The sequence below is a fragment of the Marmota marmota genome, unplaced genomic scaffold (genome assembly GCF_001458135.2).
Source record: "Marmota marmota marmota unplaced genomic scaffold, marMar, whole genome shotgun sequence".
NCBI lineage: Eukaryota > Metazoa > Chordata > Mammalia > Rodentia > Sciuridae > Marmota > Marmota marmota.
The window spans coordinates 284,851-413,825 of record NW_025999929.1 but is presented as its reverse complement, the minus strand read 5'-3'; the positions used below and the strand labels follow the sequence as shown (position 1 = coordinate 413,825).

Below are 128,975 nucleotides of genomic sequence, written 5' to 3'. Positions count from 1 at the left end.
GGGGGGGATCGGTTAGAGTAGTCTCTAATTTAGACTTTATTTCCCTGAGAAATGATAGAGCACTTAAGTGCTTTTCTCACAAGAATTGGTAGTTCGATGCTGAAATACAAGTTTTCTCAGTCTTCAAGTAAGAAGTAACCCAGCATTGAAATAAATGTAAACACATTACTTGGTAATTTTCACAGTTATTGCCAATGATGACAGTCAATAGAAACACAGGAAAAATCTGCTTGATCTGGTAGATGCATAAGTGCATCTGTCAATCAGATACTGCTGGGTTGCTGTACATATTCTTGATGAGCTCAAAAGAAGAAGAGGGTGGTCAATTAGCTGTCCTTGTCAAAGCTTGGTACTTATCATGAAACAAACTTAGTTGTTTTGACAGTTTTTTCACTCCTGGATGGAGGAATGTCGGATAGATCTGTGGTAATCCTCTGGACTGCTAATGTGTTCTGGTAAATCGTAGCCCCTTAGGAAATGTCCACTGTTTTGTTGAGCAAAATAATATAGTTGTCTGGCTAGCAGAGGTTCCACCTAATAAGATATTTTAAAAAATATTACTGAGATATTCGTTTTAACATCATGCAATTGGCTTATCATGAAATAACACTCAAATCCTAATGGTTAAATTCTAAATAAGTCTAAAGTTATATGCTATAACACATCAAAGCATTTCATATTTGGAGCTATCTGAATTTTTGTTAGTTCTTATATAGAGCAACATGTAAACAGAATCTACTTAGTTCTGGGTTTCAATTGAGACTAAAGTTAAAGATGGTACTTTCGAATCAACTACACTTGCAATTTACAGATTTACATTTAAGAATGTACATTATCTGACAAAATAATCAAATTAATAAGTCAGGTAAATTTCAGGATAATGTAAGCTAGTGAATTTGTTTTTCCACCATTGCTCTTTGACAGTGTGAAGGGATTATTCTGAATGACTTAAGATTTCATTTTGAATAATTCTAAACCAAAGGTAAAGGAAAACAACAACAACAACAAAAAAAACAACAGCCGCAGACTGCCTTTATGGGAAAAGAGAGGCTAATTTGCCCCAGATTGACATAGTTTGGTTATTAGTGTGAATCATATTCACCAGAACCAAAGTCAATAGTCAGCTTTTCCTGACTTTATAGAATTTAAGACAAGATGAAAGCTCTCATCAATTTTGCTATTTTCTATTAAGTTGAACCATTTTGATATTTGCTATACAGTCACTTGCATAACTCCTTTGTAAGTAACTGAAATGAATTAAGTCCATAATCAAAAAGTAGATTCATGTATATCTTCCCTTTATGGGTCATACAGTACCATTTTGAGGGGTGTCTTGCCTGAGCAACCACCTACTCTAGGCCATTCCCTTCATACATCCTGCAAATCAGATCCATGTAGTATTTTAACATCTACTCTTTAAATGTTGCTTATCAAGACCAGGTTTACTTATTTATTTATTAACACTCTCTATTGAAAACAAGAGATATTAGTGATTCTATCATTAGCATATCAATCACTGGAGATAATTCAGGAGAAAATTCTAAAGTCTATGGGCTTATATTTTGGTTAGTTGGTTGGGTTTTACAATCAAGAAGGGAGATTCATATGTTCAGGATTAGAGGTGTTTTACTTCAATTTCTTTTTCAGTACTGAGGATCAAACCCAATGCCTTGTACATGCTAGGCAAGCTCTCTACCAGTGAGCTACACCCAGAGCCCTCAATTTTCAATACAAAATATCATCTCAGAGCTAAAAATTTCATCTGAATTGGTATTGTGGAATGTAACATTTTTCCTGGTAATATCTGGGTGTGTAGTAATGTAAGTTTTCATATTCAAGCATCTTAGTATTCAAGATGGTTTTCTATGATGAATGAATGTTAAATGCTATCTATATAAACCTGTGTTCTTTTTTTATGAAACAATGTTTACTTGCCACAGTGACACTCCTCTTGCTGTGATCCCATAAAGAGGGATCAATCTACTTGGACTTCTTGAAAGATATACCCTCTTTCAAATAGCACATATTCATAATCAAATAATTCCCCCAAAATCTAGAAGTAAAGGGGCTTGGGCAACATTTGGAGGGGACCTACAAAATACACAAATGAAGTCCGTCATGGTGGCCCACACCTGTAATCCCAGTAGCTTGTAAGGCTGAGGCAGGATTGTGAGTTCAAAGCCAGCCTCAGTAACTTAATGAAGCCCTAAACAACTTATAGTGAGACCTATCTCAAAATAAAACATATTTTTTAAAAAAGGGCTGGGCATGTGTCTCAGTGGTTAAGTGCCCCTGGGTTCAATCTCTGGGACCTAAATGAGTAAAATTTAAAAGATACACAAATGAAAGAAAGCTTCCTAAATGGAGAAAAATTTCTCTCTCCAGGGAAGATCCACTAACCTGGCAGTATTTTTAAAGTCCTATTAGGCATGGAGAATTTTGAAGGGCAACTTTGAGTATCAATACTTTAAAATCCCTATAAAATGAGAGTATGACAATTTGAAAAAGAAAGAGAAAAAAAAAAAAAGATGGGACAAGTGGAGCCCTTGGTCTGAGCTTTGTGCCCTGGTTCTGTGATGAGTGGGTCTCAAGGGTGGAAACAGCACGTGGTTCCTTGGGCTTTGCTGTGCACTGGACCATGCTTCCTCCTCTATTTTAAGGGTTCCACTTATTTTCCCAGGTGGTTTGACATTTACTTTTCAGATTTCTCTAAGTAGCACTTTGCCCTCAAGAACAGGAAAACTCGATTCAATGATGATGTAACTGCAGACTCACGTGAGCCGTGATGAGCTTCCTTTGCCTCTGAGGGTCTGGAAACTCCTCCCCGAAGCACAGGGTCACTTGGAATCTTGGCAGGGGACGGCCATGGTGCGCGAATGCTTGCAGCTCTGAGGAAACCCACAAAAGCAAACCAGGTTAAACAGGAAGTAAGGGCTTTCTGTGATTCTTCACTATGAGAAGAACAGTCACTCTTTATTTCCCTAAATAGGGTCCCTTATCATGCAGACTCCAGAAACAAAATCACATGTACAAGTTCACATATGTGTGTGTTTCGTCATTTTTCCTCCATTCTTTTCAGGGGAATATGGCCTAAGCTGAAGATCATTGCTGTGCAGCACCAAACCCATCAGGATGCAAGTGATTGAAGAGAGGAGAGAAAGAGGGTGAAGAAGAAAATGAAATGTCATGAAAATGAAATGTCATGTTGAAGCAAAAGAATAATGTCTTATACAAAGATGACAGTTTCATTTTTTTAAAAAAATCAGAATGTTTCAACATCCCAGAATTATTTTAAAAACTCATGCCTTGACTATGAAAGAGACATTAATCCAGTGTCTGTGCTACTGGTGACATCTCCGTGGCTCAGACACTTGCTAACAGCAGCTTGTCCCACTTGGCACTAGGTGTGAACCCCAAACTGTGGAACTCTGAGCAGACTTGAGGACACCTTGAGAACAGAATGATGACTTGAAAAGGGCATGATGATGTTCCACTGGCCGCCCTTCTTGTGGATATACATATCCTGAAGCCACTGCTCTTATCTGAACAATATAAAACAGATAGGAACACTGTTGGAAAGACATGTGTCCAGGGTTGGGGTGTAGCTCAGTGGTAGAGCACTTGCCTAGCATGTACAAGGGCCTGAGTTTGATCCCCAACTCAGCCAAAAAAAAAAAAAAATTAAGTGAAGAATTTTTAAAAAAGAAAAGAAAGACATGCGTCAAATCATCCAGTCCCTGGCATTAACTCTTTTCCCCTTACCCAGACTCAAAGAAAAACTCTAGAGTTTAATGTCATGTCTGGAAAAAAAAAGAAGTAAATTTACACAGGAGCTCAAAGCAATGCATCCTTATCAGATACACACCCTTAGGCCATGCCTTTCGGGACTGTCCCTAAGCAGGGTACAAATCCTGAATGGGTAGATATCAAAGATTTCCACTACTCTCTGCAACTAAGGTTTCTAGCTAACTCACACAACTATTTTAACTTCCTGCTCTGTTTTTTCCCCCTTTCTTCTTCCAGAATTCTAATCAAACTCAACTGACTTAGTCAGAATGTGTAAAACACATTCACACTGTTGTGGCCTGGGAGCACACCTACACAAGTTAATCAGAGTAGCAAGTTGGCACAATTCTCTGAAAAAGTCATGCCTCAAATGATTGCTAATACAAGAATGTTCACTGGGAATCCTTAATTATGCAGAAGCTGGTCTGCACAGCTGCAGTTTTAAAGTTCACAGCATCCTTCCTGAACCTCAGTGAACCTCAGAGGTTGCAGTGGACAAAAAGCACAGGCTTCTGTTACAAAGGAAGACAAAAAAATTTAAAAAAAAAAGAACGATTCTTGCTCACAGATAAATATGAAATATGAAATTCTAGGCAAGAAAATTCACATCCTCACACCCACTCGACTCTTGCTTCAGCTTCTTATCTGTGGCCACCTCTCACCTGTCAGCTCTGACTCAAAGTGTACCTTACAGCTCACAGTGAAGACATTCCACCTCCCTAAAACAGGCATGGCAAGAGGAACTGAGAGAAGCAAGTGCCATTTTTTTCCAGGATGCCTTAATTAGAAAGCCCTCACCCTGGAGTAACCTCTGAATCTAAAGATGCCAAGATTGGCAATCTCTTAGGAAAACCCAACCTAGGGAGCACCAGCCTTCCAGGGTACATGACCCTTCAGACTACAAGATGGACATAAGAGATATAGACAGGTGCCTGTCAGAGGCTCATTGTATTTCCCCTGCCTGTCACCATGAATACCATGCCAGACCCAAGACAGTGAGGATGGTCCAGCCTGGAGACATTTCTGCTCTTAGATCAAGGGGTATCCCAACCTCATGTGTCTTCTTCATCATCCTACAGCTACCTCAGACAACCAGAGATGGTGCTTCCTCTTCCTTGTGTCCCACCTCTGTGGGAAGGGTGATTACCTAGGGATATATTTGTTTTGGGTACCAAAAAATAATTTGGATGGGTTTATACAAATTTGGGCCTCTTTAACAGAAAGGTCATGTAAATGGCACATAGATGACATATATATGTAAATTTTAATATATTTATATTTTAATATATTTATATTTTAATATATTTATATTTTAATATATTTATATTTTAATATATTTATATGTCTTTACATATATATTTTTATATAAATTACATATACATTATATATACATATGTATATTTTTTTTTCAAGAGGCAGGTTCAGCATTTGGCAATCCACTACTTCTGAATAATATCCAAAGGAATGAAATTAGTATGTTGAAGAGACATCTATGCTCCTATATTCACTGCAGATTATTCATAATAGTCAAGATAGGGAATGACCTGTCCAACAGCAGATGGATAGAGAAAATGTGGCATACTTATACAAAAGAATACTGTTCAAGCATAAAAAAAAGAATAAAATCCTGTCATTTGTGACAACATGGATATGCCTGGAGGATATATTAAGTGAAATAAGCTGGGAACAGATAAGACCAAGAACCACATGACCTCACCTATATGTAGAACCCAAAATAGCTGAACTTACAGGAGTAAAGAGTAGAATTGTGGTTCAGAAGCTGGGGGAGGGGAGAGAGATGGAGGTAAAAAGACACAAAATTTCAGTTAGGAGCCCTAAATTCAAGAGGTTCATCGTATAGCACCATGACAACAGTTAATTATGGTAGCTGAACTCTACACTTTTCTGAGTTCAACTATTTTCAAGTATATAATATACCTGAAGTTTTAAGAAGAGTTCGCACCACCAAAAAATGACAGATATGTGAGGTACTGTCTATGTAAATTGGCTCAATTTAGCCATTTTACAATGTGAACATATTTCAAAACAGTGGGCCAGGCAGAGGAATATGCTTGGTGAAAAGGAAGAGGCACTTTAAAAAACAAAGACAGGAGGTATTTTGAAAGGGGGGCCTAGTGGAAGAATAAGTTTAAGATAAGGTAAGAACCAGCAAGGAGTTGGCAAGCAGAGCAGCCCTCCTGTCCCCAAAGCATCCTCCATCTAGACAACAAATAGAACACTGTATGAGGCCCCCACAATGACATGTTCAATGATTTCCCAAAAATCCACCCAGGGCTATTTTAACTGACATGAAATCAAAACTAGGAAAAGAAAACACACTGGTTCTGGAAAATATGATTAGAAACACTCATGGGACAGAGAAAATACAAAACCTTCCCATCATTTCCCCCTTGACAAATCAATTCAGTACACTCCTATCCTTGGTCCCACCTGCAGGGTGGCATGTGCTTAAGGATGAGACATCTCATAACCAAGAACAGTATGCTTCTAACCTTCACAGTTTTTTCTAGGAACCCGGAAACATCACCAATTAAGCTTGTTAAGATCACCCAGCCCCCCAAAACGGAACCTTGTTAAGAGGTGACTACTTTTGAAAACCAAAACCCTGAGATATCAGCCTGAGCCACGGTCCACCTGGGCCTTCTCATCCAGACATTCTTTGACAATGAGGGGAACAGATGATAGAGGCAGAGATGACCTGTGAACCAGTCAAGTAACCTATTCTGGAACAAAGCCCACTGGGCTCTGGGGCTAACAGGAAGAACTCGGCTTGGGGTAGGAGGCACCTGTCATTTCTGACTCCTGCGGTCACATGCCACCACTACCTCCATTCTAGAAGACATAAAGTGCATTACCTGACAGAAACTGCTGCGTGTCAAAGAGCTTGCAGGTCTGATCTCTCTCCAGTTTGTTGGGCCGGTCGCTACACAGTGCCAGGGGCCCGTCCCAGTAGATCCTGCTCTGGCATAGTCTTTTGGCATAAAGTCCATCTGGAGCCATCCAGAGGACCACACCCCTCTCCAGGTGGCTCAGCAGCTTCTCAATGTTCTTCCTCTGCCCATTGTCCTCTGGGTAGGGGAACAGGACCTGGTCCAGGTTGCTGGCATCGTAGGTGTGTCCATGGGAGATCCTGCAGCCTTCAGGGCTAGATGTGGTCAGCTCCTTTACCAGGATTTCCCGGTAGTACAGGCAGATATGCAGTCGACAGTCTGCAAACACAGAGCTCAGGAGTCAGTGCTATCAGACCCACCACTCGACTTGCCCCAAACAAAGCATATTGGGTAGAATATGAGTGTCCCCAGATGTACCATGAACAAGTATATTTCAGGGTCAAGAATATCTAGGAAATGCTGCGTGTCTTTCTCTCATTGCTGAAGATTCCCCCGTGAGCATGTTTTACTTAGAGAAGCCCTCAGGAGACACCTATTTAATTTGTCTAACCCAGCAGCTTCCAAATATATGTGGCCATGGATTCTTTTTTATTTCAAGAGCTGGAGGAGCATATCCTTCATTAATTTTCTGCAAAATATGTTTAAGTGATAGCTGAAAGCCTCTCTGTTATGAAGTTACAAATTCTAGGCTGGTGATGCAGCTCAGGTTGCTTAGCATTTGAGAGAGACCCTAGGGTCAATTGCCAGAACCACAAAAATTAAAATATCTTAAAAGAAAGACTTACAAAGTCATGTTTTTTAGATGAAGTTGATTATGATACTGATGACCATGTTTACATCTAAAATACTGAGTCATGTGTCACTGAAAGAGAATTCATCTTTAAGTAAATCAATTTTGACTTTGGAGGAGTTGAACAATATGTTTAATTTCTACTAGCAAAAAACAAACAAATGTTTGTTTGTGAGTGTGTGTTTGTGTGTGTGTGTGTGTGTGTGTGTGTGTGTGTGAATTAAAAAAAAAGCAATTACATCCAACATCTGAAACTTCCTAAATTATTAATATAACATTTTTTAGGTAAATATATATACATAGACACTTTGAAGCATCAGCAGGAAGGCCCTAAGTGTAGTGATTCCTAAGTGATAGAACGTGATTTTCATTTTCTTTTTTTGTTTTTCTAATCTTGAAATTAGTTTTCTACAGTGGGTATGTACTTCTTTTATCATAAAATTAATTCTTATGGAAAAAAAAAAAGAATCTAGGCTGGGGAGGTAGCTCAGTGGTATAGCACTTGCCCAAGGCCCTGGATTCAATCCCCTGCACAGCAATTTTTTTTAAAGGAATCAATGAAAAAAAAATTCTCTAAGAGCCAACAGTTAATGTAAAATCTGCTTAAATTCCCCTAATCTTTGCATTTTTAAAAAAAGAACTCTAAATCTGTGCTTTTTGAAACTAAAAAATTAATTCATTTACAAAAGTTTTACTGCTTTCAGAACCCTCTTTAGAACACCACTCAAAAGGTTAAAGGACCCAGTTAGTTTTGCAAAGAGTTCCTTAAATAAAACATAAGAGGGCAACCCAGGCAGGGGACAGCTATCCAGAGGTGACTGCCTGGGATTTAACAATGACTGGGAATCATAGTTCTCTGATAAATGTATTCAAGGTTGATCATTAATCTGTATTATGCATACCAAGAAAAAAAAAAAAGGAACCCACAAAACCCTCTTATTCCTCAAAGGTAGATTTTGATTCTTAACCCACGTCACTGTCTCTTCAATTTCTGCCACTGTAAACAGACTGAGTAAGGTGGTGCACGGATGAGAGTGGGTGTTGGCCATTGGAGGTGACTGGCAGGGCAGGTTTCATTTCATTTAATGTCATCTGAAATCACGAGGTTGCAGAGATATAAATAGCTGTTTATTTCCTACTCCTCAGGCACCCACACAAGTCTGAGGTGCTCAGAAAAAATTTTTTGAAAGACTCTAAAAACAAATACAACTCTTGCTGCTTAGAACTGGCTCCTCCTAAAGGGGATCCTCAGTTATTCATGAGCATCTCAGAAGAAAGGCACACACCTCCCTGAGAACTTCAGAACTGCAAGGAACTAGACAGTAACACTGCAGCTTTTCTGTGAACAAGGAAAGCGCCTCAACTCTGGTCTCCTGAATCTTTAGAAGTTAGTTTGTATTTTCTGTCACTGACTTTTAAAGATGTCAGAGGGCAAGGTGAGAACTCTGAAGCTTAAGCTATTTATTTTTAATGTAAGTACAAATTCCATTTAAAAACAATTAAAATATTATCTAAAGAATGAATGAACATAGACAAAGAGTCATGAAGCATCTTCCTTAAATAGCTACACTCTCTGTGGTGCAGGAATTCTTTAGAAATGGAAATTTACAAATCAGATTGAATTCGTATTTGTTTGGAAGTCCTATCAAAGTTCAGAGGAAGACCAAAATATGCATTCCTTCTGGACATACGAAACATCATGAGACCAGGGGCTAGAACCAATGTCCCCAGGAAGCAAGTTAGGGACAACAAGTTTGCAGCTAAAAATAAAAGAAATTAACAGCTTTTTGAAATGAGAAGCTTTTATATTTCCTAAGAAAATATTCTACATTGTGAGAATGTCAGCTGATAGGGGACTCTCAGTAAAGAAAAACAAGCATTTGCATATTCCTGGAAATTTGGAGAGGTGCCATTGGAGAAATTAAAATGCTTCCATTCAACCTGTGTTTGGATCTGTATCAAAACGACAAGCTAGCTGGCTTTCTAATAATGTACCTTATTCACTTCAGTGTCCTCAATGTCTGGTGATAACATGTGTCCACACCTACTCCTGACTCAAGAGGGCCCAAACAAATGTCTAAATCCCCACCAAATCTACCCAAAGGTGAGTGGAGCCAGCAGCAGAGACTGGCCTCCTGCAGGTGCCTCCAAAACCCAACATTGCACTCACCTGAGAGCGCCAAGGCTTCAGCAGACCTTATGCTTGGCTCTATGGGGATTCCAGGAGCCTGGGACTCAGGTGGGGCACAAGCATAAAAGGTTCCTGTCACCTGGCAACCTGCATTTGCAAATAAAAATCAGATGTCTAAACACAGAGTCCAATAATTAGGAGGCCACCTGAGTGTGCAATGGAGTATGGAATGGAGTCACCTTCTAACCCAAACCCAACAGGCTCAAAGCAAGCACCCTCTGATGCAGGGCACATACTCATGAGGCAAAGACAAGCCAAAGTCCAATAGAAAAAAAGCAAGTCAAAGGAGGTATGAGCCATTGTACAGCCTTGGAAGAAAACTCAGAGCTCTCCCTCTTATTCATAAACAGGGAAAGTGAGGCTCAGAAGGAGATTAAAGGATTTGACCCTGTTCACAAAGCAAGTTCACGGCTGACTGAGAGATTAGGTCTGCCTAAGTTTTGATTACCAAAGACCCAGTTAAAAACTAACAAATGTTTAGTTCATATTTATTTTACTAGCTACTTCTGGGTTCATGAGAAAACTGAACCCATCTCCTGCCAGCCCAGTAGCGATGTGTCACATTAAAAACATATAGAGAAAGAATATGCTGGGATAGGGATGTAGCTCATTAGTACAGTGCTCTGTCACTGAGTAGATCCCAACACCACAGATACAAAGGGAAAAAAAAGAGAGAGAGAAAGAGAAAGAGTATGTCACAGAACCTAATTATGCTAGCAGTTCAATTATTGTTACCCATGCTTAGAAATATGTCTAGACATTCCAATTTTTTTTTTTTTTTTTGCCCAGTTCAAAACATTGCCTCGTGTTGCTATGCTTATTAGTTCAACAGAGTCTGATGCATTGGATACAAGTCTGAATTTCAGAAACCAGTTTAATGTTAGCGGATTCTTCACTTACAGTTTGAAAAATCAACCTTTGCTGAATATCACTCTTAAAAAGCCAATATAATTGAATCCCAAGTTTTTCTTTAAAGAACATGCTACTCAACAGACTTTATTCAGTACCAAAAGCCAAGAATGACTTGAACACGCTTGAAAAAGCAGGGAGGGAAAGACCAAATTGTAAAAGAGTAAATATTCCCAGAAAACACAAAAGGATCGGTGTGTGGACCCATCTCATGACTTCTACTTAAATAACTAACTCAAAATTCCTAAAAGCTAGTATTTTGCTGCATTGAACATACTTTGTGAAATTTTCTCTGCACATAGCTAATGAGTGCTTCTGCTGAAAAATTTCACTTTTGATACCCAAGGAACCCCTGTAGTCACAGGAACACATCTAATCCAAATTACACAAATCTTTTGGGACCCAATACTAGGCAGGCTCCTGTAAAGACCCTTTAGGGTTTTTTTTTGTTTGTTTGTTTTTTTGTAGTGTTTATCCATTCCCTTCTTATTATCATCTTTAATACCAAGAACAGCTCCAACGAACATAATTACTCTTCAAGGGACATAGAGTAATCTCCCAGTGTCCCTGCAGAGGAGAGGATCTGGGCATGACTGTAGTATGCCCATTTTACAGATGGGTAAACAGAAACAGACTAGTGAGATTATGTGACCTCAGTCAGCTAAGAGAAAATTCAGGAGGTAAGATGGCCAGAATCTATCCCCCCCCCCCTTTTTTTTTTTGCCTAAGTTTACAAATAAAACTTAAGGTTACTCAGGATGAAAAAATGTTAACCCATTAACCAGATAATTTAAAAATATATAGATGACCATTTTGATATATGACCTCCCCTGTCTTATGTACAAGGTTGGATTTGGGCTTAGGATATCTGACATTGAACACCAGCCCTTTACTCTTACTGAGTGACTTGGGCACATTATTTACATTCTACGAGTTTCCATGATCTTCTCTGTTAAAAAAGTGTGTGGGGGGGGCAGTTTTTGCTGCCTGGAATAATCTCTGGGGTATTTAAGGCCCCACATAGGGTTATGCCACATGGGTCCTGAAAAATCTGGTTCTGAGGAGCTTAGCATCCTATAGGACAGAGAAATCCCCCCCCTCTCCTATCTGATACACGTGAAATCTTTCTAGCAATCTCTGAGAAGGGGAAAGCCCTATGGTGTTGCTCAGGACAACCACCCGGAATTCCCCACGGACACATGTCTAGGTCTGCTCTTCTGTCAAATGCCCTGGCACATGCCTTACCATTTTCACAAGCTGGGCCTTGCCAGTGATGGCTACGGGGACCAAACGTCATTGGACACTGATACGGGATTTCTGGGTGAGGCTGATCCGGGACATAATCCCTCCAGCTTCTATCATGGGGTGGCATCATGTAGTTATGAACCTGCTAAAGGAACACAAGAGGAGTTAAGATGAAAAACATTGGCATGGGAAAAGGGGGTGTTTTTATATCCTCCCAAACTCTCAGGGAACCCCTTCTTCGGCCAGCAGCCAATTCATTTTAACATTCGAAAAGACTGGAGTGAGCTGTTCATTACACTAGGTGGAAAACAGTCACAGAAGTTCAAAAAGCACAATGAAGACAGTGTTGTAAAGCGATGATTTATCTAAGGCTTCATCATATGGTTAAGACTGGCACCAAAAATACTGCAAGGAAACTTGCCTTCTTTTACCCACCAAAGTGAAGAAAACAGAGCTGTAATTCAAATCAGGAAAGCCTACAGAGATCAGCTGCCCTGTGGTTTCACATGATAAAGCACAACTTCCAAAATCTTCAACTACTACAAAAGGTCTGGTTCCCAGAAGATTTGAGAATCAATAGAAGAAGCACATTCCAACAGACAAGATGCACCCAAGCTCTCCTATTTAAACTAACTGGTAATCTAGGCTGTGTGGTGAGACATTCACTCAGCCACCAAGGAAATTTGTTTAGCTGTTGGACTTGTCAAGGAAAACATGAAGTCCTGCTGTTTTGTGTTTCTTCCCCTTTGTGTGGGGCCAACACACAGACCCAGGCTGGACTTCCAAAGGCTTAGTGCCCTCCCCTGTACCTGGGCTGGGAGTGGGGTATAAGATGCCGGCATGGGGTAGGGGTGGCTCATGGTCATCTGTGGGTCCTCCAGGGTGAGCTGCTTTGCTCCTGTGTGTTTGAGGAAAAGAGAAATGGTACAGAGTGAAAAAAGGAACTGATTCAACTAAACGTCAAATCTTGGAAAAATACCTGAGGCTTTAGTTCTTAGAATGCATAGCACACAGTGTTGACAAATAAGGCATTTTTAGCAATTCCCTTGGGCAGTTCATATTATTTGAACAGATGTCAACAAGATCTGACATATTATGACAGGTAGAGAAATAAATGAGATCCATGTGCTAACATGCCTTGTGACCAGCTAAGGGGCTCTTCTGGTGAGATATATCCCAGGTGGGGTCATGATTTGTATAAACTGCAGATTTCTGGGCTCTGCTCCGGACACACTGGTCAGAATCTTGAAAAGAATTGTCCAGGAATCTGACTCAGTAAGTACCCCAGCTGACTATATTATCCTCTAAAAGTGGACCTTTTTATTACTGTAAGCAGTAACAATTTAAGATGTTCCATATGCTTTCCTTTCTGGAAAATGCCACTTACCAAAGTCTATTAGATAAGTAAAGTTTTAATGGGTCTTCAAGTTTGGAAATTTGGTTCATACTATAATTGAATGGACTAATTGGTAAACACACAGTTGAAGTGTGCACACACACATTATGTTACAGGGTTAGAGCCTGAGAAATTATCCCTTAGTAACATCACAAGGTTTTCAACTTATAACCCAGAGAACTTGGGGAAGGAGCCTGCTGGGCTTGACCATGGGACAGGAGGCAGCAGGCTATATAAAAGCAGAAATAGAAAGTGACCTTCAGAATGGAATTAAGGCATTATAAGTATCAGGCTGCCTCTATTCTGTGACCCAAATTCAGGAAAGCCCCTACCTTTTTTGGCTCCCTCAGGAACAATCCTGTACACTTTGTATGGGTCAGAGATATCCAGCTGGCTCCTCTCAACCAATTCCTCAAAGTCATTGCTCTTGTTCAAAGCGCATCGCAAACGTGTCTTCCAGGTAGGAGGGTCTGGTTTATCAATGCCTTCTCGGAACTTTCCTTTAAATAGAGCCCAAGCCTGGTGGGAAAGAATGAAGAGAATGAAAAGTCAATTTCTTTCTTTCTTTTTTTTTTTTTTAAAAGAATCTTTCTAAAAGAAAAAAAAAGGTGCTTAGTGCTTCAGGTTTATACTGTTGCTCAAAATGTGAACGGTAATGACACCAGGTGTCCTCCAGGTAAAATATTCTCACCTAGAACCCTACCATTGTCAAATTGAAGGTGAGTGGTTTCAACATTTCTGGGTGTTTATAAAAGGTGAGATGAGGCTTGGAGGCCCCTGAAGCAAGTGTGGCTGAGATTAGGGACAGAGCTGTGGAGGATTAAGTCCCCACAGGGTACATCTGGACAGTCACAAGGTCTGAAGTACTCTGTGAACAAATTCCCAGAGGAAGTCCCCTTCCCCTCCCTGCCCACAGGTGGGGGCTGGGTCTCACAGTTCACCGAGTAAAGTGCTCTAGGGGAAAGCAGTCATGAACAGGGGCACTCACACAGAAAGAAGGAGAGAGAGAGAGAGAGAGAGAGAGAGAGAAATTTCCAGAGTCTCAGAATAAAAGAGCCAGACAGAGATACCCCGAGACAGAAAGTGAGAAACAGAGATGGATGCATCCAAAGACAGCTAGAACCAGAGAGCAGAGACCAAAGGGGTGGGGGAGTGGGAACCAGAGAAACTCAGAGAGAAAAAAGTGAAACAGAGACAGAAAAACAGGGAGACAGATAAGAGCACCCACAGATGCACAGAGTCAGAGGCTTACACTGACCAAAGGAGACAGGGATTTGGAGATAGGGCCTGAGATTTGGATGAAAACAGAGGAAGGCACAGAGAAGCAACCCAGAGCCCTCTAAAGGCTGCCTCCTTCAAAGACATCCCTACTTCTGGAGCCCTCTGACCGACTCCCTGGGAATTGCTCATGCCACTTGCTCAGGATTGGGGCCAAGTTCCCCATTTAAGCAATCACCTGAGAACTTCAAAGCTCCAGCCACTTATCCCGCAGGGCTCATCCCATTCTGTCGCCCCTGCCAGTCCCTTTCTTTGAAAACCGCTGCACTGGGGCCACTGACTGGACTCTCGATGGAGTCTGGGCCAAAGACTAACTGGCCTCTTTGCCACCCTCCCCAAGCCTGCCCACAAGATTCCCGCGTTCAGGTGACCTTGAAGAGGGCGGCGTCCTCCTCGCGGTTATAGTCCTGCTTGCCCGCGTGCTTCCACGGGATACGGAAGATGCTCTTCTCTTCGTTCTCCCACACAAGCCCCGGGTACTTGCCGCTGTCGATTTGGTCAATCAGCCACTGGCGGAGTTTCCCGTTGCCGCAGCTCACCGCACTCATGCCGAACTCTCCACCTCGGCCGCCGCCCTCTAGGTTCATACCCAGTTTGCCGACCACCGCCCTGGAGCTCACCCAGAATTCGCCTCCCGTACTGGCTCCACGCTGCAGGGGAGAAGAAAGCTGCCCTTCAGTCACCGCTGCACAGCGCTCGGACACCCAGTCCTGAACCCTTTTGGCAGTGACCACGCTGTGAAGCGCGTGCATGTAATGTCAGTGTCACCCAAGTACCCTGAGAGAAGGTACCTTTGCGACAGGCCCCGGAGCATCCCCTTGGCGCGCACAGTTCTGCGGCTTCCTGAGCGCGCCCTCCGTGAAGCCCGTCTGCTCACCCCACCTTCCAGCACTCTATTAATTTAACTCATTTCACATCCCCAAAGCTCCCCAGGTACACAACTTTTCGCACGCTCCCAAATCCAGTTGCCACCAGTCTTGACACTGCGTTTGCCCGCTCACCTGTCGTTTCCGCTGCTCTCTGCTCGCTCCAAAGCCATTACCATCTCATTTTCCCCTTTACTATTAGTTTCCACTCTTTTTCACTCCATTCACACTCCCTTGGTGGTTCCCATGCGCGGAGGACCTCGCACGTGGCTGTCCCGTGTTTGGGGTTTCCAGGTGCATAGTACCTACTTCTCCCGCCGCTCCACACCCCCACCCCGTTCTCTTCTCCCGCAACCTTTAACTCTGTCCTTTAAATAACCCTAGCTCTCTTCAGCCAACCAGGATTAAGTGGGCCCTCTGAGCAACAAATGTGTACTATTGGAGGAGCGCAGCCCAGCAGCTGGAGATTCCCGCGCGTTGAGAGTCAGAATGATACCCAAACCAGTGAGGGAGAGTTGGGACAAGAAGGGACCCAGGGAAGGCGAGGCCAGCTCCTGTGCCTGGGAAGCGAAGGAGTGCACTGAGCAGGGGTTGAGGTGGTAACGCTCAGGCCTCCCAGCTGCCCAAATTTGGAGCTCCTCCTTCCTCATCAGCCCGGTAGTTACACGCTGACGGTAGTTGAGTTTGGGACCCTTAAGAATGAGATTCAGGGGAAGGAGCCAATAGGGTCAGGGGTTGTCCTCCCGCGGAGGAGCCTGCTGCTCCGTGTGGTTTCCTTTGACCGCCCGGCCTCAGCCATTCCTGGATCCCAGACAGTCCCGTTAGCTCATCTGGTACCGCGCGTGGCACCTCCAGGGCGCAGGTCGGGCTGACCAGCTAAGTGGCAGTGGGGTCCAGGATCTGAGAGAGCCCGCAGCAGGACAGGCAGTACAAACTCCCTGGGTCCGGTGCAGATGGGGTGGGAATCTGAGCTCCCTAACTTGGCCCCGCTCCCTTCCCCCTCCAAAGCTGGGGTCCCCTGCGTAGCCTTGAGATGGAACCCGGGACTTCCAGTTTGTGCTCCCTGCCCTCTCAAGCCAGCCTCACACTTCTCTTGACCCACTCCAGTCCTTACCTCTCCCGGTACTAGGAGCTGAGGGCAGCGGTGTGTCCCAAGTTCAAGTGGTGAAACTAAGAGAGTGAGGTGAGAAAGAGGAACTTTATAGAGCTTGAAAGCCGCGCTGGGGGCGGGGCGGAGGCGGGACGGGGGAGGCTCCGCCTGCGGCGCGGAGGGGGGCGCCTGGCTAACGGAGACGCAGCCCAGGAGGACGAGCCCCAGCTTCTGGATGGAGGCGAGGGGCAGCTGGTGACCCGGTTGGGAACTCTGGTGGCTCTCCGCGACCCTCTGTTCATCTAGTCGGAGAGCGCACTTGGAGCCTGGAGCGTCCCATCTCTGGGACTGTCACTGCGGACCGTTTCCCGCGAAGGGCGAGGCGCGAAATGGGGACCTCACCTCCCCGCCAGGATCTGCCCCGAGTCCCGTCAATAACTAGTGACAACCAAAGGCAGCAATGTGGCTTGGGCGGGAAGTGGGGGGGAGTGTAGTGGTAGGAATTTGGTGAAAAGAGAACTTTTGTTTTCAGAGCACGTAACCGGGTTGTCCACTTACTGAAGACTGGAGTGAGGGGTGGAGGAGCATCTTTGTCAAGGGAGAACCCTGCCTCTCCGCGGTGTTAGAGAACATCGCACTCTTTTAAAAGAAAATAGGAAATGGCCAGGATCCTTGGAACCATAAACCGCGGTTCAAATACTGTGTACATCTTTGAAATGCCTGCATACTTTTTCGTCTATTAAACTGGTGAATTGAGGTGATTCAGACCATGCAGGGCCCGCAAAGTTTCAATTACTGTAAGATGAAAGAGATGGCAGCATGCAGGGGGGGGGGTTCCCCGAAGTATCCAAGTACCCACATAAAAATGATAAAGTTTAAACCTCAGCCTGGTGGAAAGCAGTTTAATAGTCGGGTATAAATACCCCAAATGAGAGTAATATTTAAGTGGATCTAGGCTTTTACTTAATTTTCCAAGCTGTCTTTGATTTCCAAAACTCACTCCCTGAGCTTTCACCCACTGAACTTTCACCAGATTGTCTTGGATTCGCTGAGCATGTTTATTTACTTAGCATTTTCAGGTAAACCGTCAGATCACCACTTTCTATATGATTTTAGATCACCACCACTCCAGGTCAGCTTGCAACTTTTGAAAAGCTTTTAATTTCACTTATTTCTCAGTTTTCTTTTAATCTTATATATTGGGTCAATGTCTCCTAACTGAAGCAAAAACTAAGTTTAGGCCAGAGCAAGACTGGGAGGGAGGTACAGATAGATATGCTTATTTCTAAAACCAAAAGACTTTCTCAGAAATTTACAGGATGGCATGTTTTTATTTCACTCAAGTAAGTTTTCCATTATCAGAGTCTAGGTAATAAACAACAGGGTTTCATTCAAAGAAAAAATTCTGGTCATAACCTGTTTTGCTTCCTTTCTTCTTTCAGAATTATTCACCCACCAAATATTTTTTTGAGTACCTACTATTTGTTAGGAATTATTATTAGGCACTTGGAACACCTCTGTGAACAAAGCAAAGATTGCTGCCTTCAGGTTGCATTACATTTTCATCAGTGAATTACCTTTTTCCAAAATATGCACTAACATACCAGACAGAAGGAGATCACTAAGGACAAAAATGGCAAAGCAGAGCTTTTTGCACTTTCCCACACGTGTGCTGTGCATTGGGCTTAGTCAGTTTCAATATTTTCCTCACTTATCCACATCCTCTGTTTTTAGAAGTTCACAACAGTCATTTGATGAAACTTTCTGAGACTCTACACAGCCACATTCTTTAAAATGTGATTGCTAACCTTCAACGCCATCTTCTGGTTTACTTGTTTATCATATTGATCCCCTAGACTGGATTTTTTTTTTTTTTTGATGATGATGATGAGGAGGTGAATACAAAGTGTAAGCTATTTGAATCACTAAAACTCTTGATGTCCTCATTATCCCTGGAGGAGAGGATTGAATGACCAGGTAGGTACTGCTAATTGATCACCAAGGACTTACATATCCTAGTCATAGTTGAAACAAAAATATGACAGTTTTTTTTTTTAGTTAGAGCTTCCTCTTACACTAACCTCCAAACTGAGACTTGAGAAAATCAACATGTTCCATAGTAAAAGACTAGACCTTTGTCTTCAAATGCAACAACTTGCTGAAAACGAAAACAAATGGGAAAATCAGTTAATTAAATGTCTACCCCCAAACAAAGGCTGATTCTTATATTCCATAAGAAAGTTATTTCATTGAGTTATCCAGATGAAGTGCTGTTGAAAATAGAGCCTGATCAGAAAGGAATATTTCAATTTTCAATTCACATATATCTTAGACTGTAAGAGAAATGAATGTACCCAAATTCAACATTTAAAAAATCAACCTTTTAAAACTATACTCTCATGTGTAAGAAGAATACTTTAGAAAAAAAACATTAGACACATAAAAAATAAGTGATTGAGCTGATGGTGTGGCTCAGTGGTAGAGCACTTGTGTAGCATGTGCAAGACCCTGAGGTTCCATCCCCAGCACACACACACACACACACACAACTGGAACCTTGTTTTGGATAATATTATTTTCTCATTAATTTATTCTTTAAAAGGGAAGGGAATTAATAGTTAAAAACAATGCAACTCTATTATTAAAAGAAATTTAAAGGACATTTTAATTTATTGTAAAAAATTATGAAAATACTAAAAATGTTCTGCTGTTTTAATAAATTCATACAGGGTAGTGTCTCCTCTAATGCTCTTTGGTTATCTGTGTATGCAATGCTAATTGTTACCATTGACGGGACATCATGTATGGCAGGAAGGTAGTGCTACTACTGGTGATTAAATATTGGAGCTTGAGTGTCATCAGGAGCTGGTTCAGACCAGTGAGGCCTTGGATGGGTTACTTGTTCAGTGAGGGGGATATTGTTCCTGCTTCCGAGCAGTTTTATGGTATTAAAGTAATGCTTGCATAGTGCCTTATGAGTGTTCAACAAATCGGGACTTATCACTTACATCATACTTATTATCACTTACATCATACTTCATCACTTGGGGAAGTGTCACAGAATTTATCTAATTTGATTCCCCCAATGGTATCTGCTTTGTGGGCAGGATGGCCAGAATTCAGCCCCGTTGAACAGATAAGGAAAGAGATCCTGAGAGCACTGAGGTCCAAGAGGCTTGCCCAATAACACAGCCCTGAGGAACTGTTCTTTCTGGGAGTACACAGCCATTTGGCTGCCCCTGGAGTTAATATTTCCCAACCAGCCTCTGAGTGCATGGGATGTGATATGTTTGTCCGGGCCTGACACTCAGTGGTTCAGTTAGCATGGATAAGATTCCCTGTCTGTGAAGCAGAGGTTGCCAAGAGGTGACCACGGAACCCTCTTTCCACCCTAAATAATTTTCTTTCTGTTCTAACTTGCAACCATTAATGGTTTCCTGGTGGCTTTATTGTTTATGATAAATTTGGAATAAGAAAAGCTGAATTTTTTTTTTTAAAAAGCCACCGACCTAACCACTGGTCTTCACTTCATTCTTCTTCACGAAGCTATGTTCATTTTGAGGAAATTGGAGGAAACGGGTGCAGTTTCTCAACCACTCCCCTTAACTATTTAATCCTCTGATGGGGGAACAAAATCTAACCTTATAAGTTACTTATATAAGAGAGATGTTGAAATGGAACATTCTAAGATGAAATTACCTGTTAAATGCTCTCACTACACACTTAGTTAAAAAAAAATTGAGTTGAACATTCTTTGTAAAGTGATGTACTCTTTGGTAATACTAATAAGATGTGTAAACCTGGATTTTTTTCATAAAAAACCCTGTATGTACTTTCCTAATATAATTTGCAAATGCTTTGAGTTTTTTTGATGAAGGGATTTGCAGAGCTCTAGCATTAAGCATTCCCAGAGCACAGGTTATTGAGAAGAGCTTGTGGACTCCTTTAGTGCACAGAGTTAAGGTGCATGTTTTTTTCCTAAGCAGGGTATAACCCAGTCAGGGATTTTAATCAATTTTGAAATAAGAAGTCGCAAAGTCAAAAACACTAGGGCAATGGTGCCTCCTTTCTCCTGTTTACAAACAACTCCCCATTCCCTTTTTGCCTCCTCCTGTTGTTAGCATTCTAAGAAGTCTCCTTGTAACACTCCTTTCTCTCTGAATCATTATGCTCCCTACATAAGCAGTGACGTGGCTTTAAAGGAGGAACCACTTGATACTGCCAACTCCCTCCACCAAGCCAACAAAAATGCAAATGGTTTGCAATCACTTTGGGCAGTTTTCTGAAAACTGAAGCAATAGGTGAAAGGCAAATGGCTTTGTCTAATTTCACGAATTTGTAGCCGTGCATAACGTCAATTTTTTTCTAAACTTCATCAACTGTTCTTTCAGCTAAGCATTGTGTATTATCACTGTCACACACACAGTGTTACTCCTGAGACTCTGAGGTACTTTGAGTACCCCAGAAAAGGGTACTTAGGAAAAGTAACATTGTCCTGTGGTACCAAGACACCCCTGAGAATTGGGTGTGTATGTGTTAACTTCTGGCTCACTTGAGCTTTTCATGGAGGCTCATTATCGCTCTGAGAATTCAGGATGACAAAGGAGCATCCACGTGGAACATCCCTGATTATTTGGCAAGAGAAAGGATTCAGGGAGAACCATGTGATGGTTCTTCAAGCTTGTGCTTGGAAGTGAGTTAGGTCACCATAACTCATATTCCCCTGTAATAAGGTAAGGAATATAGCATGGGTGTGGTGGGAGTGAGAGTAATGGCCTAGAGTCCTGGGAGGACTGGGAGAAGAGATGATTAAACCCTCAGGGGCAGAAGATGGGTCACAGAGGAGGTGATAGAAGAGGACACCAGAGTATGGGTGGATATGGTGTAGTGAGGTTGGAGTCAGAGACTCCAGGCTCAGAGATTGGGGGAAGTGTATCACCAAGACTCTGCATAAAGAAATTAGGAAGAGGAGCAGGTTCGTGTGGGACTAGACAGGTGAAGTTTGAGAGGATCTTGCAACATCCTCATTGAATTGATTACTTATCCAGCAGGAATTTGAAAACAGAACTCTCTTGATCACCTTTGAATCATGGTTCCTAATAATAAGTTCTAAACACAAATGTGTTTAGATTCTCAGGTCATGCTTTTGGTGACAAGAATACAATGGGATCCTAGTCCCCTCTCAGCATCTCAGGGAGGCAGTAGCAGACTCTGAGATGGAGACTAGCTTGTACTTGTCAAATGTCTCTATCTGAGATGTTTGGGACCAGAAGTGTTTCAGATTTAACATTTTTTTTCATATTTAGGAATATTTGCATACACATAATGAGTTATCTTGGGGTTGGGAACTAAATCTAAACTGGAAATGCTTTGGTTTCATATATACCTTATACACAACACCTGAAGGTAATTTTATACATTTTAAAGTAATTGTTTCTTATAAAACAAAGTTTCATGGGGTGAAATTTTCTACTTGTAGCATCACTTTAGTGCTTCAAAAGGTTTAGATTTTGGATTTTAAGATTAGGGATGCTCAACCTGTATTATTAGGAAGTGCAAATACCTATGAATTAAGGGGAAGGAAGCAGGATTGGGCTTAGATAAGCCAAGAAGCAATGCTGAACCAAGAAGACTCAGTCACCACCACAGAGTTCTGGAGGTAGAATGACCCTACTGTACTTTCACCTTAGACTGACCAGTCACACATACAGGCTGTTCCTGGAGGAGGTGTGAATTGAGAATGGTGGTTTTCTTCAGCTGGAGAAATATCCACAGAAGGCTGCCTGCTGAGAACCATCTCCCCAAATAATCTCAGTCTCTGGGGGAATTAGTCTTTCAGTCCCAAATTGGGATCTGAGTAGTGTTGGACACCCACATGTAAGACTCTCTCTCCAGAATAGGGTTGCCAATTTTAGCAAACAAAATTGTGGATCTCCCAATTAGATTTGAATTTCAGATAAACATTATATATACTGTTTTGGAAATTAAGAAAATTGTACCTCATTAAACTTTGTTTTATAAGAAAAATCACTTTAAAATGTATGAAATTACCTTCAGGTGTTATGTACAAGGTGTATATGAAACCAAAGCATTTTCTGTTTATATTTAGTTCTCAACACCAAGATAACTCATTATGTGTATGCAAACATTATATATAATGTGTATGTGTGTATATATGTGTATACACATTCATATAAATATGTTCCATTCAGTATTTGGAACGCACCTATACTAAAGAAACAATTCATTGGTTTTCTGAGACTCAAACCTTGGATGTTTTTAGATTCCACATAGAGTAAAATATGAATGTGTCCCCTAAAAGTCCATGAGTTGGAAACTTAATTTCCAAATTAAGGTATTAATGGTATTTGAAGGTGGTGCCATTGGAAAGCAATTAGGATTAGATAAAGACCATGCATGATGGATTTAGAGGAATTATAAGAACAAGAAGACAGACCTGAGCTGGCAGCTTGCTCTATTTCACCATTCGATGCCTTCTGCATGTTATAATGCACCAAGAAAGCCCTCACCAGATGCCAGCACCATGCTTTTGGGCTCCTCAGCCTTTAAGACCATGAATTAAATAAACCTTTATTCTTTTAAAGTTACCCAGTCTGTTGTATTCATTTATACAAACAGAAGACAAATGAAGACATCTGGCGACCTGTCCTGGAGAAAACAGAAGAGGAAGGTCAGTGGAACAGAATACAGCCCTGGCCCCTGTAGCTGGTCTTGGGGCCCCAACTGAAACTCATTAAGGACCTCTTCTTCTCTACTTTCTAGAGTCTTCCACCTTTAACCAGTGCCATGGTTTGATAGGGGTGAATGTGTTCCCCCAGTGTTCTTGTGCTGGAAGTCTGGACTTCAGTGTGGTGAGGTTGGAAGTGGTATGACATTTAAGAGGTGGGGCCTGATGTAAGAGAATTAGGTCAGGAAGGTGCTACACTTGGAAGGAATTGATGCAGTTCTTGTGGGCCTCTGAGTTGTTGTTACGACAGGGTTTTGATCAAAGACCAGCTCCTGCCTGGTTTGTGGCTTCCTGTGTGATCTTTCCCTCTTATATGTATCCCTGCCACTGTGATGCCATCTACCGCAAGTTGCTTACCAGAACAGAGCTGGTGCTGGCACCAGCCCTTGAACCTCCAAAAACATAAACTAAATAAACTTTCTTTATAAAGTATCCAGCTACAGGTGTTTTGTGGTCTCAGTGAAAACTGAACTAGTATAGCCAGCATTTGTCTCTGCGGGACCAGGCAGCAAGACCCAAGCCTTCAACCTTTCGGGAGTTGAACTCCTGGTCACCAATCCCTTCCTGGTTTAAAGGTTCTGCACCCCCGCTTACTATTTTCTATCAATACTGCACAAGGGAAAACTAAGGGGTGCCCAGTGGATCACCAGGCCTTGCCACATGGTAAAACAACCCCATATCCCCTGATGATCAAGGTCCTGAGGGTGCCTTCTCCCAGCCAGCTCCCACCTAAGGAGCCTCTCAGATGCCTGCCTTAGCTTCTAGTCCAGTGGCACCCACTTTGTGTCTCTTAGAACCAGGACACAAATTCCCCACTGGCTACTGGCAAGGATGTTAAATGGGACAACTCATTCCTCCATGGCTCTCTGAACTGTAGATCCTACTGAGGATGATTACATTGTGAAGGTTTTTGATTCAGTGTAAGCTGCATCCTCCCATCCCTTCTCCCACCACCTGGGCTGGCTGTTGCACCTATGCCCTGATGTTTGTGGGCCTCTGTTTTCTCATACTTCTGAGAGATATAGAGCTGTGTGTTGCCAGCATCTCCAATGGTCTTGCTGGATGAATATATAATGCTGTTTCCCAAGAGTGTGGTCACACAGTGATCCTCTGTTATCTCAATCTAGAACCCAGTCCCATGAGGGCTCTCCAGGATTCTACGGACACATCTAGGCAGCAACAGATGCTCCTGTACTTCTGATGGCGTTACATCTGGATAATAAACACATCAAAAGTTAAAAATATCAAAAGTCAAAATGCATTGATACACCTAACCTGCCACATATCCTAGCTTACCAAAAAACACACTGTAGAGTGTTGGCTGTTTCCCTTCGTGATCAAGGGCCTGACTGGGGGCTGCCCAGCATTAGGAAGAGGATTATATTAGTTATGGCTAGATCAGGAAAAGATCCAAGTTCAATATTCAAAATACAGTTTTCTAAAGTCGGAAAATAAGAAGTCAAGCCATTCTTAGTTAGGGACCCCTTTTCTTCCTGGGCATTCATAACATGACCCCAGATGCACCATCTTGTAACTTGACCCTGGCTGTTGGCCTAGAGGCCAGCTAGGAGGATTGAGGGGGCAGATCCAGTTGACTTAAAGGTGAAACCTCTACATCTTCTCCAAACACAGCCTTTAAAAGGAGGGTGAGAAAGTTCAGAGACTTCCTGGGATTCCCTCACCCTCTTCAGCCAAGGCAATGAGCCCTTCTTTCCCCAGAGCTACCTGGGCAATGTCTCCCAGTGTCCTCTTAGGACCTTGTGCAGGGTTTGTCTCTCCTGTGCTAGGTGCCTTATCTGTGCAATTCATCTGCTTGTTTCTTTTCTTTTTCTTTCTTTCTTTCTTTTTTTTTTTTTTTTTGCTAGCATTGAGACATAGTTTATTAATGTACAGCTTCCCCCACATCAGGACACAGAAAGAAAAACTGCTAAAACAGTCACTTTAAAAATTATGACTCCCACATTTCATTCTTTATTAATCTTTATGAAAAGAAACTGTCCACTTACGGTGACATTGAGCCCTCCTAGGCAGAAAGTCAAAGTATAATTTTTTTTTTTCACTCCAAAGTATTATTAGCCCACACAAGGTTGGAGCAGACTGAAAGTTACTTTCCATAATCAGGGGCTTTTATGTTTTAAAAATTAAATTTAGGGCTGGTGTTGTAGCTCAGTGGTAGAGCGCTTACCTGGCATGTGTGAGGCCCTGGGTTCGATCCTCAGCACCACATATAAACGAATAAATAAATAGACGATCCATTGACGACTAAAAAATTAAAAAAAAATAAAAATTAAATTTATTCTTATCTGATACATAAAAAGATAAAAATTATACATGTTAATGGAGTACCATGTGATATTTTGATAAATGCACATATGGTATAATTGCTTCTTTTAGGCCAGTGCTGCCGAGACCTATGGCATATGAAGGGCCAGCCTCATTTGAGTTCATTGCACCTCTCAGTGAGATAAGAGCAGAAAAAGACCCCATCATTGTTTGGTAGAACCATGCATGAGACTGCTGAGAGTTTACAAAGAAAACGTATCATGCATGAGAAGTGACATTTCAGCAGGGATTCTCCAGGCAGATCAGGGTGGAAAAAAATCCCAGGAAGTGACCTCAGGCAACAAATGACATACAGGTCAGCAAACCAGGGACTGGTTCTCGAGAGTACTCTGGATTCTGGGTTCTGGAGTTACCCCTTTGGCTGCTTGAAGAGGATTCGTGGGGAACATTTTAGAGTGAGAACTGTTAAGTCATGCTTGCTCCATGTTTGTGCTACTGTGGAACATAAATGTTTAAGAACTTTATGTGTATGAACTGATTTTAGCAAGAGAGTTGTGACATTTATTTCAATTTCAATATTAGCTGTTTCATAAAACAATCCTCTTTCAACTTCCCTCCATACATATTTTTAAAACCATGGACATGTTTTAAAAATCTGAACATATAGATTCTTTTTGGTGTTCTAAGAATCTCTTTTATGAATCAAGCTGATTTTTTTCCTCTTTCAGAAGCATGAGGGGGTTGCTCAGGACAAGTCGGACAGCAATTATATTTGGGTAGGAGCTTAAATTTATGATTTCCATCTATCTGTAAAAATACCAACATCCATGGAAATGAACTTCCTTAAAAGTTTGATATGGAATTCCTGCTTTGGATCTTTGACCTCCTGTGGAGGGATCGCTCTTATAGAGCTTTCCAGGGTTTTTTTTCCCCCTTGGGGTTGAGGGGTGGGGTTGGCCCCACAGTCAGTTGGGCATGGCAGTGCCCACAGACTCATATAGTCATACAAGCCTGGACATTTCTTGGGAGAAAACACAGCATGAATTCTGTCCCTCTCATTTGGATATGGGACCTGCTCTGTAGATGTGGTCTGACTGTGGGTGGGAATCTCTGCCCTTCCTTATCTCACAGGACAGGCATGGTACACATTCTCCTATTCTACACCTGACCTCTAGCTGTAACCTGGAGGCAATGCCAGCCCTCAGTTCTGATGCTTCAATGAGACATTATAATGCATTCAACCATCGTTTCCTCCATAATTTTTTCCCTATTATTACCATGTGGGAAAGTGAAGCAGATTTTATGATTTCATTTTAGAGATGCTTATTAAGATTAATGAGGTTACTTAGAGTCAAGGTCAACAGAACCTGCGGGGGAATGAGGATAGTCATGGTCACTTGCCTTGAGGGTTGTCCTGCACCCCTCAGACCCTCTGAGGTACCCAGCCAGAGGGGTTCCTTTCCACTTTTCTCCTCTTCCCTCACTCAGGTTGATCCTGAAGAAGCACATCCGAGTGGACATGACCTGGCTTGTATTTGAGCACTCCAGCCTTGGCCTGCCAGCTTGGATCCTATTCTCTTGGTTTTCCTCCCTTACTCTTTGCAATCCACAGTAGCCTGTGCCTTTGCCCTAACTGCTTCTCTGCTCCACCTCCGTTGCCTATGGAGAAGACTGACACAATGACATGTGACCATCTGGCTTCTCCCCTCTCCCTCTTCCAGTCTCAGAGAAGACTTCTGCCTCTACCTTCAGTTAATCCTAAAGGCCAAAGGAATGAGCAAAGAAAAAATGGAGGGCATCGTACAATGCTTATTCCGTCTATCTCTCTGACCCATTGCAGAGTCAGACCCAGGTGCTCAGCAAGACTTGAGTTTTGGTGTCACCTAGCCATTTCTCAGTTTCAGAGTTCTGAAAGGATATGAACAGAGTACGAAGACCTGGGGCGTGGACACATATGCTAATGAGGGCATTCAGTTCTCTGGGAGAGTTTAGACATTGCACTAATTTTTTTTTTTTTGGCATTCTCAAAAGGAATATGTTATTATAAGCTGTTTTTCATAAATTATACCAAGAAGCACCAAATAATGGCTTTAAGAGGTCAATTCTGTTGAAATGTCTTGAGCTGTCCAGTGAAAGCCGAACTTGGGAGCACCTTGGCTGTCCTCTCACTCCATCACTTCTTGATTCCGTTGTGTGGTGGGGCAACTTCTCATTACCTGGGATCATCTGCAGGGAAGCTCTTTGTAGAGCTCCAGCTCACTGGAGATCCTCAGCAATTACTGAAGGAAACTAGGTCCTTCAACTTGTTCCTACTGAAATTTCCCTTATGGAGCTCTGAAGCTACCTTCTGAAATTCCCTTTCTATGAGAGTCTCCAGACCAACTAAGGAATTTGTACTTGATTGGCATGACATTGGCTCTTCAACACCACAGTGATTGAATTTCCTTGAGGTCCCCAGCCTGAGATTGGGATTCTGTCTGTGGAGTCTGTAATCTGCATTTCCATCAAACAGCCAGGAGATTTCAATTCAGGGGAGTCTGAGGACCACACCCTAAGAACAACACAGTTGGAAGAGAAGGGGTACCTTAAAACTTTCCCAGTTGGAAGTGACACACCCAAACCTGAGTCTTGGAAATATAACTTTGCAGAGGTGCTTGGCTGGACTGGAGAGAGAGCTAGAAAGACAGGGTGCGCTGAGGGTGGGGGGAAAGCCTTGGAACTTATAGAAGGCACTGTCAAGGGGAAGCAAGACCTCAGACATGCTAGGGACTGCTGTGCCATCACCAGATGTAGGAAATGCTGACGGAGGGTGAGCTTAAGATACATAGATGGCCTGACTCGGGAACTTGGGTTTGCTGTGCCGATGAACATTTAGGTGGATAGTTCTGTTTCAAAAAACAAAAACAGAGAAGTTCACTTCCCTGGGGAAGTTAGGTGGGTGGCCCAGGCCTAGGTGATGGGATCTGGTGTCTGAGCACATGGAGGGAACACAGGAATGGTGAATTGTCTTGAACATAGTGGATATTGTGGTGAGCAGCAGGCTTCTCTTTTTCCCTGCCCCTGTCTTGTCAGGTTGAGGCCAGGAGGAGGTCAGGAGGAACTAGGTTTCCTCTGACCATGGACTCTGATCACTTCCCTCCCAGCAGGTTTATTCAACACAGTCTGGAGTCACCCTGGGTGGGAACAGCCAAGGTGACTTCCTTTTGAAGCCTGCAGCAAGCTGCTGCACACAGGAAGGAAATGCTTCATGTACCATGCCCCTCACAACAGAGGTGAGAGGGGAGAAGACCTCAGAGAGGGAAAAAGATCAGGGACTAGTTTTGCACAGGTGGAGCACACACAGGATACTGGAGCACACACAGGATACTGGGAAACTTGCTAGGAGTGCAAGCACTCTTAGGTCCATTCTTCTCCCCAGCTGTTTTTTGTTGTTTTTTTTTTTTTTTTTTTTTTTTTTTTTTTTTTTTACATATTAAACCACATACCCTGGAAGGAAGGAGCCTGAAGGCTTGTATTCAGCCTGGAACCTGTTTCCATCACTGAGGAATGCCCTGGGGGAGGCCAGAGGACTCTCCATAAGAGCCAAATCCCCTCTGGATTAGTTTTTAGTGGTAAAACTGCAAACCTGATGTCAGGTCTGCAGCTACGTGGGACTCTCTTCATGGATCTTCAATAGTGTCTCAAATAATCTGGCAAGGAAGTGAAGTAGGCAGTATAAGTCCATTTTGGAGATGAACATGTTGAGGTCTAGGAGATTGCTAGAATTACCCAATGTCAATAGAACCATCTGGGGAGTGAGGACAGTCAGTCCCATGCATCATCAAGAAATGAACCCAATATGATCAATATGGAAAAACAGGTTCACTTCCTTAATAATCACCCCACTTGGAAGCTTGTTTGCTCCCTGACTTCCTTCAGGTCTTCATTTGAAGGCCACTTCACATGGGGGCCTTATAGTGCCCTTTACACTCACACATTGCATGGACCTTAATTTTTCAGAGTAGCATCAATCACTCACTGATCACATTTTACTCCTGTCATTCGGGGGTGTGTGTTTTGTCTCCTCTCTGCTCCCTCTTGCTTTGATTCTCTTGCTCTCTGGCATCACCAGCTCTAGGACGGCATCTGAACATATTAGATGCTCAACAAATGTTTTTTAAATTAAAAAAAATAAGTGAGTGAGTGCCTATTCATTAAAATGAAGCAAATTCACACCCATTTAAATGAGAACACACACACAAAAAAAACAATTGTGTGGATGAGATAAATACATTCCTTCAAGAGAGCAAGTGGACACCCTGGTTCAAAGATATTCATCTCCACATTGGTTACTGTAACTCTTAGAAATAATTTAAATATTGAATCATGGGGGAACCACTAAATACACATTGGTATATTCGCACAGTTGGAAAATCATATGTATGAAAATTTTTGTTAATTTGGGGAGAAAGGCTTATGATATGAGGTTCTGGCAAGACAGCAGATGTAAAATTGCATGCATGATATGATCTTAACTCTGAGAAAAACGTATAAGAGTTAGGGAAATCCCCAATAGGTTACCAGCATGTGTGGTGGGGCTACACAGTATTTATATAAATAATTCTTATCTCTATTTTTCCTGAATTTAATGCTCCTTTGGGGGTCTAAACATACATTATTATGAAAACCACAGACATTTTCTTAAGAACAGAAAATTAACACACAGCAGGATTAACTAATCATATTGATTGATCTGACGACCATGCCTCTTTTCTTTTCTTTTGACCTTGGACAGAACCTGCCAGGGTCACTCTGCCACTACATCCCCAGCTACTCAGTTTGGTGGCAAACTGCAGAGGAACCAACCTGATGTCTGTTTTGTTTTTTTTTTTTTTTAATTTTGAGATAGGGTCTTACTAAATTGCTGAGGCTGGCCTGGAATTTGTGATCCTCCTGCCTCAGCCTGCCGATTCCATGGAATTTCAGGTGTGTGCCTTAAGCCTGGCTCAGGCAATGCCTCTTGGCCTTCACTTTTATTCAATTACTCCCTCTCTGCTAGTCCCTCATCCTCTTCCTGTTTATTGTGGGATTGATGTCTTAATGCCAATGACTTCTATTTTCACATTAATGTCTCTTTCTGGGTTGCTTGAAATCTGACTTTGGATGATTGAAGCTCTTAGCAGGGAAACATAGACCCCCATTGTCAAAATTTGAAGCCGACATACTAGGCTAGATGCTGGGGGAAATACAAGCATATCAGAGCATGGTTCCTCCCCTCAATAAGTTTTCATCTGAGTGGCTCCAGTGCTCTGGTCTTTACCTTTACCAAAACCACCAGAGACATTCTCCTGGCAAAAATCCAAGGGCCTCATCCCTTTTTTGAGCCCCTGGGCCTCTCAGTACCTCTGTTTCTCTCCAGACATGTCTCCTAGAGTAGTTTTTTGGATGTCCTACACCCAAAGAGCATTCACAATTTGTTGGGCATCGGACTGAACTCCTTTCCTTCTATTTGGAATTTTCTAGGCCTTGCTGTGCTGTTGTGTCACTCTCAAGGATGGAAAGATTTTCTTTTCATGATACCAGTTGTCCTCATGATCTTGAGTTCAGTGGCCTGTGTTTTTCCTCCTCAACTCTCTCCCCACAACCTCATTGCTGTATTGACCTCTACCTATCTCCACTCCTAAAGAGTTTTCTATAGCAGTAACAGGACTCTTTCCAGCCCAGTCCTATTTAGCCACAACTTCCTCTTTTGGACTGGTCCTCTCTGACCCACTCAACCTCTAATGGGTTGCCCCAAGTTTAGAACTCAGAGTGTATATAATACTGTGGGCATTTAAAAAAGATATTTTCCATCCAAGCTGAAATATATTTTTTTTTCTGTAATGTAACTAATATCTAAAAATAGCATAGTAGGATTACCCAGCTATTTCCTCAGATAAAGTTTCCTTTTAAAAATGTTTATTTTTAAATTGGTAAAAGTTGTATATATTTATGATGTTAGTCAGCTTTCCATCATTGTGACCAAGTGTCTGAGGTAATCAACCTAAAAGGAGAAAAAGTACATTTTGGCTCATGGTATCAGTTGATGACCAGTTGGCTTCACTGGCTTTTGGGCCTGCAGTGGCTTTGTGTATCATGGCAGGAGCACATGGCAGTGGAGGCTTGTTGACCTCATGGTACCTGGGAGGTAGAGAGGGACAAAGATGAGAAACTGGGGGTCCAACTGTCCCCTTTAAGGGCATATCCTCAATGACCTACCATTTTCCCATGAGGTTCCACCTTCTAAAGGTTCTAGCACCTATACAGTGCCACAGGCTGCCAACCAAGTCTTTGACATATGGGCCTTTGGGGACACTTCCAAACCATAGTTTTTAATGTTTTGATATATTGACACATAGTGGAATGGCTAAGTTAATCACAATACATATGACCTCACATATTCACTGTTTGTGGTAAAAACATTTAAAATCTACTCTGATCAATGTTCAAGGATGATTAATTGTTATTAATTATAGTTACCACATTGTACAAGAGATCTGTTGTCTAACTGAAATCTAACTGAGATCTGTAGTCTACTGAAATTTTTTTGTATCCTTTGACCAACAGCCTTCAACCTGGGATGTTTTTAGACTCCCTGGAGGAATACTTGTCTTTCTGTGCCTGGCTTATTTCACTTAGCACAATGTCCTGCAGGTTCATCCAGGTTGTTGAAATTACTGGACTTCATTTTTCTATGGTTGTGCTTTCTAATCTTTGGTTTGTGTATTGTTTACTGTATTTACTGTACTGTGCAATAGAACACCAGAACTTATTTCTGCTAACTGAAATTTTGTATCCTTTGATCTACCTATCCCCACTTCTCTGCCCCCAACCTCAGAGAGCCACCATTCTATTCTCTACTTCTATGAGTTCAACTATTTAAGATTCCACATACCAGTAAGATCATGTGGTATTGATCTTTCTGTGCTAGGTTTATGTCGTCTGACATATTGTCCTTAAGGTTTGTCCATGTTGTCACAAATGGCAAGTTTTTTATTTCTTTTTTAAAGGCTGCATATTTTCTTCATTTACTCATCCATTAATGGACATTTAGTTTGATTCTATATCGTGGACATTGCAATTAATACTTAAATAAACATTGGCGTGCAGATAGTTCTTCACATAGTGATTTCATTGGCTATATCAATAATCCATCAGGGATTCCTTTTTTTCTTTTTTTTTTTTTGGGCGGGGGGCGGAATACTGGGATTGAACCCAGGGGTGCTTTACCACTGAGCTTCATCCCCAGCCCTTATTCTTTTTTATTTTGAGACAGGTTGTCTCACTAAATTGCTGAGGGCTTTTCTAAGTTGCTGAGGCTGGCTTTGAACTTGTAATCCTGCCTCAGTCTCTTTAGTTTCTGGGATTCCGGGCATGCAACATTGTCTTGTTCATCGACAGTGGCTGAATTCAGATATTTCTTCCTCGTCCACTCACTATCATTCCAGTGAACTTAGAGGTAGGTTTTATGTGGTTCTCAAGCTTTCCACATGATATTCCACTCCTGCTAGGGCTTAAGAGTATCCCATTATTCCAACACCTATCCTTCTGGTTTTTTTTTTTTTTTTAAGAGAGCAGATCACTAGACTTTTTTTTTTTTTCATGGTCTCTCTGATTGTTTCTCAATCTCTTCTTGTCTTTTGTGCCCTTGAGTCTTGATAGTCCTAGCCAGTTACTTTGCAGAATGTCTCTGAGTTTGGGTTTGTCTGATATTTTCAGAAATCCACTGAAGTGATATTGTGTCCTCCTGTGTGCATCACATCCAGGGCATGTGATGCTAACAGGCCCTATTTGTGGATCTCTCTCTCTCTCTCTCTCTCTCACCAGGGATTGAACTCAGGGGCACTCAACTACTGAGCCACATCCACAACCCTATTTTTCCTATTTTGTTTAGAGACAGGTTCTCACTTAGTTGCTTAGCACCTTGCTTTTGCTGAGGCTGGCTTTGAACTCTTGATCCTCCTGCCTTAGCCTCCCCAGCCGCTGGGATTACAGGCATGTGCCACTGCACCCTGCATGTTGTGCTGTTTCTCATGATCACTTAGACAAGGTGATGTCTGCAGCGTTTCTACACTGATCACTTACAATTTTTCTTTCAAATCCATCCATCTCTTGGGAGAGAGAAATTGAGACTATGCAAATATCTTGTTCCCTTTCCACTCTGACTGGTAATTTTAGTAACTGGGAGTGGATCTTGCTTGCAAAAAATTACTACTGGAAAAGTTGCCTATTGGCGATTTTGTGTTTTCCTTATTCCTTCCACATTTGTTATGCTGAATTCTTCTACAAGACAACATTGTCTCTTTTCTCCATTTATTTATTCACTCAACTAGTTATTTACATCAATGTGGACTTGTGGATATTTATTTTATTCTGTGAATGAGAATCCAATATTCTCATTATTTATTGCTCAAATTATTCCAGTTTGGCCCCAAGTGAGTTCCAGGTTCGCCTGAAGGAGCTTCTCTTGTGGCTTCTTGACACAACCCTTTTTTTTTTTTTTTGTTCAAGCATTTGCTTATTTTCTGGCCCCATACATTCTCAAGTTCATCTGGTATTTTCCTTGCTCAAATTCTAGAATCAACCCCTTCTCCATGAAATCCATCCTTATGTTTTTGAATCTTGTTCATAATCACCATGGTCTTTCAGTCACCACATGTGGTGGAGGTGCTGGCCCCAGAGAGCAAGGAGCTTCCTTGTATGGACAGAGCAATAGCCACTCAGGCCAGAACGGCATCTGACCCAGATTTGGAGCTCATGGACATTCTCAGCAAAATGGGCTTACTTCTGTCTCGTTTGGTTTTCCTTTATCGTTTAGCAAGAAGAGTTTTGGAGAGTGTCCAGGGAAGAAACTGATGACTTTGAAGCAATTCCAGCTTCTGCCAGCCTGGGGAGCCTGAAACCAGGAATCAAAACTCTGTCCTTATTTTTCTAAAATTAGCTCTTCAGGAAACAGGATTCAGGAGAGCCTGGCCACAGAAATGAATGCTTCCACAAGCAGCCAGGAATCGGGGACAGTACATGGGGGCAATTCAGAAAGGTTTTCAGCATTAAGCTTGACACTCAATGTGCAATACTGACAGGAATTCTGAAGGCTTCATGGGCATGCATTTATTAAACTTATAAAGAAACATTTGAGGGCCAGGCAGTGAACTGCTCAGCAGGGTCATCAAATGCATTTCTTTAAGCATTTGGAGTCGGTTTAACTCTGAACAGCAATGTGAGAAGCATCAGGGCTGTTGTTGAATAGTGCTACCCTAAAATAAAGTACTTGAAAAATGTATTCAGTTATTTTATCATTGGCAAAACCTTCTAACTAACCAAGGTTTTAAGAAATACAGCCTGAGTGACATGAGATGTGCTATAATGATCTCTCCATTTGCCATTACTGCGTTGTTAAAACCAGGAGTTTCACCATTTAGATTCATAAAGATTCAGGAAATGTGACATAATAAAGTTTTGTAAATACTGGTCCTTTGTGCTTCCTAAGGAAAGTCAAAGGTTTCCGTGTTTTATAAAATTGTCAACTGCCAATCCTGGCTCTGAGTCATTTTGGGACATGAGAACTTACAAATCCAGTTGAGATTTTGGCTCACCTTTGGAAGTTCATGAGAAAAAGCAGAGTTTAAAATCAGGCACCGCTGAGCTCCAGTGTCAGCTCTGCCCACTGCAAACTGTGCTTCCTCAGGCAACCATTTAATCTTTCAGCCTTCATCCCTCATCTGTTTAATGTGATAGTAATCTTCACTAACCTCTTCTTTATTAAGCACCTTCTATGTGCCATGGTCTGTGTTAGGTCCTAGAGAGATGTAACAGATGAATTCCTTTCTCTCACTGACTTTACACTTTTTTTTATGCTGAGAATGGAACTCCAGGCCTTGCCTATGCCAAACAAGTGCACAGTCACTGAGCAATACTCCCAATGTGGACATATGGATGCTTGTATTATTCTAAAAATAAGAATCCAATACTACTTTATTTATACCTTTATTTATTTCTTTGCAGAATTTCCCTCAGCTCTCACCATGGGGAGCTCCTTCAGGCTGACTCTGTCCTTCTGAGAGGTTTGCATCTTTTATTGAATGTGCTCTTCTCTTCTGACTCCCCAGATGGGGAGATAAGGATTAAAGAAGCTCCACCTAAGGAGACTGACTTAACCGGGGCCCATGGTGATGAGGGAGAGAGGCTTATGGGGTTGGGGTGGAAAGTGCAAAGGGGAGATGGCATGGCGCCTTTGAGGAACTGAAAGAAGGATGCAGGCTGAGAGCTGGTGGGGCATGTGGCTGGAGGAGGGCTGAGAAGGGCAGATGCTACTGTGAGGGGTTTGAGTCAAGTGAGCTCAGATGCATTTTAGGGGAACTGAAGCCATTCAGGGTTTTCAACAGGGATGGTTTTAGGATTAAAGAGGTAACACCTAGTACCGGGTTTGCCACATAGGAGGTATTAAATAAAGGGTAGCTGCTGCTGTTTCTGGCACTACTGCTATTGCTCTTTTCCAACTGTCTACTGCTACTACTACTACTGCCACTACTGCTGCTCCTTTGCTATTTTTCAGTTACTCTGATCACTACTTTACTACTCTTGCTACTGCTTTTACTGCTACCAGCATTATAACTGCTGCTACTGCCACCCGAACTACTATTACTTACTACTTCTTTTGTATCTTTGTAAGTAGCCCCTTCTTGAAAAGCTGGCATCAAAGTTCTTTTGAAGTGAGCTCTTTGCATATCTGAAGACCACAAACTGAATCCCAGCCATTCCATAACCTCTCTGCTAATTTATAGGGAAGTTGTTCAGACTCAAATGCAGGGTATAGAGGAGTTTGGGGAGTTTGCTGGAGGGCATCCCATCCTGTAGGAAGCTATGGTTTGGCAAGACAGGCTTAGACCTGTAGCCAACCATATGCCATGACTTCGCATAAGCATTAGTTACCTGTTATCATGCCAGTCTTTGGTTCATGAAAATGTGTTTCAACCCAAGTACCTTAGATTGGTAAACAAACACCTACTGAAGCCCTACCTCATGTTAGGCATTGTTTTAGGGTTCAGTAGAATAAGGTGGCTGGCCACCTCAGAGCTTGTATCTGTGTGAGCAGAGTATGCGAAGGGTCTCCAAAAGGATATATCAGCCATTTATCTTTATTTGTTTAAATTTAAAATGTTGAAGAGTAAGCTGAAGCAATCCTTAGCCTGGAGACGAACAGGGCCCCCACATGGGTGTCTGTGAGGTACCATGTGCTCCACGGGAGGTTCCTGAAGGGAGGGGGGCTCCTGAAGCCAAGACCCGGATATAGAATCTTCCTTTCAGCACTCATAAAAAGTATCTCCTAAGGATAATATAATGAAGGTTAAAACGTTCTTGTCAAAATGCTTTGTGCAGCAGCTAACTCAAGCTAATTAACATATGCATTACCTTACCTACTTACTATTTTTTTTTGTTATAAGATCCCTAAATATCTACTCAGCATTTTTAAAGTACATTGTTATTAACTGTGGTAACTATGATGTACAATAAATCTCTTAAACATGTTCCAGGGTGTGTACTTATTTCAAAACATCATGATGGATACTATAAATAAATACAATTTTTATTTGTCAGTTCAAAACAAAAAATAATAATGTGCTGTGCTCTTTGATAGGAAAGATAGTATGTAACAGGTAGCAGGTCCTCTCATGCGGGAAACTGACAAAGGCTACATGCCTAATGGGATTTTGCCATTTAGGACTGACATCTCTTTTTCTGGTTGTACTTGAGGTAATTGTATTCCTCCAAAGTTGGGACAAACATTTCCTTGGTGCCAGAGTCCCATTAAAAAGTAACAGTAAACTTCAGATATTATTACCCTAATACAAACATGATTACATGACTGGTGTGATTCTACATCATGCTCAACCAGAAGAATGAGAAGTTATACTCCATTTAGATATGATGTGTCAAAATGCATTCTAATGTCATGTATAATTAATTAGGACAAATAAAAAATTAAAAAGTAACAGTAATTAAAACCATTTTATTTAAATAATAAAATGTCTCCAAAGAAGATCCAAAAATGAGAAGAGAATCATAGATGGAATCCTGGATACGTGAAGAGCATCATAGGGCTGTGAGACTAGTCCCACCAGGGAATGTAGATGAGGTCAGGGGATGGGGATATTGCTTTGGGGTACAATCTAAAGGTAACAGCTTCCTACTGAATATTCCTACTAAATGACAAGATCTCCATCAAAAGCAAACTTTTGGGGGGGGAGCAGGGAGCCTCTTTCATGGAGAAACAGACCCATTCTTGAGAGGAACATAACAAAAATGAAGACCAAGTCCTCCTCCCAGGGATTCTGGGAATTTCATCCATTAACCAATTCTGAGGCCAAAGACAACACTGAGATATTTCTCAGAACACTTTCCTCTCACTGCAACCTTTCTCAACTAAAAATCAAAATGCTTATTCCTAGGATAGTTTAGAAGAAAGAAGGGAAAAAGAGCATTCGATCTCTTTCTTTTAATGAGAGAGCGAGTGAGAGAGAAAGGGAAGGAGGGAAGGAGAGAGAGAAATATTAAGTGGAAAGGTACAATTCTCTGTTCTCTGTTGTGTGAACAGCAGTCTATCTAATCCGTATTTTCTGGAGTGCATTTAAATGTGCAAAACTTTTGTCCCATAGTGGTACTTCTGAAAAATTATCTAAAGAAGAAAATCACTTAGATTTGCAAAGAAGACTGCTTGTAGTGTCCATGGGAGCACAATACCTAACACTAAGTCTCCAGCTCCCTAACCTCATTCTTGTTTTCTCTTTTCCCACTAGCAGGTGAGTGTCCCTAGGAGAGGGTTTTGCTGATACATTTGTGAGATATAGAAGACACAGAGCAGGCATTCAGTTAACATTTGTTGAAACAATGAATGATACTGAAAAACAATGGCTCCAACTTCAAAGTCTAATCCAGAGAATACTGATAAAATATATCATGGTTATGAATCAATGTGCCATTATAATGATGATCTAGAATTAGATGCACTGTCAACGCACACTGTTGAGTGCAAACAAACTTCTGTGTTACAGTATCTAAGTAGTGATATCATTTATATAAAATTGTGTCTATCTGTGTAATCTGCTCAGACCCACAGCAAGAGGAATATTGACAAGATTTTAAGATCAGATATCTCTAGGTTTAATACTTGTATTTTATATACATATATCCTATTTCAGCAATGAGCATATGTTTTTTTTTTTCTTTCAGGAAAAAAAATGTTCTGATTCTATATTAAGAAAGACAGGAAGAGAGAAGTGGGAATGATTCAATATTTCAGGGTCCCATGCTTCAAATTCAGGTAAGGCACACGATTGCCCTCGAAAGACTGGGTTGAAATATCTATGTGTGGAGTCCCATCTTTGTAAAGCCAAGGTAGACTTTTTGTACTACTTCTGTCTTTGGTGTTTGGATTCAGAGAAAGCTTGGTTTCAGTCCAGACTCTAGTACTTAATCAGCAGTCAGGGTCTAAGCAAATGATTAAGCTTCTCTGAGTGGAGGATTTTCTAACTGTAACACAGACTAAACATCCATCTGGCAGAAATGGGTAATAATTCTGAGCCGTGTGTGTGTGTGTGTGTGTGTGTGTGTGCGGGTGTCTGTATGCACACATGATGTGTGTTTCGTGCATGTGCGTGGCGTGTGCGTATTGTCCTCGGTAACCTCCACCATGCATTTATGATGTGGCTTGCTGTTAGTGCAGACAGAAGGGATGATAAAAGGAAATTAAATGCAACAGAGCTACCAGGAACCATCTTCTCTCCCAGCAGCACATTCTCCTCCAGGAAACCGGTTCTTCCTCTTCTGTCATTGCTTGAGCCTCATGAGGCTGAGGCAGAGCTGCCTACTGGAGCAAAAGAGGGGTCAAAGTGAGGAGAAGCTGCCTGGGGCAGCTGAAATACTACTGTTTATTTGTCAAATTCCCAAAGGTCCCCTCTGCCAAGTACAGTTTACCAACTCACATCATATCAGTCTCCTCTTACGTTATTAAGCTCCAAACAGAGCACTTTGTTGCTAATTCATTATGGCACAAAGCTCCAAAGAACTGAGATAGAATTCCACATCTTGGCACTGCAGCCACCCCTAGAGGAAAAAATCTGAGTGTCTGGCAAGTCCCTGATCTCAGAGAAAACAAAATATTTTAATTATGGTTGATTTCTTCTTACTCTCAGAGGGGTCTTATATTGTGCCAAATGCTGGGTGATAAGAACTTCTTTAGTTTTTTTTTTTTTTTTGATCTGTTTTCTTTCAAACTCTATCCTTGTGTAAACTTTATTCCTTCACATTAAGATTAGTTTAGTGGATTCAGAATTCTGAAATTGATCTGGCAGAACAAAAATGGAGTGCAGACATTGTTTCACATACACTATAAAGATCATGTGGCAATTTGTTGCCTAACAGATGGAATGTACTTTATTGAATGCCTTTATAATCCTTTAGATGCTTCCAACTGTTGTTGAACCTTCCTGGATCTCAGCCAGTGCCAGACAATAGCACTTTTTCTTTCTCTATTACTAAATTTCAAAACTGGGTTGTTTTAAAGTCTCAACTGGGAAAGAAGAGTTTTACTTCCTTTTCTCTATCTTTTTGATGGACAGTGTATACTATCAAAAATATTTTAGGAGATTCCAGAATTTATCCAAATGGTAAAAAAGTCATCAATTTCACGAGTTTGTATTTGAAATTTACATAAAAATCAGACAAAAACCCCAATACTATGACATGCAGCACACTCAAAGGGAAAGTTCATACCTTGTGCCACTTGATTTTAAACAGGTACCCACAATGTGAGTGGTAATTCAGTAAAGTCTAACCCCATTTTCTCGACCTTAGCACTACTGACATTTGTGCCAGTTATTTCTCTCGTGTGGGGACAGTCCTGTGTACTTTAGAATGTTCAACAGCACCCTGTCCGCTATATAAAAGATGCCAGTAGCAGCCCCCATCCCAGGTGTGACACCAAAAATGTCTCCAGACATTGCCACATGTCCCCTGGGGGCACAATCAGCCCCAGGGGAGAACCTCTGGTCCAACCCATTAGTGTTCAGTCCTCAATTCCAGTAAAAAACAAGCTAGACTATTCAATATAAAAGAAAGAAATGCTGATACATGCTATGGCATGGCAAATCTTTCAAAAACTTTATGCTGGATGAAGGAAGCCAGACAGGAAATTCTACATGCTATATGATTCCATTTACATACAATATCCTGAAAGACAAATCTACAGAGACAGAAAGGAAATTAATGGTTGTCTCTGCTGGAAGTGGGAATGGAAATTAACTGCAAGGGGTAGGGACAATCTTACTGAGGCAATAAAAAATATTTTGAAACCAGATTTTTGGGGATGTCTGTACTCATGATAGATTTACTAGAGATCATTTAATTTACTCACCACTGATGGGTAAATTTTATGGTCTTTAAATTTTACCTCAATAAAGCTGTTCTTGAAAAAAAAAACATGAAACAGTTAGGAAGTTGAGAACGTATTGCAGGAGAACCAAAGTAGGAGATTAAACCAATTCCAGTGTTTTCCTTAATGAGAAATCATCTGAAAACAGTCAGATCATATTCCCCACATTTTATATACTCAAATGACCGTTGAAACAAACCATGTTTTTGCTGGTCAGACAGCTGCAATGTCTGTTAGCACCTGATGCAACCCAACGGGCTGTTTAATTAGTTCTGGTATGTATCTTTCTATGGAAAATAATGTGTATGCATGGCCACCCATGTTCAACATGGTCAGGAAAGTGTCAGGCAGTCAGCCTGGGCATGTCTTACAGTCGATATTCTCTGTTAGGATATATAAATTAGTTCACATCAATGCTGCGACATGCCAAGTCGCATGAGATATAAATAAGAAAATGGTTTGAAACCACTCAGAATTCCCCATTGCCCAATCAAACCTCAATAATAGCAAGAAAAATTTTTCTTCTCTTTCTCTCTCTTTGGTTTGCATTAAATGACAGCTGCTGCTATTATTCAGAGAAATTCTAGGGACTGACTGTCTTAGTGTAAATGGGACAGCACATGTCTTCTGGGAGAATGCTCAGCTGATGTTAATGTACTGTGAAAGCATGCACTGTTTAGATAGAGACCTTGTAATCCTCAGAGTACTTGAGACCTGTCCAAGGGTCAGGGATGCTAGTGGATTGTGTGAGTGAGTGTGTATGTGTGTGTGTGTGTGTGTGTGTGTGTGTCTATTCCTGGTGTGGGGGTGAAGGCTTCTCCCAGCCATGTTGTAAACACTAAACCGACTGACTGCACAACCCTAAGTGAGGGAACAATTGACATTTCTAGAATTTTCAGTCTGAAGGAGTTCAGCAAAGTGAGAAGTGCATTAGAAATTGGGGCTTTGGAAGACAAGTTATCCCAAGATGTCAATCTAGTAAAGTTCTGAGCAAAGAAAGATAATGATAGCAAATTCATTCCCTCCCTTTAGTTGAAAACTACAAGGACTATGAAGAGAGGAGGTTATTCAAAAAACTCCAATTTCCCACAGAAGCCACACAAAGACACTTTCTTCATTTAATGGTTATGACTTGGTGAATGGAGGCCTGGAGGGGTTATCCTAGATCTATCTGAGCAGGTAGGCAGCCAGGGAGGAAACCAACCTTACCCAGTTCCTGGTAAAACTCAGGGAAAGCAAATGAAGTTTCATGTAACTCAGATCAGGCCCAACTTGAAAACTGGAGGTTGAGGGCAGGAAGGTGCTGATCTGCTTGATTAAATCCCACCAGTTTCCTAGAAAACGTTGTGTAGAACATTGTCTTTGGTTTTCGCTCATATATGTTGAAAGACTGCCAATACAACAAAGTTTCTCCCACACATATTCTGTAAAGTGTACACACTGCATTTCATATGATTTGGGTGACAGACATACTTTAGAAAAGTGGATCTCATAAAATATGGATGTGAGAAGAATGTGACATCACTAGAGAAGATTCAGTGTTGTCCCCCTTTACCTTGAAGGTTGCAAATTAATAAATATAAACTTCAGAAGTCATTTTGAAAAGTTTTCACATATGGCCAGTTGTCAAGTGCCGTTATCAGATTATTTATGTTTGCAACAAAGAAAAATTCTGGGCCAAGGAATGAGAGGCTGGCTAATTTCCAAAGTATCAAGTTTCCTTTTACTCTATAGTTTCCTGCTTTCTAACCTTCAATATGGACCTATAGAAACCAGAGGTGGGGGTGGGGGTGGTTGTCCACTGACTCAACATAAACCTAGTTTATTCCAGCTAAGAAAGCCAGAGGCATGTTTGCCCGTTTTCTTAGTCATTTTCTCTTTAAAATGGTTGTTGTCATAACTAGATTTCAGATGGGCCATTGCTTTTTTTCTACGCAAACTTTTGAAAAATCAATTCTTTTCATAGATTTCAGAGTTTTTTTTTTTTTAAAGTTTTGTAACAAAGCATTCTTATTTCTGGGGTAATGGGATATTGACCATGATCTTACAAGTATCAGTGATTCTGCAGTAGACTGAATTGGTCAGAATTGTATTTTGTTTTTTTACTGGTGCATTATAATTATACATTAAAGCTGGATTCATTATGCCATATTCATACATGCACTTATCATAACTACATTTCTCAGAACACATGATTCAATGCTGACCTGTCTAACCATGGTTGTGGCAGTGGATTGACCCAGTCTTCCTGGGTGGTGGTCCCTGGGAGCAGTCTAGTCACCCTCTGTATGAGAAATGTGCTCTCAGCCAAAGTCCTGACCCAGATCAAATCCTCCCTTCCTTCTTTCCACTCTCCCATGTAGTTTCTACCAAGAGCATTGTTTTTTTTTTTTTTGGCATATTTGCATCTTGGTCTTATTCTTGTCTCTTCCAGCAATGTTCTTTCCAGATAGACCCATGTGTATCTTGTGGCCTCTATTTTAATTGAGATGTCAACTGTTGGCTTAACCAGATTACTTCTATTTCAGATGCACAATTCAAGTCTACAAACCTCAAAGATGATTTCAGTTGCAAAGTCCGGCAGCCTTAAGGCATTTCCTTGAGGAAAAAAATTTCTGTCATAAATGTATTATGTGGTGGATTAGTTAAATGTATAAACCCATGGTAAATGCATAAATGCATAATCCCTTGCATAAATGTATTACCCCTCATGGATTAGTTAACTGGGTTCTTCCACTATTCATTTCTGTTTACTAACTTATAAATTAATTCATTTGGAACTAGCTATGTCATATGATAATGTTGCATCAAACTTTGTAGTACTTCCAAATTATTTTGGCAGGTTGTCTTTGTTTTTCTCACACGAAGAGCTTGTTGTTCATCAGTTCCAATGTGGTGCAAAGCAAATAACTCTGGACTAGGGGTCAAACCCAAATGCTTGATCTGGTTCTGCTAACAATGGGTACTAGATAACTTGAAGGCTTGTTGGGGAAAAGAATTGATACCTGTGAAAGTGCCTTATAAATGAAAAATACTTTTAAAAGTAATACATAATTGACCAAATAAAAGTAATTTTCTGGATTCTAAAGTGAACTTATTTTCTTTTGGAGGAAAAACAAATTCTTGTAATCCCCCAAAGAAGCTTTTAGACTAAAAATCTAGAGGGTCTGGCTTATTTTTTAAAGAAAACTACAGAAAAAAATATTGCAAATCTAAGCAGATTTATGTACCTAACTGCTATGTGTGGCACTTCAGTGTGATCAAAGGCACTGTGAGATCTGAGACAGAAGGTGTTGTGGGTGTCCTGTGTTGGCTTGGGGACAATGGTGCAAGGTGCTCAGTGTTAGCTCAGATCTTTTGTAGAGCAGTGTGGAAGCCCAGAATCATAAGTCATATATCTCTAAAAGAAATGTTGCTTCACACTACTGTGTCAACTGGTACGGTGAACTTTGTTCAGAGCTGGTTTCACAGCAAACCATCAACATCAAGTTCTTCTGAGAAATGAGAGTGAAGTGTGAGAAAGGCAGTGAATGAAACAATCAAGAAAACAGACAAGGCCATCAGATAGAAAGTGTATGGATCTGAGTGAAGAGTGACAAGAATAAGGTCAACGTGATGGTAACAAAATAGATAGTAGAACTGGGGTGCAGTGGTACATACCTGTCATCCCAGAGGCTCGGGAGGCTGAAGCAGCATTGCAAGTTCAAAGCCAGCCTCAGCAACTTAGTGAACCCCTAAGAAACTTAGCAAAACACTGTCTCTAAATAAAATATTAAAAAAAGGACTGGGGATGTGGCTCAGTGGTGGGCTCAATCCCCTGTACCAAAACAAAAAATAAAATAAAGAAATAGAAAATAGATAATAATTTAAAAATCCAAGCCAGAGGAAGGTAGGGGAAGCCAGAACTGGCTCTGGTTGGGGATGCAGAAGTAACTGACAGACATAGAGCAGCTAGCCTTTCATCTGACCCTCTTGGTATGGGCATGGGATCAGCTAGGTGGAAGTCTGGTATACTGCTGGATTCATAGTGAGGGCTGTTGATAATTTTGATTTACTGATTTAAATATAGAAAAAGGAAATGAATATTTTTTATAAAACTAGAATTCTGGTGAAAAGGTTTGATAAATAGAAAGTTTAAGAAGCTGGGGCTGGGGCTGTAGTTCAGTGGTAGAGCACCCACCTTTCATGTGTGAGGCACTGGGTTCAATCCTCAGCACCACATAAAAATAAATATATTATATTACATTGTGTCCAACTGCAACTAAAAAGATGTTTTAAAAAAAGCTGAGATTCATTTCCAAAAGAATTTTAAATAATTGTACATATTTAGGCAGTACAACATGATATTTTGATGCAAGTATACAACTAGCAATGATCAAATTGGAGTAATTAGGATTTTCATCTCTTCAAACAGTTATCATTATGTCTTTGTTTTGGGAAGCTTAGAATTCCTCTCCTCTAGTTCTTTATATCACAAATTGCTGTAAACTGTAGTCACCCCACTGTGCTGGAGAACATGAAAATTTATTCTCCTAACTATTAAAGAATGATTGACCAACCTCCCTTATCTCCCCTCTGCTCTCCTCCCTAGCCTCTGGTGATCACTATTATACTTTTCTATGAGATCAGCAAAGTTTCCTTAACTCAGGAAAAACAAAGCAGCATTACCATCCAGGGTTCTCAAAATAACCAAGGAATCTTCAAATGAAAGGAACATGTGAAAAGTCAGAGCATCTTTTGATTTTTTTCACTTCTGTCTCTGTAGAAACAACAAAGTGGAACCATTTGGCTGAGTCTCAGGAGTTTGGGAACTCTGATAAAATCGAATTAGAATAGGGAGATGGTGCACTCGAAAAATCATCAATCAGCTCAGCTGGACTTCCAGTGTGTCCAATAATTCCTGAGAAAGATGGGGTTGATAGAGAAAGAAGAAAGCAAAGTATGCAAAAGTTTGTTTTGTTTTCCATGAAGGAGCCTAGAAACAAAGAGGCATGGCTAGTATGCTTGACATCCAGCTATGGGACAATCAATAATGATCATGAAATGAAATAAATGATAAGAGACAGAAAGGAAATGCAGGCAGCAAAAATGTTTTTTTTAAACTTTATAAATAAAGAAAAATAATATTATGAAGCTAAGTATGTATTTCAGTAGCAGAGTGCTTGCCTAGCATACTAATACTTGTATTACAATAATATATATTTTGAAAAAATGGAGGAAATATTTGTTGGTTACATTAATGAATAATTACAATTTCTGTTTCTGAGTCTAATATTTTGAAATTTATCAATTATTTTGTCAAACTGAATTTCTTATGCCAGGTTTTTCAATCTCTTTTTATTCATTGATCAAACTAAACTTTTGTTTCATTGCAAAGAGTTTCTTTCACTTTAAGCTACAGATACACAGTAGTTAGGATAGGATGAGATCTGGAGACTTTTCAGTCTCATTTCACAACCAATTCTATAATAGCATGTGTATGTTTTGGGGTGATTAGTTCTAGTGGCTTTCAAATACTTTTACAGTCAAAAAAAACTTTGAAAATGGGTAAACACTCTAAGTGTTCACCGAGCAAGCTGGAATTGAAGTCTCTTACTTGTTGACTATTTTCAATCTAGTCTCAGAACTGTTTACCCTGGAATTGGGTAAAGCATTTTAGGCATCTCTGCCTGTGGGATGCACTGTGGAGACATCTCTCTGCAAGGTCTCTGTGTGGCAGCAGATGCCCTTAGAGAGCTGCCATGTTGCTGGGCACTGAAAGCATTGTGGGTCCCCTGAGCTCTGGTTTCTTCAGGGCCTGCTTTGCTTGCCAGCCCAGGCCACTCCCCTGGGACTCCTGACCACCCCCAAACAAGGTGGGGGCTCAAGCCAGTGTGTCTGCCCCTAGGTTCTTTGAAAGGTCAGTTCTTGCTGGGAGCACCCATGGAGCTGGTGAGAGGAGGAGGGATGGAGCTGTGGTCTTCTTCCCACTCCTGTCACAGATGTGGCCCCCCATAGGTCCACAAGAACACTGAATTCATTCTGGGTGTGTGTTTTTACTTGCATGTAGTCTACACCAGAATGCTCTTGGCCCTTCTTCCAGTTTTACCATCTCCTGCCCAGAGCACCTACTGCTGAGCATCTGTGGTCCCCTCTGCCTATACTTTGTTTTCTGCTCATACTTTTTCTAGGAGCATTTGCTCCTAGAAAATTTGGGAGTGGCTGCTTTCTCTCTCCACCTTGATTACAAAGCCTTTGAGGATAGAGCTGTCATGTTTAGTTATTCTTTTCCCTGGACGCAATCTACAGGGTGCCAATGGGTCATGGGCCTGGTGGAATGGTAGGCTACTCCTTCCTTGATTCATGGTGGGGTAGGAGTCTCATGAGGGCCCAGTTCGTAGCAGATGCTTGGGCTTTACCCAGCCTACACAACCTTACCTTGGAGGGTAGTCTCTCCACACAGGCCACTAGGGAAAGCACAGATCACTGGGGCCACATGGGAGTGAAGATCTCTAGAATGCTTTCTGAAGATGAAAGCAGTGAGTCACAGGCCAAGTACCAAATAGCCAGTTTCTGAGACAAATGTGTAGGACAGCTCAGATTCCCCACTCAGACCTGTTTTTAATATCAACCTCTGAAGCTCTGATGCTTCTTGGAAGCTGGTGGCACTTCCTCTGTCCTGTCACTAAGTCCCTGGCCCCACCCATGGCTGAGGGCCAGAATTTCCTGCGTGTCAGGCAACTGCCAGCTCTTTGTTCTTTGTCCCTGGGGGCCAAGACTCCCCCAGGGTAGACAGGAGGACACCGGACTTGATTACAAAGCCTTTGAGGACAGACCTGTCCTGCTTAATTATTCTTTTCCCTGGGAGCAATCTACATGGTGCCAATGACTGGCCCTTCTTTGTAGCCTTCTCTGGCAGCATCATCATACTTCTTAAGGACCCCCTGGCCAGGTCCTGCTGGCACCCTCCCACAGGTCAGTTCTTACTGCGCTCTGGTGACATAATCTTGCAGCCCCATCCCTTGGCCAAAGGGGTCCGAGGGAGTCCTGCCAGACTCTGGTTGCTTCAGCATCCACTGTTGATTTCCTTGCCTCCGGTCCTTGACATGTCATTTGAGTTCTTTGAGCTAAACGGTTTCCTGCCAGGACCCTGGTACCAGATTGTGGAAAACAGTACTACCTTAGTTTTGTCTTCTTGGACTAGCACAGCAAGCCTCCAAAGTTTAGACAAATACCCTGCTGAATGGTTTGGGACTCTTAACCTTGCATAACAATGGAGTGTGGGGACAGAAAGCCAACTGCTGATGTGGGTAGAGGCAATTCTGTTTTCCTTCCAGGGCATCCTTTGCAGCCTGGAATGACTAGCATTTCATTAGTACCCCCCCCCACCCCCGCAGTACTGGCATTTCCAGAGGATTGGGGGAATTTTAGGTGCAACTAGTCTGGGAAGTCACACTGCTTATATTCTAATCCTAACTTGGCCACTTTCTGTCTGTGAGACTAGAATTCAATTTCTTCATCTGTTATATGAGAATAATAGTAAAACTTGTCTTTCAAGATTGCTGTGAGGATGTGATTTCAAAAGAACACGTTTGTTTTTTAGTGTCCACTCTTGTGATGCATTAAGTGCTCAATGACTTGGTGACTGTCCTGCCATCTAGACAAGAGGTTTTTGGAATCAGACACTTAAAATGCCATTTAGGAAGTCTGGCCCAGGCCACATCATTGTGCCACCAGATACAGTGCCCTCTGCCCCTTCCATACCTTCTAGGGAGTTTCATTTATGGCAGACTGGAGTAGAAGTTCCCCACATGAGTAGGTTGCCTCCTCTGGGACTTTCCCAAGGTATTCCAGAGAACTGGAACCAAACCAGACCTCAGCCATGCATGTCTGGCATGTGACTCCCAGGCTCACCTAGTCACGATTTAGGGCCTTGGGTCTCTCATCTGCTAAGAAACCATCCCCAAACTGCACCCTCAGGACCTGCACCTCCCACTCCTGGGTAGGAAGGAGACGATGGGAAGGGGCCCTGAAAAGCAGAGAACAGGCCCCTAAGCTATGGGACAGTGACTGCCACAGTGTGAAATGGTCGCAGTCCACTTTGCAGGACCCCTTTCAGATACACCTGAATCAGCCAACAGCTGCAGCAAATAGCTGAGCCATGTTCCTCTCTTCTCGTACCTTTCTGCCGTTTCCTCTGCAACCACATCAGGGCAGCTTATCCACAAACCAAGAAGAATCCCAACAGCTGACCCCTGACATATGACAGGCCTCCCTGTAGACTCCTGTTCTGAGAAAGCTGGGTGCCACTTGGGCCTGGTGCTGTGAAATACACACCCTTTGCAAAGCAGAAGGTGACATTTTTCTAATGCACATGTAGAGGCCTTCTGATTCTTATTTTCTAAAAAGGCTCCCCATTGGTGTTTTGGGGAAACCCAGAGCTGGTCAACAAATAGTAAACCTGCTCACCAGCAAGCACCGTTCCTGTTTGTGCCAGCTTCACCACTCCTGGGGGTGGGTGCGAAGGCTGAGGGCAGGGTCATTGGATAGTAATTGGAGAGAGGGCCTACAATCTTATTTCTGGCATGTTCCATGCACCTGGCTGCCTGTTACTAAAGTGCAGTCTGGAGGGCTGAGCAACAAATGGCAGGGCCCCTGTAAGCTTCTGTGGCTCCATGGGCTAAGCGAGGAAGTTGGCAAAATGGTATGATCACCACTGTTGCCAAACACTGTTCCAAAAAACATTATTCCTTGAATATCCCCAAAGAATAAACCTCTCACCCTGAAAACCCTTGCCATCTGGTTTTCTTAATCAGTCCTTTGTACACAGGACATGTCCAAGTATGATCCCAACCAAAACTTCTCTTCTACTAACCCAAGCTCTAAGTCATTAGCCATTACAATTAGAATATTGAACTGCCCTGTACTTTCAGGCATCTGCTAAAATAGCTCTTTTGACGTCCCAACTCTAATAACCGAACTTGAAGATTCAGGAAAGTTAACTGCGAACTACTAACTCTTATGATCAACAGTTTGCATAGAGATCTGAAGCCAACATAAACCCTAACTTGCAGATGTTCAAACATGCGCTGGCAATTCTTTCCCCATATGGAAAGTGACATGGGCTCAGCACTTGCAACCTGTCAGATGTTATACAGCTGGTTGAGCCTGAGCTGCAAAATAGGACACTAATTGTGATACTGGTAGAAATGACACTGAAATAATTATGTCCCACTATTTGCTGTCACAAAACTCAAAAGCCTCAAGCAGGGGTAGGGAAACAAGAAAGTGAGGCCTCTAGCCCTTTCTGCAAGATGAGACACTGCCAGTGTGTGACCCTCTTCAACACTGGATTGTGTCTTGGTGCATCTGAGGACAAGGAGACTGCACTGAGTCAAAGAAGGGCATAAAGCTTCCAAGTGACTAGTGACAGACTTTTTAAATTTCTTTCTTTTCTTTTGTTTCATCCTTTCTCTGGGCAATAAAAAGGAAAGGGAAGAGGAACCACCCTCTGCAGTCTTGGTGATTTTTTGTTAAGTACATATATAAATACAAGTGTGTTGAAAGCATGTTCTCAATAAAATTATTAATAACTCTGGGAGGAGCCATATGATGTAGGATGGCAGGGGTGTGGCTCTTAGTGTGTTCCTTATTTCTGTGATTGGAGGCTGGCATGCAGAAGAGTACTTGATGACCACCTCTGGCTGTGGAATCTGGGCTCAGATATCTCCTTGTGTGCTGCCAGGTACCTGCTGTCTAAGCCACCCAAGTGTCTAGGTACTTGACTGAGCTCAGCATGCTCTGAGGCACGGCACATGTGACTCCCCTGGAAGCTAAGGAGTTCTTTGAGATAATAATAATAATAATAATAAACAAAAAATAAAACACATGTGCACACACACCTCAATCACCAAAGTCTATAGCCCTTTCTGTGAATGAGTGATATGAAGTATCCCAGAAGTGAAAGTTGGGTTCCCTGGCACATAGAAACTAGACAGCACTCAATAAAATTTAAAGGGCCTCTAGCAGGATCCCCTAGTAAGGGAAAAGTGTAAATTCAAGTTTAAGGGGGGTGCTCCAAAAAATGTGACTTAAGTGACCCAATTCCCTTGGGTAGAGTCCACGAACAGGGGTGGTCTGCCTAGGACACAGGAAAGGCAGCTTCAGGGAGCAAGCAAGGGAGGGATGGGGTGGTGGAGACACCACGGGTTGCACATGTTTCCTTGGCTGTGGCAATAGCACTCTTGCCTGGGGACATGGCCGGATCAGGACAAAGCCCTCAAACTCATGTCTGTATACCTCTGGTATGGTATGGTGTGCTTTTGCCATGACAAAATTAGATTTGAAAAAAAAAATGTTCCCTACACAATACCCAAGGGATACACTGATTTCCCAAAAGTTCTGATGAGAGGAAGAGATACAGCCTTTCCAGGGGATTAAATTAGTCTTTGCAAAACCAGCATTTTCTCCTCCCCAATAAATTAAGAACTTTGAAATTTGAATTCTACATTAATTTTCATGAGCCTGGCCTTTGGGACTGTGTTCCAGGTGCCTGAACAGTCTTAACTCAGTGGCCCTGAAAGGGACTCAGTCAGGTCATTCTTTAACATTTTCCTCACACCTAACTTAATCATGGCAGAGGCACATATACCATCATGCAGCACTAGAAGATGCTGATACAAAAGAACAACTGCATTGGCACTCTGATCCCAGAGAGTAAACAGGCCACTAAGCCTTCATGGCTCTACAGTCACCATGAGTACTTGACTGTCCCCCCTCCACCTCCCTCCTCTCAAGTCCATTTGTCTGCTTGGCCACTATTATCTCCATTTACCGTGACTGGTTCAAGTCAGTTTGTATTCTTTCAAGTTAAAAGCTGAGCATCAAATTAGAATAGTGAGTAATGTGTGGCAATGTTCATGAAATAGTTGGGCTTGTGTATTCCTATGTTACATGCAGTAATTCCAGGGTTTTCACTCTGCTCAGGCAAAGCATAACTTCAACTTCTTTAACCCTGCATTGAGGATCAAATTTTCGTTGTGTCTGTTGTGTGTGTGTGCACGCATTTTCAGTGCTGGGGACTGAATCCAGGGCCTTGAGCACTGGTTAGGTAAGTGGTTTCCAACTGAGCTACTCCCCCTGTCCAAGGATCAATTTTTCTGTTATGGAGACATTGATTTGCCTTTCCTAGTCTCTATTGTACTATCTACTGGAGGAAAACAGCCTCTGAACTGAGCCTGTAGCAGGTTCAATCTTGCTTTGTTAGCCTTCATAGAAACCCATGTGATCTTCAAGCTCCAACAAAGGAAGAATGCCTTGCACATGATGTTGAACTTGGTTAAGTTGCCCTTTATTAACAAAAATGTGTAGGTTTTGGTAAATTCCACTGTGGAGAACACAAACCATGGGATAAAACATACATCAAGAGACATTTCCCAAGCTGGGGAATTTAAGAACATGAGGAAAGAGTTTACACTGCACAATCCCCCGGTACTGGCTTCCTCCTTGAGTAGTTGTTCATGAGAAACAATTTACAATTCCTAAACAGTAACCAAAACAGTGCAAGAGGGCTCTTGAGATAGCTGTATGGGCATCAAAAGTCAGGTTAAAAAAACAGACACAGCAGTGGAGTTTTGGTAAAAATATTTTCTTTTGCTAAATAATCTCACAGTTCTCAACATATTACAACATTACACATGTATGCAGTTTAAGATGAAAACAAACAAGTTTACAAAACCACTGTTGGACACTTAAAAATAAACTCTGTGTTGCTTTTCTTTTTGGCAGCACCAGCCTAAACTTTGCAATATTTCAGAAACTTCAGGTACATTACAATCTTCTGAGAAAGGCCCAATACTTCAGAATTCCTGGAGTGGCTGTGGAGAAAGAACATTACTGGCAACAAATATAAAAACAATTCAAAACCTACAGGAATTTATGTAATCATTCATAAATGTTTACACATATTTAACCATTCACTCTAATATCCTTAATATTTTTCTGTCCTTTCATTGAGGTGCTGGGGATCAAACCCAGTGTTTCATACATGCTAGGCAACTGCTATACCACTGAGTTACATCCTTAGCCCTCTTAAATGCTTTTTCTGTTAGCATATTTACATTTCTTTTGGTTTACAAAAATATACTTTACAGGCAAATTGTTTTAGTTGAAGAAATGATTCTAGGGCCACATTTCCCATTTTTTGTTGCACATCTGGGGCCTGTACATGTGTATGGTCAGAGATTTTGTTTTCCTTGGTCCCCAAAGAGCTCACCTTTGACATACCCTCTACATGAACAGGAAAATTGCTCTTCTTATTCAGGAGCTCTTTTTGTGGTGGAATTCGGAGAACCCAGGTTGCAACATCTTTTTAGGGAGAGGTTGAATATATTTTTTCCTGTGGCTCTGCGTGCTTAAGAAATTTAAGTTGGCATAAAGGATTGACCACTGAGTTGGGCACAGCATTCCAGGACGCCTGTTGCCTGGCTGCAAACTGTGGGTGCTCTCACAGCCTGAATGTGGAACTTTGCCCATCAGAAAGCATTATGGGAACCCAAGTAAAAAATTTAAGCAGCTCAATGATATTGATGTCTTCCCCTTTGGCTTCGAAAGCAATCATAACTGAACATTTTGAATTATGAGGCAGAATTGACTGGATTAACACAAACACACACAAAAACTTTTCAAACATTATTTAATGAGGTAGCTGAGATCAAAGATCAAATCCACAGCATACACCAAGGAACTTAATAAATGATCAGGCATTTTGAAATGCAAACATCTACAGTGTCTAACAAATATTCTTCCTTTCCATTTCCTGTAGGTACATGCAAACCTCGAGAAAGGCCCTGCAAAGTGAGAACAGCAAGGCTGGGAGTGCATGAAGCTGGACAGGAGGAGACAGGAAGGGCCCAACAGTGTATGCCAAGTTTGGCTGATGTACTCCTGCTCATCATGGAATTCAATCAAGGTCAGTCTTACATGGAACAAACATCACTTAGAACCCAGACACATGATGGGTGGCCTTGACTTGAGGCAGCAAGGAGTACAGGGCCTGGTGCACTTATACTAAGCTTGAGGCAATACTGAGTGTGCCCTCCACCCCCCAACACCTTCCAGGGTCCCTGGAGCCACCTTCCCTCAGGAGGGGTCTGGGCCCCATCTTTCCCCACTATACCATCCCAGGTTCTGGGAGAGGCTATTGCTTTCAGCTGCTCATGCCCTGAGTTCCCAACCTCTGCTCCCAGGCATAGAATACCTTCCATGCTGCTTGCTGAGAAGCTTTTCAGAAGTCAAATTCAAATGCCTTCCATCTGGAGCCAAAGGGAAAGGTGGCCATGCCAATCCTGGCAGCATGAATTTTATGACTCCCAGCAATACAAACATTCATAGCCCACCCACGCAGACACAGTCACATGCACACACCCTCACACAATGCATACCCTTCTACACGCTCACAGGCATACACTCTCACATGTTTTTAAGTGCTGTACATATGCACTCGCTCACATGTGCACACGTTGTGTGTGTGTGTGTGTGAGCCCAGTAGCATCCCAGGTACAGCAAGCTCAGGTGAGGCCATGATCCAAGGTCAGGGGGGAAGGTGGGTGAAGTAAAAGGGTCTGGGACTGGGTGGGGTCACTGGGGAAAGAGCCCTGAGCTGTCCACTTTGCAGTGGTCATTCACTTTGCAGTCCTTGGAGGAAGTAGCCAGCACACCAGCACACCACAGGGAGCCTGCAGGCAACCCAGAAGACAAGCAGCAGGAAGGAAGGCACCAGATCCCTCTGTGTTAGGTTTCTGTGGTATAGTTATTGTAGGCCAGGGGAGGCAGGGCTGAAAAGCTGCTCCACCGCCTGGTGCCAGGCTGGGACTCCACACGCCCTTGCTCTTTATATTTACCCAGAATGTTTTTGGCTTCTTCTGCATCCCGCAAAGGATTCTCCCCATATTCTTCCTTCAGCCACTGCCGATACTGTAGAAATTGGAAATAAATTTGAAATGTCACACACCTGCATTCACCGTGACTTTCACCTGTTACTTAATGGTCAAGATGATAGCACACGTAAACAGGGAAATCAAAGGGCACTGGGTAATCACAGCTAACAGAAATAATTGTTCCTTCAAGGTTTTGGCCTGAGGACATAAAAATAAGTCAAACCAATGCATCTACTTGACAGACTTGGATGGAACAGTTAACTGTCTGTTGCTGAGGGTTCCTTACAAGAAACAAGTGTCCTCATGCTATCTGTTTAATACTGGCAGCCAAGATTAAATTGCTGAATCCAGAAGAAAAACATGGAGAATTTTTACAATTCAGTAATTTTATAAAGAACCTAAAATCTGAGTTTACATGATTAGTGGTGAACAATATTCCCTATTACCCTCTCCTGGATAAATACATCTTTAAAAACTTAAAGGCTAAATGAATTAAAAGCAAAAAAGAAAAGCAAGCAAGCAAGGCAAATGAAGAAAATGATACTTCACTGAAAGGAAGAGGAACATGCTAATATTAGGAGTACCAGGTGTAAGGAAAATGACAAGGGATACAAGACCCCTATGGCTGTAGCTGGGGCACAATGGATTGGTGACAACTTCTGTGGGGATAAAGGTGAGCACCCTTGAACCCAATATCCTCTGTGGGCCTCTCCAGTTCCAACCTTCTTGATTCTGGGACTGAAGGAATTGTCCCAGAGCAGTTGCCTGCGTCTGAAAAGCCTCGTGCAAATGAGCATTGCTTACCTGGTGGACTTCATGTTTCTCAAACTCCTGGAGCTGCCTCTGGAAGCCCAGATTGGGGTTGGCACAGGATCTCCCTGCACGCACGGTGTGCAGGGCATCCTCCCAGCCAAAGTCCGTGACGGTCATGATATAAGCAATCACCAGCGTCACACTCCTGGAGACCCCAGCCAAGCTGCAGAATGGAGAGGGTCATGAGTGCAAGGGCAGTTTTGGAACCATGTGTCTGTCACCCAACCCATTTGGGGCTGGGGATTCAGAGCATCTCATTTTAGGGAGTCTTCCTGCTTTGGATTACACATGGACAGCATGAAAGTATGTTACCAGGAAATCCTTTGGAAACATAACAGTTTTCCCCTACTCTGTGCCACTAGATCTCAGGCATCCTTTAAACATTTTGGCCTCATGCTTCATTGATTTTCTATAGGATAGAGCTACAGACACTTCTACCTTATGATGTTCAATTGCTCCTGAACCTCTTCTCAGACACTTCCTATTTTTTTGGTCAAATAAAATAACTCAAACATACCAAGGGGACTTGAGGCTTCCTGGACCTGTGGAACAAGTCCATTTATAAACTGCATTAGTTTAGAATGTGTCATGTTTTTTAAAAGTCTGGTTTGGTTTTCTTAGCGACATGAGGAATAAAACTGATTTTTAGAACCCATGAAATCCAGAAGCCCTTAGCAAATCTTACTTTTGTGTTTTTTTGACATAATTGAGCAGAATACTAGAGCAGGCACACTGCAAGTGCTTTGGGGCCTGGGGTCAGGCACTAACGGTCAACTCCAGCAGGCTAAGTAAGGAAACTATTATGGTTTGGATCTGGGATGTCTTCCAAAAGCTCATATTAAAAACATGGTCCGTAGTGTAGCAAGGTTCACAGGCACTGATTGGATCATGTGGGCTCTGACCTCATCAGTGAATTAATTCACATGATAGATTAATCCACTGGTAGTTGGATGGACTACTGAGAGGTAGGACTTAGTTGGAAGAAGCAGGTTACTGAGGGCATGCCTGGAGGGGTTTATTTTCTCCGGGACCCCATTCTCTCCCTCTCTCTGTTTCTAGGTTGACATAAGCAGAGCAACTTTCCTCTGTTGGGCCCTTCTGCCATGATACTTCTGCCGGGAAGCTGGCCAACCGTGGACTGAATCCTCTTAAACTGTGAGCTAAAATAAACTTTTCCTCCTCTCAGTTGTTCTTGTCTAGTATTCTGGTCACAGTGGCACAAAGTTGACTAACATAGAGACCAATTTAAAATACATATGCAAATTAAGGCAACCATAGAAAAGTTGTGCTTTGACAGACTTAGAGTGTTCCAGCAACGGTTTAAGATTGGGAAGTCTAGCAAATGTCTCATTTTTAGAAAAGCCTTATAATTAGATGTATATGGTGGTGTGAAATAAGAATTTCTAGACTATCTGGCCAACACATATTTAAATAATAATAAAATAATTAATAATAATACCACCACTACCTTACTCCTAAGTAGTAGTTCTTTATATAAGGACTTTATATAAAAAACACTAAGGGAGTTTTACAAAAATAAACCCTCATAGCAAGGCTATAACCCTGAAGACCTGAATTCACCAGGAGAATGGAAAAGCCTAGGGGTTGGAATTTCAGAACTCCCCTTTATTTTACCCCCAAATGCACTCGTAGGTGCTTTAAAGTCAAATGTAACTGAATATAAAAAACAACCATTTGTATGTGTCACATTTCCTACTCTTTTAAAAAGTGAAATGAAAAATCACACTATTTCAAAGTTGTATAAATTGGCAGAACACCACTCTTGAAGTCACTGAAATAGCTCATGCCCTGACTAGCCTTCAGAACACATTGCAGTTGTCCTAAGTGGCTTCTCTGGCTATCATGCATGCGTTCTCTCTGTCCTGACAGGGCTGCCACCAACCTTAGCAGCAACACTCCCAGGAATTGGCTTCACATTTTCAAAGAGTTTTGCACTGCAAGGGTGGCTGTTTTGGGGGAAGTCAAAAAAGATTGTTGTGCTTTAAGATAATTAATGCCACACCTTATTCAAAGGGAAAGGGGGCAGGTCCAGCCTGCACCTTCATAGACAACAGAGCCCTGGATCCAGAATGTTGACTACTCGTTCCCCAGACAAATTAGCTATTACCATGATTACTACTGGTAACACAAATGACATTCCCCTGAGAACTTACCATGTGCCAGACACAATATTTGCCAGGCATGAGACCAAGAGTTTTATATGCATTCTCTGGGTTGAGTATGTAGAGTAACTTTCTTTTCACAGTATGTATATGTGTGCATAGTTGTCTCTTGGTGTCCATGGGACACTGTTTCCAGGACACAACCCAGATACCAAAATGCTCAAGTCCCTTAAACAAAATGGCATAGTATTTGCATAGAACCCACACATATCCTCCTACATACTTTACATCTTCTCTGGATTATAATATAGAAATACAACATAAAGGCTATGTCAATAGTGGTATTTCTTAAGGAATAATGACAAGAAAAAAAAGTCTGTACATGTTTCATATAGAGGCAACATTTTCTTTTCCTGAATGATTTTGATTCATGGTGGGTTGAATCATGAATTCAGAATCCATGGATAGGGTGCATCAACACTGTTTCTCTCTCTCTCTCTCTCTCTCTCTCTCTCTCTCCCTCCACCATCTCTATAAAATATAGAAGAGTGTAGGTAGATAGTTGTCAATAAACTAATTCTGAGTCTATTTAGATTGTTTCAAAGAAAAGTAGTAAGCCAAACACTCATAAAAGCCCCAGGCTGTAAATGGAGAGGAAATGGTCATATTGGTGTTACAGTAATACATTACTAAACACCTACATTTGCAATCAAAATTCTCTAGGAAGAAACAGTGCTTTGAAAAGGTCACTGAGGTTTCATGGATGAATCTACAGAATTGGTAGTTGTCTCTTGGTGTCCATGGGACACTGTTTCCAGGAGGCCGTTCTGATGAAATGTTAAGACACAGGCTAGCAAAAAACAGTGTCTGTTGACTAGTAACCCTCACAGTCCCTATAGAAATCCTCACAGTGAGTAAAATGGAAAACAACAAAAAGAAAAGCAAAACCAGGTAGGGTTTTGTTGGAACAAAAACAGGCAATGACTAATGCATATCTGGGAGAGGTGGAATTATGTTTGAGACTCTGGGTTTAGGAAAAAACATTAGGAGATGAAATAATCACACAGAGAAAGACACTCATGAGACATCAAGCTAAGCAGAAAATACTAAGTAAGGTATTTTTCAGAAAGAAACATACGTACCAGTGCACCAGACAGCCCTCACCCTGGAGTCTGCATTCATGAATGAATTTAATACTTTCTTTGAAATGTCTTGTCCTAGGCACAGGATAAAAAGAAAAAGAGACAGAGAAGTGACATAGACTTTACTCAACATATAATGAAAAGAAAAATCCACCTAACACCTTTCTGAAAGAGCCCAAGAGTCCTACACCTTCAAAACCTGGTCAACTATCTGGGACCAGGGCTGCCTTAGCCTTAGAATGGGTCACAGGCATGCTGAGGTCTGGGGAAGGCTGCCCATGGTGTGGAATTTTTAGAATTTCTCTACAGAACATCCATGAAACACAAAGTTGTCATTTACTGGTAGTTCTGCTCAGCCTGCTATGTTCAATCTGAATCAACAGCTCAACCAGGGACCTTCATGCTGGCTGTGAATGCTGTATAGTCAAGTGAACTAGATAAGGAAGGCGTCCAGGCTATGTGTTCCCTGTCCTAGAAGCTAGTTTACTTGTGACAACCTGAGAAGCCTAAAAGCATCCTCCCACAATGGACTCTCCAGATTTTGGTAGGTTCTATCTGTATGTCACTGGACAGCCATGGGGAAATGGAAATTTCACCTCTAATTTCTGCTCTGCCATTCCATGTAGCTTGGGGAATGCAACTCAGAGATTAGGCATGACCCCTCACGGGGTGGACCAGGCCATGTGTATCAACCTATTCTGAAATTCTAAATGATTATTAATGCCACAATCCTTCCTTCTTCTGACCCTCAGATTTTTGGGCCACCCCTTTCACTAGTCACTTATTCAGCTCCTAACTGTTGAGGAAGTGCCTATTTATATGTCCTTGCTCACAGGCATGGGCCGCTCCTTTCTGAGCAGCTTTTCAGAGGTCAAGTTCAAATGCTGGGTTGTTTGAGATACAAATATGGGGACCCACTTTGATGAGTTCCCAACTGGTGTGTGTGCCCTATACTACATGTACAGCATTCTGGACTGAGCTGTGGACTAACTGCAGGTACTCCAGTGGACCAAGTACCTGCTTTTAAAGTACATTCTATCTTTGACTGGCTTCTACAGCAGTAAAACACCAAAAGCTACCCATGAACTAAATACATTTCCATTTAAACACTGAGTACTGACTATCTGCCTGGGATGCTGTTAAGCTTCAAGACATTCAGTGACAAATAAGATGTTGTTTCTGACTGCAGAATGAGAGGGCAAGTGCAATGAATCAGAACGGGAAGCTCAGGTGTGGTGTAATAACTCTCAGCTACTAACTACAGAAGAAACCCGAAAGCCTCACTGGAGGTGCTCACTGAGATTGGGATGGATGAGAGGTAGAAGACATTTTAAACCTGCATACATACATACATAAGGAACCCAGGCACCTATGTTCTGTCCACAACCAAAGTGTTGCTACAAGTGGAAAGTTCAAGTAGGCTAACCCAAAGATTCCAGACTCTTACCTGAGGGTCTAAATAGCATGACACTGCAAGATCAGCTTTCCATAACTGTCCTAAAGACAAATGCTCCCAGAACATAAATTTATAAAGTGACTCAGAATTGCAACATTTTTCCAAACACTGGCTTTGTACACAGCAGGCAAGAAAGCATTCTTGCTCTAATCTTGAAATCTGAAGTTTTAGTACTGAGAGACCTCAGAAGAGCCAGGCAGCAAAACTGAGTGCAAAGAGGGGTGAAATGGGATGCTGGGCTTCCCACTGTGGGCTGCAAGAGGGAGGGAAGGTTTGGTGCTGATAGAGCTTCCTATTTCTCAAGCAAAACCAGCCACTCAGAGGTGACAGTGAAGCATTCTGATCTGGAAGTACTGGATATGTGGCAAGACATGGCCAGTTGCCCTGGTTTTGTGTGGGACAGCAAAGAGCTCAGGCCTGGGGAATGGCCTAGTTTCCTCTATCTACGGCAATGGAGAAGGAAAGGGAAGGCTGTGTGTACATGGTGATTTCAGGAAAAGTGTTCCCTTCCTGATGAAAGGAAAATGATCTATCTTTGCCTCTAGTTTCTTGCCAGGGAACGGCAAGAACCATGTTCAAGGTTGCATCGCCACCTGTGACCACAGTGACAACTCCCCAGAGTGAAAGGACAGCAGGATGGAAAGGCCAGACTCCTAGAGGACATCCAGGGTCTGCTGCTCAGGCCTGGGAGTACCACTAGCAGGCTTCCTAACAATTGCCTCTATCCCTGAGAACACAGTTTTCTACTTATGGCCAAATACAGTCTCCCTGATAACAGCAACTAATTCAACAATTTATAAAACTCTGGGACAACTTGTGTAGTCTAGAAGTAGCTCCCAGGTTATTCAGATTCCAGGGCTCTCTCTTTTTTATTTTATTTTATTTATTTAAAAAAAATAAATGACAGTCGAATGCATTACAATTCTTATTACACGTATACAGCACAATTTTTCATATCTCTGGTTGTATATAAAGTATGTTGACACCAATTCGTGTCTTCATACATGTACTTTGGATAATGATGTCTATCACATTCCACCATCCTTGCTAATATCCTGCCCCCTCTCTTTCCCTCCCACCCCTCTGCCCTATCTAGAGTTCATCTATTCCTCCCACATTCTCCCTCCCTACCGCACTATGAGTCAGCCTCCTTATATCAGAGAAACATTCGGCATTTGTTTTTTTGGGACTGGCTAACTTCACTTAGCATTATCTTCTCTAACATCATCCATTTACCTGCAAATGCCATGTTTTTATTCTCTTTTATTGCTAAGTAATATTCCATTGTGTATATATGCCACTTTTTTTTTTATCCATTCTTATACTGAAGGGCATCTAGGTTGGTTCCACAGTTTAGCTATTGTGAATTGTGCTGCTATAAACATTGATGTGGCTGTGTCCCTGTAGAATGCTGATTTTAAGTCCTTTGGGTATAGACTGAGGAATGGGATAGCTGGGTCAAATGGTGGTTCCATTCCCAGATTTTCAAGGAATCTCCATACTGCTTTCCATAATAGTTGCACCAATTTGCAGTCCCACCAGCAATGTAGGAGTGTACCATTTTCCCCACATGCTCGCCAACACTTCTTGTTGTTTGTCTTCATAATAGCTGCCATTCTGACTGGAGTGAGATGATATCTTGGAGTAGTTTTGATTTGCATTTCTCTAATTGCTGGAGATGATGAACACTTTTTCATATATTTTTTGATTGATTGTATATCCTCTTCTGAGAAGTGTCTGTTCAGTTCCCTGGCCCATTTATTGATTAGGTTATTTTTTTTTTTTTTTGGTGCTTAGCTTTTTGAGTTCTTTATATACCCTAGTGCTCTATCTGATGTGTGACGGGTAGAGATTTGCTCCCAAGATGTAGGCTCTCTGTTCACCTCACAGATTTTTTTCTTTTGCCGAGAAAAAAGTTTTTAGTTTGAATCCATCCCATTTATTGATTCTTGGTTTTAATTCTTATGCTATAGGAGTCTTATTAAGGAAGTTAGGGCCTAATACCACATGATGAAGATTAGGACCTACTTTTTCTTCTATTAGACACAGAGACTGGTTGACTACAGGGGGTGGCCAGAGAAGGCATGCTCCTTTGTTCACCAGGTTGTCCACACTGTGACCCCCAAGAGCTCCTCACACAGCTGTAGCCTCCGATCTTGCTTATTCTTGTGGGGTGTTTTCCTGTTTGGGGAGCATTGGGTCTGTGAGCACTGGCAGCCAAAATAGCAAAAGCAAATCTAGAAATGATGACAACTACCTGGATGAATGAGTAAACCACAGAGCCCTTCAGAATACACTGTGAAGACAGAAGTTAGCAGAGACCTTCTCTGATCCGGAGCAGGACTTGGAGTCTTGGAAACATGGCTGGTTGGGGCTCATCAAGATCTTACAAAGAGAATAACTAAATCTCTTTACTGAAGGCTCAAAGTAGGAGCAACTTGTTTTTACCCCTGTACATTGCAAACCACAGGTATGATGAAATCAGGCTTCCTACAGATTATGGTGTTGATCCTCCACCTTTAAAATAAGAGAAGGCTGTGCTCAGATGGGGAATATCCAAACCCACCCTGAGTCCAGAGCAGGTGAGCAAAGAAACCTAGGAAGCAGAGGGGAGATGTTCCCCACTCCTGGCTCCCTGCTGGTTCTTTTCTCCTTCTGGTCTGCCCATAACAAGGGTTAAATACAAGACAACCATGGTATATGGCTCCCATCCACCACTCTGTTGGGGGAAAGGGCTGCTCACAGTCTCAGTCCAGGGTATGAACAAAACCTGTGAGGGGGACTGCTCAGAGCCCCACTGTGAAACTTGACTCATGCACATAACTAAGCATGAGGCCAAGTTTGGTAGACATTGCTAGAAATGCCTTTTCCAGGAAAAGCCAGGAGGCAGGCAAGCTCACTGGTATAAAACTGTGTGTTGCTGACAGTGTGCGGTGGGTGTGGGGGGGTTTATTTCCAGGGAAGCCAATGACATAAGCCCAAGCTCAGGTCATTAGACACCCTCCACAGTGGGAAATACCCACGGCCTGGGTTCTTCTATTGCTCAACTCCGATTTGAAGCAGAAGCACAAATCTGAGGCACCATGCCACCGCGGGCTATTTCAATGAAGGCAAGTTCCCTATTCTTGTTCTTTATTTGATTGCAGTTAACCTTTGCTTCCATACAAAGACATGTTATAAGCTCTGTATGCAGAAAATAAGCTAAGAACATCCAGAAGGAAGCATGACTTACAGGTGTGTTACACTTACCAACAGCACCTTGGGGTCATCATGCCCTGCTTCTGCTGACAGACCTGGGAGGACACCTTAGTGAGTGGCAGGAGTGTGTCCACAGACAGGTGGCCTCTATGTGGACTCAGCAAACAGCCCAGCAGCAGCCAACTGTCCCCCTTCCAGCTCAATGACCAGTGGCACTCACCCCTGTCTCTTTGCATCAGACAACAAAGTCAGTGACCAAATGGGCCTTTCTGACCTTCTAAGAGTTCAAGAAGGACAGTGGATGGCTCTCATAAACCACATCAGAGGATTCTCATTTTCAAAGCCAACAATTACTTCTTGCTCCAAGAGCATGAGATTTGGAGGCTATGATCCCCATTGTAGGACAGGAAACAGTCAGGTCCTACTCACGAGAACTTTGCTTGCTGGAGTGGGAGCCCAGGGATCTGGTTGAGACCTTGAATGACAGCTAGTTTACCACAGAACCAGTGGTACCAGACTAGGCTATATTGATAGTGAAGACTACAGGAATGCAGGCTGCTCCCCCTTCTCTTCAACTGAATATGAATGTGTGTCTTCAACTGAATATGAATGTGTGTGTGTATATATGTAGAGGAAAGTATACAAATGAAAGCAACAGATAAAATTCCAGGAAAGGCACACGCGTGCATGTATGTATGTGTGTGTGTGTGTGTGTATATTTTTTTTTCTTAGAGTGGAATGTTAAAAAAGAAAAAAGAGGAAGCAAATGGGTAAGCTGTTTATCTGGGCTCAGATTCTGGAAGGTGGGTCACAGATCAGAGCTGCTTCCTCCTGGGGTAAAATTATTCCAGGCTCCCCGGAACTACCTTGGCCCACCTTCCAGCTGAAACTCTGCAGGTGAAGCCCTCAAATTCCCCTTATCCCAGAAGCAGCAGGAGAAGATTCCTTACCATACAGATATAGTGGGGCTGCTCTATCAATCCACAGCATTAAACACAGAGAAGTAACCCACATCTATATCAATGATTCCATGACTTTTATATCTCATATAATGTCAACATAAAAAAAAAGGTGAAAAATAGCTCAGGCATAGGGCATGTATCTAGCATGAGTGAGTCCATGGGTTCAATTCCCAGTACCAAAGGGGGGAAAGTGTACACACACACACACACACACACACACGTATTTTGGGGGATGTATACGACATATATTTTTATTTTGCCAGATTAGATCATTTTAAAAGTAAACTTGACAAACAAAATAAATATATTCCTAAACAACTCCCTACCAATTACTGTATCATTTCAAATAGGAATAATTCAACACCAAAAAATAAGGACATTGTCTAAGACTAAGTGTTCTTTGGGTTAATAAATAAGGTCATATGAGAGACTATTATACCTTTTCCAGAGTTCTCATTTTTTCCTTGACCAGGAGAATGCTACTTTGTGGGCTGGCAAATTTCTCAGGAATTGTCTGAAAACAAGATCCCAGTAGCCTAAGGGCTCATCTAGCTCTGAGCTTACAGAATTACTCTTTAATAATTAATGTAAATAAAAAAGTAAATGAAAGAAAAAGGGAGTTGGAAGTATACATAGTATCAGTTAAACTAAAGAAAACAGACAAAAGATAGGGAGGTAGACTAAGGGCAAGGAAGTTTCCTGATGTTTTAAATAGAAGCTCTCTGTATTGCTAATGCTTCTACTCTCCACAAAAACCTCAAGAAATTTAGAGACCTGCTCAATTCTCAAACCACTGAATGTTACAAAGACTACTGTAATGATGCAACCTATGGACTCTATCGCCTGGTAAACACCAAACTCCCTTGGACTTGACAGAGGAGGAAGAAAGAGATGTTTATTTATATTGTAATTACCAGTTTAATATATACTGAAATAACAATGAGCAAATACAGGTTAATATACACTCAACCATTCACTCTCAAATTACATAAACACTCTTTACTTGAGTAGATAGAAGGTATAATCTAGTTTTTGGAAATGCTTAGTGTTTAACGAAAAACACTTTTGCTTATATCATCTTGCTTAATACTATAAAAATCCTGTGAGTTAAGCATTTTGTAGATGAGAGAAGGTAAGAAGACTTACTTATAAAAACCCAGAGAAAAAGCAAAAGCAAATGTATATTTCCAAAAGCTTAAATTCACTAACCCCTAAACACCTGCCACTCTGGGAGCATGCAGTATGTGTATTTGTCACCCACTTGAGGATGTCTCTAATTAAAACAAAATCATACAAAAACACCATACTGGGTCTGTGGGGGCTATTAGGATGTTGAAAACTTGAACTTTTACATTTCCTGACTTGGCAAGACTAGGTAGTTGGGGGAACTGAGCTAAAATTTTATTTTAATGTTATCTCAAACCAGGTTTCTGCATTTTGAGTTCCTGGAAGATCAAAGAGGGAGATTCTTGAGGATTAAGGCCAAGACAAAAAGCTGACCTTTTTGGGCAGTTTGTAGCAACTGACTGTCAAGTGACAGCAGTCAGTTTCAAAGGTCACATATCTCTTATTAAGCATACCAGCCATAATTCCTGTTGGTTTAGAGATTTGTAGGGTAAGATTTAGAATACAAAATTATATATAAAGTTGGAATCATATTTTAAATTGATATATAAGTTTAAAACAATATGCAATATGGTCTTCCAGAATTTATTTTTTTCACTGAATAGAGGAACTCTTAGGCATCAGAAATGCAAGGTGGCTAGACTAAAGAGCTACTATTTCTAATTGTTTAGGTTCCCCAGAGCAGGCTTTACAAGTGACAGACATAATTTCTCTGGTTTTTGTTATACAGAACATTAAGAATATCTGTTTCCTGACCGTCCACATTGGATAATAATACAGAAAGTGAAGGTTCATTATTACCTCCTAATACTTGGTGAATAATAAATCCAGTGTACTCTAAATGATTAGATCACAGAGAGCCACAAATTCTGCCAAGCATTAACTTTAGGTTAATCTTTGATTATATCATGAAAACATTCTCACTGCTATCATTTGAGTGGGTCCCCTGCAAATTCATGTGTTGGAACCTTAATTACTTAGTATAGCAATGTTGGAAGGTGGGGCCTGGTAGGAGGTGTTTGGGTGATAGGGACAGCACCCTCAAGAATGCATTAATGCTTTTTTCACAGGAATGGGTTTTAGGTATCACAAAAGTCTGACCCTCTTTTTTCTTTTCTGAACATACTTGCTTGTCCTTCCTCCTTCTGCCATGTTATGAAAGCAACACAAGTCTTCACCAGCGATGGTGGCCCAATCTAGGATTTCCAGACTCCAGAACCATAAGCCAAAATAAACCTCTTTTCTGTATAAATTACCCAGTCTCAGATATTCTGTTATAACAATAGAAAACAGACCTAAGACTCTCATCATTAAAAAAAAATGCAATGCTTCCCAGTGGAACACTTAAAATAGGTAAAGCAAAATCAAGGTATTTGATAGGCTGTCTTTGAAAAAACCATAAACACTTCAAAGTTCCAAACTGAACTTCACAATCTCCACATAACTTCAATACAGTAATAACATTTAGAACTATAGATATTAGGGTGTCCAAAGCCTTCCCTATGCGTAAGCTCTGCAGTTACCAGTGGACTAACAGCAAAAGTTTCCCTAAAGAGCCATACAAGTTCCTATAAGCAAGACTCTCAGTTGTAGGCTGTCCAGCTTTCCCCACTTTGATGAATTATGGTCTTGACTTCCTTTTGCAGCCAAAACAGAAGTTGTACTACTGTTGGACTTCACAAGAAAGTGAACATATTCTCTGCCCTTCAGCTCCAAATATTGTGCTCCCACATTGCCCTGAGCCTGCTGAAGTAGGTAGATTCCAGTCACACTTTGATCCAGGTACAGGAAAAGGGTTAAGAGGAGAACCACCAGGCTTCACAGGACTGCTTTACATATTTGGGTTATAAAAGTGCTGATTTAACCTTATGAGTAGTCCTTAAAGCCCAGGGATGACTGTGTTTGAGCTAGTTTTGTTAAAATATTTGCACTGACCCATTAGACCCTGGAACTTAAAGAGGAAGCTGTTGTATCCTCTTGTCTCCTTTGTCTTTCCATATAAGCATATCTTCTGAGCAATGAATAGGCTTCCTGGGCACCAAAGCTTGTTATTTCAACAATCTTTTCTGTAACTCTCAAGATATGTTAATATACTTTAAGTAGAAACATACCCTTATTTTTTAAAGTGCCTTGAGTTCATGGAGAATATATTTACATACATATGCTGATCTCAAATCTTAAAGAAAGGCATTTTTCCAATGGGAGAAATTGAGGTGTAGATGGGTTAAAATGACTGGCCTGAGATAAATGAAACTGGTTTTAGATCTTTGGACATCTGGGTCTATTCTTACTTGTCTAAACTGCAGAACCTTCAATGCTTAAATACAATCATTGTCTGGGACCTTGAAGATAGCGTTCAGCACCTAAAAAAGTTGATATCCTGGGGCAGCCGGACAGTTGGGCATCTGCCCTGACAACTGATTGACCCTGAATAGGTTATAATTTGATTCTGTAGAATCAAATTTCTTATCACCTATTGACAAGTTCAGCATTATGGCAAAATCTTGGTTCAAGATAAGAGTAAAACAACCATTCTATAAATAATCACCAAAACATGGGCAGAAGAATGCTGTGGGCTTCGGAGAAAGGCAGTGGCTCACTTCCTTCCGTACAGACCAGGCCCTTCCAACCACTTCTGTTTCTTGACACGACTAGTAACCAGGGAAGTTCTTTAACACTTCTCCTCCTTCTAGACTCAGCCTACTACTTTGTTTTCCTAGTAAAATCCCCCCTCCACTATCTTCAATATTAAAGGTTCACTTTTCTGTGAGCATCAAGAGTCAGTGTGGAAACTTCCTACCTACTGAGTCCTTTCCTGGTTGAACTCTATGCCACCTGTTTGCTGCCCTGCCACCTCACCCTTCCCCACGTCAACCTGTCTGACTCTAGCCCTGTATTTTCTTCAAATAGGTAGATCTCACAAAATTCTTATATATTTTTTTGCTCTTCTATAGTGAAAACTCAAGGTGGAATGATGTTCCAGCCTCTGAAGACTTTCAGAAAGGCCAGTCACTTTGGACAGGTAACACAAGTACGTGTTCTATACTACTGATATGTAGGATATGCATGCATTAGCACTCAGGAGCTAAGAGGGATGAATTCTAACAAGGTTGTGAACCCCTCAAACTCCCAAACACGACCAGAGCTTATAACTTTCCTTAAAATGCAACAGTATGTAATTCATTGTGCATTTGACCTCCAATGTCTGGCACTGGGCCAGTCTGAGAATCAGTGCCTGGGTTCTCTCTTACCCATGCTTGCTTGGCATGGCTAAGAACTTCTGTACTCAGCCTGTCATCCTGCAAGGGAAACATCCATGCTTCAGGATACTATACTCTATTGCCTGCCAAGTCTTTTCTGGGGTCAGTTCTGGGCAGCCAAGGGTTAATGTTACAGCCATAACTGCTGTGGGTCTCTGGAGCCCTGCCCCTTCCCTGCGGAAGCCTGATATTACTACTCCTTACGTGACTATTGTTATCTGGAAAGGGTCGCAATTGTGAATCTTTCTTTATAGGTACAAACAGGGTCAAAATGACATCAAAGATTTCCTCAGCTGTAAAGAAATAGAGGACTGGATTTTCCTAAATTGGAAAGATCTATTCACCCAACTTGGATGGGCTTTAGATGTATGCTATTCCACATGGTGGCTACTATCCCATGTGGCTATTGAGCACTTGAAATGAAGTTAGTTCAAGATGAGATGAACTGTTAATGTAAAAGAGCATATCAGAGGCTTGAGACCAAGTACAATAAAATAATACAAAAATATCTCATAAACTTTTTGTACTGAGAACATATTAAAATGCTCACATTTCAGATAGAGTTAATTAAAATATATTATTAGAATTAATGTTGCCTATGTCTTTTTGCTTTTTAAAATATGGTTTCTGGGAAGTTTAAAATCACTCATGTGGCTTGCATTTGTGATCCAGTGGCTCACATTTGATTTCTATTGGACAGCTCTGCTCCAGGCAAAACTCCTAACTTTGAAAGTTTATTTTTTATTGGTGCATTACAATTACATATAATACCAGGGGTTTGCTTTTAGAGAAAAGACGAATGTACTGAAGATTTGGTTTCAGGTATCCTTTTTAAAAATTAGACCCTTCTTGTGGACATCTCATCCATAAAACAGTCAGCTAGAACTCTGCAGGCGGGCTTATTACTTCTTCTCTGGGACAAAGTTGTGTAGTTGGGCTCTCATAGTCCTTTACTTATTTGATTTTATAGCCCAGTATTCATTTTCAATATCTCCAGATAATACAGAAAAGTGAAAAACTTACAGGTTTTGAGATGGTGAATCTGCTGCTGGAATGCACAGGTATTTAACTCCCTGTAAAATGATAAAATATATATATATAAATAAAAATGAAAATATTATAGTCACTGTATAAAAATATTTGAATAAACTATAACTATTTACTCAGCCAAAAAATAAAAAAAAATAAAAAGGAGAAGTTTTTCATTCATCTTTTGTTGCCAAGGAACTGGAGAAAAACTAATTAAAGTTCCTGGTTCTTTTCTGTGGTTTTGCCTACAAATATGGTCTAGTTTGCAAACAGCTTGTAGGTTTAGACAAAATTCAAAGGGCTTCAAAAAAGTGAAAACTGAGTACTTTTCAGTAAGTGTCAACAAGTTTCAAAATTATCATCTTACATACTAGTACACATATTCCACATTTCCTATATATGTCATTTAGGATCTCGAAAATCCAAAAAGGAAGCACTGTTAGTCAAAACTTTAGCACAATGGCTAAAAAGTGTAGTGTCATGTTATAGCTTTCTATGTTAATTTTAGTATCATGACAGCTACAATTTCGCCAATAGGAGTTTTAGATCCTTGAAATAATTTGCTTTATTGTGCTTGTTTTCCAGAACAGTAACTTTGGGTACCAAACTAACATTTTTCTTTAAAAATAATGGCCTATTTTGAAACAAACAAACAGATAAAAAACAAATGAACTTCAACCCTATAAAATAAAAAAAAGTTTATGTAAATTTGTACTATAAAAATCATGATAAATTTGAGGTTTATCAAAAGCCAGTCTCACCTCTCTGTCAGAGGGATTATTGATGTGACAGTTCAAGAGCTCTTTAATATCAAATAAAAATATAAAATATAAAAATCTCAGTATTTTTTGCAGAAGAATATGTCTAAAGAGTTAGATGAATCATTTTTAAACCCTCCTCTTGTAATTGCCTAATCTCATAGAATATTGTCATGCATCTCAGAAAATAAGGGGAAAAACCAGAAATTAGAAAAATAACCAATAAAAGAGAATACACAAAGGACAGATATATAGAATGGTGATATAGGCAACCCCAAGTTCCTCAGAAGATTGGTAATTTTTCATTGAACTCTCTTAACTCCTATCATTAGGAATTTATGTGCTGTATTTACTAATAATACTCTTAGAAGGAACAATTTGATTCATACTTTGCTAGTTCCTTACAGTATGACTTTTCCAATACAGGGTGGGGAATTCCATTCCCTATCTCCCCTGATGCTTAGGATCAAGGCACACAATCAATTTTCATTGATCTGACACACAGGAGATGGACTTGGAACTAGTGGGCTGCAGAGCTCATTGGGCTGCTGTGTGATAAGGTCTGGGATCCTTCTGGAACTTTAGTTTAGAGCCTGTTTCTTCAGCTCTGCTGAGCATTCCTTAAGCTTTCAACCATTTCTTAATAAACCCCTTCCTGCTAAAACTGGCTCATATTGGGATCTGCCCTGAGAGATGATGCAACCCCCTGCTTCCTATCTCCCACAATTAGGAGAGGTGAGAAAATAACTACCCCCCCCCATAGTTTCTACGTATGTTTTCTTCAGCTTTGAAGAAACAATCAAATAATTTAATCATGATTTGAAGATAAAAGCATTACCAATCATGTAGCCAATCATTATATATTTCAGTAAAGGCTTCCTGAGTTCTTGAAGAAGATGAATGTAACTGCTGCTTATCCAAATGGAAACATTTTATCTGAGATAAAATGGGCTTTTAGCTTGCCAAAGGTCGAACTTAATGATCAGTTGGCAGAAGAGGAAAGGGAAGTAGTAGATTACCCCTCTTTGTTTGTCACACTCCACACCCAGCCTCCTTCTGTCGCTGTCCTTATTTTTTCCTGGACTCTCTGGAGGCTGTGTTTTGCTGGGAATGTCTCACATTCTAAAGCCCCTCCAAACCCAGATTTGTATTATGCTGTGATCGAAGGGGCAAGGCTATTAAAAAGGAAATGCTACTGAAAGAAAAAAAAAAGTCATTTCACTCCTTACTTCCATAGAGGCCAAATAAGTGTATTGGTCTAGATATACACTCTGATCATTTTCTACAGCCACCATTGAAATGACTCACTGATTTTTTTTTTTTTTTTTTAAGTGAGAGTTGGCAGGTGGATCCAATCCAGGAGCTTGTGAAATTCATTCCTCCCACACACTTCCTCCGACCTCCTTTCGGACCATACTTCCAGAGGGAAAAGAGGATTCTCAAGTGTCCACCTCCCCTGCTACTGCCATCTGCAGTCTCAGCAACTTCAACAGAGAAAGGGCTCCAAAAGAATGCCCTGTAATAATGAAAATGCCTGCCTGTCCCAAATGTCAACAAACAACCACCTCATTCAAGTAGAATCTACAATCAGTCCAGTTTTGTATTGGGAGGAAAGAAATAATGAAGGAAAGAAGAAAATGGACTGAGGTAGGTTAAATAGCTCTTGCCTATTAAGATCAGTTACTGTAAATGCCAACAGCAGGGTGAGTAGAAAGCGCTGTGCTTCTTTTAGGCACATTCCCTTAGTTGCTGCCTGGTATACCAAAGGACAAGACATTGGCCCCACAAAGCAGGAGAGCCCTGTCAGGGGGCAGGAGTATCTGCCAATCATAGGAAGATGACAAAAGGTATTATCCCTCGGGAGGCACAGAGGATGAGGAGGCAACTTTTGGCTGTGTTGGGCCCCTCACCTGCACAGCTGAGAAGAGCAAGTGACAGTTACAGCTTCCTATCTGTGCAACTTTGGAACAAAGTTTGGGGACCCGCTGCTGTTAAGGCAGGATGGAGAACATAAAACTAAAGATTGAGTTTTCTCAAAGACAGAATAATAAGAACAATAATAAACTTCCCTAGAATGATGCCTGACACATAGGTGTTCACTAAAGGTCTGCTGAGTCCTGAGACCAAGGTGAAAATCAATTCCCACAAGGATCACACTATGTGAATAGTTCTAGGGAAGAAAATACTGTCAAATACCCATTCCTTAATCCCTGGATCACAGAAATGGAAAAGCTGGGTTTGGGGACACACTAGGCAAGTAAAGGGCATGTTTTCTTTTCTTTTCTTTTTTGGTACTGGGGGTTGAACCCAGGGAGCTTAACCATAGCACCACATCCCCAACCGTTTTTATTTATGTTTTTAATTTTGAGACAGGGTCTTGCTAAGTTGCTGAGGCTAGCCTTGAATTTGTGAGCCTCCTGCCTCAGTCTCCCAAGATGCTGGGATTATAGGTTTGCAATACTGTGCTTGGCCAAAAGCATGTTTTCTATACACACACCAGTGACACTAGCCCACCTCCTGTGTACTCCAACGGGGGATGTGAACCACTTCACTGTGATCTACAATAAGTATGCAAATTCAGCCACAGAAGGAGTCAAACTGTCAAAAAGGTTCAGCTGCTTGCTGCCCAAGAACATCTATTTATCTTGGCTTAGTCATTAACAAAGCAACATCTCTTGAAGGCCACAGACTACAGAACTCTACCTAAAAAAGGCATCAGATGCCTGCACATGTGCACAATTAATGACTGTTAGTTACTAATTCAGAAAGCAGCACACGGACCCCAGGACCATAAAAAAGCTGGACTCATTTAAAATTACCCTGGTACTAATGAGTGCAGTTGCACAAAAGTTTTCATGTGATGTGGAACAGCTATTTTTTTCTAATATGACTTATACAAAGGACTGCTCCCTGGTGGTGAAATTTGTAGAAAGACAATGAATAGGGGTAGGATGTGTTTAGTTAAATTACAAAAATTACAGCAAACTCATGGATTAAAAAAATGTATGCAAACTTTAGAACAATCTGAAAACATTGGAATAAAAATAGCAATGTTTCCAGGGGCATAGCATTTGCTGCACATATTCACTTCCTTACATTACCTCTAAATATTTTTAAAAAACATAAAAATGAAATTGGTTATCTTTTCCCTTGAAATTAAAATTGTAAATAAATAAAAACTCAACACTTTTCATGAGGTTTCAAAAAAGTGAACTGGTAAAAGTCAACTAACATTAAATTTTTATGGAACTATCAGATGTCTTTATGGCTTTTCAATGCACAAGGCCTGTTTAGTATTGCACTAAATACAAAAAACAAGTTCGGTTAATAGAAAGAGCCCTGTTAATGCTCTAAGACTCTCATGATTCCTATGGTAGACAAAGAAAGAGCGGCAGATAATTTCTTTGGACTACATGGCCTTTTGAGTGGCTTAACATTTCCAGAGAACTCCGGCAATACTGATGAGGTGGGCACCAGAGGGAGAAAAAGGGGGAAGAATTTAAAAAAGTCGATACCTACTTCAAGGTAACCTCATTTTGTACTGAATATTCATTATATCAAAACATCACATCAATCAGTATGAAAACACACAGTATAAAAATTAGGAAAGCACTGAAAAGAAGTAAAAGGGGTAGGAGCTATTTGCCAAGGAAAGCTTTCTGACGACATTTTTGTGTTTAGGGTTTCAAAGACACAATAGACATCACTGGGCTGAGAAGAAGTTCAGAAAGTATTCTAGAAGCTCTATGTGAACCAAAGATCAAAGCTGTCCAAGTCCATGTTCTTTAAGCCTTTAATATTTTTCAGTTTTCTGTTTCAATGATTATAGTAACCACCAAAAGTAAAGTTCTGGTCCTTTCTTTGGGTCTGAAACTAAAGACTACACTTAAAACGATACACAGGAACAAACTTGAAAAGCAGGGCTGAGATTCTGATTGCAATACTAGAAAAGAGATCAAACTCTCGCTTGTTTCAAGTACAATTTCTAAAATTCACTGTTTCTCTCTTTATGAAACATCGTAAGAGTTTTTTGAAGAATTCAGTTGATATTCTACTTTCAAAAAGAAAATCCAGCCCTCCCCCAGGAAGGCTAATTAAAGCCAGCTATGGAGTCAATCTTTGTCTCATCATTTGTAGCAATGTGGATGGAACTGGCAGACAATAAATTGAGTGAAGTAAGTCAGGGGCAAGAAAAGGCCTGCATGATCTTACACATGGAAACAAAGAGTAGAATAATAGTTCCCAGATCCTGGGAAAGATGTGGGGGAAGGGGTAATGGAGAAAGGATGATAAGGGGTACAGGGGTACAGTTGGATAGGAGGAATCACTTTAATGCTCTACAACACAGTAGGATAAGGATGGTTGGTGATATTATATATTTCAAAACATCTAGTAGAGTACATTTTAACTCTTGGTGTTACCAACATTAAGAACAAATGTCAGAGATGGTTATCCTCATCTGATATATTGTATATATGTCATGAAATGTCACACTGTACTCCATAAGTATCTGTACTTGTTATGTGTCTATTTTTTTTTTTTTAAAAAAAGACTACAACTGTATCCCTACAGAAGCAAATTTAAAATATAAGTAGGAGAGTAAGTTCCCAAAGGGGCCAGAACCAGGACATTCATGCAGTGGAAAAGTTATTTTAGTTGCTAACAAAAATATCATGATTAAAACCCTTGGTTTCTCATCTTAGCCCAATCAGTACCAGACACAGCATAGGCAAACCCAAAGTGGTTCCTCCAACAGAGATCATCTTTTCTTTGACAAATAAGTCCATTTAGGAAGTGTTGAGCTGGCCTTTGTAGTTTGCACACATATACCTGTACACATGTGTATACACCCACACATACACACAAACTCTGCTACTACTGATTTACAAACACCCATGAATGAGGTGAGTGGAACAAGCAAGAGAACCTATCAAGTTCTAATTTTACCAAATTCCTAAGAAGCTGGCTCCCAAAGAGAAAAATTGAAAGCAAAATTTAAATTCGGACTATCTTCATCTGATCAGAAGGTAGACCACAGCTTATACACTGTTACAAAAACACAAAAAGAAAGGGTTCTTCCATTGGAGACAACCACTTATAAAACTTTTTTTTTTAATTGTGGCAGAACACACATAACTTAACATATTGATTATTTTTTTAATTATTATTTTTTTAGATGTAGTCACACAATGCTACCCAGACTAGACTCAAGTAATCCTCCTGGACTCAAGTAATCCTACCCGGACTCAAGTAATCCTCCTGCCTCAGCCTTCCAAGTAGCTGGGACTATAGGCATGTATGGTTGAGCCCAGTTACCATTTTGATCATTGTCATGGAATTAAGTACATCCATGTGGTTGTACAAACATCATCACTATCTAACTCCAAACTGTCTCATCTTTCAAAACTGGAACTCTGTACTCATTCAACTAATTCCCCATTCTTCCTATTCACAGTCCTTACAATTACTCTCTCCTTTCTGTCTGTAAATCTGACTACTTCTGCACTTTTATCTAAACCTACTGGTAAGTAAACGCTAAAAAAAACTTAGCCTGGACTCTTGAAAGTTACAGATCCAAGAGATGGCAACTGCTGACTTGAAATTGCTCTTGTATGCTATATGTTGTATGTTGGATCATCTCAGTCTCCTTTACACAGGCTTCTCACAGGCTTTTCTTTGAGTGTGTCTCTATTCCAGAGAAGGCTTATGAGGACTGCCACTTCACATATGTGTATGGGAGTCAAACACAGTACCTGGCCCTTGCATTTTGATTACTGTTTCTCCTCAAAATTTAAGAATTAACATATAGCCTATAACATTTGTAGAAACATTAAAAGTGAAGAGTAGAAGTCCAAATCATATCTCTAGAAGATTACATTCAAAGAGCACATATGTATGCCTATGGACTAAGACACAGAAGACAGCATAAAAAAATAAATAGGTAACATAAAGGAGGTGAGATTCTGGCCTCCTCTTTTATTATTATTACCACAGCAAAATTCTCAAAGAAATTACTGTAGATAATCATCACTGAAGATAGATATGGTCCTGTTGTTATGCTACGTAATACATTTTAAGCCTAGATTCTAAACTGAAGAGGCATTTATTTTCTTAAAGTACCCATTTGCCCCTGATTCTTCCTGCATGCACTAAATTTAGGTAGCAGTGCTACAAATAACAACTTCCAAGAAATCTGTGGTCCTTGGTGGGGTGGGGAGTGGGTAGGAAGGTCAGAGTGGACAGACAAGATTTAGCCTTGGGCTTGATTTTGTGAGACAAAATGCAAATGAGAAACCTCCTACACCTGCTGGCTTCTTTCAGGTTAGTCAAAAATCGACATACATTTGACTCGGCAGATCAACAGATGAGAACTCAATGTTTATTTTTGTTCAAGGTATTTCAATGAAAAAGCTAAAGTGGGCCTCATCAGCACATAGGAGTTCCTTTAGCCAACGTGGAGAGGGTTATGGGGAGGTAGAGAGGAGATTCACACCATCTCCATCTCACCACCGAAAGCCTCTGCTGTAATTTCGGTTCAGTGTGAGGACCTGCTGATGTACACAATTGTGACTCATGAAAACTGGGGCCAGTTTCAGCAGACATTTCAAACCAAAGCAGTCTGCATATCACTTCACGCAGGTTACTGCTAAATAACCATATCAAAAATGGCCATGAATCAGCAGATAGATCACTAATTGACTCTTCAGGAGTGTTCTATGAATATCATTAAGGAAAACATTCTCTCTGTAAAAGATAAATATTTTATTGGGTCATGTGCAGCTACAACATATTCAGTGGTTCTTCCTTATCTGAAAAATGAAGACATTTCATCTTCAAAGTCCTTTTCCACTTGTCTACAAGCCCCTTTCCTAACCTCTACCTGTGTGCTCTCTCTGTCCCCAACTCCAGGGACACTGGGCTGCTTGTGACTGTCTCCAAATATTCTGTACTTTACTGCCACCCCTGAGTTCCTGTAGTTTCATCTCTCTAGAATATCCTCTACCTTAGGACTCATCCAAATGGCTGTTCCTTATTGAAACCATCCCTAATGTACCGGTTCCCCTCACCTCCTGAGCCTCTATTTCCTGCAAAGAGTCCAGCTCCCTATTCTGAATGTCAGATGATATCACCTTTACACAGGTACCATGGCCCAGCACAGGGGTCCAGGGCTGCTTGTGAATGGCCAATGTCTTCAATAGACCTCCCCAAACTTGGAATGGCCAGGTCCTATGGTAATTATATTTCTACTGGTCTCCTAGCTCTTATAGATCATTAGTAAATGCTTGCTATTGAGGGAAGCATTTGCCTAAGAGGACAGGTATATCTTTAGAATTTTAAAACTTATGGCCACCCACCCATTGTGCCCTAAAAGTGTTGCTCCTAAGCTGATTGAGGTACCTGCAGTAGGCTGCAGAGTAACAACAGCAGTCTTAGAATGCCTAAGCATCCTCCTTACTTCTATTACCCACTGTCAACGGTCCCACAGCATGTGGTGAGAGGGATTACTAGCAATGCAAAATTATAACACGTAAATTCCAGGTTAAAATTCTTGGACGTTTTCAGGACTGCATTAAACTAGGGACAACACAGCCCCAAGGCTCAAGCCTGGCCTGAGCTCCTGTGAGCATGCCTACTCAGTCACAGAGGTTTCTCTAGCTACCTGTCAGGGAAGCCTGGGTGGGTAAACCAAGGCTGTGTTTACTGAGGCACAGTCATACCCTCCTATTATGTGTCCCCTCAAAGTCCCAAAACCTTATTTCCTGGGCCTTGACAGACAAAACTATGCTGAGTCCTTGTCTAGAGATTCCCATCTCACAAAGTCATTCTGATGACTTGAGTCCATTTTGCACATCATATTTTCTTCCCATTTAAATGTTTTCTGACAGAGAACACTGGTTTCTTAGAAAGCCTCCTCGTTAATCAAGAGCTGTGCTAGGGTTTCTTCCTTGCTCTGCTAGAAGAAGAGAGACAGAGGGATTTCTCTTGAATATAGGAGTTTTTAAAACAAGAAATGAGATTCAATATGTAAAAACTCTAATTGTAATGCCAGTATACAGTAGGTGCAATAAACTGTTGATGGCAGGTCTGTGCTCAATGGCTCACCCTCAATGGCAGTCTTCTCTGCTCAGTTACCATCAAATGCAGCATCACAGAGACTGGGCTGAGTGAACACCAGTTGTATCTCCATGAGTACATATGTCTGAGCCAGGCTCACCTTCTCAGCTCTTTATGCCAGGGGTTATTTTTTCCTCTTTTGCAGATGACTAAACCAATGAGGTCTCAGGTGCCACTGCTTGTGACAGAAGAATAACTCAACTGCGGTGTGAGTTAGTGGCTTTGTAGGTGGCCTTTTGTCTTCAGGCTTGGACATGATGTGCAGCACTGAGGAAATGCTTTCTAATAGCTTTCATGACCCCTGAGCCTAACTCCATGTCCTTTGTCTGGGATCAGACCCCAGCAATGTTTGTTTTGGGAATAAGGCAAATGCTGACGGGCATGGTGCTACCCTCAAGGACTGGTCAGTCCTCCAAAGGTAGGGCTCAGGGTCATGATGTGCTCAGCCCAGAGGTGGTGAAGGTACAAGCATGGGCAGCACAGAAGGGCCATGGAAGCTCTTGTCAGAAAACAAGCCCAGGGGCTGGTAGGATGGGGAGAAGAGTCTCACAATGTGGTGAAATGAACTAAAGAACCTGTACTTCTGCTCTCCATGGCAATGTCTGATGTTAACACACAGCAGATGTGGCTGGAGAGCATGTTCTTCATTCTACTTAAGAACCAGCGTTCCAGAGCCAGGTGCGGTGGTGCACACTTAGAATCCCAGCAATTCAGGCTGAGGCAGAAGGATCACAAGTTCAAGGCCAGACTCAGCAACTTTGTGAGACCCTGTCTCTCAATTAAAAACAAGTAAAAAAGGCTGGGGATGTGGCTCAGTGGTTGAGCACCTCTCAGTGGTTCAGTTCAATTCCTGGTACCAAAAGGAAAAAAAAAAAGGAAGAATGAACCAGTGTTCCAGGGCCTTCTCTCTCAGGGCGGCACTTCGTCACTCCCCCTCCCTAGGCCTGCCATGGTGGAACAATCTGACAGGCTATTTTTATTTTGACAGCTGCATCCTCTTGCACTGTAGCACAGAAGGAAGCCCCAGGCCACTCTGGTCAGAGCACATGTGGGAAAACACAAAGGTAGAAACAGCCTCAGCTACCAAGGAGGCCAGAGGCCCCTCACTGCGGTCAGCAGGGTCTCAGGATGACCAGTGGAAATCATCAGTTGTGATGCCACCACACATGCAGGAATAGCAGGAGCAGTTTTCATCATAACAGACAGGAAACTTCAGGTTAATGTAAAAATAAGACAATACAAAAACACAACATGTGGGAATGTGATTCCTACTTTGTTAATATGAGGATTGGATATGAGGTGCTCCCCCTAAAGTTCCTATGCTAGTGCAGGAATGTTCTGAGGTGCAATGATTAGATTATGAGAGCTGTGACCTAATCAGTGCTTCCTAGTTTGAATGAACTAACTGGGTGATAACTGAAGGTAGGTGGATGCAGCTAGAGGAGTTGGATTACTGGGGGCATGTCCAGGAAGGGCGCATCTTCTCTGCTATCCTTTCCTTACACACTCTCTCTGCTTTCTGGTCACCATGAGTGGAGCACCACTCCTCTGCTATACCTTTGCACCATGATGTTATACCTTAGCATAAGCCCAGAGCAATGGAGTAGGCTGACCATGGACTGATACCTCTGAAACCATGAGCCTTAATAAATTTTTCTTCCTTTAAGTTGTTCTTGTGAGGTATTTTGGTCATAGCAATGAAAAGGTAACTAACACAGGCTTCTTAAAATTTCTTTAGGGCACAGGGTTGGACTATTCCCTAATGTTGTTTAAACTGACAATCCTTTAGAGTGATTTGGAACTGCCTTCCACTTAGGTGCTGTGGAGCTGGTCTCATGGACGAAGTATTTCATGAGTAGGCAAATTCAGTTTGTAACCACTCCACTATTGCTAGTCTCTGCCTCCTTTGTGGATAACCTATGGACTACTCTGCCTAGGAACAGTTTCTAAGCCAATGTCTGGGCTCAGCTTTGTTCTTCTGAGATGCCTCGCCCCAGAATTACAAAGTAACAGGCAGCCTATCTCCTTGCAGCTGTTCTGGGATGACAAAAGGACAGCCCACTCGCCACTTTCCATATATCTGCCCCTTGGTTCTGGTAGTGGCTGTGATTCTCACCAAAGGGGTCACAGGCCTTGTGGATCATCTCCCTTTAGTTGGGGAAAAATCTGGGTCAAGGGAAAGAGAGTCTAATTAGAATTCAGACACACCTATTTCTTTTCCCTAGCTCAGCACTGAAAGCCACCTATGATTGCTTGCTGGAACTTTCACCACACATTTCATTTCTTTCCCATCATAGAAGAGGGTAAAAGGTAGCTGACAGTGCTCCTGCAGTGATCAAGGTTGAAACTTGACATCTGCCCTAGTTGTGGTGATAACTGAAAGGAGAGAAATAATTTCTCAATTCAAACCCATCCTTTCCCTGAAAACACACACATACAGATCTCCAGAACATCCTAGAGAATCAGACCAAAGAGAGGAGAACACATTTTACAAAGTAGTTAGGACACAGCTTGTTAACTTGGCTTGCACTGAGATGATGAAACCAGCTAGGTGCTATTGCTTTACTCTCAGAATTTTAAATAAGGCTGATCACTTCCCTTGCAGGTGTGGCAGGTCCACCTGCATTGCCTACCCGGCAATGAATTATTAAGAGCATCTGAAAACAGAAGATTTGCTTAAACCAATCTCCAGTAAACCAGGCTACATTTAAATCACTTTTCTTATGGCTAAAAACAAAACAGTGCCCATATTGACCTTTAAACCTGCTTTGGCTCTTAACCAACTGACCATCTTTGATTTCCCATTCAAACTTCTGCTTTCTGACTTGGACCTTCCACTCAAGGAGCCTGTGACCCATGGAATCCTTTTGGGGATACCATCCTACATCTCCACAATTCTTGGGCTTCTCTTGCTAGTTGGCCAGCCAAAGACTTGGCTTGGCCTCCTACTCTTATAAACTGTTCCTTGGCAGAGAAGTTCATAGGTCACTGCTGACTACACTGGCCTTAGAAGGAGGCAGAGAAAAGCAATGCTGGCATAGTCACAAACTAAATTTGCCTACTTTGTGAAATACCTTCTCCAGACCTAGACTTGGAGCCAGAAACACACTTTCCCTCCATGGATTCTCCTTGGGTTGTTTCCACAAAACCAAGCCATTCTTCCCTTTGAAATTCCTTTAAAATCATGTCCCCTATTGCCAGATTTGCTTTTTATGTCACTTTTAGCCCCTAAAGCAGCCACACATGAGGGACCTCTTTGGTTAGGAGTGATGACCAGGGCAACCTCAGAGTCTCACCTTGGGGTGGAACACAACACAACTCTGAACTTTGCTGGTGATCCTGCAGAGAACCACAAGGACTACATGCTGAGGAGTAGAGATGAACTAAAATGCACAAGGAGTTAATAGGAATGTTAAACATGCATCCATCTCACAATGTAAATGTGGTGAGTGATGAGATCTTGTGCTAACATGTTTTGAAAGCATTTACCACAACACTATGTAAAAGCAAGATGGGATTATGATACAGTCATCATCTCCTGATCATGCTGTCTTAGCGTTTCTTACATGATTTTATTTAAATCCAAGGGCCTGGCTGCATATATACACTGATAATTCTCAAATCTTTATATCCAGTCTGAGTCCTGGACTGAACTCACCCTCTGGGCACTCACATCCATAGTGGCACAGCTGTCTGTTCTATCAGTCCCTCAAGCTGTAACCTCAGACACTCCAAAACCTCTGCTGCTTCATCCCCCAAATCTAACTCCTAGCTAAATTCTATTCATTCCACCTGAGAAATGACTTTCTATATTTCGAAGCTGTTTTATGGGGTGCCTACAGGTTGATAGCATTATAACATCACAATGGGTTCTCTTCTTTCATTTATGTGGTTTCCCTTTTTACCCCAATGATTTTTTTCTTTTGCTTATACTTCTGTTGTATTTATTAAAACTATCACTATGCCCTCTTTCTTTTGGTTCATGTTTTTGCTGCACAATCTTTACCCATCCTTTTCCTTTTAATATTGTTTTGTTATTTTGCGGATTTTCTTCTAGGGGGGAAAACCCACTCCTCAGTGTCCCAGTTCAAACTCTCATCATTTCTAATCAGTTCTATAGCAAAAACTTCCCAGTGATCTCTGGGATATCCATCTCTTTCACTACATTCCATTTCCAAGTAAAGATCCTGGAAACGCAGTTGGAATGTGTCTCCTGACTTTGTGTATAAATCTTGGATGAGTCTCCACTTCCCACATGATAAAGCTCAGACTCCTCAGCATGACAAATGAGACCTTTCCTAATCTGCTCTGAGCCTGCTTTTCCAGTCTGGCAACCCTGAATACCTGCTCCATTTTAGGAGAGCTAGGACACACCTTGCCTTTTGCACACCCTGTGCATTAGTACACTCTATCCTTCTGCATGCCCCATGTCACTGAATGTCCTGTATTCTTTACTCTTTGACATCCCCAACTCCAATTGTCTCTTCTTGCAATTACTATCGAGCACACTTGTATTACCATTTAGGACCACATAAAATTGTCACTTCTTTGGTGAAGCTTTGCTGGCTACCATTGCCTCCTGGGTTCCCTGGAGAACTCTGCATCTGGTGTGCATTTGAAACTTTGCTATTTTAAGATTTTATGCACCTGTTTACTTATTGGAAGGTCTCTTGTTCTCTTCAAATTTTATCCTTAATTCTTGCTGCAAGGTAGGTGCTCAATAAATGTTGGCTTAATCTGGAGGAATAACTTCCAATTTAGCCAAAAGAAGAAAGGAAGATAGTATTACTTTTGCCCCATTGTACAGACCACCCTCTCCAATCTATCATCAGAAGGAACTCCTTGGAGCATCTCTTACGGCTCCAGGGCTTATTCTCATTTCCGGACTTGCTTGAAGGGCTGCTCATTCTGGAGACATCTTTCTTCCTCCTTCCCACTTGGTCAAACTATACTAGTACTATGAAGCTGCTTCAACACCTCGGGCTTTATAGTCTTCCCCAGCCCATGGGAATTTAGATCTGTATAGACTGGCAGAGCTCTTACCATCTGGGCCACATGTTTCAACACTTATGTGCAACCTTGATGCAAGCAGTTTGAAAATAGATAGAGGAGGCTGCATGGTACATGGTTCTCCCAAAATCTTGATCTGAAGATCTTGGCTGATCTTGCTTACATGTGTATTCTCCACTGAGGATTGGAGGGACACAAACCAGGCAAGTCCACTCTACGAACACAGTCCTTGCACACATCTACTTAGAACCCAATCATGCACAAGCATCAGGAGAAGAGGGACAAGAAGGGAGCTTAGCAAGAAATACTCAAGAAACTGGGACTTAGTTGTATAAGCTATTCCCAATTTCTGGAAGAATTCAGGCAGAGGTACAAGGTATTTCTTTGTATTATTTCTTACAATTTCATATGAACCTACAGTTATCTTAAAATTAAAAGTTAAAGATACACTCAAAAAAGAAAAAAAGAAAATGAGATTTGAAAGAAAAATCTAGAAAGAGTATTCAAGTGTGAGGAGATACTGGTCAATGAGTAAGAACACTAAAGACAAGGTCCACAGAGGAAACACTGGGGCCAACAGAAGGTGAAGGTAGAGTTCTTTCATTTATAGACAGAAACAAAATAGCTTCCTTTCTAGAAATCAAGTCAGTACTAGAAAATTTCAGTCCTTCTGGTCTATTTGTGCTGCAGTACTTCTAGAACTCTATTTGCAAGTGAGTTGGTGGTAGAAGTGCTGTCAGGCAGATGGAAGTGCCTCTCAGGCACTTGACTGCCCACACACAAGGAACTTGGAGACAGCTTGATTCTAGAAAGAGCGATTACGAGGCAGTTTTCGATACCTACCATGATCATTTCTATTTGAGTCATATCTATTTAAGTCTGGGGTTGGCTTCAAACAAATTTGCCTTGACACATGAAAGCTGATGCAAGCTTGGGTAGAGCTGGTATCACTGATTCTTGGGTGACATCAAAGAGATTTTCCTAGAGAAGTGAAAACAACTGAGGTTTTCTGGAAACAACTACCAATCTGAAAACCATTCCAGGTCAAACAATGACTTGTTTCAAAGGTCCTGGATTTCACTAGCAACTTTATAGCAGGTTGTTTTTGCAGTGCCAATGAGATAAATAAAATCAGCCATTTTGGAGGAACCAGTGGCCATTCCAAATAGAAAATCTTGCTTAATGCTTCAAGTTGCATCACTAGGGTAATGTGTGAATCCTAAAAGAAGGAAATAAATTCATTCTGATGTCCAATCAATACAGCAAAACGGCAGCATACTAATGTTGAAAATAGTCTATACTATTAAAGATGTGTCTTACTCCTTTAAAGAGTAAGATGACCTAAATGACATAATTACTTTGTACCTGTTAACCATAGACCACAAGGATATAGCATGTCATGCATCATATATGAATTCACGAGACACAAACCATACTGATCATTACTTTTTGCTGAATAGGTGGGTTGGCTCCAACTCTTTGTTATTATGAACAGAGATATTTGTATACTTCTATGTGTACAAGATGTGGGCTTTGGGTGTTTATCCTCCTTGTGCTAGAAAAAAAGAGTGGCACATGGTTCAGGCAGGAAGAGCTTCTGGGTCCTGAGAGCCCAAAGACTGATGTGGTCACCAAGCAGAGAGAGAGAGAGACAGAGCAGAAGGTGATAGGTCTGAACTGAAGGTCTGCCTGCATGGCTGCCAGAGGAGGAGCACTGGAAATGGACCCTCCCTTCACAAGCCAGATTGTCAATCTCTGTGACCTGAATGTTCTCTCAGCTTCTCATGACTCGACAACAAGTTCCATGAAGTCTGAGATAATGTCTCCAACATCTCTGCCCCAACCTCAGGCACGGAGACTTGAGCATGGCAAATCTTCTTTTAATTGTTTATGTCTTAGATGAATGGTCCTCCTCATAGGACCAAGCTTCTATACAACCAAAGGCAGCTGAAGTACTCTGTAGAGATCAATCCAAATCACAGAAGCCTCACTGGGGATTCTGGGTTGCACTATGCCAATTCTTCCTGACAAATAAGGAACCACACAAACAGCCCATATATGGGAGGCTGCTTCATTAATTACTCATGGTTAATTAACCATTCTTTTTTCCCCCACTCTTTTTATTGTTTTAAATTTTACAAGTCAGCGATTTTTATTGCTTCTTTTTAGTTACACATAAGGATTCATTTTGACATAATTTTTAAAAAGTATAGAATATAGTTTGCTCAAATTCAGTCCCCAGTATTTCTCCTTTCCCTCATCTCCTCCCTAACTGAGGGGGAAGGAGAAGGGATTGGATAAGGGAAGAACGGAAGAATGACTCTAACCTAACTTCCATATATTTATTTATTCATTCTGCTTTCGTACTTCCAATGAGCCACAGTAATTAAAGATGTGATGTCTTGCTTTGGAATGGAGCTAAAACCCCACACAGCTCTCATTCTTTAGCAAGCATCCACAGAGGGGAGCTGGATGTGCTGGGCCTGAGCTGAATGCTGTCGGAACCAAAGAAACCCCACTTGTGGCACCCGCCTGGGACAGGCTTGCAGACCAGCTCAGGAGCCTGGCATGGGCCAGAAGACTTGAAACATCAAACAGAGGTTAGGTAGCTGTTTGATCTACTACAGGAGCTGCCACAGAGTGTATATAAGTCATGCCCCAACCAACAGGACAAAATTTATAGAATAAGTGGGGAGCATGAGATTGGTGGCCACCGAAGTATCCCTTTTAGAGGAAGAAGAGTTGGGTCTGAGCTTTGAGGGAAGGAAGGGCAGACCCAGAAGGACAAATTCTATACATTGTTACTTATATGTGGAATTGAAGAAAAAAGAAAGCCAAACTTGTAGAGTGGTATTACGAGAAGCTGAGATGTGGGGGAACAGGGGAGACCATATTTGAGATTAGAGCACGCTGTATGCATGTGACATACCACACTGAACCCCGCTAATGTATGCAATTATTACGTGATAATAAAAAGTTTAAAAAACAGGGAGGGAAGGAAGAAAGAAGGAGGAATAGAAGCCTATTTCTTATACTTCAAACACCACTTAGCATCTTGTTCTGATTTGCTTTATATTTGGGCAGCCAACAAAATTTTAAGAGCAATGGAAAGGGTCAATGGAGGGACACATGACAGGGAGCATCAACAAAGGGTGAAAACACAGGACTATCCAAGCCCAATGGGCATCTCATCTCAGTGAGTTTCCTCATGAATAAACAGGTAAATGAAGGCAGCAGTAAAGACATAGAGAAAACAATACATTTCAGAACTAGGAGAAGTGGCCAACTACAAACAAGACTGAGAAGAAAATCAAATTCTGGGAGCAAATGTCTCAAAAAATGTCTTTAGTGTTAAAGGATATATAAAGCAGAATCAAGAATAAATGTCTGCCTATGAAAACACCCTTTTCTTCAAAAATACACATACACACTTAAATGGTTTAAATATAAAAACCACACCTAAAATAGAAAATACCCAAGTCAAATCCTAGCTCATAAAATCTACCTAGTATATGTAATATTCTCATTTGCATACATGTGTACATTTTTTCTCCATTGAATCCAACAATATGCATCATTTCAAAATCAAAATTCTTAGTGTTACCAACCATGGGAAGAAATGAGAATACTTTTAATGTATTTTTGTTAATAATGAAAAAAATAGTTTTGTTTCCTGCAGGTGGTCTGGTTAAATACAAAGAATGAAAAATGAAACAAACTCTGAAATTTTTACATTAGAAAGACAGAGGTGTTTCTTTTTTCAGGGGAAGGGAGAAACCTTTCATTGCTCAGTCTTACTTCCTCAGCACCTACAAACAATATCAGGTTTCTGATTTTAAAAATCACCATTTCTGAGATAGGAGTTTTCACCCCTGCTAAAATCTACAATAAACAGTAGATGCTGAAGACACCTGTTCACATCTATTCTCCAAAATTAGGAAATAGTTCTGAGCAAACAAAAGCAATTCCTTGGCCAAGTCCTAAGCAGAGCAATGGAATAACAAGGTATTTTATACCCCTGAATATTACAATTACAAATCTGGGTCTTTGTATTTGAAATGAACACATGTGTCAATGATTTTTTTTCCTATAGTGAGCCAGTAACATATGCTCCAAAGTTTTGATACCAAAATACAGTCCCAAAGGATCATGTCTGGCAGGAAGATCCTTGCCTTTATAGTGAGAAGGCCTCGGGTTCCAGCACTGACTCTTCCAGGCATTAGCAATGATGTGTTACCCAGAAGAGTTATACCATGAAGGAACCTGGACAACATCATCTGCCTTGCTGGGCTCAGAATTCTTGGAAAATCATTAAGATTGTGGTGAGGAGTCAAGGCCATCCAGAGGAAGTCACATGCTGGCTTTTTCTACCAGCCTTCTTTTGGCTATAATATCACAAAACAAACTTTCTGATTTCCTAGTCATCACTAAAGTCCCAGTCAAATGTATGCTCACTGCAAATAGCCTCAAATTCATGAGCAGAAGAGGGACCTTGTTCTCTGGGCTTCTATTCTACTCTCTTCCTATTTGACTTGCCACCTGCCTTCTCTAACTGGACTGTAATGATCATGAATGTTTATAAAATAACCAGGATATATATATCTTGTTTCTACACCAAGGGCTCTGTCAGGGCAGAGAGTGGAAAAAAAATCACTACTTATCTTGAGCACCTGTCCCTGGGCTTGGCATTAATAGAAGCTCAAGAAAGTCCTGTGCTGATGATGGTACAAGTAAACTAGCACTTTCATACACTGTTAGTAAGAGCACAAATGGTGCAACTCTAAAGCTAATCTGGCAATATCTGGCAATACAGCTGTCAGAAGTATCAGCCATGTTGGGCATGGTGGCACATGCTTATAATCCCAGAGGCTCGGGAGGCTAAGTCAGGAAGATTGTGAGTTCAAAGCCAGCCTCAGCAACTTAGCAAGACCCTGTTTCAAGATTAAAAAATAAAATATAGGGCTGGGGATGTTGCTCAGTGGTTAAGCACCCCTGGGTTTTATCCCAAAACTAAAAAAAAAAAAAAGAAAGAAAGAAAAATAAGAAGAAGCATTAGCCATGCCAGGAGGGGACTGAGGCAGGGAGGCATGCAGGAAAATTCTAGTCTGGGAGACAAGACTGAGCTTCCCACCCCTCTGATCAGCTGTGGGATCTTGGCAATTCCCTCTACATTTCCCAAGTGCAGGTTTTTTGTCCACACAATGATGGAGTCAGATGATAATCTTGCATTCTATCCTTAGCAAGTTCTCAAAACAGAATGAGGAAAACAATATGGAAAGATGTTGATCTTTACCAAGATAGCCTCAGCTGGCAACAAGGTCCTCTACTCTCAATGCTTGAGCTTTGGGAGATGTATGGCACTCCTCTGAGCAAGTATGCACCTGGGAGGCTCACCCTAACTCCAGTGGGTGGCAGGTCCTTGGCCTAAGATCACCTTTTCCTGCTCCCCATGATCTGTAGTCCACAGACTACAGTTCCATGAGATCTTAGTAGGTGGTCACACAAACATGCATAACATAAACTGGATCCTTGCTCAGAAAGACATGATAAATACATGTCTACAACACAAATCTTCTGAAGCTTTGTTCTTTCAACACAGCTATGAAATCTCCAGAAGGGTCTGTGGTGTGCTCAATTCCCTTAATTTATTTTTCCTTAAAGCAGCATATCCTAGGCCCACTGTTCAACAGCCTATTCTTTTTTTTTTTTTGGTACTTGGGATTGAACCCAGGGCACTTGACCACTGAGCCACATCCCCTGCCCTAGTTTGTATTTTATTTAGAGACAGCGTCTCACTGAGTTGCTTAGTCCCTTGCTTTTGCTGAGGCTGGCTTTGAACTCGTGATCCTCCCATCTCAGCCCCTGGGATTACAGGTGTGTGCCACCATACCCGGCTCAATAGCCTATCCTTTGAGAATACTAAAAAACTCTGATCTGTTTCCTCATTTCTAGAAACCAAATTCAATATGCCTATCCTCTCTTGCTTAGCTGCCCTTGCAATAGAAGTAGACCTAAAGATTCTAAAAGCCCTTGAAAATTGATACAAAGTACCCTAGAGCTTTAAAACCTATTGAAATATAAGTTGGAAATGAACCAAGAAAGCATCTACAGTGAAGTGCTCAATGCCTACCTTCCTGGCAGCAAGGATCCTGACCCTGCTACATGGATGTAACAGCCCTCAAATCCTTCCATTTTAGATGGTACCCACCTCTCCACTTTATGCCCATCCCCAGACTACAGCTGCCCAAAGTAAGTTAGGGGCCATTCAGTAAACAAGCTTGGTTTTGAAGATTTCAGAAAATGAAGGGGGGGGGTAGCTCTTTCCTCTCCCACACCTTGTTCCTCAACCATCCTTTAGGGTCCCCTACCAGGTAAGGGGATCAACTCACCCCCCATACTCTCCCCTTACACCTCCGTCCCTACCCTCTTTCCCTCCCACAGCATGGACCTGTGGAAGAATAAAATCCCTCTGTGAATTCCCTACCAGCTCCAACAATGTCCCATACTAATTTTAGGCTGGAAAAGTTCATGAACTGAATTTAAAATTTTAGACAGAAGACTGTTGAACAAAGCTCTGAAACCTCTGAGACTCTGTACTCTTATGGGCACATCAGCTCAAATAACTTTTAGTGCCCTGTTTCCCCATGCGTGCAGGAATAGAGATTATTGATGACTTTTAAAATAACATATTCAAGAATTACCTGTGATGTTAAAAATAAATATAATAAGATGGGCAATGTTTAAATCTTTTATGCTACAGTATAACCCTTAATAAATATGAAATCACATGGAAAAAGTTACTATAAGGTTAAGGTAACAATAGTGCCCAAAGAATGCAAAAAGATGTTTCTAAGTAAAAGCCATCATAGAAGGGTCACATAACCCTTCCCTTCCTCCCTTCTTCCTTCTCACCCTCTCTCCTTTCCCACCCCCTTCTTTCTTTTTCAAGGCAGAATTTTATCATTATAGACAATTTATCCAGGGAATAAAAAAGATTCTGTAGTGATTGATGAAGAAACATAGTTTGCCCACAGCTCTGAGGTTTTATGCAAACAGTGGTCTCTTTGTACCTACTTGTTTCATTCTCCAGTTGTGGTTTCTATGTGTAGAAGGTAGAGGTGGGACAGATACGGGCTCCAAGACCTTGTATCTTACAGAGAACTAACAATATGGAAAGATTTAAGGGCCACGGCCATATGATGTGTTCTACAAGATGGAGTATGAAGTGGCAAGGCAGGCTTGGTGGGTGAGTGTAGGAAGCTTCTATGTAATTTGTTAAAATAAAGGAAACCTCAAGTCTTCTTTTGTGATTTAAGAGGAAGTCAATCAAGACCAGTTTGTAGTTTAACTTGGCCATAGCTTGGCTATGTTTTAAACAGCAATGATTATTATTGGTTTTAAAAATAAAACCAATATTTTCAAAGAAATGTTGACTTAAAAAAAAGTTCTGCTGTTGCTTCTGATAAAATCATGCTCCAAATAAATTTTTAAAACTTTAGCAAAAAAATTATGAGCTAAAACAACAGAAGGAAGTATAGCTCCCAGATCTGGAGGGATGTACTGAGGTTTACTTACCACCTATGATTGGTTCTCTGGTACAATACTGTTTAATAGAATCATTTATCATTCTATATCCTTATTTGATTTAGCTTGTTGTACACTAACCAAAATCTGTCAGCTCTAATGGCTAAAGAAAATACATAAATTTAACATAAAAATTATTACCTACTCTTGTACAATATGAATTTCAATAAAAACAGCTTGAACCAGGATTATTTCTTTCAGAACAAAGCACCCCTCCCTTTCCAACACCCCACCCTAAAATAGAAAAACACACACATCACAACCATACATGCATTATTTTCTAAAAAGAAGCAACTTGGGCTGTGTCAAGGCTAACAAACAGAAATAGATTTTACTCCTGGCCAACAGCTCAAACCATCCATCAGGGTAAATTGAAGATGTTTTTGGAATTAGTGTACAAGCAGACACACCCTGTTTACCCAAAACTGTAAAACATGACAATTTCCACACTAACAGTCTCCCTTCCAGAGTAGTGCTGGAAAATTATCAGGGACAATTTACTTTCCACTGTCTTTTACTCCTGAATGCAAATGGTAGATCCTTGAGTTTACAAGGGGGTGGGGGTAGGAGTGAATAATAAACTTTAATTCTTGTGGATTCTAAAACCAGAAATAATTTTGAAAGAATGACAATAGATTTTATTTCTTTACTTTTGTTCCTGTGGTGTTGGGGATCGAACAGAGGGCCTTGGGTATGTTAAGCAAGCTCTCCATCACTGAGCTACATCTGTGTCTTGAAAATGGATTTTAAATGTCCTTAAAACCCAGAGGGAAATGGAGCCTCAGTTTAATTTTTTGGCATTTAACCAAGAAAGCCAAACCAGCAATACAGCAGGAGTACAATCAGAAAGAAGGACACGCCCTTCCACCAGGCCACAGGCGGAACATAAACATAAACTTGGACTGAGCCCCAAATTAATACCACCAGCAATCACAGGAGCACACTCCTGTCGGAAAGAATACAGCTGCCTTCATTAATGTCATATGCAGAATACAAATGCATGCACGGGCTCTCACAGAACATATACATGGCTCTCTCTTACCTCCAACATGGGCCGGGCACTATCGTGGACAGATAGAATATGTGTCACCTTGTTCTTGCTCAATTGCTCTGCGTCTCTTGCATCTGTCATCCAAGAAAGGGGATGGACAATTTAATATTCTCTGCAAATTAATTACAGCACAACATGACTTGTACATTTCTTTCTTGAAATTTCATAATTGACCCTATCTAGAACAATCAAATGGAAGGAATTTAGGGCTACTACTTAATGCATTTTGCCTAAATTTATTTCTGACTGGCATATCTTTTGATCCAAAGTGTTGCTCTAAAACTTAAAATGTATTTAAATTAATAAACATTATGATCATGATGGCTGTTGTTCAAGAAAAGTCATTTTATGAGGTCATTTTATAGTCAGCATGTATAAGCCACTCATCCTCAGGTCAGTCTTTTTACATGAGACATGTAACAATAAAGATGTTTAAAATATTTAAAAGCCCAATTACCTCTTAATGATTAGTGATCTAACTTGAAACTAAATACTAAAGATCACTTACAAGACAGAGGAACCTTCTAGGTATTTCTTGACCTTGACATCAAAAGCAGGGAAAAGTCTAGACTGAGGTAAGACTGTGGTTTGGTTATATATCTATATTAACTTCCAAGCAAAGGAAAAAATGGAAGATATTTTAGAAATTCCAAACAAAATTGTCTATCAGTTGTCAATAGACTATTAAGTTATCTGCATATGAATCTAAAGAGACACCAAAATTATATTCCCTTCTCATACTCTTACCTGTAGAAAAGACCCAATGACATGATCCTCCAAATTAAAACCCTCTGCTAGTTTACAAAAATGGGGAGCCAGCAAAAAAAAGGAGGAAAGAAGTCAGCTTTCTTGAGCCTTTGGCCTGGCCAAGTTCTTCAAAAGACACGGGTTCAAAGGGATTTAACGGCAAATGCTTTATTATTACATTTCTGGAGAACATTTCATGGTATGGGGAAATGCTCAGGATATAATGTTAAGCCAGGAAAAAAAATCAATAATCAAACTATAAATACAGTATACCAAATCTGTAATGCCCAATTTGTAAAAACATGTAAGGATAAACACACACATGGTGCTGAACTGATATACAGGTTTATTAAGAGACAGAATTTACCGTTGTTTTTTTTCCCTTGTGTAAGTTGTGTGTATTCTGCACAAGCGGTTCTAAGAGTTCAACATGCCCCAAACTATTTGGTAGACTTGTTAGAAAGGCAGATTCCTGGGATCCGATTAAGTTCTAGGTCTACAGTGGAACTAAGAAATTTACACTTCTAACGGGCTTTGAGGATGAAGCAGAAATTTAAGAGATGCTCTTCCAAATACTCAGCAAGGTCAGGAAAAAGCCTTTAAAAGTAATAGTACAATATTGGTCTATATTTACTTTCTTCATTGTTTAATTATCTTGAGCTTCAAATTTCAATATGCACAGTAGCTGTTTCCATCACACACATGGGGATACAATTCTAGCCCCCAGCCACTACCACAAGTTGGGATATTAGCCAGATTAATTTTAAATTAGACGGTACTATACAGTTTGTATTTGGAAGGTTCCCCCAATGGCCCTTGTGTTAAAGGATTGACCCTCGGCTTGGTGCTACTGGAAGGTGATGGAAACTTTGGGAGGTGGAGCCTGGTACCGAGATGTTTTAGGTTGCTGGGGTTGTGACATTGAAAAGGACTGGTGAGACACTAGCCTCTTCCTCTCTTTATTTTCTTCCCAGCTGCCATAACATCAGCAGCTTCCTGTACCACGCATTCCTACTACAATGTGTTACTTTACCATGGGCCCCCAAAGCAATGGGTCAACAACCACAAACTGAAACTTTCAAAATGGTGAGCCAAAACAACATGGTAAGTTGACTGCCTATTATATTTATTATAGTAACAGAAAGCTGACTAACACAGGCAGGAACAGGAATCCTTTAGGAACCCACAGGCAGCTGGTTCCCACATTCATACTAAAACGCATTTCCCCAATCATTGCCAATATGTGTATTTTTAGACAAGTAGTGAAACAAGATAAATTGGAGCTTTTGAAGCCCACAGACAATGTAGCCAAATGGGAACAGCCTGATGAAGCAGGCTCATATGATGGTCTTCTCTAGGGTTCTCCCAGATTCTAATTCTTCCAGCATTTGAATCTTAACAACCAATATTTATTTAAATGTATGATGGGCCAGCCATATCCAAGGGTTTCACATTCTGAAACATCAGATAAAAAAATTTGAAAAAAAAAACTGCATCTACATTGAACACATATAGACTTTATTAGTCATTATTCCCTAAACAACACAGTATAACAACTATTTGCATAGCATTTATATTGTATTAGGTATCATAGGTAATCTAGAAGTGATTTTAAAATATACAAAAGGATATATGTAGGTTATATGCAAATGCTATGGAATTTTATATAAGGAATGTGAGCATCCACAAATTTTGATATCCATGGGGTATCCTGGAACCAATCCCCAGAAGATATGGAGTGAAGACTATGCTTTTTTTTCTTTTTATAATAGCTTTATGGAGATATAATTCACATGCCATAAAAATTCACCTTTTTAAAAGTGTACAGTGTGATGATTTTTAGTACATTCACAGAGTTGTGAAACCAGCACTACACAACTAATCTCATAATCATAATCTAAATATAATTTTATAATATAGATTAAGATTTTTAAAAGGTGGTTTAGGGATAATGTTATACAGATGTGAATACAGAACCCAATCAATACCACATACAAACCATGGACTACAGAAAAGGGAAGTGACCTGACCCAGGCCGATGCAGCTCTCCTGCTGCCTGCTTTATCTCACGCAGTGCTGTCTGTGCAGGTGCACTACTTTGAGATTACCTTTTCCCATAGGCTCCATCCATGAACTTGGGTGTCACTCAACACTGCTAGAGGATGACAATGGGCTTATCATTCCTTTTTTCACATTTAGTTTTTGATACATACAAACATACAAATTGTACATATGAATGGGGTGTCATTTGATCTTTTGATGCATGTATATGTTGTAAAATATTTAAATCAGGTTAAACATATTAACTCAAACATTTATTTTATTTTATGATGAATACTTTCAAAATCATTTTTTCTAGCTTTTTGAAAGATACAATACATTATCATTACCAACTGTCACCCTGCTATATGACAGCACAACAGAACTTCTTGCTCCTATCTAACTGTAACTTAGCGCCAACTGACCAACATTTCTCCATGCCTCCTCCCAAGATCTTGTCTTCTTACTGACGTCAAATCATTGGTTTTTCTGGGTGGCAACCTAGGGCCATAGGATTGGTCATGAACACAGCTGTTAGGCTCAAAGTGGAGCCACCAGTGTGCACCAACCTGCATATGCATAAGCATGTAAGTTTCCAGCAGCCCTCCAATTAACAGCATGGTATCAGAAATGTGGATTCCCAGGCCCATCTCAGACCTACTCTGTAATTAAAATTTGTACTTTAATAAGAACCCCAGTTCCTGTGTGCCTTGCAACCAAGTCCTGGAGGGCATGGAGTGAGTGACCTTTGACCTCTTGCCAATGGAGCCCAACATGGAGTGTTGGTATGTACTATTTCTAAAAACTACTCAGAGTCACTTGGAATAAAAAAAGCAACAAGTTCATAACCAACAGGAAAGTTAGAGGTTAAAATTCACATGTTAAAAAAAAATCTAGAGGGACATTACCCACAGGTGTCTCAGGATATGGAGTTATTGAGAAGTCTCATCTTCTTTAGTATTGTTCAATCATGTTTGGATTTGTTGATCTGTTTTACTAATTGGCACACATTATTTTTATAATTAGGAAAAATAAAACTTTAAAAATATTGTTCCCAAGTATAAATGTGTTAATAAGTAACATGAACAGCCAATTACTCAGTGGTAATTTCTAACCAAATTCTTTTCTCCTGTCTGCCAAGACCTCTCTGGGCCCTTGGACTCTTGCGTACTCCTGCCTTTGTTTACCCTGGAGGCTTCCATGACTTCTGAAGAAACGAATACCTTCTTTACATAAAGTGAGCACTGAAATAGTAATGTCCACCAGTTTTGTCCCCTCTGGATTGTCTATTCCCCACCTGGCACGGAAGGCCCCATGGATACTGGTAAGACCTTAGTGGGGTATCAGGGAGCTTATCTGAAGACTCTGTACTCAAAAGGGCAAAGTGACTCCACATGTTTCCCTAGGAAGGGGAATTACAGCTCTTGTTCTTAGGCTGATAACGAAAGTGAGCAAGGGCAGTCCATCCTAAGGTATGGGGAATACCAGAGTGGCCACGGGAAATGAGCTAGTCTGGCAAAAGACAAGCAGAACCATCTTTGAATAAAATTTAACAAAACTGTATTGGGGCATGCATTAGAAATCACCCCTCTCAACACACCCTATAGAAAAATGGATGTTTGGGTAGGAAAAACTTCTGGAGCACTTGCCACTCTACTTCGGGGATTCCAGAATCAGGGGAGGAGTGTGAAGGGACGTCTCTTCTTTAAGTAGAGCCTGCACCCTCTGCTCTGCTCCGAGCCCAGGCCACATGCTGAATCATTTCCCAAACAACCTTCCAATCTTTTTTTATGTTCTACTTCCTAATGAGAAATTAATTTAAAGGCATCTAGAGTTATGAATTATAAATTCTAGAGTTATGAAATTGGTGTAGGTGGGGTCAACGTTAAGCCAGACACTTTCCAATCTGGAGTGGGAACTGAGATGGGGCAGTCAACCTGCTCTCTTCTTGACCACACCCTGGCTCTGATGCTTTCTGGTGCTGACCTTGGGCACACTTTTCTATGCCTCATTTTCCTCATCTGTAAAGGAGGGACAATGGTAAGAGTACCCACCTTAAAGGACTGCTGCAAGGACTAAATGATAGAAAAAGGCTTGGAACAGTGCCTGATATGTGGTAAACATATGGTCATTTTCATCATCTGCAAAGGGTTGGATGTGGTTTGTGCCTCAAGGGTTTATGCACTAGAAGCTTTATCCCCATTGTGGTGTTGCTAAAGTGCTGGTACTTTTAAGAGATGAGCTTAGTAGAAGGTAATCAGATCTGCTCTCAGAGGGGATTAATTCTGGGTTTGAGGAGTGAGTTAGTTCTCCTAAGAGCAAGCTGTTATAAAGTGGGGCCTCCCCACATGCTTGGACCCTCTGTGCATACCCAGTTTCCTTTCTGATTTCTCTGCCATATTGTGAGAATGCTGGTGTCATGCAAGTGATCCTCCAGAACTGTGAACTGAATAAATTTGTTTTCTTTATAAAGTATCCAAGCCAGAGCAGTGTTGCATGCCTGTAAGCTCAGTGACTTGGGAGGCTGAGGAAGGAGGACTGCACAATTTTGAGGCCAGCCTTAGCAACTTAGTAAGGCCCTAAGCAACTTGGTTACACACTGTCTGTAAAATAAAATAAAATAAAATAAAATAAAATAAAATAAAATGCTCAGTAGCTAAATGCCCCTGGGTTTAGTTCCTGGTATGTAAGTAAGTAAGTAAATAAGTAAATAAATAAATTACACAGTCTAATACACTACCACTATTATTATTCCATGGGTCTCAATCTGTGTCACCTCTGAATGTTTTCAAATCCACACTGGCTGCAAAGACATTCAAATCCAGGTTAAGCTGACAGAAGACCAGCTCAGACTCAAATGCAGTTATTGGCTCACTCAACTTCGTCTGAACCACTGGGACCCACTACCTGATACAGTCTGTATCACCAGCAGACACAGAACTGAAGCTCTGTGACCTTGAACATGAACTCCATGCATATCACCCCACATACACAGTGAATAGCTTGTTCCCACCCTTCTAGATTTTTGTGGACATCTTCGAACAATGAGGGCTTTCTTTGTCAGCTGACATCTACATTTGCCTGTGCCAAGTTGTGAGGAAGCAGTGAACCCCACCCACTAGCCCAGGCAGGAGTGGTTCTTTCTCGCTGCCACTCCCTGCCTCTCCTCCTGACACCTGTGCAGAACTGGCTGCTGGGTACAGGTCACTGCAACGGAGGGCTCCCAGCAAAGCCTCCAAGACCTGGCTCTGAGGGCTGGGTTTGTGGTGGAAAATCACCAGGTGTTGGAAAACTGTGATTCAATGCAAAATTGGAGAAAGAGAAGGAAAAAAAAAGGAGTTGAAGATAATATGTAGGAGATCCCACTGGAAGGACAGAGAGTATTAAGGAAGGAAGGGGGTATGGACAAAAGGAAGGAAGAAAGGGGAAGATGGAGTGGAGGAGTGGGAGGGAAGGAGATGGGGCAGGAAAGAGGAGTGACTAGTTTTCTTCATACATTTCTATACTTCTTGCTGTATTACACTAGGTTTACTGTATTTATAATTTAAAAGGAAGGGTAAGTGACTAAATGAGACACCATACTAATGCATAGATAATGACTGGGTTCATTTTCCTGGAGCAAGAAAGAGTCCACGTTTTCCTCTGGGCTTCCACCCTTGCTCACTCACACTGCCCAGTTGCCCACTACAGATACGGCAAGGTGTCCATACTTTATGAGCATCTATATTATTCTCAAGACAGTGACAACCTGAAGTGTGGTACACTTTACAGATGGGAGTGAAAATTTCCTTCATCAGGCACCAGACGCTGAGCTAATAGCATGACTGTGCTGTCTGGCTCGGCTTCACCAGGATGGCCCATGAGACTGATGTCACCATCCCACCCTGCATGACCAGACTACATAATTCATCTGTGGTCACGTAACTGGCTGTGAGTAGAGGGGTACCCAGCATTCCAAGGCAAGCCACCTGACATCTCTCTGCACTCTGCAGACCCCTTCCTGGTCCCTACCTGTGCCTGGACTCTGAATATCCTTGGATGAGAACACCTGCCTATATCCACAGGGCCAGCTTTCAACAAGCAGCAGAATGGATGGGTTAACTCACAGCACTATAGAGATGAAACATGACTTTTCTTTCCTGCTTCTTGCCAATGCACTGCACTAACATTCCTTTGTTTTATTTTTTTGAGGGACAGGGATCTAACTCAGGGCTTCACACTCACTGGGCAAGTGCTCTACTGTGAGCTAAACTATGCCCTTTATTCCTTTGTTTTAGGTAAGCTTCAAGCCTGGTATTTAATAAGTATTTGGTGAATTACTGACTGAATACAACACAATCACATACTAATAAGAATAACTGAAGGCACCGGCAAAGGATTAAACACTTGAACAGGGAGAGGTGTGCTTAGAATAAGACCCTTAATAGGTAAAACCCCAAACAAGAACCCCAAAACTGTAAAGGATTCCTGTGTCATTGAATACTTAACAACACATTATAGATTTTAGTATAAAAGAGTTTCAAACATTTTCTTAATGCTGTGCATGGTGTATCCCTCTAAAAGAAGATAGCTTTCTATGAGTCAGGTTAAAATTCTGATATACTGTTGTCAGAAGTACTAAATTTGGTCTGTGTTTATATAAAATTTTCATTTGCAAACATACCTAGCAATTTTAAGAACATAGCCTAAACTCTGTTCTCAAACCTAAAGATGACCCCCATGAAAGCAGTTAATAGTAGCTCACTAAATAACTCTCTAAAGATATTTGCTCGGTTAATGTATCCCACCAGGCACCCAGCCTGGCTACCACAAAGTACTCACTGCTTTTTCAGAACTACTGAGCTTACTAATTTAGGAACTCCAGTACTATTTTTAACATGTTCTAGTAGTAATTAGCAGCTGTCAGCTCCTTGTGCTCAATTCTTTTTGAGACTGATTAGGGGTACTAGAGTCCTACAGCAGGGTAGAAAGGGAAATAAACATTATTCAGAGAAATCATAAAGATTACACCATCAGCCTGAACCTGAACTCACAAATTTAAGTAGCAGCCAGAAAACAGGAGCAGTTTTTTTTTTTTTTTCCTTTTTTGTCTTCCTAGGGATTGAACCCAGGGCCTTCTGCATACAAGGCAAACATTCTACCAACTGAGCTATATCCCCAGCCCTGAAAACAGGAGCAGTTTTGATTCTGCTTATCTTCCGGCTTATTGGGGGAAGGAGAACTGGCCTCATATGATCAGATTTGGCGCTTCCAACCCAAAACAGGTGTAGACTTGTCTGATTTTCCTAGGTTCATCCATCCTGTTAAGTGTACCTCATCTCAGTGCTAAGGAACCAGTGTTTTCACTTACCCAAACTCAAATGTCACAGAGCAGAAGGCCCAGTCCCCTCCCTAGAAGCCCACCATCTGCTTGGTTCTGTGGATGAGTCAAAAATAGTCAATAGTTGATTGAAAATCAATAAAAATACTGAATAATCAGCAAAGAAATGTGTGGGAGGTCAACTCCAGCAAAATTGGCACTCATGTTTCCCAGATGATTTTTTAAAAAAACATGCTTCTGAAATTTATTATCCATAGCTCGAAAATAAAAGTGACAAAGGATTTATTTAAATAAGCTACATTGCTGCTAAATGTGCCTGTTGCTCACTATATTTTGATAATAATATTCCAGGAAGGGTAGAGTTAAGAGGAGGATCCAAGGTCAAGTTGGCATCTACACAGACCCACACCACTCAGGGAGGCTTGGCCAAGGAGTCAGGACATGGGTGCAAATGATGGCTACTTCTAGGACAGGTGTGTGTAGGCAGTTTACACCTTGCCTGCCACTCATATTATGAGGAGTCTAAAAATGATCTTTTAAAAAGTGAACTTATTTTTGATGGAAACAATACAATGGTCTACCAACAAATGAATGGAAAACAAAATGTGGTCTCTCTACACAATGGACTATTATTCAGTCTTTAAAAAGAGGGAAATTCTGACACTTGCTATCATGTGTGTGGATTCAGGACATTACCCTCAGTGAAATATGCCAGTCATAGGACAACTACAGCTTGATTCACACTGCTAAGGACTGGGGAGGGGAAACAGGAAATTTGTGTTTAAGGGGGTGCAGAGTTTCAACTTGGGAAGAGGAGAAAGTTCTGGAAATGGAGAGTCATGATGGTTACACAACTAACCGAGTGAATGTAGCTAATGCCACTGACTTGTTCACTTAAAAATTGTTAAGATGGTAGATTTTCTCAATAATTAAAAAGATAACTCACCTTTGAAGTTGCCGATGTACAGGCCAGGCAAGATCTAGGAGAGAGACACAGGAAGTGAGTGTCGTAGACCCCAAGAAGACAGTGTTGTGCAGAGGTGGAGCCCTCACCTGAGCTGTGAGACCCAGTACAGCCTGGTATGTCACCTGCCACACCCACTTCCTAGAAACTCTCCTGACAGAGGGCATAGGGGACCCCCCACTTTCAGCTCCAGCCTCCAGACTGTTAGCTGTCAGCTCCTTGTGCTCAATTCTTTTTGAGGCTGATTAGGGGTACTAGAGTCCTAGTAGACCAGGACTACTAGGGTAGAAAGGGAAATAAACATTATTCAGAGAAATCATAAAGACTGCACCAACCATCTGAATATGAACTCACAAATTCAAACAGCAGTCTTTTTTCTTTCTTTTTTGTGTTCCTAGGAATTGAACCCTAGTAGCCCACAGCCAGTAGGAAACCTGCTCAAAGGACCTGGTGATGGCTGCACATGTGTGTCCATCAACTCACTAAGCTTAAGACCCAAACTGTATGCTGTCCTCCCTCAAGGGCTGAGGCATTCTGAGAGTCCCCTCCCCCAACCCTCCTGCCTACCTTTTCCTCTACTGCACTTTTCTGAAGGCCCTGACAAACCCTATACTCTGCTGCCCAAAGCCTTTGCACATGTTGTGCCTACTGCCAGGCAGCTGTGAACTCACCCTGGTGAGGCCTGTCCTGAACCCCAAGACTGGGGGTGACACTGCATCAATGCCCACAGTGCTCTGTGTCCCCCACTCAGTGATGCTGTGGCAGGGCATGCCAAGGCCCATCCCTCTGCTGCACTGGAAAGCCCCTTGAGTACCAAACATACCCTGTCACTGACTGCTGCAGCCTTGGCTCCTGGACCATGTGATTATCATTCAATAAAGAATTGATAACTGCACGAATATACTCAATATACTTAGGCTGATAAGGATACACATTTGCTCAAAATTCTTATCTTGCTAGTCCTTTGCTTGGACACTGCTCTGGAATCTAAACAATGCTGCTATGATTTGAAGGTATGTGAAGTTCACTGGTTTTGCAGATGCCCAGATACTTAAGCCACACCCTCCTGTCAGCACCCACTCGCTGCCAGCTCAGGCCTCTCATGGTCTCTATTTTCATCCACTCCCACTGAGAAGCCAAAAGCAGCCTGTGGTCATGTTCCTCACATGCACTGACTTCATCAGGCATCTTCCTGACTATTGGCTGCCTTGCTACAAACCCATGACATGGATCAAATCACTGCAGGGGGTCTCCTGTGGTACCTGGCAGATCCACAGGGTTAGCTTCTGTGTAGACTGAGGGGTCAGAGGGCCAACCAGCCAAACTGAAACACTTTGGGGAATGAAAAGAGACACTGTGATTACTGTGGGACAAAAGGCAGAACCCAGAAGAGACCTGGGCAGGCGGCAGAAGGATTGCTCTGGATGACTCAATACCCAGGGACACAAAATTAGCCTGAAGAGTGTCCCATGGATCCTCAAGGTCAGTCATGTGCCTGATGGAGGTCACAGCAGGAGGCAGGCCAGGTTAGCTCTGTAGCTAAGAACTATGAAACAATAGAAGACACCAGTTCCATTGCTAAGGAGCTCAACATTTGACAGGTTTTTCTTGAAACACAGTCTTTAGGATTCTCCTGGGAGGAAGGGTGGGGTAGGTTTTTCATCATGCCTGCTTTAAAACATAAGAACAATGCAAGTTCATCTTGGAGACTGACCAAGCTGATGTTCTCTGGCAGCTCTTGGAGGCTGAGAGCTCTTCCATGTGTGAACTCTGATTCCCCAGGGCCTCTCCTATCTTTATTAGGATGTGATATTAGATATTAAAGGCCATCACATGGCTCTTTTGGCTAATGGTGAGAAGAACTCCCTCTGACCAAACTTTAGTCAGGCTCCTTTGAGCCCTTTTCTCCACTAGACCTTGTCCTTGGCCCATGGAGTCCAGGGGGGGGGGCAAAAAATTCTGAAAATAAGCCAGTCTAAGGAGAATCCCCTGACCCATGACCTTCACCAAGCTCCTTTTCCTCCGTTCTTAATATCTAATCAGGTTTCTTTTAGAAATTTTCCATCCACTTCCTTGCCCTGCTCCTCGGATTTAAATTCCCACTTGCCCTATATTATTGGGAGTTGAGTTCAGTCTCTCCTCTTGTTGCAATAGTCCTGAATAAAGTCCTCCCTGCCATTTTTAATAAGGGTCAGAATAATTTTTCTTTCTAGATGTGATTGCAAATGGCTCCATCTTCATGCAATTGACAGTTATAAGCATGTTTGCAGGCCCGATGTCACAAAATGCTATCACAATAGCCAGAGGGTCAAGTGTTTTATTAGTTCCTGTTATGACACTTGGGATACAAGTCTGACTAAAAGATACACAGTCCTGTCCTCAAGGAGCTTATCACACTGGAAAGGTAGAGGTGACCTGATCATTTGGGGGTCACAGAAGACTTTCAGGAGGCATAACATTCAGGGGATCTGCTTTCCAAGAGAAACAGGCCAGGAGAGAAGGAGGGTCTGGTAGGGGAGCAGTGGAATAGCCTGAAGGAGGAAGTCTATTCTCTATGGGAGGAAATGGCTGGATAGCAGGGAGGGCTGGTCCTGTGCTGTTGACACTGTGGTGATTGGACATTTTCAGGGTTGTAGCTTAAGTGCTATGAAATGAAACACCACTAAGATGTTTAAAATGCATGGAACTGTTAGAAGATCTTAAGTGTTTTTACTTAATATATCTTGGAAATGTCATGCAAAAAAATGAAAGGTAAAATCATGTGTATAGTACATGCTTTTACTAACATGCTCACCTCTATGCAGGGGATCCTGGGGGTCAGAAGTCTGGGAAGGTAATTTTTGCATTTTTGTTTAAAATTTCCCATAAGGTTTAGATGCTCTAATCATGTGCATGCCTTACTTCAGTTCACCCTTTGTTTTTTAGGTAGGCAAGAGGGATTTCTGGGGAAAAGATTATGGCACACTTTTGCTTTCCTTTTTCTTTTTTTTACTCCCACTACCTTCTCTACTAAACATAACTAATATATTTTATATTATTTTTAAAAATAAAGAAGCAATGAGATTAGATTGTCTCTGCACTCTAATGTTCTAGAGCCAACACTTTATAACTCCTAAATCCAACTATGGGAACTCAGCTCTAGTCCTCATCTTCAACTTCTGCTGGACTCTCCCAAACAGCTTATTATTTTCCCATTACCATTGTCAATTTCTCCTGTCCCTTGATTGTACCACCTTCTTCCAGTCATCTTGAATGGAAAGCCTCCCCAACCATCATGGACCCTCTGTCTTGCTTCTCCATTTGCTTCCAGTAGGTGAAGAAGATACTCACTTCCCTCTCTTCTGAGCCCAAATCCAGAACTCTATTTATACATGGGCTACAGCAGTGGCCACTGAACTCATTCTCTGTCACATAGAATTAATTTTTGAAAGTCAAATTCTTACTGGGTTTTTTTCCAGGTGAAAATGTTCAGTAACAACCCCTCTGCTAAGAAAACAATGGGCAAACATTTCAAATAAAAATTCAACATGGTTTCCATAGTATGTCAGTCACTTCAAAACACCTGGGATAAACCACCTAAAAGGAGGGAAGATTTATTTTGGCTCATGGTTTCAGAGGTTTCAGTCCATGGTCACTTGGCCCCATTGCTTTGAGCCTGTGATGGCACAGTCTCATGGTGGGAAGCAACTGGTAGAGGAGGACTGTTTACATCATGGCAGCATGGAGGGAAATGGGTTACGATCCCAAGATTCCCTTCCAAGACACACCTGACTTCCCTCCACTAGAGCCATCCTTCTAAAGGTTCCACCCCCCCGAACAGCTCCACACATGGCAACCATGCCTAGCATGTAGGCATTTAAGATCTGAGCCATAAAACACAGGGTGGTTCCAAACCACCTCTGAAACTCCCCTTCTTTGCAATCTACAACCAAGCCAGGTAATCCTCATTTTCCCAAAACCCTTGTCCTATCTTGCTCTAAAATCTTTTTTTTTTCTCTCAGTATTTTCCCTAAACAGAGAAGAGGTCCTCTGTGTTTAGGGTCCCTCATCCCTTGAGTATGCTCAAAAAATCACAAAGCCTATAAAGTACATTTCCTTTCTTTTATTGGTTTCTCAGGCTCTGAAGCCCTTTCCTGTTTGGTGAACCCTCCTCCCCACATTCCCACAGCAAGCTTGGTGGGAAGCAAAGCCTCTTACTACAGAGGCTGCAAGTACCAGACACCTGCTCATATGAGACTTTGCAGCTCTGGCATGGACACAAGACCTGAGTGCGGACCATAAAAGGCCTGTTGCAAACCATAAATCTGGGGACAACTTGAGCATCTTCTTTGGCAGCAGAAGGTATGTGCTGTTGGCACACTCAGCACCTTGTGGCTACAGCATGGGCATTTTGGGCAGCCCCCAAAATGCTCTCATCTAACCACTTACAGGATCTTTCTAGGAAGGGCAGCCCCTATGTCTGCTTTTCCTGACTTCTTGGCCATCTGCCCTGTTCTACCTAAGGCAGCTGCATCTGGAACCTGTTGCATATAACCAGGTCCTTGATGTGGACTTTTAATCCAGAAAAATGGCACAAATGCAGAAAGGCAAGCCAAAACCTTGAGGCAAATCACAGGCACAGCACAGTCATTCCTGTCCTACCTTGGCTAACAAATATACAACTGCCCTGCAAGGAATAGCTCAAATGGCACTCTAGGATGCTGAATATCACAAGGATAGGAGATTCCACCCTCCTCTGGACTTCACTCAAGTCTTGTTTAGCATTTACTTCTTCTTTTTTTTTTTATTTCTCCTATCTCTGGTTGTATACAAATTATATTTACACCAATTTGTGTCTTCATACATGTACTTTGGATAATGATGTCTATCACATTCCACCATCCTTGCTAACCCCAGCCCCCTCCCTTCCCCTCCCACCCCTCTGCCCTATCTACAGTTCATATATTCCTCCCACGTTCCCCTTCCCTACCCCACTATGAATCAGCCTCCTTATATCAAAGAAAACATTTGGCATTTGGTTTTTTGAGATGGGCTAACTTCACTTAGCATCATCTTCTCTAACTCCATCCATTTACTGCAAATGCCATGATTTTATTCACTTTTATTGCTGAGTAATATTCCATTGTGTATATGTGTCACATTTTTTGAATCTATTCATTTATTGAATGGCATCTAGGTTGGTTCCACAGTTTAGATATTGTGAATTGTGCTGATATAAACATTGATGTGGCTATGTCCCTGTGTTATGCTGTTTTTAAGTCCTTTGGGTATAGACCGAGGAGAGGGATAGCTGGGTCAAATGGTGGTTCATTCCCAGATTCCCAAGGAATCTCCATACTGCTTTCCATATTGGTTGCACCAATTTGCAGTCCCACCAGCCGTGATGAGTGTACCTTTCCTCCTACATCCTCGCCAACACTTATTGTTTAATTAGTCTTCATAATAGCTGCTGTTCTGACTGGAGTGAGATAAAATCTTAGAGTAGTTTTGATTTGCATTTCTCTAATTGCTAGCGATGATGAACATTTACTATAGACCAATGGTATAGAATAGAGGATACAGAGACTAACCCACAAAATTACAATTATCTTATATTAGACAAAGGCGCCAAAAACATGCATTGGAGAAAAGATAGCCTCTTCAACAAATGGTGATGGGAAAACTGGAAATCCATATGCAACAAAATGAAATTAAACCCCTATCTCTCACCATGCACACAACTCAACTCAAAGAGGATCAAGGACCTAGGAATAAAACCAGAGACCCTGCGTCTAATAGAAGAAAAAGTAGGCCCTAATCTCCATCATGTGGGATTAAGCCCCAACTTCCTTAATAAGACTCTTGTGGCGCAAGAATTAAAATCAAGAATCAATAAATGGGATGGACTTAAACTAAAAAGCTTCTTCTAAGCAAAATAAACAGTCTGTGAGGTGCATACAGAGCCTACATCTTGGGAGCAAATCTTTACCCTTTACACATCAGATAGAGCACTAATCTCTAGGATATATAAAGAACTTAAAAAGCTAAGCACCCAAAAAAAAAAAAACCCACAAATAACCCAATCAATAAATGGGCCAAGGACCTGAACAGACACTTCTCAGAAGATGATATACAATCAATCAACAAATATATGAAAAAATGTTCATCATTGCTAGCATTTACTTCTTTTCCTCAACAAATTATTTGTTGCTCTTTTAATGGAGCACCTTTGCTCAACTTCTCAACAATGCCCCTCTGAATTACTCTAACAACCTCCCTAGTGATCTGCTTACTACTGGACCTGTCCTTCCAGAGGATTTCTCAAATAATCTCCTTGGTACAAAGCTGGTTGTGTGACTTCAGCTTAAATCCTCTTATGGCCTTGGGTAGCTTTCAGTATGACATATAAATTCTACACTTTGGCAGCACTGAGACCTTTCAGAATTAAGCACAAATATGTCTTTAGCCTCAGGCCCAACTCTAGTGCCTTCTCCAATCTCACCCATATCTGAAGAGGTGACCATGGTACAATAGCTAATGTGGCCACAGAGAGACACAGGTTGGGGCCTCCAATTACTGGTATCCAGTTTTATGGGAAACAGCCCAATTTATGAAAAATAAAAAAATTTTAAAAATAACTTACATAGTGTGTTGAACAAAAATAAATCCACATCTGTGAGCTGGCTATGGCCCATGATCATCTAGCCTATGATCGGCTGCAGGCATCATACATGTAAACAGAGTACTCATTCAGTTATCCCTGAAGGACTGGTTCCAAGATATCCCAAGAATGACAAAACAGGGTCCCTTATATGAAATGGCATAGTATTTGCATATAACCTTTGCATATTCTTCTATATACTTTATATCATCTCTATAGATTACTTAAAATACCTAACACAATGTAAATGCTATGTAAGTAGTTGTTATGCTGTATTGTTTAGGAAATAGTGCTAAGAAAGAAAGAAAAAAAAACTCTGCACATGTATAGTATAAAAGAAACCTTCACAGGCCTAACCACATAGTACAAGAATGAGAGATGAGGAGTACAAAGCTCAAATGAAAGTGTGTAACACAGCAAGAGGCTACAGCACCCCATGCTTAAGCATTGCTTCACCTGTAAGAATTCAGTGTGTACTCATCATACTGTAAATTCAAGTTTTGCTTTTTTGGAACTTTCTGGAATTTGTTTTTCAAATTTTTTCAATCTGTGGTTAGTTCAATATGTGGATATAGAACCCACAGGAAATGAGGGTTGACTGTATTTTTTTAAAATGTGATTGGTTCTCTGCTGGATAGGTACTCAAATAAATGCTTCTTTAATGAACAACAACAAAAAAAAAATATCAAGAGGGTAGGATGAGATGAAGCGAGGAAAAGAAGGAACATAAAACATGATGACTGATAAAGCCTGATGTAAGCTTAGTCAGAAAGAACAAATGTTGTCTGTCTCTGCCTTGGTTGGGTTTCCAGGTAGGAAACAGTGACCAGCAACATCAGTAGCACTGGGGATGGTATGGGAATAAGCAGGGACCCAAAGGAGTGCTGAAGCAGAGTATCAGCAGACAGAAAGTCTGGAAAGAAGAAGCAACTAACTAAAAATAATCTAAAATTGGTGTTTTACATGCATTTAAAATAATTTCAAGTAATACAAAGAGAGAACAGAGTTGAGTCAGTCAACTTTTAATTCATTTTTTTTTTTTCAGATCACAAGAGCGACCTAGAATTTCAAGGGCTAAAAAGAGAAAGTGAATTGTTCATCCCTCTGTATGCAGCCAGATTTTGGTTCTCCTCCACACAGAATTACAAAACAAGATCAGGGAAGGCTGGCTGCCAGCAAACTAAATAAAAAGTCCGTCAACAGTTAAACTTCTACACCAGTCGGTTTCATAATTTAAGCTTGAAACTCAAAAAATCTGAGCCTTCCCTTTCCTGATGTTATTATTGCTGGTAATCTGAGTATAGAGAGTAAGAAAATGAAATAAATGAAAGAATTTTTGATCAGAAGGATGGCTTATAGAGGTGACTGGGAAGGAATGGAATGCTCATTTGGGACAATAATACTAACCCATCAATGCACAGAGAATCTGAATGCAAGCTGGAAGTGAGAAAAAACAGAGCAAGAGTGAAATCATTATTCTTCCAAATGCCTCCAAAAGGTCACCACCTCTCAGCAACATTATAGTGGGGACCACGACTTAATACGACTTTTGGTAAGGACAAATCATATTTAAACCATTGCAGGGTACATGTCTTATTCTCTGATGGGTCTCCCAAAACTTGCCCTAGCATATGTCACACTAAGAAGTGAATTAACACACCAGAGAGGAACAGGCTGTCTTGCATTCTACTGGTTCAAAAAGATTCCTGTTTTCGGTTGCAAGGCTATTTGGGCACAGGTAATGAAAGAAAGATCCTCCTGTGGAAACACTGTGAGATCACAGTGAAGACTCCCAGTGGTGGTGGAAGGCTAATCTTGATCAAGAACCTTCTCACCCACACATTACACTGCATGAACATTGGTCATACAGAAACACAAAAATCCAAATCCTGAGCCACAAAAAAATACTTACGTCCAAAAGAATACTGCTTCTAAGGCAGGAAATATTTTGAGTTTATTTTTAAACATTTCTCTTAGTTTTCCAGGATGCTATAGAATTTAAGAACACCACCCAAACAGATGTAAGAGATAAATTCCTGGTCAAACAGCCAGCAAAAGGATATGAGAGCAGAATCTTAATTCTTCCTAGGTCAGAAAGGACTTTCTGGGTTTCAAAGCCAAGGATGATGGGGGAAAACTTTGGTGGATTCCCTGAAGGGTTAAAATGTCACAGAGACTTTCTTAATGCCATTTGGCATGGGTCTAACCAGTATGCTTTTATAAGGGAAAGAATCTGAGAATACCCTTGTGTGCCCTTACAGCATTGCTTCAAATATCAGTTCTGTCATTGTGAAATAAAAATATAACATTAAAAGGGGAAAAGAGAAAGCATTCAGCGGGTGGTATAGAGGAGAGAGGACAGAGATCACCATTGTGGAGTCTTTGGCCCATCAGTTCTGAGCTGTGGCTGTGTGTTCAGCTCCTGTAAAGGGGCTCCTCTGTAAGCTGCCTAGAACTTGAGCAATAGAGTCTTAACGTCTTTCATATTTATTTTCCACTACAGGATCTTGCATGTACCTTGACAATAGCAGGTATTCACAATTTGATGAATAGATGAATGGACAGATGAATGAATTATGAAGGCAGCCAAGTCACTTGCTTCCAGATGGAAACAGCAGCACTAAGTTACACAGAGACACTAGACATTCTATCCGCCGCCCCACCTCCCTACAAAAACAATGCTCCTCGAACTTTAAAGCTCTAGTCTACCTATTAATGATCATCCAGTTCTAGATCACACAGATCTCTGGAGATTCTGAGACAGAGAACACTAGAGTACTGGTTCTCGACTTTGGACAAGTTTGTACCCAAGGGATATCTGTCAATGTCTGGAGACATTTTTTTGTTGTGGGGGGAGGATGTGACTGTCATCTATCAGGACATAGTCTGGGATGCTGCTAGGCTTCCTATAATGTACAGGATATTCCCCACAACAAATAATTATGCAGCCCAAAATGTCAACAGTGCAGTTGTTGAGGAATCCTTCTCTATGCCATTCCCTTTGAATTACGATCCTTTCTTAACTATACTCCCTTTCTAAAGTGGAAAGAGCCATTCTAAAACAGGTGTTCATCATATCCAAGGCCTGATGCCACCACCGTGACCATTGATAGGAAAAATCCAAGAAATAATAGGGCATATTTTTCACTTTACAATTTGTAAAAATGCCATCTAATAAATTTTCATTTGCTTCTCTCAAGAACCTACATAGAAATTAGGAGAGGTAACATTACATTCCTTTTAGAGCAAATAAGGAGTCTGGATTAAGCTAACCACAAAGGTCTTTCAGGTGTAAACATCTATGAATTCAGGAGGGAAAAGAAAATGAAGCTCAGAAATGTTAAGTGACTTGTTCAAGATCACATGAATCAGCAGAGTGGCAGAGATATCTCAGATCAGACTTTCTGATAGCTCTGCCCTTCTAAGTGAGCTTTCAAGGAAAACTTATGCACTAATTGCAAACTGGCCTCCCATCACCAAGAGCAAGCTTTCCATGAAATACCAGGACAAAAGGGGAAAAAAAGAACAGAAGAAAGATCAGTGGATAGACAAAGGGGATGGAGGAAAGGGAGGAGGAATGAGGGATGGGATAGGGAAAGACAGTGAAATGAATCTGACGTAACTTTCCTATGTACATGTACGAATACACCACAGTGAATCTCACCATCATGTATGTCCACAAGATACTAATTTAAAAAAAGAGTTTAACAGCAGAAAGATCAGTAGAATAGAGAAAAGGAACAGGCGGTGGGAAGAAGGGAGGTAAAGCACAGGGGAGTGAATTAGAACAAAGTATATCCCATACCTTTATTTTATTTGTTAGTTTGTCGATGGACCTTTATTTTATTTATTTGTATGCGGTGCTGAGAAACAAACTCAGTGTCTCACACATGCTAGGCAAGTGCTCTACCAATGAGCAACAACCCCAGTCCCCATGCTTTTATGTCAAAATTAATCCTATTGTCAACGTGTAACTAAAAGAGCCAATTAAAAAAAAAAAAAAAAAAAAAAAACACCAGCACAACTTCCATTCCCACCAGGTAGGAAACTTTCAGAGAACACAACACAGGAGGGAAGGAAGAAGCCACCAGACCAGGCAGCTCAATATGTGATGAGCTGAACTAACCCTGGCAGTCAGTGGAGGACAAGCTGTAGAGCCACAGGATTCTCACATTCTGCCCTAGGGCTTCCACCCACTTTTATTCATTATTAAGGCTGATCGAGACAAAGGTATGCACATAAGAAGCATCAGGCTTCTCTGATGTAATGCTCATCTACAGAGGCCAGTTTTTAGCTTTGCTTTGTTTTTAATTGTGTATTGTAGTACTTAAAGACTAATGAAATGACAGTGAGGATAGTTTAGTGTGTGGGACCTCCTCCAAAAGATGTGGGGGGTTCAGACTCTTTGAGATAACTTTGAGTCAACTAAGAGTTTTCAAAGTCTCTATAGGAACATGACATTTGCAGGCCATAGCCTATGTAATTTAACGCTAGTCTTACCAGAGACTTTCACACCCTTTTATCAAAATCAGACATGAAGGAAGAGAGGAGGAGACTTGTTTTGTAATTAATTTGAAACTATGGGGATGTTTTCAGTTTTTTTTTTTTTTGTTGTTGTTGTTTTTAGGGACTTTAGAAATTGCTTGGGATGAACTGCTGCTGTAGCTCAAAGGAAAAGGAAAGACTTGTACTGTCTTTGAAAATCAGTGGAAACTGGGGACCAAACCCGGTTCTACCACTATTTTGCATTAGGTCTTAGTCATTCTACCTTAGTCATTCTATTCTTAGTCTCTATTTCCCAATCTGTACAAACAGGATAAGATGACCTGACCTCATAGGTTCCTGTGAGGCTTAGATTTTATACAGTACAGGCACAGGACATGAGATTCAAAACATAATATACCAAACTGCTATGTCGCCTATCTTTATTTCCTTGTTATCTTTAATTGGCCAGAATATAGAAGCCCATTCCCCTCACATCCTCTGAATAGTCCACAGGAAGCTGGGACACACTGATGGAAATCCACCACGGGGTCATGAAACATACAATAAGAACTGCTATCTGCAGGGCAGCCAGTCAAATCTGTGTTGTTTAATTAATAAACCGTTTTTAGCCAAGGAAGAACAATTTGTGTGAGATAAGAAAGAAATTTTGTCCCAGCATACCCACAAACTCCAAGTTATGCTTTTAGTTCTTTTATTTACAAACGTTCTTTAAAAAGCATTTCTATGGTTAGCACCTTCCATTGATTCTAAAAATCAATCATTCTTTTGTTTTTTACAGTTGGGGAAAACAGGAAGTCTCATTACAAGTTACAAAGTGATAGGTGGAAAAGTTCTAGTTAAGTCTTAATTGTCGCCTTCCAACAATTTACTTTGCCATTGACTAACCTTGTAATATTGGATAATTCTTTCTGATATCAAGTTAAGTATGTTTACCTGGGAGATCCTTTCTTGGACTGAAAGCCCCATTTAGGTTTCTATAAAAAAGATCTACTTTCCCCACTCTCCTGAAATTATCTATCTTGGAACTGACAGTTCCCTTACCTTTTATGTGTTCTTTCTCTTTCTATGACACACACATACATACACCTAGCAACCTGTGTTGTACAAAAGAGTAGCCACTGAAAACTTAAAATGTGGCTAGTCTCCAATGAGATATTTCAGTACAATATACATAGCAGATGTTAAAAGACTTTGTAGGAAAAAAATGTAAAATATTCCATGTATAATTTTATATATTGGTCACATGTTAAAATGACACTATTTTAATATATTCAATTACATAAAATATATTAGTAAAATTAATTTCATGTTTCTTTTTTTTTTAATGTGACTATTAGAAAATTTTAAATCAAATAGCTCATGTTATATTTCTATTGGACAAGTACTGGTCTATGTTAAAGATTCTAGGAAGGACCTTTGTCTCTGTCACTTGCACGGGGACTCCTTTCCCAACTAGCACAATACCTGTTGCCTATTAAGTACACAATCAATATGTGTTAATTAATAAAGTCTCTAAACCTCTCTCTACATATGTTTCTTCATTCTATATTGGAAATGGTGTTTTGTTTATAATACAAAATAATTATAATAGAGAAGAAATTACTCCCTTTGAAAGGTAAAAAAAAATGAATATTGCTGAAAGGTATGGAATTAATTTTGATCCCTTGGGCAATCACTGTATTTCTAAATAAGTCTTTGAATTATAAGATAAAATACTACAAATTAAATACAGAAAGATGTTGATAGGGAACAACCTTAGTGGGAAAAACTCTAGAAACAAACTTATGGAAAGCCGAGGTAGCCCCACAATCAATGGGAAGGTAAATGGATACCTCAAACATGTGATGAATATCTTTACTGTTTTAATTTTAAAAGCAGAAAGCTCATGGTGTTGATAGATTCCGGTGCTAATGGAAACACAATGCAAGTATTTATCCAAGAGAGAAAGAGTGTCTGTTTCCAAACTTGATCACTTGCCAAACAAAGAAGTGTGAATAAAAAATCTAGTCGCCAAAATATCTCAGTGAGTGATATGCAGGCACAAAACACAGTTCTTTCATGAACTGGATCTCCAGGACACAATAGACTTGATGAGGACAGGTGAAAAGGGTCTGGTAGGTACACAGGACTCCATCGGCTACACTTTTCCTTCCCTGTCTTGAGTCCCCACTTCCACATTACCAATGAAAGAACCAAACCACTATTGACCTCAATGCTGAGATAAATAAAAGAGAGAAAAGACAGAAAGCAAGCAAGCCACCTTGTTGTACCCACCAAATATGGAAGCTGAATATTTGAAGATGTGAGTAAGTGGAACACAACGGAGGAAGAAAAACAGAACGTTAGACACTAATTTTACCAAGACCATATCAAAGACCTGGAAAGACGTCCTTGTCCTGTTGAGGGCTTCTTAAAGTCTCGTCAGACTTTCCTTTAAGCCATCAAGTACCAAATCACAAAACCTTTAACCTTGAGACCGACATGAATATACCCAGGTAACTCTTTAAGCAAGAGCTGGAATCTGGCACCTTCGGATGACAGGAAAGAAAAGAGTCACCTGGGAATGGGGTTGTGAGGAAACGGTGAGGACTTGGAAAGAGAAAGCAACACTGATTTTCTAGAAGCATCGGTAAGCACAAGCAGACAGCCAACAGGTTGCCCTTGTAGCAGAAGCCACATCACCTAGGGACAGATCAACTATGAATGTTTTGTCAGCCGTTATTTAAAACCAGCTCATTTTTTAGGCCTTTATCAACTTCTCTGTAGACCAGGAAAAGAAAAAAAGAGAAAGAAAAAAAAAAAAGACCTTATCTGTACATAAGAAAAAAAAAAAGTGGGGGGGGGGAGAAAAGAGGAAATTACAGAACAGAGGACACCCATGTACACCAGTTTACGAATGATGTGGGTGGTGAAGCTTCAAGAACCCAATTTGGGAGCGGAGGGGAGGGGAGAAGAAGAAACCACATCCAGTCGGAGCTCAGCTGAGATCTCAGCAGAACAAGTGTCAACGCTTTTAAAGGGCACAGCGTGTTTCAGCCACAAAACGCTTCGGCTGGCGCAGCAGGCGGTGGGGGGCTGCTTACCCGGAAGCCGGCCGCGGGTGGGGTGGGGGAACACCCCAGAAACACCGACGGCGATCGCGTCCCCCACCACGCCCTCCCTCTGCCCGCCACAGGAAAGGTGCGTCTGGTGTTAACGTCGCGGGTCCCGTGAGGCAGGTGGCCAGCGCCCTTCACCTTGGCGCGGACCCCGGCGACCCAAACGCCCGCGGGAAGGGAGGCTGAAAAGTCGAGGCAAAAACAGCACAAACGACGTAAAGACACGTTACCTTGTTCATCCCATTCCCCATGGTGGCTGACTGCGAACTCTAGCACCCTTGGCAATGTGGTCGCAGGCTCACTAATGGCATATTACAACAGGAGGGAGGAGCAGGTAGGGCGGGGGCAGAGGCGCTCGGGAAGGAGTTAGTGCTCGCAGTATAAACAACAATAACAATGACTGTTGTCCGGGACCGCCCGGGAGACCCGACGCGCGCTAGGGATCGAGCCTGGATGGAAGGGCTTTCCGCTCAGCCGCCCCGGAACTTCCCAGCGCGAGCAGGGCAGAAGCGCCCGCGGCTTTGCCGGGAAATGGTCTCGCTTTGCCGGTCCCCGCCCCCGTGCGCAGTCGGCTGGCGGAACGCGCGCCCCGCCGCGCGCACCCTGGGACTTGTAGTTGGATTCCCGGCGGCCGCGCCCCGCCCGGCCGCCCCCGCGGACCGCGGCTGCTCAGCGGCCGACCGGGAGGAGCAGGGGAGACTGCTCCGTGGCTGCAGCGCGGGGACCAGCGCGCACGCGCAATCTGAGTCCAAGCTCCGGGAGGCGGTAGCCAAGCTGGCCTGGGGGTACGCGCAGGCGCTGTACGCCGTATGTCAGGAAGGTCACTCTGTGGTCCGGGGTCCCCAAGTCCCCCCTGGCCTTTTCCCCTGGGACAACTTTGAGGGGGCTGTTACCAGCAGTCGCTGCCTTGCCTTGCCTGCCTGGTGAATCAGGTGCTAATCAGAGCCCTAGTCTTCGGGGCTCCCCTATCTGGGGTTTCTGAGTGTGTGACAGATTTAGGCTGGGGCATTCCTGTGGCCCTGCCCCACCCACTACACCGAGAAGGCTAGCCCGCTGGGGAGAGGTGGGCTAGGTGACTCACCTCTGGGGAGGCATGACCTCCCTATTTGGGGGAGCAAATGACCAGGGACCTCATACCTCTAGGCTTTAGATGTGTCTCTTCATCAGTGTAACTTGGCTCTAATAGGCGCCTAGGTATGTTGATATATATGGTTGCTTCCTAGAAGCCCCATCATTGCTGAACAACATAGCATTGGGGTTTTGTCTGGAATGGATTACTTTCTAACCTGTGGAAGAATTGTTTGGGGGTATTTTATCTTACTAAATTATTAATTAAGTTCCTTTCTGGGCATAGAATACTCAAGCTAGGGGTTTCTTGGTTTCATTTTTTATCCTTGCTATGACTACATATAGCAGGTACTTAAAAAATTATTTGATGAGTGAACACTACTATCAAACTAACTAGTTCACTGCTGACTCATTTAATTGGCCCCTCCTTGTTCATGGAGCTGCACGCTCTGGCCTCCTGTGTGTTCCTTAGACCTGTCAGCTTTGATCCTGTCCAGGGATTTGTGTTGTGCTGTACTCTCTACCCAGACATCTTGGTCTCCTGCTCTTTGTGTAGCAGCCTCTTGTCTTTGAGGTCTTAGCCCAAATGTCATCTCATCAAAGAGGCTTTTCCTGACCTCTCAGTTTAAAGGTGAGCCTCCAGTTGTGATCACAGTACTCTATGATATTTTCTTTATAGCATTTAACATGATTAGAAATGATCATATTTGTTTTCTTACTTTTTTATCAGTCACCTCGCACAAAATAGGGAGTAGTAAATATTTGTCAAATAAATTAATGAACTCTTGTGGGCTGAAAAAACAAAAGTGATATTGTGAAGATTGGCAACATTTTTAAGAAAAGCATACAGACTCCATCTGCTTTTTCTTTGCTTGTACACCACATCTCTGGACAACAAAAGGTACAGAACACCATGTGTAGGAAACCCCACTCAATGTGCACTTGCATTGTTTCTAATAGGCCACATGGGACCCAGACCAGGCTGTGCCCTTTCTGCCCCTTACTCTAGGATTGTTCCTTTCCTATCACCTTCACTTCCTGTTTTCCCTCCTGCCTCCCACTCAGCTGAACAGCCTGCCTCTATCCGCTCTGTACCACACCATCATTGTGTCTTTATTTTTACCGACCTTTTGCTTAGGGAGAGCACAGCATAGTTAGGAACTACCCAGGAAATCCCAAGGCTCACCTCCATTCCTAACTCTCAGAATAATCTTGGGCAAAATGATCAATTTTCTGAGCCAGCTTTTTCAAATTTTTTAAAATGAGAGCATTGAACTGTGAATTTTTGAAGGTTCTCTACAGCAATCAGCCAACTGCTTTTATTTCCCTCCGCTGTCCTTGGGCTGTTGTTTCCAGTAGAAAGATGAATTTTCAGAGTACCCCCGGTTCATGAGGTGGCACTTGCCCATAAATGACAAATCCATACCCAAGTTTTCTTCTGTCATTCATTTGCAACATTTCTTTTCTTATTCATATTTACCTGATAAACTTATTTCTCCAGCTCAGATCATCTGCTTGACAATTCCTCAGAACCTATCTCCCAGCAGTCAAAATCAGCCCTCAGTATGGCTGCATTCAGCATGGCTCTAGAAGGTCCACATACCCAGAGCTCATCTCAAATTTCCTAATTTTTCTTTTTATTTAAGTGGGAAAAGAGAAGACAATTAATACCAGAAGTTGAAAGAGTCATATTTTTAAACATTTTATTTTTAAATTTAATCTTATTCTTTAATTTTGAGGTATTCTTCTCAAGACTCTCTCTTTGTTCCCTTCCGTCCTAACCCTAGAGCCCAACACCACTTCTCATCACAACACAATATAAACATAAATTTTTCATCTCTTGCTATTCTAAGAATTTTCTCTCTCTAGCTACCGATTATAGAAAGAAGAAAAGGAAGGAAACTGGTAAACAACACTAGCATGTTTCATATCCAAAGTAGAATCTGTTAATTCATTTGTGTTCTCATAAAAAATTCCAAGTGCTACTTCTACTCCATTTACAGATTTTATTTTCCTTTTCTTTCCTGTCATTTCCAGTTTCTCATCACTGCCACCATCACACATATTGCCAATAACTCCCAAACAAAAGTGAAGCTTTCATGTGTATACAATAAACAATGCCCACAAGTCATGGGAACCAGCTGGGTCCATACTTGCACATGGTTAAGGATAATTGATGAGTAGCATATTTAGTGAGCAATCATTGAACTTTAAAGTAGAGATGAGTAAAAGCCCACAAGCAGAAGTTGAACCATTAGAGTCAGCCAAATCATTAGAGGTGTTAGTGATGATTTCAGAGAATTGAGATAAACCGCTGTTGAAGTGAGAAGTAGTTATGCAATCTTCCTTAGTCTCTTAAATATACTACAATCCAGGGTTTCATTACTTCAGGACTACTGACATTTGGGGTTGGATGACTTTTGATTTGGGGGACTGTCCTATGCATCATAGAATGTCTAGAAGCATCTCTGGCTTCTACTCACTTCCTTCCAGTAGCATATGTTACATAACATATTGGTTATGACAATCTAGAGGGAAAAATACTCCCCACAACTATCATCTGTATTATAGGCTACAGGGATGGGATGTATTATGAAGGAAATATATTTGCCCCATCACAAAAAGATTTTTCTCAGCAAAAGAAACAATCTGTGAGGTGAATAGAGAGCCTACATCTTGGGAGCAAATCTTTATTCCTCACCCATTAGAGCACTAATCACTAGGGTATATAAAGAACTCAAAAAGCTAAGCACAAAAAAAAAAAAATCAATAAATGGGCCAAGGACCTGAACAGACACTTCTCAGAAGATGATATACAATCAGTCAACAAATATAGGAAAAATGTTCATCATCAGTAGCAATTAGAGAAATGCAAATCAAAAACACTCTAAGATTTCATCTCACTTCAGTCAGAATGGCAGCTATTATGAAGACAAACAACAATAAGTTTTGTCGAGGATGTGGGGAAAAAGGCACACTCATACACTGCTGATGGGACTGCAAATTGGTGCAGCCAATATGGAAAGCAGTATGGAAATTTCTTGGAAAACTGGGAATGGAACACCATTTGACCCAGCTATCCCTCTCCTCAGTGTATACCCAAAGGACTTAAAAACAGCGTGCTACAGGGATACAGCCACATGGATGTTTATAGCAGCACGATTCACAATAGCTAAACTGTGGAACCAACCTAGATGCCCTTCAATAGATGAATGGACAAAAAAATGTGGCATATATACACAATGGAATATTACTTAGCAATAAAAGAAAATAAAATCATGGCATTTGCAGGTAAATGGATGGAGTTAGAGAAGATAATGCTAAGTGAAGTTAGCCCATCTCAAAAAAACAAAAAACAAATGTGGAATGTTTTCTTTGATATAAGAAGGCTGATTCATAGTGGGATAAGAAGAGGAAACATGAGAGGAATAGACAAACTCTAGATAGGGCAGAGGGGTGAGAGGGAAAGAGAGGAGGCATGGGGTTATTAATGATGGTGGAATTTGATGACCATTATTATCCAAAGTACAGGTATGAAGACACGAATTAATGTGAATATACTTTGTATACAACCAGAGATATGAAAAATTGTGCTCTATATGTGTAATAAGAATCGTAATGCATTCCGCTGTCATATATAAATTTTAAAAATTACAGTTAAATCTATCCTAATAGATCACATTCATTCTCTGCAGATTTGTAAGGCCACCTTGTGAAATAAGAACAAATTATGAACAAGAAACTACAATGATTGGCCATTACACAAGCCATGATTTTCTCTATGATATTGTGTAGAAAGAAAGAATAAAGACATGGGATATATTAAATAAGCTAAACTCAGAAAGTCAAGAGTCAAATTCCCCGTTATGTATAATTATAGTACATCAATAAAAAATAGCAATGACAAAGGATTTCACAACCAATGCATTAATTTAATGATAAAAGCATTAATTTAATGATAAAAATACATGTTCAGAGGGCATTCTATGTGTATTAAAGATCATTTAAAACACTTTAACTTTTAAACTTGATGAATTATGAATGATGAAGACATACCACTTTGAACTTTCAATGTCAGGGATTTTAACATTGGGTAATCCACTTTTAAATATTTAATAATGATTATTTTTACATTATTTTACAACTTACTCATTAGTACATGGACAATTATTTCACTTTCAAAACATTTTTTAGTGAATTAAAAATACCATCATGCTCAGTTACTGTATAAATAACAGCTGAATTTACAATATCCCATGACTCTCTCTTAAAACCATTTACATTCTTCAATGATTTTCATGAATAGTACTTATTCCAATTCAATAAAAATGAATTAGAATGAAAAAAACCAAGAAATTAAAATAAGGAGCTAATCTAGTCAAAGCATGGCTTGAAAGTAAAAGAAAGCTAGATTTATGCTATGTTCAGGTACAAATGTACTGCAAAGAATCCTGATTATATATATAATTATAATATACTAAATAAAATAATGATAACAATAGAAGGGAAATCAATAGATTAGAGCAAGTGGGTTTGGGGAAGGAAGATATTTTCCCTAACTCAAATATCAGGATATTATTAATTCAGCTGTTTTTATATGGTAACTGAGCATGATGGTACTTTAATTCACTAAAATTCCCTTCAAAAGGGAAGGTACTGGGAAAGAAAATTAAGCAAATAATGTGCATTAATGAATATGGCATAACAAATCGCACTATTATATATGAATATAATGTACCAATAAAAATTAATTAATAAAAAGAAAGGTAGATCCCGTAAATTGTGGAAAGTAGAAACAAGGTGGAATCTAGAACCACAGAAGCAAAAACACAAAACATTTTCTCTTTTGCTAGCATTGCCCAGTTAGAAGATATTCAGTTGACTACTGGGCCATGAAGAACAGCCTGATCATGAGTTTGGCCCCTGTGATGTGTGTCCTCAACCTTTAAAAGGCCATCAATTTCCATAACTCTAAACAGTCGTATAAACTTGGCTTCTACCTTTCACTTTTTAAAAATTTATTTTATTTATTTATTTTTAAAATTATTTTTAAAATTTATATATGACAGTAAAATGCATTACAATTCTTATTATACATACAGAGCACAATTTTTCATATCTCTGGTTGCATACAAAGTATATTCAAGCTTGAGGAACTCAGATCTCAGGGCACAGAGATTGGGAGAGTTGGGGATCAGGGAAGAAGAGCAAGTGGACTAGATATCTAGGTGAGTAAGTAGGGCAGAGAGACAGTGTTGGAGAATCTAGGGGAAGGTAAGTGGAGAGATGCTGTCACACATTTAGTTGGGAGTTTGATCAACTGTTGACGTGTAGGGTTCCTGGGGGGGGGGGTTGGCAGAGGCTTGCAGGAATAAAAGCATGAGGCAGATTTTAAAACAATATCATGAGCTTGTCACAGGGGCACATGCCTATAATCCCAGTGATCTGGGAGGCCAAGCCAGGAGAATTGCAAGTTCAAGGTTAGTCTCAGCAACTTAACAAGACCCTCAGCAACTTAGTGAGACCCTGTTTCAAAGTAAAAAAATAAAATGGACTGGGCATGTAGCTCAGTGGCAAAGAAACCCCCTCGGTTATAAAATTAGTACCATAAATAAGTAAATAAATAAAGTGTCATGCAAAGACAGAGCCCTTGGTCCTAACCCTGAATAGAAGGTGATATGCTATCCTCCTACATGTCATACAGGTATGCCTGTGTATTGTCAGTACAGCCATGTTTTTGCAAAATATGTAGCTTCATGAAGGGAGGGATAATTTTTTAAATATGATTGTTTGTTTTATTGGTTTTGGTACTAGGGCTTGAACTGAGGGCCACATGCTACAGGGCAGATCCCTGTAGCACATGATCTGCCACTGAGCCTCCCCGCCAGCCCTATGGATGAGTTATTATCACTCTTAGCATCTAGCACCTGAGATAATTCCTAATATGTGAGGAATCAGTTAAATGTTTATTAAGGAATGCAGCACAGCTGGGAGGTTGTTGAATTTTACCATGTATGAGGCCCAAAAGTAATTCATGCTTTTATATGCCGGCTACTCTATCAACTCTGCAGCTATCTTTTATTTTCTAGATCAATATTGCTACCTTCTATGTGGGGTGGCTATGTGATCTGGGAGTGACCAAAGTTCTAGTCTTTCATTTTTGAAACAGTCATGAGAGAAAGAGAGAGAGAGAGGGAGAGAGGGAGAAGGAGGGAGGGAGGAGGGTGAGAGGGAGGTTGGTTGAGAGAGAGAGAGGGAGTCTTTGCAAACAGTCCTTTTACATATTGCTGAAATCTGCTGCTTGGTCTGCAGCTGTAGCTGTAGATAGCAGAATCTACTACTTCCTGTGGTTCTGCCCCTTGGCATCATGCTGTTATTTGAGATTTGATTAAGGAACCATGCCTGGTTTATGCACATCCATCTTGTGAATTGCCTGTGGTTATTTTTCTTGTCTGGAATGGTTTGACATGATCCATATTCTTTCCTTTCTCTGTCAAGGAAGGTCTACCCAAGGCAACAAAGTATATCCTTTAAAACTTTCATGGTTTAAAATACAAACACCCCCAACTAACAAAATCTGAACCCCTCGTATATTCTTAGCCTCAGTAGTATAAACCTCCTTTCCTTAGTATCTGACAAGACTGGTGTAAGATCCAATTTGAGTCTTGTTTTTCCACCCTAGCTCACCTGGGCATAAGGAGACACACCCAAGAGCACTTGCCAGCTGCCTTCTCTATAGTACTCTAGTCACATTCTCCAAATCTTCATAAACCCTATGATTATGTGAACTATTGCAGCATAGAATTGGATAGCCCCTAAGTGTCCTTGGTCAGAGGATATCATCCTTCTATACTTATTGCACCTGCACAGCCAGTTGCCCTCTCTGAGGCTCACTTCTGCTTCTTCAAATGCCTGCAGAGGCCAGGGGGCAACCCAGAAGTCAAGACAGCAAGGGAAGCCCCAGCTCAAAGCAATGACTGGGCAAGGCAAGCCCTCTTCAGTGGTCCTTACTTTGGAGTTACTTTGGAGTTCTTCCCTAGAGGAGAGCTTATTGTTGGTTTTGCTTGATTTTGTTATTCACTTTTCTATGTGAAACCAAAATTGAACTGGAACTGAAGATACTAAAAAATGTCTGGATAGGGGCTGGAGGGAGCAGGGGATTTCCTAAGAGAATGGAATGTCCCAAGAGAAACTTTACTACCGTGAGAGGGGAAGTCCGTTTAGTATGACATAACACTGTTGTTATTGAACATTGTGTTGGGTTTTACATTTATTAATAGCTACTGTTATTTTGATTAGTTATTCATCATTAAACCCCCCGTGAATTAAAAGAAAATCATCACACAAATGCTGGACAATGGGACTTGAGCTGGACAGACAACAGGTTCAGGATTATTTTCTTTATTATCTACAACAGGGTGCTCACAGTTTTTCACTCAATACCACTTGGCCTGAAGGAGGAGACCTGCCCCTGGCCCAGATAAGATAACCCCCGCAAGGCAATAGCATAGCACCAATCTATAGTGTTTGCTCAAAGACCATCGACCTTCAAGTGCTGGTAGGCCTATACTTTCACTATCTTTGTCATACCTATGTGTCCTTTCTGCATGTAACTTCAACTCCAGACCCCTATAAACAATGACTAAGACAAGAATGACAGCTGCAAAGATGATATAATAGGATCACACAAGGCTTGGTCAATTTCTCCTTCACCTCTCATATGCCCGCTTCCTCCTAGAACATAGCAAAGATCACCCTCTTTGGTTGACCCACAAGTTCCATTACTGACCAGACTAGAATGATGTCTCAGTCTCTATTTGGCTTAATAAAGACATCAATTTCTTCCTCATCCCATCCCCAAATACAAGATGGCACTTATTTTCTTATTTTATTTCTTATGTAATTGAGTCCATAAAGATGACTTTTCTCAAGTGAAGGTGAGTTTGTCTCAAAAGGTTAGGAGATCTCTGTTTCTGCAGACAGAAAACTGTAACTTTTAAGCAGCAGTTGAGGTTTTGCTTGTTGAGGTTTTGTGGGGCAGCCCAAGAGGTGGGCAAGTACAGTGGGTGGTAGAAAGAGAGTTACATAACTTATATATAAAACAATGTAATATGTGGCTATCTTTATTTGCTACAATGCTTTAAAAATATATAAAAATCTCACTATTTTTGTTGCAGTCATTAACCATAATACAAAGGGGACAAGCAACTCTCATCATTACCTTATTCAAGCTGTGGTATGAAACTTCTTTTTTGCCATAAAAGTATGTTTAGTTTCTTCTGAAGTAATAGTAACTTTAGAACTTCAATGTCAGTATAGGTGTTGATCCAGAAGGCTAAAATTGTATATTGAGCCCAATGGCTGCAGATTAAGATGTCTAATCAAGTCTTGAGACAGAACCTTCTGTCTTCTAGGTATTGATTAAATGTAATAGTTTCATAGAAGACAGATAAAAAGAATCCCTTAGCCCTTTTTTCTCATTTCCTTAAAGATACATATTGTTTTAGTTTGCATTAGTTACTTTCTTATTTCTAAGCATTTCTTGTTTCTAAGATATTTAGGGATAATTTGGTCTTTGACGTAGCATAAGATATCTGTCTGATGGGTGACTGATTTTGTCCTGGTTTGTCCAGGGTTTTCCTGATTTTAAAACTGAAAGTCTAGTGTCCCAGGAATCTTTAGTCCCCAGCAGTTTGGGACAACTGGTTCCCCTACATCTGTGGCATATTTTGGTGAAATAGACATTAGCTTTAAATTGGAAAAATACTCAATTATCATTTAAACATCTTCCTCTTCATTTACATATAATCTCATCTGTGAAATGTGGAAAAGAAGCAACTTCCTCCTGTACTTGGCAGGGCCAGGCATTTTCAGCTTTGAACATATGGCAGAAACATGTTTCTACTTGAGGTTTGTGATGGGCAGTTGATATGTTCCAAAAGGAAAACATTGGCTAGGGAAAATCAATGTCAGTATTGTTTTAGGGAGTGAAATGCATTTTGATCTTTCCCCAAACAAATAAGTAAGCATGTTGGGTTCTATCTGATTATTTCCCTAGAAATCATTCCAGAATAACAACAAAAGTCTTGTAGCTTTTCCTTATAATGTTAAATTCAGGGGATCACAGTGATTAAAAGAGTATTTTTAAAAGGAGCAGGACAGTCTCCTAAAAGGTTTTAGAGTTCCATAAAGTGGAGGGGTCGGGTGTAATGCATTAATAGCTCATCTCCTTCCTCCTCTGAAGTCCCCTCACTGCCTGCTGTCCCTCAGCCCACTTACTGCCCTCCAGGTGACAGGGTCTCAAATGAACTTGTGCACACTGCTTATCTCAAGCATGGAGGTGCCTTTTTTATTCACTCAGTCATTTATTTAGAACCTGCTATATTCTAGGCACTGTGCCAGAAATAAAAACAAAATTGGTCCCATGTTTAGCTCACATTTATTTATAAATCCGTGAGAAAAGGGAGATATGCATAACTAATTTCCATGCAATGAGGGATACTCTGAGTTTGTAAAAGTTGCTTAGACATGCCTCAGCAGGCTCTGCTTTTCTGTAAAGGGTTGGCATCCTGATATTTCCATACCTCTTGTATGATAGGTTTTCCCAAACCTACACACTTGCTCCTGTGTATTTTAAGCTTAACAATTTTGGTTATTTAGGTCCAGAAAATAAGATTGGCATGTCTTAGTGCCACATTATGAAGCACTTGGTCCATAAATTTTCATTTCCAGAGGAGCCGGGAGGTAGAGAGTGAGGCCAGTGTATCATGCCTGGATAGACTGGGGGCTGTGTAGAATGTGTCCTTGCTTATAAGCCAAAACTAATTTGGTTGATTCCCACATTTCATCATTCCTGCCTGTCCTGTCTCTTTCCCTTTCATGGGATTCTCACAGATACCATTTTCAAGGAAACCCTTTGGAAATTAGAGAGGCTACAAATATAGACAATAAAATCAATATAATTACGTAAACACAGGTTTGGGAAATGTTTAGCTTGAGAAAGAGAAACGTTTTCTCCTCCATTTCTGGGGGGAAACCCAGCCTCAAAAGATACATGGTTGGGGCTGGAGGTATGGCTTAGTGGTAGAGCACTTTCTTTGCATGAGTAAGGCCCTGAATTAGTTCCCCAGCACCAAGTGTGTGTGTGTGTGTGTGTGTGTGTGTGTGTGAGAGAGAGAGAGAGAGAGAGAGAGAGAGAGAAAGAGGTGTGTGTGTGTGAGAGAGAGAGAGAGAGAAAGAGGTGTGTGTGTGTGTGTGTGTGTGTGTGTGTGTGTGTTGGTAGCTGGGTAGTCCTAGTTCCAGCACTCACTCTCAGGATGCTGAGGTGGGAGGATACCTGAGCCCAGGAGTTCATGACTAGCCTGGGCAACCTAGGGAGACCTTGGAGAGGGAAGAAGGAAGGGAGAGAGGGAGAGAGAGAGGGAGATATATATATATATCATAGTTGGTAAGGAGCTAAAATAAGCAAATCAAATGCATATATTGAAGAAAATTAAGTCAGAGTACTGGAAGGGTCCTTGAAGACCCCTGGATTCTAGTGTAAGTCATCTGGTGAACTGAGGCATGAAGTGGTTTTTCAGAGCCACACAAAGTGAGCAGAATCTGAAAATGTTTGCTGTCCCAAGTTCCCACCTAATTACCCAGCCCTCTTCTCTAGCATCCCCCACATTCTTGTTCTCCAGAAATTAGAGGGTTAATGTGTGGTACGCTTGGAGCCTTCAAGACTTTAAACTCTGCTTCTGTTTGTCAGTACTCATTATATAGTGATATTTTGAACATCACCCCATCACTCAAGGCTGGGTAACAATGGATTCTGGGAGAGAGAGGTGTGTGAGCACAGGGATGATCTGGATGATGGGTAGTGTGGTGAGAAGCAGGTAAGAGCATGAGAAGTTGAAGGCAGGTTGGGACTGAAGGAGGATCCTAGAATGTCATATCTCTGAGTGTCACCTACCAGGGAGATTAACCAGGCATGAGAGGACAGGAGTAGATGGAAGATGGAAGAGGTTGGGACTGGTGAAATCCATTGAGACTCCATTTCCACAGTCCAAGCATGTGCTAGGGAGCTAAAAACAAAAGATACAGCAGAGGAAGTGATGAGCAAGGGGAGCCTTAGTCAATGATGAAACTGTACAGTGAACTTTGAGTGCTCACATACAGCAGATACCTGGGGAGGCCCTAAAGATAAAGTAAAAACATTTTATCCTCAAGGAACTTGTAGCCCCACAGAGAATAAAGGCAAGGAGCTAGATGTATAGCTAAGTGCTGGGAGCAGGCACAGGAAAGTGGCCAAGGAAAATCACATAAAAGGCACTTCACAGTGTTCAGGAAGGAAACTGAACCCAGTCAGAGAGATCAAGTAACTTCAGTGAGGACTTGATTCATGGGTGGTATACCAGCATTGAGAGAACCCAAAGGAGCTGTAGGCGAGGATTCTTATAGGCAGAACAAACAAAATACCCTCAAGTTCATCTTTTTGAAGCCCTAAACTCTCATATCTTGGAATATTACTGAATTCGGAGATATAGCCTTTGAAAAGGTAATTAATGGGTGCACCACCATGCCCAGCATTGCAGGTATCCATGTAGGTGTGCCAATGTTCCAGAGGAAGCTCCTGAGTGGCAAGTTTGGTCCAGCACTAGGGATGCCCCCATGTCCCCAACGTGGCCCTCCAGCCTAGACCAGCATTGCTCATGACTGCTCATGACTCCTGCTAACCTGTTCATTGCCTCTCACCTTCAGAGACTGCAATCCAAGGTCTTTTGATGCTGTGCAAACCTTTTTGCAATGTGTAGGCTATGCCAAATCCTGCATTCATCAAGAAAGACTGAAAAAGTCAAAAGTTCAAAGTGTTCTGCTGTGTGGATTTTTGCTACCATCCAAGAACAGTGATTCTGAGCTCTGGGGAGAAGGTAGGTTACAAAATCCTTTTGAAAATCTGGTAAAATATGCAGGGACTCTAGGAAGAGGTCTCTCGCCAAGCCTTCATGAAATAGCGAACCGGGAGCTGAAACCAACCAGAGACAGACCAGTCCCACCCCTCCCTTCGGACACTCTGGCAAGGAGCCTGGGGCCCGCCATAGCAGAGAGGTGACATCACCAGAGTTC

General features: G+C 41.2%; 2 protein-coding genes and 1 long non-coding RNA gene across 12 annotated transcripts in view; 1 reads left to right on the top strand and 2 right to left on the bottom strand.

Moving 5' to 3' along the window:
- Positions 1–16,559, bottom strand: part of Irf4 (interferon regulatory factor 4) — an 18,103-nt gene extending 1,544 nt beyond the window's left edge. The window contains exons 1-9 of one of the 3 annotated variants that reach the window (XM_015506136.2): positions 16,488–16,559; positions 14,879–15,157; positions 13,562–13,748; positions 12,643–12,731; positions 11,834–11,978; positions 9,659–9,766; positions 6,663–7,016; positions 2,776–2,888; positions 1–534 (exon numbers count right to left, since the gene is read on the bottom strand). The exon at positions 1–534 is cut by the window's left edge and continues 1,544 nt beyond it. In XM_015506136.2, the coding sequence (XP_015361622.1) occupies positions 391–534; positions 2,776–2,888; positions 6,663–7,016; positions 9,659–9,766; positions 11,834–11,978; positions 12,643–12,731; positions 13,562–13,748; positions 14,879–15,094 (1,356 nt within the window). In that variant the 5' untranslated portion in view covers positions 15,095–15,157; positions 16,488–16,559 and the 3' untranslated portion in view covers positions 1–390. The remainder of the gene's footprint in view (positions 535–2,775; positions 2,889–6,662; positions 7,017–9,658; positions 9,767–11,833; positions 11,979–12,642; positions 12,732–13,561; positions 13,749–14,878; positions 15,158–16,487) is intronic. The other 2 variants (XM_015506137.2, XM_048800479.1) reach the window with 2 other exon arrangements.
- A 35,690-nt stretch (positions 16,560–52,249) lies between these two features.
- Positions 52,250–116,378, bottom strand: Dusp22 (dual specificity phosphatase 22). Of its 8 annotated transcripts, XM_048800475.1 has the most exons (9): positions 102,227–102,591; positions 101,538–101,571; positions 92,476–92,558; positions 69,961–70,010; positions 58,937–59,011; positions 55,663–55,834; positions 54,823–54,895; positions 53,196–53,333; positions 52,250–52,797 (listed from the first exon to the last, which is right to left on the bottom strand). In XM_048800475.1, exons 1-8 carry the CDS (start codon positions 102,374–102,376, stop codon positions 53,236–53,238), a joined length of 735 nt encoding a protein of 244 aa, XP_048656432.1. In that variant the 5' UTR covers positions 102,377–102,591; the 3' UTR covers positions 52,250–52,797; positions 53,196–53,235. The 8 variants fall into 8 exon arrangements, with proteins under 8 accessions (XP_048656432.1, XP_015361615.1, XP_048656433.1 ...); XM_015506129.2 differs by lacking the exons at positions 53,196–53,333; positions 102,227–102,591 and adding an exon at positions 116,030–116,378; XM_048800476.1 differs by lacking the exon at positions 53,196–53,333.
- LOC125615946 lies at positions 102,589–109,632 on the top strand. Its single transcript, XR_007346548.1, has 3 exons — positions 102,589–103,037; positions 105,673–105,896; positions 109,241–109,632. It is a non-coding gene; the product is annotated as an uncharacterized LOC125615946 (long non-coding RNA).
- Positions 116,379–128,975: the final 12,597 nt, after the last annotated feature.

Coding starts and splice junctions, on each gene's coding strand:
- Dusp22 (XM_048800474.1), bottom strand. CDS start 102,376: ATGTTTGGTACTCAAGGGGCTTTCCAGTGCAGCAGAGGGATGGGCCTT. Junction 101,572..102,226: donor TCAGGACAGGCCTCACCAGG/GTGAGTTCACAG, acceptor TCTCTCTCCTAG/ATCTTGCCTGGCCTGTACAT. Junction 70,011..92,475: donor GTGCCCGGCCCATGTTGGAG/GTAAGAGAGAGC, acceptor ATCATTTTACAG/GGAGTTAAATACCTGTGCAT.